At 27.4% G+C, this 144179-nt stretch overlaps 5 protein-coding genes and 1 long non-coding RNA gene across 8 annotated transcripts in view; 3 read left to right on the top strand and 3 right to left on the bottom strand.

Annotated features, from left to right (window-relative positions):
* Positions 1–3032: 3032 nt before the first annotated feature.
* Positions 3033–4668, bottom strand: LOC132925580 (uncharacterized). The gene is made up of 2 exons (XR_009661385.1): positions 4463–4668; positions 3033–3408 (listed from the first exon to the last, which is right to left on the bottom strand). It is a non-coding gene; the product is annotated as an uncharacterized LOC132925580 (long non-coding RNA).
* Positions 4669–15206: 10538 nt separating this feature from the next.
* LOC132927864 (uncharacterized) lies at positions 15207–24160 on the bottom strand. The gene is made up of 3 exons (XM_060992444.1): positions 23892–24160; positions 16184–17759; positions 15207–16123 (listed from the first exon to the last, which is right to left on the bottom strand). Exons 2-3 carry the CDS (start codon positions 17715–17717, stop codon positions 15948–15950), a joined length of 1710 nt encoding a protein of 569 aa, XP_060848427.1. The 5' UTR covers positions 17718–17759; positions 23892–24160; the 3' UTR covers positions 15207–15947.
* A 13276-nt stretch (positions 24161–37436) lies between these two features.
* On the bottom strand, positions 37437–40903 carry LOC132924643 (zinc finger protein 521-like). Of its 2 annotated transcripts, none has more exons than XM_060989065.1 (3): positions 40486–40903; positions 40285–40413; positions 37437–38203 (listed from the first exon to the last, which is right to left on the bottom strand). In XM_060989065.1, the coding sequence occupies exons 1-3, from the start codon at positions 40651–40653 to the stop codon at positions 37610–37612; spliced, it is 891 nt and encodes a 296-aa protein (XP_060845048.1). In that variant the 5' UTR covers positions 40654–40903; the 3' UTR covers positions 37437–37609. The 2 variants fall into 2 exon arrangements, with proteins under 2 accessions (XP_060845048.1, XP_060845049.1); XM_060989066.1 differs by having other exon boundaries at positions 37437–38176; positions 40486–40899.
* Positions 40904–68360: 27457 nt separating this feature from the next.
* On the top strand, positions 68361–71772 carry LOC132927223 (52 kDa repressor of the inhibitor of the protein kinase-like). Its single transcript, XM_060991713.1, has 3 exons — positions 68361–69826; positions 69893–70936; positions 71015–71772. Exons 1-3 carry the CDS (start codon positions 68608–68610, stop codon positions 71191–71193), a joined length of 2442 nt encoding a protein of 813 aa, XP_060847696.1. The 5' UTR covers positions 68361–68607; the 3' UTR covers positions 71194–71772.
* A 9343-nt stretch (positions 71773–81115) lies between these two features.
* Positions 81116–120891, top strand: LOC132924622 (proton-coupled amino acid transporter-like protein pathetic). 2 transcript variants are annotated; one of them, XM_060989034.1, is made up of 11 exons: positions 81116–81690; positions 101863–102071; positions 102178–102488; positions 105120–105335; positions 105839–105989; positions 107913–108034; positions 114952–115036; positions 115772–116098; positions 116607–116788; positions 117439–117776; positions 119368–120891. In XM_060989034.1, exons 3-11 carry the CDS (start codon positions 102214–102216, stop codon positions 119883–119885), a joined length of 2214 nt encoding a protein of 737 aa, XP_060845017.1. In that variant the 5' UTR covers positions 81116–81690; positions 101863–102071; positions 102178–102213; the 3' UTR covers positions 119886–120891. The 2 variants fall into 2 exon arrangements, with proteins under 2 accessions (XP_060845017.1, XP_060845016.1); XM_060989033.1 differs by having other exon boundaries at positions 81117–81690; positions 102172–102488.
* Positions 120892–134070: 13179 nt separating this feature from the next.
* Positions 134071–144179, top strand: part of LOC132924624 (proton-coupled amino acid transporter-like protein CG1139) — a 14061-nt gene continuing 3952 nt past the window's right edge. Inside the window, exons 1-6 of the mRNA XM_060989036.1 lie at positions 134071–134873; positions 135354–135504; positions 138106–138335; positions 139027–139111; positions 140093–140422; positions 143432–143613. Coding sequence (XP_060845019.1) covers positions 134671–134873; positions 135354–135504; positions 138106–138335; positions 139027–139111; positions 140093–140422; positions 143432–143613 — 1181 coding nt within the window. The 5' untranslated portion in view covers positions 134071–134670. The remainder of the gene's footprint in view (positions 134874–135353; positions 135505–138105; positions 138336–139026; positions 139112–140092; positions 140423–143431; positions 143614–144179) is intronic.

Consider the following 144179-nt stretch of genomic DNA (forward strand, 5'->3'; position numbering starts at 1 on the left):
ATTTTTTGCATTTGAAGCTTAATTTTTTTTAAATTACAAATTACAATTATTTTGTTACAAAAATTTATAAAATCTTTAAAACTTCAATTTTATAGATTAAGTTTTAAAATGTAATATAATGTAAATGACAGTAATGACACTAAATGTTCCTCGTAAGCAGTTAAAATTTGAATGATATTATGTATTCTAACGACGAATAATGATGCTAATAATTTTGTTATATAGCCTTATAGGTTGCCAAATCAAAAATATTATTCTCGGAAACTTTTACGTATTACTATATCAAATCAGTGGCGTTACTACGGGATGGCAAGGCACGGCAATGCCCCGATGCCCTGGACTTGGAGGAGCCCTTTGAAAATATAATTTGTATTATATAAAATGATATACAAACATTTTAATTTTATTTTAAAATATTATACGAGACCGGTACTGTTAGAAAAAAGTTCAAAACAGCCAAAATAATATACCTATCATATTATTAGAAAACAAACGAATGGACACTAAAGAACTGATAAAAACATTTTCTGTGATGAAAGCTAGAAAAAAAAACTTTGAATAGCTACTTTGTAGTTTTGTTTATAAAACATAAAAAAAACTAGATTTATAATAAGTAATAACTGTTTAATAACTTTTTTTAATTTTGGTAATATAAATACATGGAGCCATGGAGGCCAACACTTGATACTGCCTCGGGGACCTAAATTTATAGTTACGCCACTGTATCAAATATATACTTAGTGATATTGATATAGGTTGACGGACTGTCTTAGAATTATTTTTGTATACGATGATAGATCATTCAACAACAGTTGTTGAACAACTCATTGAATTCATTTTAACTACATCCATTACAGTGACCCACTTGACACCTACTCAGCGGCACCGAACTCAGACTTTTTTTGTGAAGCGAAATCTAAAATTGTTGTCCCGCCCACCCAATCAATTTATATAATAAACCTATTTAAGAAGACAGAAGTGAAGCGATCGCCTCACATGACATATGAGTTCGATACCACTGTACCTACTATATACAGTGAAGTTATCCCCGCTTGTCTACCTTTTTTCCATTACATATTGTCGAATAGGTATCGATCCATAATCATCAAAAATGCACGTGTTACCTATGCCTTGTGCGTACGACATAACTAGGTACATAAGATAGTAGATACACTCTGTAAATAGGAGTATCTACGCTCGAGTACTTACCTATACACTCGATCATAATTCGTGCTATGATGTAATCGTACGCCTTGTTTCGAGACTGCCGACGATGTTCTGCTGTGGTGTAGTATAAACATACATAAATATTACATAAGCTATTATAATACTTTAATGGACTTATTTGAGTCTAAATTAAAACTGTTGTCCGCTATCAAAGTATCGGGGAGAAATACTACTATCTGTGCCCGTTATGCATAGGTAAAATTTAAAATTTAAACTCAAAATACACTAGAATACTTAATACATACGTCATATCTATATTTTTGCTTTAATATTTTGTCTGTTAAAAAAGGTATGCGTGAAGTCGGGTTTCAATTTTTATTTTTGCAAATTAAAGTTGATTAATTTAGTTGTAGAACAATTATTATTGGAAAAATCAATTTGTATAGGTAATAACTTTAAGACAAATAACCATGAGATGAAATTTTCACAGAATATTCATAACTTCATAAGTATTTACTAAACATGAAATAATTATAATTTAAAAAATATGTTGGCTTTTACTGTACTAATTAAAGATATTATAATTTTCAACTTCTTTATTTTTTTTCTATTTATGTAGTTATTATAATAACATTTTTATTTCTGGGTTAAAACTTGAAAAGAAAAGTTTGGCATAATTTATTCTAATAGCTAAATAATAAAAAAAAAATACATAGGTACAACTTCAATTTTATAAGCATAGAAGTTAAAATATTAACATTTTTCAAATTATTTTGTAGTTAAAAACTTATCAAAATATATTTAGTTTATAATGCTTAAGTTTTAAAATTTAATCCATGTTTCCTCATAAGTAGACAAGTAGTTCTTAGCCTCACTAAAACATAACATTTTTTTATTTATTTATCTACTTGCTAATTATTTTAGATTTATACTTTATACTTTAAACGTTTTGATTCAGGTTAACTTCCAAATATCTCTCTATGTATAATGATATAAAGTATAAACTTCTGAAAAAAATTAATAAATAAATACAATTTAAATAACAAGATGCAATTTTTAGTAAAAAAATATTGATATTATTTGGTGACATTAATGTCAATGGAACAGTAAGAGTAATTATGAGCAAATTATTTTAGTTATATTAATATAATTATGATTGTCAGACAACTTGTGAAATTTTGACTATATTGGAAATGTATTCAAATGTACAATATTGATTTATTCTTCAACAATGTTAGTTATTTTATTGTAATTAAAAAAAATAGCATTTGTAGGAAGTTGAAACTTTTTGTCACTAATGCCACTACTTACATATAATATTATTTTCTATGGAATTCTGAAATGTTCAAAATATATTTAGATACATTTTTAGCTATTTAGTATTTACCATGAATATAATCACACTAGCAAGTAGTATACATTATTAAAAGAACAATAATATTTAAAACTACAGAATAATAATGTATTATGATTTAGGATATTATCAATTGCTTCATTGAATTAAAAATTACATTGTTAACTACTAACTATTGTCTTTATAAACTATATGAATAACATGATATAGAAAAAATAACAATCTATAAATGTAAATAATAATGTAATTAATTACAGATTAATAATTAAAAATATTTACAATTATTTTAAATACAATAATTACAATAATTGTAATTTGACTACTGTATACAACGTCAATTGATTCAGATTTCAAAATGATAATTATTTAAATTTTAATATTTGATGATCATACACTGATCTAATAATTTTTGGTATCATTTAATATAAAAGTATACATAATATTATTATATTTATTAGGTATAGGTATTTGGATAAAATCTAACGACTAACATTAAAACAATAATAGTATCTCATATTACAGTGGTTATAATTTTTTGTAAAAGTGTGAATATTACAGAAATGAATACATATAATTAATGATGTATGTTAATTTATCATAGAAGAAACACTAAATCAGCAATCTTTTTAACTTGTATTTATATTTCAAGTGTGTCGAATGGTTACTGCAGACCCATTTAATCAGTTCAAAATAATTGACAATCAAACTTGGTATTAATTTCTACAAACTTTTAAATTGAACAAATATCCAATATAGCCTTTGATACAAATGATCTAACTAAATATAAAAATGATATGTTAAATATAAAATTGTTTTTTTTCCAATGGTCTTCATTTGAAGTTGAACTAATTGCAAAAATATTTCATAGTCAAATCGTAATCATCCATCTATAAACAGCAACAATGCAACATAAAATAAACAAATTAAAAAAATTAAAATAGAAATCTGAAATACAGTAAGTTATGTATAAATTAATATAAATTAAGTAACTCTTATCCAAAGTTAAGATAATTAAAATAATTTTTTTTTTGATAATTCAGTTATATTTCTAAAAAATATCTAACTTTGGCCAACGTAACACACTAACACTTACAGTTTTCATTATAATGAATTGTAGGTACATAAATATATATTATATACAATATCTAATAGAAGAAAAGATAAAATATATATCAGTAGTAAATATAATATATATATATATAAAACATTTATTAAGTTAATATAATAACTTCAAAATAATACCATGTAAATGCTTTTCCAAACATCTATCAATTAAACCTTTTCTGCATAAATTATCCACTAATCTTTTGAATTATATTTTGCACATTAAATACATAATATTATTATTACTAATTTGCACTTAAATTAATATAATAATAAATATAATTCATTTTATTTAAACATGGATATGTTTTTTCAACAGGTCAACAGGTACATTTTTTTTCGTGATTGGATGTCGAGTAACAACTCTATCATCTAAAATCACCTAAAAACATTTTTTCTGCGCTACAGTAGCCAAGATAATTCAAAATTTGACTAAATTATCAATAGCAAAACCACATCAGACAATTTCATTCAAGCTTTGTGTGATAGCCTCGATGACGATATTGTACAAATGGAAGTGTTTGAAAAGATGTTGAGTGTTTGGAATGTTGGCCGAGGAGTATTGAATTATTTGAATTAAACTGAGGAAAAACATACTCGTGTTTCAATGTTTTTTCGTAAAGCAGAGAAAATAAACATAATTAATTAAATTCATATTTATTCATCAAGTGAAAATCTAATATACTTAATATTTAAAATGAAAATATTAATAGTATTATATAAATCTTCAATCACCATATTATTAATAATATTTAACAAAAAAACATTACCTATTCATTAATACATGAATAAAAAATTTAAAACTGTTATACATGTTTACTATTTTGTAATATTTACTTGTTTTGGATAAACTTTCTTGTCTGTTTAGTCAGTAGATAAGCGTGATTCTATCCATTCAACAAATCAGGAATAAGTTAATTAGTACGTGGCTAAACAACCAACTTATTATTTTTGTTGATGCACCTTTTGTTGTGATTTAATATTACATTATTATTTATTACATAAATATAAATTAAACTAATACCGCGGATAGAAATTTGAAATTGAAAGAATATCCGAGAAGATAAGCGTAGTAAGTGTTACCGCTGATAAGAAATTAGCTAATAACAGTTATATTAAGTTGCATATTCTTCGTTTTACGGGGCAATTTTGTAAAAATTGTTCATACACAATAATATTCGTATATTGTTTAAACCATATTATGAATAAGGTAAGAATGTAAGATGTAAATGGAGTAATTTTTTTAACTGCTATAAATAATAATTAATAACTAAATAAATTATTAATTTAAAAAGATAAACGCTATTAATATAGTATATTATTTGTTACATTTTTAATACAGAACATTTTAATTTATAGAAAATATTTTTCTCGTTATGACTGTTGTTTTTAAAATAACAGCCTTGTTAACTATTTTTCTATTTGTTTATTCTAATATTATTTTAAAATCATTAGTTGTACTTTAATTTTTGCCTAGTAATAACTACAATTTAAAAGTTAAATAATTTATTTATGAATTATTTTTAATTTAAATGATAATTTTGAAAATATTTTATGATAGGAAGTTTTAACAGATTATTGCTATCAACTTGCTTTACTTAATTTTGAAAATGTTACTGTGTAAAGTGAAATTCATAATAATATGTAAACGTTTGAAGTCTACATTAATGTTTTTAAATAATAATCCAAACAATAAACATATTATTCATTGATCATCATTTAAATATAATTTATATAAAATAATTATATTTCTATTATATTTTTAGGATTGTTGTTTTAGTATGAGCTAATGAAAAAAATTGTATTACATTTTTAAACCTTAGTCATATAAATTGAAGGTTAAATATATTTTTTCTACAAAATAACTTGTGGCTTGTACATTTTTACGATTTTGACAAATGTTATAAAAATTTGAATTTTAAATCCATATGAAAACAATTTATTTTGCTTATGCATATTTATAATATTAATTCAGTATTTAAGTTATATTAGCTAATTATAAATTAGTTAATTTTATTAACACTCAATACACATACGAAAATTTGAATTTGAAATGTCAAAAATATCATGAACCTCAAAGTAACCTAGCTGGTCTTTGTAATATATATTTAATCAAATTTGAATTCAATTTTTATAAAATTATAAACACTAGGTACTATAAAAAAATACCACGTTCGAAATTGCATTTATAGTATTCCCTTAATCCATAACTTAAAAATACCTACGTAACTCCTCGGCAATTCTTTAAGACTTTTTTATATTAATTTAGTATCTAATAATTAAATAATTAATTGAAAAAAAAATAAATAGTTTCACTACATGGTTTCTTTTTCCAATAATTAATTTATTGTCATTTTTAATTATCAAATATTTTATTGTTCCCTGTCATTTTTTTTTTTATATATAAATTGAATAAATCAATTTTAGATTCTGAAATAAGCGATATTCATTTTACAATAATTTTTAATTTTTATGTATAAGTATATCTAAATACAGATAAATTAGAGTAGCGGTTCCCCAACATTTTTAGCCTCGCAGCCTTGTTTTAAGTAGAAGTTTGTCGTGGAGCTCTCAAGAAATATTTAACGTTAATTTTATCTGTCTGTGTTCTGTGTTAATTTATTGTGGTATTAGGAAGGGAGCCCTTTATAAGCCATTGCGGAGCACAGTTTTGGAACCGCTGAATTAGAGTAAATAGTTTTATCATAAATTTAAACTTTCACTAGTAATTTATGTTTCCAAATTGGATCTAATTGAGTTCTGGGAGAGTTAATATTTAGTTAATGTTTCCATGCTTTTTTTAAGAATTGGAAATAAATTAAGGCAAAACATGAATATTATAAATAAATAAATAAATAAAACGATTTTTGTTATGTAATTCATTATTTTTATAAAAGTATATTAAAGCAGTTTTCAAAATATTTGGACTAATTTTAAGATATTTATAATTCAATAGTTCATACCTCTTAATGGGACATTTGGACACCATCCTATTCAAACCGTAGCTACTTCCTAAATTTATATTTATTTAATAGTGTTGAAAAATTTTTCATACGCGTATTGTAGAAACGTCGATAAACTCTCAAATATCGTTTCTAGAGCATAACCATTGTTTATTTATGACAAGTCAACATGCACTCCGTTGCGATTTTATCGATTATGTTACCATAACTACGGTGGCCGGGATGTTGCGTGGCATTGCATTAGTGTGACAGCTGCAGGATGCAGATAGAAATGTTTCAATACGTGCACTGCACCTGTTACATCGCGCACCGATCGTATTTATTCCGTTTCGTCGTCGAACCATTTTGCCGCCAATTTATTACTATTTTGCGGCCTGGTGTTTATTTCTTAAATTATTTTTGTTAAAATTTATATTCTTCTTCTTCTTCTTCTTCTTATTATTATTATTCAGTAAGCAATTATTTACTTTTGTACAACATAGTAGTATAGTACGCGGACATAATAATATAATATCGCGATGTACCTATAGTATTTACACACAGGCACAGGGCACGAAGGCATAATTTTTTACGTCAATAAGCCTCCTTATTACTTTTCAAAGCATTCCCGAATTCTTTTTCTTTAACTAATATTCTATTAATACAGTTCATTTTCTGCTCTTCTAGCGGAAACATCTGATCATGCTTAGGTCTGCTTTCATCAATACGTGCTCGTTTAATAGTGAGGCGTAGTAAACCATGTGCATGATCCAATACATATGTTTGCTTAAAGGGCCTCGCTATTTCGTCACTGCCGTCAATTTTAGCTTAAAAGAACTTAAGTTTTAACAAAATTAAAGTTAGTTTAGGATATTCGATTTTGATTCTGAAAAAAATTTGAATTCGACAAAAAATTGTCTATATAGAGCGTAGGTACGGAATACTTTGTAAAAATTAAATCTTATATTATAATGCATGAAGAGTTAATAAAAACTTGAAAATATATGCATTATTTTAAATCATAATATTAAAATTAAAATTAAAAACAGAAAGTTTCGTACGATCTACAGACATTTTTCTGCTGAATTTAAATATTTTATTCAGAATCAAGATCAAACAACGATAATTAACTTTAATTTTGGCAAATTAATTAATAAGTTGTCGTAAAATTCGTGTAGTGAATTTTTATTGTTATCGAATTATTGAGATGTGCATGCCTCGTACCTAGGCTGGTGGCTCAAGCCACGATACCCGCATTGTATTTCACTCACATTAATAATAATTTACAACTAACACATAGATCCCGGGCGGCTAAGACAAGATTATAAAATGCCTAAATGTTGCTCCTTAAATAATAACAGTAGGTTTGCTCCTTACAGGATAAAAAATGTCGTATCTATAAAATGATTGTGAATTATCATTAAATTCAATTGTAGGGGTTTGTTAAACTATTTTGTATTAATTTTGTTTCATAAAATACGTACCTATTTTAAGTACTTTCTTTAATTGTATTAAAAATTAAATTTAGTTTTCATAATTTTTTTTCCTTATTTAAATACAATGTGTGGAATTTTACCCAAATATATATTTTTTTACATAACTTAAGAAGTATTCGATTAACAACGAAGATTTCATCAAATTGACAATGACTTGTTAAATTAACAAAAAATATTTTGTTAGATAATATTATCCTGAACAGTTAATAAAATACAATTTATTAATTTAACAATTAAATGTTATATTTAATATTCAGTTTTGTTAAACAAAATAAACGAATTTATTAAATTGACAAATTATAATGTTAATTTAAAGTAACTGTATTTCTTTCTATATTTGGAATGACACTACTTTAAAAATAGATATACATTACTGGAAATCCCATTTTTTTTCAAATGTGAATAAGGATTAATTATTTAATAAACCACTGCAGACTTATTTGTGCTAAGCCAATATTTTATTTAAATGTATTACTTCCTGGATTATGTTCTATGATACAGGTATTAGATGATACATTCTAAGTATGTTGTTTTGAAGGTAAGTAAATATTATTTATTGATCGATATTCAGATTCAAAATTGAATAATTTTTTAATTTAAGTAATGGTAAATAATGGCAGTTATGCTTATGAGTTATGGGGTATACCGTATACCTAAAACTGAATACAATTATATATTCATATCGCATTAATGTTAACTATAATACCACTGCACTAAATACTATGACATTCATTATTGGTAAGTTTGCTACTTTATCATCCGATTTTACAATACACTTTATACGAAACGTTCGACGATCTTTCAGGTTATTCTGTCGACAAAGGTGGCAATTTATAGCGACTGGAAATCAGTGTATAGAAACATAGTTGTATTTTAAAACATATTGCAGAATTCTCCACATGAATATGTTTATTTTATTAGATTATTCATTTACATCCATATAATAACATATATTATGTAGATGTAGAATAAACTACACATTATTTTATGAAAAACCTGAAAGACAAACAGCTAAGATGATAAATGTAAATCAACAATTTTATGTAGAATGTATTAATAGGAATTGAGAAAAATAATATATAACATATTATAAAAAATATTAAAAAAATTGTTTTAAATAAAACATGACAAATTAATAAAATAAAATAAACGGATTCACAAATTTAAAATGTATTCTGACTTATTATTAGTATGTTTTCAAGATGTTACAAATAATTTCTGTAAATATTAAACAATTTTAAACTTAAGAACTTGAAACAATATTATATAATTTAATCTTTTTTTATTCACATTGAGAATTTAAAAATATTTAAATTAATTTTAAGCTACAAATATGAACATAAACTTATTGACACGGCTTATAATACGTCAGTTCTAAGTTAATAACTAAATAACAAATAACAGCTAGTAGTAATTGTTATAAATTATAATATAATCAATACAATAGTAATAATGATTACTACAAAGTATATAATATATATTATGCGAGTTAATTAAGGCAAAATTTAGTTTAATCTTGTTCAGTTACAAATAGAAAAATAAAATGCTTATATTATAGCAATATAAATATATAATAAAATAAACTTAGTAATATAGGTTGTCATACCGTTACTATTCAATATGATTTTTTGTATGGAACATTTTTTTTTTTTTTTGGAACATTATTGAATTCAAACCTAACACAGCGACCTACTTAATGAAAAGGTTTATTCGACACCTATACTATATTATAGCTAAGTGAGTCCTCTAATTCCTTTATTATTCTATTACCTACATCTAAAAGAAAAAAAAATATAATTAAAATATCAGCTAAGAGGGGTGTAGTCTTCACATGATTTTTTATTTAATTACTCACCCTCTAACATTTTTCGAAATAAAAATAAAAATAAAAATAAACTTATTATAATTTATTCAAACAAATGATTATTCTTTAAACTTAAATAAATGGAGGGCTTCAAACTAAATTCGATTAAATATTTTATTAAAAATAAAAATTATAATAAAACATTTTTAGGCGACGGACGTCAACAAAATTTAAAACTTACTCATACTAAATCACACGTGGACCTATCAATATTCTAATAAGATGGGCGTATGTAAATTCCACCCGAAATAAACTACAGCCTACAGAGTACAGGTAAAATAAGGTACATATAAATTCTGCCCAAAAAAATTTATAATTAATAAATACATCCTACCTATAAATAAGTAGTTTTTGTTACTTAATAAAGTTTAAAAGTTAAAAGGCTTTTTTAGTATTTTCAATCAAAACGGTGTATTTTTTAATAATTATTTATTTATTTATTTATATATATAAACAAGCGTACCCATAGGCATAGATGTGGTTGGCATGAGGGGCAGTCATAATATATTACATACTTACATAATGTAACAAATAAAACAAAATAGGTTTAAACTTTAAATAGAATACATTTCTTATTTCTTATTGTTAATATACAAATTTATGAATGGTCATATTATTTATATTAATAATAATATGAATTATAACATAGTCAGTATAAGTATTTAAATAAATATAATATATTTCACATATTAATTCAATAATTACCGATTTATATTAATTATATAATTAATAAAAATCGTAAAAATTGATTAAAAAAAATATTTATTTTTTCTGGGGGAATTTACAAATCCATTTTTGTACCTGTATATTTTTTCGAGTGGAATTTACAATCGCCCGCTAAGCAGCACCAATTCCGCCAAGTATCGACTTCACTAGTACAAGTAGTCTAAAAAAACCTATCGATTCCACCGCCTACCAATTTTAATTTATAGTCAGGGGCGGATCTAGGCAGTAGGCCACGATAACAGGGGGGGGGAGATTTTTAAAGGGCAAACATGATATCTATGATGTCTTACGAAATACGAATAATGAACTATGAAGTAATTACATTAAAAACTTAAGCCTGATACGGGAACGGTGGATATTAAAAAATATATTTAAATGTGATTTAATTATGTAACTTATATTTTTGGAAAATAAAAACTCAAGCCTCAGGTATTGGTAAGTATCTACATAAAAATATATATTATAAACAAAATGTATATATACCTACATAATATAATAGATTACATACATTAACAATATAACTAATCTGATTAGTACAGGACAAATATTAGTCGTCTTATGAGTTATGGCTCGTTAGTTACGTACAGTTGTAAACTTGTAAGTAAAATCGAAGTATAATTTTTTAAGACACATTTTTCCCCGGGCGGTTTGGTTAGGTGGTGGAATCGATTACGTTTCATCTAGTATAAAAGATTTGGCGGAATCCATCTTTAGCCTTCTATCAAATTATCTTTTGAGAAAATCATTTTTAATTGTATAATAAATAATAATGAGCAACATTATGTATTGATAATATTATTATTTTATTAAGTGTGACTAAAACCTATAATCAATTTAAAACTATATTCTTGTTTTCTTAAATAATATTTTTACAAAATGTATTTTTAATTAATTTTAAAAAGAGGTTTGTATACATTTTTTAAAACAAAAATAGATATACATTTAAATTTATTAATTTTGTCATCTTATTTGTTTAAAAAGTTTTCTAATGTAATTTATTGCGGGTGGATGTGCTGCATAATGACGCCTATACCTTCCATCTAGACAGCTTGAGCATTTAATAATAATAATTTATCAATAGAATTTGAAATAAAAATCTAGTAAGATTTCATTATAAAATTAAAAGGTAAACCGAAAGGGGTGTGGAAGGGAAAATTCACAACGGTTCTGTTTGATCTATATTTGTCCAACACCCCTTTCACCCTAATGAAAAGTTGAATTGCCCCTATGAAGAAGCTGTTATTGGCTAAGTGTGCCAAGCCAGTTTGTATGCACTATTTATCAAGGGGCAAAAGATTTGGCAATTTCTAGCTAGGTATCTATGTTGTGCAGTGCAGTGGCGTAGCCAGTGGGAGTGCTGAAGGGGCTGTAGCTCCCCTGAAATATCAAGAAAATTTAAAAATTATTTTAATTTTTAATGGTCTATGAAAATTGCTATAAAAATCTTAATCTAAATTGTGTTTTACAAAAATTGATCAGCTTTCCCCGAAAAAAAATCCTGACTACACCACTAATGCAGTGACTATAAAATATAGGCTGTAGAGAAAAATAAAATTCGACATTAAAGGAAAAACTATCATCCTTCGTAGAATAGTCGATTTGTGGTCTTATAATATTTGAAAGAGGAAAACTTCATTTCATCATATTATTAGACTTTGATTTTTGAATTAATAATTAACCTTAAATAATGCAAAAAAATATATTACAAAATATTCAAAAATTGTATATATATTGTAAATGTTACAGTTTCTGAAAATATTGTTTTTAAAATTGGAGTCTAGAGTGACCTGCACAGTTTTAATAGTTTTAATTCAAAAACAATTTATTGAAGTCTGACTAATTCATCACGTGCTAGCATGAGAACTTATCCTGTGAGCAAGTTATTATAATACAAGTGCATAGGCTTTCAACACTTTCTTTCCCATCCTTAAATAGGTAATCAAAATAAGTTTAAAATATTAAAAATTAATTGGTTACTTTATATTTTGAAACTAAATTTCAGTAAAAACTAAAATTAACAAGACTAAAAAAAATTACACGAGTGATGTACTGAGTTCCTACTAGAGCAGATTATATTTTTTAAGCACTGATATTAAAATTTTGCTTTTTATGCATTTAAGTTCATGTCTTTCTCAAAATTAACTTTTATATAACATAAAATAATACCAACAGCAATGTTTAATTCTTAATTTATCTGATAGTCTACTTAAAGCCATTCAAAAGAAATACTCAAACACTTAGGATAAAATTTATATAAAAAACCATGTTTTTATTTAAACATATTTCATGATAGCACAACAACTAATTTAGTATTTAGCCGATGGGTACTCTAAAATATTTTAAAAATATATTGAAAATTGAAACACATATTTATTATTATATTTTTATAAAGTTTTGTCAATATTTACCCCATATAAATCTACATGAATACTATCTTCCTACCATAGTATTCTAGTATCTTATGTTTTTTTTATGTATAGACATTTATAAATTATCAGTTTTGTTATTTTTAGATCTTCTCCAAAGTGGATTTTTCCTGTGATATGTTATTTATTTTTATGCCCATTGCTTTTATTAGAAATTCAAAACATGTATTTTTCAATTTGTAATAAATCAAATTATTTAATCCAAAAATATTCAGAAATAAAATCAAAATGAAATATTTTAAACATTTGAATGTCTTCAAATTAATAGGATAAAATAAAAATAAGTATTTTTAAAAATGAATTAAATGTTAATAGTGATACGAGCCTACATAGTAACAGATAACAGTGTCTTTACTAAATCTAAAAATGCCCGTATTTTTAAATTAGGTATACAATGATTTTAATAGTTATATAGTAATCAAATTAACTATATTGATTGCTTTAAAATATTTTTAACATATGTTTTGTTAAATTTATTCTATTAGTTATAAAGTCACAGTTGTAAATTATAACAAACTACTGTTAGTAACATTACAATTTAAAATCAATGAAAACATTAATAACCTATAGGAGTATAGGACATTTAATGGTATAAGTCAAATTATTTATTCTTAATTTATAAGAAGTATCCTCATAATTATAAGCTTTACATTTAAATTTAAAATAGGTAAGAATATCCAAAAAAATAGTATCTACAATAATAACCTGCATAAAATGAATGTCCAGGAGAAAAACATCTAAAGTATAATAGTGACAGCATAACATGTTTACTATGCAATATAATTATATTATAAAAATTAATTTTAAAATGGTTTATGTATAATTTAAAGTTAAAATATTAACTTGGTAATTTTTTTTTCTCAAATACTTGAGGTAAATGCTATTGGTTACATAACTAAATTTTTATATTATAAATTAACGGCTGGGCAAGTTAACTAATTATTTAAACTTATAAAAGTTAAAAGTTAAATTGAAAAAAGTAGCGGAACTTGTTAAAAATTAATTATACATTTTATTTTTGAAATTTAAATATTTATAATTAGGGAACGGATCTTATTGTAATAAAAAAAATCAATATTATATGTACATTTATATGTATCAATTTTTCTTAAAATATGGAATAAAAAATTTAAAATATATTAATATTGAAAAAAATGTATTAGTATTGAAAATAACAAAAAAATAAATATTTTATAATTATAAATATTAAATAAAAGTAATACAAATGATGTATATATATAAAATTATGAATATTATTTCGAAACAAAGCAATGAGAAACAACATATTGTTGTAGGTTTGCAAATAAAAAATTACGATGGTCTGGTCAGAGAATACTTTTATATTGGCTAAAAGGCCGTTTTACATCAACAGATGTGATAGGGGCATAATTCTTATTCACTATATCAGAAGGAGTGTACTCAATTTCTAGAGATCCTTGTTGAATTTTTCCTATTAAAAAATCTCTGTCAACAATTACATATATTGTTGTTTTAGACGAAGCAGATGATGTTAAACGTCGTCGAAAATCAATGTAAAAAATCAAAATTTACTAAAATATGTACAAAATATATACTTATTTAACAAATATGTAAAATTATGTATTTATACCTAAATATGTAAAAATATGTAAAATAAATTTGGGTTTATTTCAATTAGAATTATCTAAATCGTACACATTTTTTTATCAGATTTAAAATATCTCATTCCAATAAAAATATGTATTTACAATAAAATCCGTTCCCTACTTATATTTTGGTAAAAATTGTAATTTCAATGAAAATATGCATAGCAGTATACTTTTATACATAAACTAAAAGTGCTATACTCAATACTGTGGTCGCCGCTTAATGTAATCACTTTGGTAAGGGACATAATTGATAATATAATCCGATTTATAACACTAAACGAAAGTTGAAAAAAAAATATTTAGGCATTTTATAATCTTGTCTTAGCCGCCCGGGATCTATGTGTTAGTTGTAAATTATTATTAATGTGAGTGAAATACAATGCGGGTATCGTGGCTTGAGCCACCAGCGTAGGTACGAGGCATGCACATCTCAATAATCCTACCCGTACTTATAGTTTTAGATAAAAATAAAAGATTGATAACATTAACCGTGATTACAATAAGCGGTGACTACTGTATCTACTCTATTCAAAATAAAAACGTACCTACTTGCACAGAAACTAGTTTCGGTGAGCATTGCCCGACCGTTGTCCCTATTGACTCTACCATCCAAATACTTGCTGTGTAGTGAAGCCTGCAGAACTCAGTACATAAGTCGGCAACCGTGGTACGATTTCATTCTGAATAGAGTATATAGAAATGTATTTTAAAGATGCATATATATTATGATTGACAGTTTGAAAATGAGTTGAGAGAAGAGTAAGAGAGTTTACAAAGAGCAAAGATTAGGAGAACCTTGTGTTTTTAAGTATTATTTTCAGTTACCAATAATATGCGGCTTATAATATATTTACAGTGGAACATCGATTATCCGCACGTCAATTATCTGCAATAAAAATTTTTGTGTACAAATTTATTTTTAATTTATTTTAATTTAACTTTATCATTCGTTATGTTCCTTTTATCGTGTACATATTATGAAATGCGAGATTATTTTACTATCTACTATGGCTCACTCCAATGGAATGAAGTGCAAAAAAATTGTATTATTAATTCAAATAAATATATTATATATATTTGTTTTATATTTTTATGTTATGTATGAATATTATACTTAGTATTATATCAAGTAAATTAGTTTTTAACTTTATTTTAAAATTTTCAATGGTTGTTTGATTATTTGCACCCCCTTCGGTCCCAATTAGTTTGGATAATCGACGCTCTACTGTATATGTCATACTTAAACATAAACTATTATATTTGTTATATGACTTCTACATATTGGGCAAATCCATGATGTCAGTCTTTCCATACAAGCTCCACACATATTGTAATGTTTACATGGCTCTAACAAGACATTACCATTGTTTTCTTCCAAGCATATTGCACAGTTTGTTAATTCTTTAATGACACAACCTAAAAATTGTAAAATATTTTTGATATGTATTATATTTTTAAATAATAAATCATAAATACCATTTTGTATACGGTCAATTATAGTTATTGGTGGCATTTCAGATGTATCAAGTAGAGGATAAGAAGATTGATCAATAGTGAGCGACCGAGGAACTGATGCACTCATTAATGATGAAACACTTGAAGAATTGATATCTGTCGATAATATAGTGTTTCTTAAGACTCGCATATAGTTATTGACTTGTTGATACAAAATTGTATTGTTTGCAGGAGAATTTGTATTGTTTGAACTCAAAATAGATCTTTGTAAAATTTTATGCATTCGGATAATAGAAGGATTTGAGATAATAATGTTATAATCAGCATAGTCTCTCGAACGAATAACAACTTCAAGTGTTTCAGGTTCATTGATTACTGGTGAATCAGTTAGAGTTGGAATAAATCCAATTACATTGTTTCCTGGATTAGGGTTGACTGCATTAGAGGAATTTGGTAGAACAGGAAGGGGTTGATCTTCAGTATTAGTATCAAAATCATCGAGGTCAATTAATACTTGTGCATGGTTTGAATTATTAGTCACAGTTGAAGAAGGAGTTGTATCTTGAGTAATATAAGGTTCAGAATTTGTTGAAATTGATACAGCTGATGACTGGTCACTGTTTAAGTTTTGAATTGGACAATATAAGGCTGGAGGATTCATTGTATGAATACCATTGTTAGATTGGTATCCTACACTTTCGTTAGATCTTTTATTCAAGGGAATCGGTTCATTTTGTGAATCAGCTTGAAGAATATTATTCACTGAACTTGTTGGATGAGAATTGTTTGAATGAGCTTGAATAGACGACAGAGGCAGTGTAGGATGTTGACTTTCGCTCCTACGTTCCAACCTTTCGGATCGTGATGACGGTACTGTTTTCTGTGACTCAATAACATCACGATTCACTCTACGATACCATTCCACATCCGATTGAGTATTAGTTACACCCGCAGTACTACGTCGACCGTTTGCTGTACGTTGAACTTTTTGAGGTTGTGAGGAGTATGATTCATTTGAATCTGCTGAATTGACATCAATTGATACTACACGATACCAGTGAGGACGTACTTGAGTGTATTCTATTACGTTAGGGTGTACTTTCTGTAAATGATTAGGTGTGGGATATCTAGCCCTATATTGAGCCCACGATTCAGCCGTTAATCCAGTTAAAGTTCTACGTACATAGTGTGACATATAAGCTCTAGAACCAATGTCATTGCTCTGTGAACTAGGTCTAAAGTTAATGTTCTGCATACCAGGTATAGTTGCATTGCTCTGTGAACTAGATCCACCAAAGTCAAATCCATGTATATTAGGTGAAATTGAATTACTATGTATACTAGGTATTGTTGAATTTGTTTGTGCATTAGATATGGCATCGTTGCTTTGTGTACAGGAAGGAGTTGGATAGGCAATTTCGTCAGTAATACCAAGAGCATTGGTTGCTGAAAGTATATTTTGTCTATCTTGTGTGGACTGAATGGGTCTAGATGGATTTGATTCAACATTGTTGTTTACATGATGTCGACTGTCGGAATTTTCAGTATGAGACATATTGGAAAATGAATTTCTTCAATGCTGTAGCTAAATGTTCACCTAATAACAAATTATAGATTATAAGCTTAAATACATATATTTAATTTTTAATTTTTAAACCACTTATTCTTTTTTAATTCTTAGAAATAAATTGTATACAATATTCAAAGGTACTAAAAAGAATTTTTTGAATATTTTCCAATAAATTATATAAATTAAAATGCTTATACCAACTAGATATTCTGAAAATACAAAAAAAAATATTATTATTATTAAAATTCTTTTTATAATTGACCAAGGAAATAATAATATTTATCATACTATGATTTTTATAAAATTTTAAGTTCCATTATAATAAAAATTGTTTACCCTTTATGGTCATGTATACTCTTTATCTTTTCTGGCCTATATAATAACCCTATATTCATTTATAGTTTTTACGTTTTCCATGCCCAGTTGCTATGCACTCTGTAAATCTAGAGATTGATCATGTCATTTGTTGATTTATGTGTTTTGTTACCAGTTGTAGAGGAATGCTAAATTATTGTCGCAGAATGAGTAAAAGGAATATAAAATAGATATATTGGTATAACACATATTTGAATATTATAAACCATGTGAAATTTAGTTTAAGGATATTTTTTATGTATATTTATTAGAAATACAAGCTTCAGCTTTTCAAAATGAAGTGACAAACAGCAGACCAACATTTCTAAGGAAATATATTTTATATATTAATTCTTATTTAATTAATTATTGTTAAATTGTATGGACAGGTACCTATATTTATTGAGAATTATATTATTTTACTATTATATTTTAATGGAAAGTTATATAACTTGCAGACAAAATGTATTTAAATGTATTTTTAAATTTAATTTATCAAGCCAATTGTCAAAACTTATTAGACTGATTAAATTAAATTAAACAATACTCTTAATATTATTTATAATAGATTTGTTATGTAGGTTATATATTTTATAATATTATTGTAATATATGTATCGCTAAAAAAAGTACAATTAAATTAATTAGCCAATGCAGCATTCACAAAAAAAAAAAAGAAGAAATTATCCATTTAAAATAAATGTATAAAAATTATATAAATCTTAACTAATATTTAAAGTTAAGAGGACGCAACACCCGCATGTGTTTTCTCCGTCTTACAAGTGCACAACATAACAAATTTATGCTCAGCAGATTACATTTAGCTCCGTTAGTTTAAAAAATAGAGTAAATCTACCTAATATAAAACATGATGGTAAGAACAATATCTATGTTTATATGTTGGTTTTTTACAATTTTTCAGTTTTTAAGAAAGTTATGAGTATTTTTAATTTACGCTATATTATATACGCATAACTTGCTAAAAAATTGAATTATCGTAAAAATCAACATACTAATATAGATAATGTTCTTACCGCCAAGTTTCAGAATAGGACTATTCACTCAAATTTTTAACTAACGGAGCTAAACGTGATCTGCTGATAAATTGACCATGTTGCGCACTTGTAAGACGGAGAAAACATGCGGGTGTTACGTCCTCTTAACTTTTAATATTAGTTAAGATTTATATGATTTTTATACATTTATTTTAAATAGATAATTTCTTTTTTTTTAAAGCTGCATTAGCTAATTAATTTAATTGTACTTTTTTATAATATATTACATATATATATGTTACGTACTTGTAAGACAGAGATGATACATGTGAGTGTAACGCCCTCTTAAAACTTATAATAGTATAAATTGTATAATTGTTATTTGTAACTATAAAAAGTCAAGGGTTAAAGTCGGAAAATGTCACAAATAGTTACAAAAATACCACAACTAAAGGAAATTATGATTAACTATATCATAATTATAATAAACAATATAATATCAATATAAGGTTAGGAATAGAATATAAAATAGTAAAAACATTTCATTATGAACAGAGCAATCAATGTAGTGAATGTATTAATTTTAAAACGATATATATTCCTTATTTGTGTGCCACCATCTTTCGAAGCAGTAAAAATAGTTGAATCTTTAACTTCAATTTACTTCTGATATAAAAGTGAAAATAATTGGGATTTTAAGGGAATAAAAGTAAAAAATGTCAATAATTACTTGACAGCGGGAAAATGTACGTAAAACCAGTTAATTGATTTCGATCTTTCAATCTAAGCATAATGAGTAAATGGGTAACGTTTGATAGGTACCTGTTGTATATTTTTGCATGTTTATAAAATTGTCAATCATTATTTGTATTGTAATATTTTTTAAAAATATAATGTACTTTATTATGTTTTTAATATTTTCATGTAAATTGAATACTATAAATATTGAATGATTTGTCTTCTTTTCAGTCTTGTTAAGAATACTTTTCAAATGTATTCAGAACACGTTTTTAAATACTTGGTGTTATTTGTATTTAAAATAATTCGAATAATAATAAAATAAAAAAATTCTACCGATTTATAAGTAGTCAATTTTAGGGTTAAATTTAAAACATGTAAAACCTACCGATACGATTTTTTTATCTGTAAAAAAATGCAAATTCCACCAGTACGTATTTTTGACCTGAAAACGTGTTAACTCCACCGATGGTAAAATCCACCGATTAAAACTATTTTTATTATAGCTACACATTAATTGTTAACTATGTGTGTTTTATTTTAATTTTTTTTTCAACTACTAACTAGTGATCATTAATTATTATGTATTTTTTTAAAATTTATGTAAAAAACTAAAAAATGATAAAAGTATTTGATTATAATGTGTATACATTAGAAATCTGTACATAAATTATGTACTTATTACCTATTGCTACCTATTATTATTATTATTGATTACTAATTTTATTGTTATTGCGTGTGTTTAATAATTGTATATCATACCTATATTCTGTATTTATAATTAATTTATCTCAAATATAAAAGGGTAAATCCCGAAGGTTGCATCCAAAAACCACACAATTTTGATTTTGACCCTAAAAAGGTCGATAGACAAAAACCGCACAGCTTATCGGTCATTTTATAATGAATACCGCACACTATTTTTAGTGAAAATAGTGAAAAGATAAGACTTTAAGTTATGCACTATACAATAATCAAGTTTTTAGTAGCCACTAAAATTGCCTATTTATTTTTAGGAGCATTTGTTTCAATTTTGGGAAGAGTTTTTACGTGACGGAGATCGTATAAAGTTTTTAAATAACGTTGGCAGTCGGTTTCAGTCAATCAAATTTTGAGTTTTAATTTTTATTTAAATTTTTGAATGTATAATTTTATTTTGATGAAATATGAGAATAAATAATTACATATACATATGCGTTTTTGTTTATCAACTTTGGGGTCGAAATTATAACTGTGCGGTTTTTGGATACAACAATTTTTAAAATTGTTCGGTTTTAAACTATTTATTGTGTGTGATTTTGTCCTGTATTTTATCAAAAGTGTGCGGGTTTTGGAGTCAACAATACCAAATATCTATAAAATAATAAAAATTATGTGCCCATTGAATTTATATTTTTTTCAGGTAGTAAAAAGTTACCGGTGGAATTTACATGAAAAAAGATCTAAAAAGGTCGAATTTACATGCGCCCATTTATATAGGTGCAAGATATTAGATAATTACTTATATACAGTATTTGTCACAAGGTCACAAGAAAAATATTTCGTGGTGGTCCAAAATCTTTTAAATATTGGTAATTGGAATGTATAGTAAAACACTAGAATGAAAAAAATATTTAGTATTTTAAAATAAAAATACCAATAAAATTTTTTTTAAGTATTTCAAAAACATATTTGTCGAAAAGTATTTGAATACTTAACAAGACAAACCAACTTATCCACTCTACAGATATAATCCATAAAAATAACTAAGAATTGTAATACTAAATAAAAAATTGAACACTAATTAAACAAAAGAAACATAAAAAAATATTTAATGCAATTTCTATAATATGCTACTAGTTATTAACCTAATGTATTATATATTTATAATATAAAAATTAAAAAATCTAATATAATTATGAAAAAATGAAAAATATTTTAAACATAAGAAATAAATGAGTAACTCCTCTCCCCCGGAAAATATTATATCTAAGCCATAAGTTTCTTTTCAATCTTTTTTAAATGTAAATTTCCGTATCAATTGAAGTTTCTTTGCGAATGAGAACCATCTTTTCTCTCTGTTATGTTGCAGCATAAAAATATTAAAAATGTATTTTTAGTGAAGATAGGAATGTCATGTATGCTGTATGTTTAATATCAACAAGTAAACCACAATACAGACTAGTCTATAGAAAACCTTAACGCAAAATATGATTAAAGGTTCTGAAAAAATTGGTCTACAAAATTTAAAATTCAATAAACTCCAGACAAAAGGTATCTTGGAGATCCGGACCAGAATCGGTGCACAAAATTCGCAGTTAACGAGTTGTGAAATTTGGATTATAGAAATTATATTTTTAAATTAGATATTATTATTTATTCTATGATAAAAATAAATTTTTGTTAAGCAACAATGCAACATTATATTTTATTATTTTAAAATATTGATATAAACATGTGTTTATAATTTTTTAATGTATCATCCCCCCACGGCACCACAAATAAAAATGGCTGTGTACTTCACTGTTCGTAATTAACTATAATTTTAAATAGATGTCAACGCGACAACGTGTACTGTTAGTTTTTGCTAGCCCATATTGAACTAAAATAAGACGTATTCACGCAAAATTATTTTTGTAATGTAGTTTAGAAATCTTAGAATAAAATTACTCATAAGAAAAATTATTAAGAATAATATTTTTGAAGGTTTGATATACCTATCTATTTTTATTGTCTTGAAATAATGTAATATTCACTTATAATTAAATTTTTATTTTTCATTTTCAAAGTTGTTTAAAAAGTCAAGCATAAAACTGATATGTGAAATCTTTAAAAATATTATTTCCTATAGTTATTACATTATTAGGTTGTCTTACTTTAAGACTACTTAAAAATTGTAAAAAAAACGATTTTACGTGCATATGTTTTCTCTCTTTGGTTTTAGGAAAAAAAATATATTGTTTTGACATCCACCTAAAAATCTTGTTCCTTAACAAGTTAGATAATTTTTTAAAAAATTATGAGTATGAGTGTATGAGGTTTACATGTTTTACTAAAAATGTATAATCCCTCACCAATAGAAAAGAAACAAATTCTTAAATACTCCACTGACAAATACTGACCATGATCAATAGCGCATAGTTATGTGTATGTGCATATTGCTATCGTAAAAGAAAAATGTAACTACCAAGGCGACCGTTGTAAAAACGGCGATCGAAAATCTTACAGGTGGGTGGTGTTTTTGGCAAAATGTGCGTTTTAACAATGTGGTATTGTATAATGACGCGTTATACACGACGGTGGTGAACAGAATTTACGATTGGCGTCATAATTTAACGGTACAGTTAATGGAAATAGTAGTGACTAACATAATCTAATCGATAATAATCGGGTTCCAAATCCTATTTTAAACCCGTAGGCTATGGATATCATAAAATTATATTATAATATGTCTATGATTAGGCCCATCGAATATCGACCAATATAAATGGCAATATGTTGATGAGTAAATTTTTAAGTGATTAAATGGATCAATCAATGAAATCAATTTGATGTTATTAATATGAAGAAATATATAACAAAACATAATGATATTGTTTTTTAGCTGTAAAAATTTGACATCAAAGTTTATATTTCGGGCAGGTGGGTCCTTTATCATTTTCTGACATGTTTAGTAATTGTTCAGCTCACCACAGATTCTGTAGACAAAGAATGTTATACACATGCATGGAAGAATGCGTTTTATGCGCAGCGTCGATAGAGGTGGGAGGGGGATAACCATTAACTTGTGCGAGTAACGATCGGGTTGTTATAGGAAGGGGAGAGACAACATACAGGTACTAGACGAAATGGAGCGGGGGGGGGTCAACTGTCGAGCTATTATGTGGTTAGCTGAGAGGGGATTGGTCTAAACGGTTTCTGTTCTCTTCACCAAAAGATACTATTACATATTATATGGGACATGTGACAACTGAATCTATACATTGCCCACAAAAATTTTGAACTACAAAGCGGTGGTTAACAAATAACAATGTTCGTAAACGGAACGGCTGCATTAGTTTTTTGTTGTGAATTGCAGTAAGTGCAGTGCTTACCACGAAATTGAATTTGCCCGCTCGTCTGTTGTTCTGTTGGTTGTTTATCGTGATGCCGCGGAAAAATAGATTTTGTAGAGCTGGACACTAGAAACAGGTTATACACCCATATGCAGTTCAACCAAATATGTAAAGTATACGCGGTGATTCTCATGCAGTTGATCGGTTTTTATGTCGCATCCTGGTACAACACGAACAGACGTCACCGTCGTAGACCTCCGGTGAAGCAACTGATGACTCTGACGACCGAGGAGTGACGCGCCGCGCTAGTGCAGACGAACCGCATTAATGCACTATTCACATACGGATACGATACAGCTGATGGTACCGCGGTCGGTTATCAAGAACAACATCATCGTTGATCAAACCTAACCTAACTCAATAACTATCAGCGTTGAGCTTTTGTTGTTATTTGTTGTCTCACGCCTTATCATAATCTTTGCGATAACATGACGTAATGTTTTGCTAATTTGTATTTTTTCTCATGCATAGTGCATACAATATTATTATGAATGTTTATGAAAAACAAGTGTACTATTACTTAAATTCTACAAAATAATATCGATTTTGTTTTTTTTTTTATAGTTTTTCGATTCTGGTGATGCAGTGTTAGTATTTTTACCTTTAGTTTTAATGTGTGGCTCCGCCAGGTGTCTTAATAATTGCAGATGTAAATGTCCAAGCTCACCAATCATTGCTTTGTTTTAAATAGATTTACAAACTAAGTATATTTATTTAATCATTAAACTTAAGAAGACACTACACCCATATGTGTTGTCTACGTCTTATAAATATTCTACATAACAAAAACTGTTTTGTATGGGATAGAACCACTCAGGCTGTAGTGATAGTTAAGACTCCAAATTTATATAAAATATAGTACAAGTAGAGAAATAGAAAACATTATCGCTTATACGTCAAATATTGTTTTTATTTATTGATATAACTTATTCAAAAAAGTTCTCATTGTTTCAAAATCCATTATTTTTAAACTTGAATAATTTTTTGTGGTTCCAATATCAAAAAAAAAAAATCTATATTTCACATCTTAAGTTTTCTGTTTAATGTAGTAAAAATTGTGTTTGTTAGTTATGACTAACCTTCTCGGTTCTTTCCTACCAAAAATAGTTTTTGTATTTGTAAAACGAAGACAACACATGCGTGTATAGCGTCCTCTTAAAAACATTTTTCCATTATTTATGCAAAATATATAACAAAAATGTCACTTGCCACTTTATTGTCAATGACTTAGTCCTAACTACTAACAAGTTACTCATCAACTGTGCTATTATTCAAGTAAAGTTGTAATTTTTTTTTAATCTTATTATTTTGTTGTTAGCTAGGAAAGCTAAATTCAACCGATCACTGATTAAAAGTCAAGCAGCAAAAGTCAGTTGTTTTATTAATGTTTAAGATGTTAGAGTAGGTACTTAGTTAAAGTATATTTTAAAGCATAGTATAATTAAATTAGATCTTGTATTTTTATTGAATTTAAATCTATTTTATATTGATAAAACTATGATTATGTAGAATTATTAAAATTAACAGTATAACCGTGGGAAAAATGTAATTTTGATTAGGAGTTACTTTTATGTTAAATTCATAACTCATAATATGTTATTGTTTATAAACACATAATTTATAGATATTATTATTAAACATCATCATAATAATGATAAAATAAATATATTTTCATGACCTTTATTTTACAGATAACAAGTTTCTTTGTAAGAAAAAAGATTAGAATAATATATTTTAGTTGATTGTATACTTATATTGTAACACATATGTAAACAAATTAAAAAATACATTTCAAGTTTTTGTATTTTTGTTAATTTAGCAGAAAATGGCATTTGAATAATGTAGTTCTAATTAATATAATTATTCCTTAATATTTATTGAACAATTTCATATATTATTTTAATTAAAGCGTTACAATATTTTTTTAATAATTATTCCAAATTGAATATTTTGAAATTTATAAAATAAAGTTATTCTTTATAGTAAATAAATGCATTTATGGATGTACAATTTGATTACTTAATATGAACAATTTATATTAATTATTTTTATAAAAACATATTTGTGCAACTATAATCTAAATTATCATAGGTATTATAATTATTATAAATAGAAAAGAAAGCTATTTGATTACTATTATTGCTTTTATATTTTAATAAATTCAAAAGTTTATATAAAATCAATAAAATAATTTTCTCTAATACTAATGTTATCTTTTTTAATAGAAGATTTCTCTTTCATATTTTAGTAAGTAATAAGATTTATATAATGATGAATATATTTTTTTAATTGTTTGTATTAGTTATTATATATTCATATTCATATTAAACTCAATTATAACTTAAGTTTGACCTATTCGGGATACTGTAAATTGACTGTCAATGATCATACATTTTTTTTTTAAAACTACAATTATTTTATTTTTTGTAAATTATTTCCTCTACTTTTAGATTTAGTATTATTTAGAGTTACACAATAAATCTTATTCAATTTAATAAATATTATTTGAAGGCAATTTTTGATATAAGTAATTTTCAAAACAATAAAACAATTTAATTTTAATAATCGGTAATGTATTGTCTATAAATTAATTATAGTAGTCAGAGCTGAATTTACACAATTGCTGCTGTAAGGAAAATTTTATTTTGCTGCCCCATTAAACTTATCAATAAGAAAACATATTTTTAAGTACTTATTTAACATTACTATTAAAAAAAAAAATTATATAGACTGATGCTAAACAATAATTATCAATAAAATATTGGCCTAAAATTGCTGCCCTAGGCAACTGTCTACTTTGCCTGGCACTAAATCTACCACTGATAGTAATTGGTAGTTAATTAAAGAAACTATTAAATGTAAGGCTTTTGACACAATTAAATAGAAATATAAAACATAATTTATTGTAGATAAACATGAGGATCAATATTACAAAGAAATATTTTGTATGATTTTTTAGTTTACATTTATGTTTAATTTTTCATTAAAAAGGTATAGCTTTAATTATTATTCATAATTTTTAATAGCATAACATCATATAAGCTTATAGAGCCTAATCTAAATTTAGTCTAATACCTAACCTATAAGAGAAGAAATTAGTGTTTATTTAATATTAACTGCTTTTAGTGTCTAATAATAATCACTTAAAAATGATACCGTCCCTTCTTACAATTACACTGAATATTTAATAAGAAAAGAAATTGAATAATTTTATTTTTAAATAAATTTCTAAATTTAAAATACACGAAATTTGATTTTTTTTTTGAGAAAATTAATAATAACATTATTAACATAATATTTTGAATTTATAAGTGGTTAATGTCAATAAATTATTACCAGCTCTTTGTTCCTAGGTAAAACACCGAACATCCCAAATCCACCCGTTATGCGGAACTCACATACATAAACATGTAGAGGTCGATGCTACTAATGGAGGAATCGCAAAGGAAACCAGTTGACCAACTTCGCTGAAAAAGTGTCCCCTTAAACACTTTCTGCAAAAGGTATGATAGAAATAGAACACTAAACCGTTTGGAATCAAAGTAATTTCATTTCTTAAAAATTGTTTTTTATGATAATATTACGAACTAAAGCAAAATTAGTTCAAACATGTTTATCAGTATCATATAGTATATATGTTAAACTCAAAATATCAACTAGATATTTTAAATAGTTTACTATGTCAGTCGCACATAAAATTTGATTAAAAAAAAATATTTTATTCAATTTTTTAATTTTATTCATAACAAACAATACATACATGTACAATTAGTTTATTTGTAATAATTTATTACATTTTATTAAAATGATCTGACGATATCAATATTTATCTATATTCTGTAATATATAAAAATAAAAATATTTATAACACGATGTTTATTAAATACCTATACCTCTCTCCGACATAGTTGTGATACTAGATGAAAATTGTATAACGTTTTCTATTAGGTACATTCTTTAATATTGATAGTTGCGTGCCGCGTTTCGAGCATTCGGATGCAAATGGCGGTTTGTTTGAAGCACATATTTTGATACTATGTAGCATAGACAACTTGTTTAGAAGGAAACTATTCTACCAGTTTACATTAATCGTAGTATATGTTGTAAATAAATAATATGAGAAAATCACACACCAACAATTGGTGATGAAAATGCATTAATTACAGGGAGTGGTTTACTTGTACCGGGACTGGATACTGGACGTATAAACAATTAACCTAAGGCTTTGCCTTTTTTCCGTTACAGTTGTTTGTTGTAAATGGCGTAAAACGATTGGTCGTCAGTGGCCTATCTCCCTTCGGATTTTGTCTACATCACGACCCGAACAGTACACCGCTCACACTACCCGATTGCTCCGCACCGTCCGCATCACGTATCTACCTGTTGTACCGCTTGCTCTACCATCTATTTATCTGCGCATCCCAAACGGCTCCCGTTCATTGTTTGCTTATTCCTAAACGGATTCTGCTGAAAAATATATTACAAACAGGTTAATTCTCAAATTGTTAACGGTAATACCGGTATACCGACTTGAGGTCGATATACCGTATTTTTAAATTTAAAATTTATAAAACGGAATACTTAAAATACTGAAACATCAAATATAATTTCTATACCTAAATTAAATAAGTATTAATATATTATACGTATTAAAAATAAACAGGAGCTCATTGGAAACATCATTAACGATTTTCATCAAATAAAATAACTGCACGTATGGATTATATAACAACTGTGCAAATAACATTTAGGTACCCTATGTATGAATTTTTTTACATTTTTTTTCTATTTTTGAACGCTAAAATTTTATAAAATTTAGTTCTTAATAATATATATTTTTTATAATTTACTTAGTGTAAACCAACACATTTTTAACCAAACTTCTTTTGAGACAATCCTAAATCTGTATGAAGTGAGAAGAAATTTGTGTTATAAAAAACCGGAGTCGTTTGGGAATATGACCTTTTTATAAAAAGGCAGCCGTTTAGGAAAAATGGGAGTCTAATGGGCTACGTCCCTATTTATTTCTTCGAAATGTATATTATATTGTCAGTGACGGTCAAATGCTATTCCAATTCCCTCCCTCCCTCCTCCATGTAGCGTAAAAAATAAAACAAAATTGAATACATTAACATTATAGTATAATACACATACATTTAAATGTTATAAACTTATAAATATTAAAAAAAAAAGTCACGGTTGGATATCTATTCCCCTCGCACGCCCTCCCTGTTTGACCGCTACTGTATAATGTAATCATTATTCATGGTTAAACACGCGGTAATCTTAATAATACTGTAGTGTTCATAAATATGTAGAAGTTCACAAAGTATTATACAGTATTGATTTTATAATACTATAAAATAAATGGTATACAATACATACTATACTGTTTTCAGTGCTGCAAGTCCTCAATTTACAACAAGCGATAATTCTAAAGGTGCTATATAGTTATTCTTTTAAATCATACCAAGCATCGGGGATCCTGGCCAATAAGTTTGATTTTAAATAAAATGTACTATCGTGTTTAATCTACTCTTTGATCGAGTCGCATAATATATGTTAAAACCCTTCTTAAAATCGTAAATACCTAATACCCATAGTTGCAGCACTTTCTATACATTACATTTGTCTTAAACACGCTCTCTGCAGTACTTCCAATATTCTGAGACTTTTCATGAAAAAACATTTTTTCCTAAATAATTAGCCTACTATAGTAAGTTACAGTAGGTCATATTTATATATCAGGAGCTTTGTATTAAATTTCCAAGCTTTTTAACCCAACAAAAGAATTTGTATTGACGTTTATAAAATAAAAAAAAAATTTTAAAAAGTTGAAAATGTCCGTTAACAGCTCAAAACGAGTAAAAATATTTTGAAAATGTTATCGCCCCGCTCAGATTCTAAAATATTAAAACTATCTATTTTACTTACTAGTCGCCAGTATTAACAGTTAGATGTTTAATACCTACAATGATGTAAGTATATACGCCGAATTGGCAAAATGTGAACGACAATGACAGGTTTCTCTATCTATTTTTTTTAACGAAAATGCAGTTTTTAATTTTTCAAAAACTTCAATTTTTCGGAAATGTTTTATTTTAATAAACTCCAATTTTTTCTCATTTTCCGAGGCTATAGGAAAAAATTGTTTTTTCCGCTATTTTTCCGGAAATTTTGTTGAAAAATATGTATAGAATTGAAAATTTGTGTCATGTCCATTATTATTGTGTTTTCTTAATTTTATTTACAAAAACCTAGGTATTTGTTCATATTACCTCATTTTTTTTAATCAACAATTTATCGACTATCCCAAATTTGTTCACAACAATAAGCAAAGAAACTTAAATTAAGGCCCATTCACTAAAAGTGACATCTATAGTTGCGCCACTAAGAACATTATTTATTGATGAATCGTTATTTATTTTGATCGAATTATACTAATTATTTTTATTCTAAAGTAATAACAACAAACAAGTATAAGATAGCGAAACTCATATTAATTTTTTAATCTTTTTGACTGAGCAAAAAAATGTGTACTCAATATTTATAGAAAATAACTAAAAAAAATCACGAAAAAGAGTTACTTAAAATATTTTGAAAATTATAGCATGTATATTGTATATTATAAAAAATTCTAAAATATAAACTTTTGTTGAAAATTTTTAGTAATTATCTAAAATTAATAGTTTTTGAATTATATAAAAGAAGAAAATTTATAAAAATAATAGAAAAATGTTTTATGAAAAATTAATTTTGCGTAAAAAGTCTTGTTTTACCCGATCATTAAGAAATATACTGTGTATTTTTTGACTCGCCGATATAACAACTAAATAAAAAAATAAATCAAATTCTGATTTTTAATATATAATATGTCTTAAACCTATATCATATAATATGTACCATATTTTGGCATTGTAGTATTTATAAAGTTATAACTGTTTAAGGTATTATGATACCTACCATTTAAATAATTTTGTTATATTATTTTAGATAAATCAGGATTTTGATTTACTGTTTCCAAGGCTATCTTGACGTATGCGCTCTACCCTCTCTAAGGCACATACCCAAAGAATTGAAAGTTTGTGGCGTCCGTTAAGACTAAAAATTGTGAAAAATTTGTGTGGTTCAACTCCAGACTTACTTCCATGGTATAAATACATATTATTTTAATAATTTAATACAATTAATAATATAATAAAGTCAATATTTTTTTTTGTATACCTACATAAACAGAAAAAAAAGTTTGCTTTCTAGTTTCTTAGTTAGAATTTCTGAGATTTGTTGGGCTAATTTACGTATATAAATAAAAAAATATTAAAAACCTACCTATATTATAGTATTATTTATTTATTTTTGTTTTAATTTCATATAATTTGTTTTAACAACACATAACATCTATTCATAGAATAGATAATAATATTATCAGTTGAAAATGCAATATTGTTATCGTAGATGCATTAAAATTATTAAACTTTAAAATAAAGGATCAATCTAAAATTGAACTTCAGTCTTTACATAGGTACTTAGCATTTAGCATTGTAATTATATACTTACCTGCTTATTATAAACTTATAAAATAATTAATTTCGCATGACGTAGGTTCAAGGTTGAAAAAAATTTTAATTATTTTTATGACTAGTGCCTACGAACGTTTCATTTTTCATTTGTTTATCTTTATATCAATATGATCATTAGGAGTTGGGAGTAATTAACCGACCTCCCACTTTGCTAATTTGTGGCAAGAATTTTCTATTTCTATGCATAGTGCCATAGTCCCTCTGCCCTCACTTTATTCAGCCTTCGTCATGCTTGGTTGTTTGTTCTGTTCATATTTCAACAATATTAATTATTTGGTCAATCAATCATTATCTACGTCGATACTTAAAATAATTTTACTTTAAATTTGTAATTTTACTTTTGACGTGCACCTTATATGTGTGTGTGTACAAATTACAGAAGAGAAAAATTCATTTCAAATACTATCGTACGCACATATACGCATATGGACGCAAAACGATGTAAATAACGAATTGTTATCCCGGTAAGCCGTTCAATATTATTATACATACATATATATACATTTATTATACATTTAAAATTTTAAACAAGTTCATAGACATTTTTTCAAGCATACTGAATGGAAATGGCTGAAAAATAGGATGGTAGGTTTTATTCGTAATATAAACTATAGAAGTATAAACTATAAAGTGTAGTTTCTTGTTTCGCAACACTTTTAAATGCTACGTGGTAATATAGATGCATGATACAAAAACAAACTTGTATAATTGTATTCTAGTCAAACATTTGACGATTGATGCATTGGTATGCAATATGCATCAACATGAATTAGTGAAATACTCAAATATAGGATTAAACAATTAAAAATTATATTACTTTGTTAGTGTTATTAAAAAAAAAAATATATTAAAATAATATTACAATTATAGTAATAAATATTAATCTTGATATTTGGTCAAGATTATTTATTTATACTAAAATGAATAGATTTTAAGTGAAATAATTTCAAGATATTTTACGTGGAGTATCATCTTATTTTTGTATCAATAAATTAATGTCTTTTAAAACAGTTTGCTCAAATATATTAAATTCTAAAATTATGTGTTTAAATTAATTTTTAAGAAACATGGACATACTAATTACATTTTATTTTTAATTTACCTTCGATGAAATCAAAATAGTTACTGGAAATGTATTAAAGGTCAAAATGGGAGTATGGGATCCATTCGGCCGGCTACATTAGATACTGGTTGCGGATGGAAACAGGCCGGAGCTATTGATTTGGCTCCCAAACACAGTTAATTGATATTTTTACGTACTAAAGTGGCTCCTAAAATATATGCATTGAATTGGCTCCCTCGACATTTATTTTATAGGTCCATTGGTTATCAAAATTGTGTGAAAATAAATTCAATTATACATAAAAAAATTTAAAATACAAATATTACATTTTATAGCCAATCAAAATTGATCGAAAATAAATTCAAATATACATAACCTGAATTTGACTGTCTATAAATTAAATTGTATTTTTCTTGAATATTTTTTTGTGTGGTCTGTCTTACATTGGAGCTTCTATCATAATAATAGTAGTATCCGCTTGAATGCCATACAATACATCCATGAAATTATAAATATTTAGGTGCGTATACAATTGGGAAATCAATTTTGAATGAAAAGATTCACATGAATTAGTACCAACTAGTACGACAGACACTACTGCTTTGTTTCTGTCCAAATTAGAGGTGAAATAAAGAATTATTTTCAATATAATTTTTAAAGTTATTGCATTAACGATTAGATAATTGCAAGCAGTTATCTGGCACTGCGCCAGATAAAAATATTAAAGTTGTGTAGTTTTTCAATTTTTATATTTTGAGAACCACTTATTGAATATTGTATTGGGTGCCAATTCAATGTTCGATGAGGTACTTTACCTAATATTGGGAGCCAATTCAATAGTCGTCGTTTATGCCAATATTATAACGTGCCAATTGAGGATAAGCCTCGTCACATCCTTATTGACAGTTTTTTTTTTATTCGCTTTAAATTTAAAACAGTAGTACAATTCACAAATGTCCTAATTGTTTTAAATGCGACTGATAATGCTGTAATAATAATAAAAAAAAATATATTTTTTTATAATTGTGACACTCTTTCATTTCAAAAATGTTATAGGGATTTTGTATTTTATCTTCGAGCATAAATGATGCATTAAACTTAAATTTTTAAAAACTGAGATTCCTACTACCTTTAATAATTAATAATAGACGATTTCAATATGTCAACAAATTTTTGTTCCCAAAACTCTTAACCAGTTTTGCTATTTAACTCTAATATTAAAATATATAATAATAAGGATATGGTATTCCTACTTCAACATACGTATTTTAAAGAAAAAAACATAACAGAGAGAAATAATGAATTTCCCATCCCACTCGTACAGAAGTTTCTGAGAGATTTAAGAAACGTAACATTAAAAAAAAAATGTGATTTAATGCGCTGTTGGCGACTTCTTGTTAATGATGGTATTCAGTGCCGCAACTAAGGTTTTTAGGGCAGGGCCAGGCCATATATTGCCATATCGGTACCTACTCAGGGCCTGAATTACCAATTCGTGGGCCCTGTACAATTTACAATTTTGGGCCCCAAATTGTCCATCTTTATTTTCTTCAATGCTAAAATAAAAATGTACGCATAATATATTTTTAAACTAATGCTGTAAGTATCTAATTAGTATATGAGAGTTGGATCATAGAAGAGTATGACTTCATATTGTTATTAAAAATGTATTACCTGGCGATTGTGCGCTAGTAGATAAATTAGTTCTAAATGTAAATTTATCCAAACTACCGTGAATTTTTTTGTTTCTTGATCTCGTTTATATTTTAATTTTCTCTTCATTAAATCACTTAAATATTATTTTGATATTTTAAATTATTAAAAATAATTCACAAATGACTAATAAATATACAATAAATATGATTGACGTAAATCGCAGGACTGATGCACCACGCAACTACGCAAGACAACGTCAATAGTATTATATTACGATTATTAGTTATATAATATAATATTATTATTATATAATATTACGACGAAAATAATGACAATGAAATTTTGTTAAGTATCGTCAATACTGACTAAAACCGTCGTTTTCGAGAAATTCCCATTATACTTTTTACATACTGTATAACCCACCAAAATATCCAAGTAAAATTGTGTTTTCTCAAAATATTGTGATAAAACGGTATTTAATTAATTTTAAATGACTGAAGTCGGTGGGCCCCACTTACGAGTGGGCCCAGTGCAAATGTCCCATTTATCCTAGCATAAATATGGCCCTGTACCTACTACCTAGTACTGCCTACATATATAAGTAGTTGTATTACCTTATGGTTTTTTATACAATACTATGAATGCTAACCTATATCTACCTAAACCTAACTCCTAAGTTAGTTTAATATAAAGGAATTTAGAACAAAAATAAATTAAAGAATGAAATGCTGGTCGTTGATAAGCGCATAACTTGAAAACGAACAGACCGATTGGGCTCATTTTCGTTTTTTAAATGTTCGTAATAGTCCGAATAACGTTTTTACGGAATAAAATTTTTTTAGATAAACTGAAAAAAAAAGGTTGTTTGGACAAAACAATATGCTAAATCAGCAAGCACTATATATACATATATATAAGTAGATATATAGAATCAGTGTTTTTAAAGTTCCTTTTACATAGGAATCTGTTCAATTCCTCGTTCTTCTAGAGTCTAGGTAATATAATATATAAATAATACGAATTCGTTCAGTTCCTCGTTCATTTTAATATTAAAAAGAACTCGTTCTTTACCTCGTTCCTCTAAAAAAGTATCTGGTTCCTTGCCTTAGTTTACATTAATACTTTATACAATTATTTTATTACACATCCTAAATATTTTAATTTTAAATAGGTATAATTAATGAGTACAAAAGATTATTTCAAATATTTCTCAAATATTAAATAATAAATATATATTATACTTTATAGTTTATACTATACATTTACTTAAAACACTTCAGCATTCATTTTTGTTATTACAAATATAAAAATTAATACAAATTTCAATATACTTTATAGTTTATTATAATAAAAATGTACCTATAATAAATAAGTAATAACACAGTTCAATTTCAATATCAGGTTTATACCTTAATTTGTTTTAATATAAATCTATACTGTCATTAAATAATTCATGAATTATCAATTATTATTATTATAATCATTAATCATTAGATATTAATCAAAACACCAAGTCATATGTGAATAAACATTTGTAGTCTCATCTATTATATATATTAAAAACATGATAAGTAAATGAAATTTTTATTCCAAATGTTTTTTAAAATATTTTTGAGAAGAACAAAAGAATTATAATATTTACGTTTCTATTCCTAAAAATAAAGAATTAATTCACGTTTCTATTCCTTAAAAAAAATAATGGAATTAATTTATTCATCCGTTCCTCTAAAAAGGAATCAATTCCAGGAATCGTTCCTTTCAGAATGTATTCCTTAACAACACTTCATAGAATTAAATGGATTAATGTTACAAGAATATACTTTTTTAGTTTAAATGTTGCTTATTTGAAAACAATTGTTAACCAGTATTATTTAAAGAAATAATGTGATACTTAAATAGTTAAATAAAAATATTATTTTAATTTTTAATAATTACAAATATTCAAAACATATACTTATTATTATAACTTATTTTCAAATTATTAATTCAAATATTATACATAGGTTAGCAATATTTTTTAGCTACACAATAGTTGTAAACTGATAAAATTGACTTAGGTTAACTTAATAATTTAATAACATATTTTGGTTGTTTTACTCAGCGCTTCAATAAGAAATTAAGTTTTATTGCACTCGACATCCTTATTTTTTATTTCAAAATGTCAATACAGTGTTTTCTTGCATATATTTGTATCTAATTTGTAGTTTACAAATTTTAGTTGCTCTATAAGATCAACTTATCCAAGAAGATGGGAAATTATATCTTATTAACCCTTATGATGTATAGTAGGTATAATAGGTATATATTATATCTAAATTTATAATTGGTATATTTAGTCTACTTATAGTTATCCTGTATTATATTATTATATTAACTATTTTATAAAAATGATTTTAAATCATCAAATACCTTATCATTTTAGATCTTAACTTTGGTAAGAATATATAAAAGTTAAAAATGTATTTAAGCATTTTATACATATACCTACTATTTATTTTTTATTTCGTCAAAGTGTAATTTAAAATATCACCTTTTTTTAAGAATTACATTATCATTTTATATTTCCAGTAAAATACGCACCTGTGTATGATGGTGAACTCCAGTTATTCCTTTAATAATGAATATATCCAATTTCAGGCTTCTGAAATTATTAAGTATAATTAAATACTATATTTTCAATTTCTCATATTTTTTATACCGAGTTTCTTGTGGCAATACTGCAATTGAAACAACTTTAACTAACAAGAAATAACCATTTTCAAGCAAAATATTTTTTGAAAATGTTAATGTACCTAAAATTCAGTATTTAAACATTTTTTCTATCACCTCTCATTTTGTAGATTTTCAAAAACTTCAAACCCACCATGAATTTATCTATAAAAAAAAAATGGCAAACTTTTTTGATTGTGTTATTAGAAATATAACATAATATAGTTTATCATATTAAATAATTAGTAAAGATACCTAAATATAAAATATAAATTAAGGTCTTAGTTTAATTTCAGAACAAAAACTGTTTATTCGTCCATCATAGAAATTAAGTACCTATTCAACTTAATTTAATGATAGATTATTATTAAGCCAATTACTTAAAGTCTAAATAAATCTGAAGTTGATAAAAACTGATTTAAATCAAAATTCTAACAAGTTATTTTTGAGTTAGTATAAAGCATTAAGAATAATGCTCATTAAAACTGGTTTGACAAAATAATAAAATATATGTAGTATTAGATCTATGTATTATTTATTAAACTCTTGACAATTTTACAAATTATAAAATATTGATAAAATTAATAATAATAATTACAAAGAGAGAAATACATAAAAAATAAAAAATAAAGAAAATATTAAAAGTACTTATTAATTAAAAAATTATAATATCATTATCTATAATTTATTTAATTTTGAACAATATGCATGTTATATTTATGAATGCTTAAGCTTTGAAGGTCATCAAATGATTCAGGGCACGAAAGGCAGCCAAACATACCAGGAAACACTACACATTCACGTTTCATTTGATGTGAGTGCATAGTGCTCTTGTTAGGAAATGTATTGTTACATTTCCAGCACATAACAGCATCTGCAACATTACGATGACGACGGTAATGTGTTTTGAATCCTTGGAAAGTTTTAAAGGATTTTTTACACGATCGAATTATACATGAATAAAACCCATATGGTATAAGATTTATTTTTTTCTTTATTATATATATGTCAGCTGTAGAAGTGGATGGCATACAATATGAGTTTTCTTGATTATCTTCATTATTAGATAAATTATTTATAGGTGCTGGAAAAGTTGATGAATAATTATCTGAGTTGTCTTGGTTATCATCATCAGGTATACTAATGACAGATGGTGAAGGAGAATTTGAAGAAGTTGATGAGTTATTATTTGAGTTGTCTTGGTTATCATCATTAGGTATATTAATGACAGATGACGAAGGAGAAGTGATTGGCTGCTGTAAGTAATAATCTTTATTATTAATCTAAATAAGAAATATAATTAAAATTAAATTAATATAATATTATTAAGTAGATTTTTTAGATTTTACCATTATAAAATATATAGGTACTATATCGTTCTATGGTATCAACTTTGTTGATACAGGATTGGCCACAGGATTATTGTAAAATAATTGACTTATATCTAAAATTAGGTAAGGGCGAGTACCTACTGAGAAAGTGAGTATTTTGTATTAATATACTAGTAAAGATTAGGTTGGAATGTAGATAATAATTAATATTAATTTTAATAGGTATATACATAGTGTTGTATTATCAATACAAAAAATAATATTGACATCGATAATATTTCAGAAATTCAATAGGTCATTATTTTATTATCAACACTTTATTAGATCGTACAATAATATAAAACTTATGTGATATGGTTATGCACTGATATTATAAATCAATGAATATAATAAATATGTAAATATTTATATTTTATACAATGGATACTAAATATTTATACAAACTCAATATGTAATACATATTTTTTTTCAAATTGAATCGTAGCATTTTTATTTTTTAATAATATCTTCTTTTTCTATGTCCTCTCTCCCTTTATTTTTATTAGTTTTGATTTCTAAATTTTAATATAAATTTCATTTTGAATATTTTTCAGCACATAATATAAAAACTGAAAAATACTAGAATATGAACAGTAAAAATCCTATATAACTTTGAATGAAACTTGCGTTGGCAGTATAATAGATTAAAACTCAGCCTATATTTATGATTGAAATTCACTTTATTTTTATGCTTATTTTTTCAAAATAAGTTAAAAAGGTTTAGACCACTTTTCTGACTTGAGCACAACATAATAATAAATTCTCATTTACACAAGAATATTCTAAAAAGTTATTCATAAACTTAATTTCATATTTCATTATAATAATAAATTGCACTTATATATTTATTTCATGCAAATAAAAATCCTAAAAGTAACTAAAAACATTTTTTTTTTTTTTTAATAATAGTTAAATAATGTACATAGTATAAAATAACCAACATTTTGTTTGCACAGATTAGATTAACATTTACATTTTAAATTATAAAATTATTTTAAAATTTAGTTGAAACTTTATATTACTTTAATTCTAATGTTCCTATTAATTAGGACAATGCTACATCAACCCACAAGTGCTTTTTCTGTCTTACTTATTCACAAAATGTTCAACATAGAAAAAATTGTTTATTTTAATACTAGATATTATCTAAGTTAATAATATTATCTGTGCTATTTCATGGGCTATACTGATATTCAAATTTTAAATGAACTTTAAGTATTTTGAAAAAATGTTAATTAAAAGTAAACAAAGTACCTAAAAACCTTGAGAAAGAAAAATTACACCTTTTCTGAACTATTATACTATCTGTGACAAAACCAATAAGATATACAAACTGCAGCAATTTATTTTATATAAATAATATATTTAGGTACTATGTGTGCATTATGTACATATAACGTTTAATTATTTATGTTATTTTAGATAACAAATTGGTAAGTAAAATCCAAATTTATTTTTAGGTGAAACGCAATATACTAAATATCGGTTCCTTTACATGTAAAGGATTATCATAAGTGATAATACTACTTAGTATGTATTTACTAGTATTAGATCATTAGATTAGATGTCACTAGAAGAAATAGTTTAAGAAGTGCTGTGTCGTTAAATATTTAATTTGATATAGAACTTAAAACAATGTTTAGCCAGAATGGTAAATTATTCAGTGTTTTTTGTTTTGAAAAAGTGCCATTATAATATTTACATTTATATATTAGTATATTAGAATAGCTTATTATAATAGATTTGAAAAATATTTTTATGGTTTATTGATTTGTGGTACCAATAAGTATATATTCCTCCAGGCAACTCTGATACTTAATCGGTCTCTGGATTAAATATAAATAATTAATATTTTACAATTTATAATCATCTAATACCTAATGTTAATAATGACAGTAGTTTTAACCTAATAAATCTATATTATGTAAGTCTTATAGGGTTTTAAAATCAACATGTACAGGTAGTATAAACTATAAATAACATGAAATTCTTACAGCATCGTAAATCATTTCGTTGATACAAAACTGGCTATAGTGTGCTTTTAATACGAAATCAAGCCATTCTGACACTTTGTTATAACAATGTTGGCAAATGTATTTCGGCCGTAAGTCACCTGGTTCGACCTAAAAATAATATATAAACTCAATTACAGAAACACAAGTTATTTGCATATTTTCATGTTGTGTTCAACTTACGTTGATATCAAACAAATTTTTCAACACATCGTATATATTGAGACATTGCAATTTATCAGTAAAAACATCGAAAAATGGATTATCATTAGTGTTATATTTCAAACAAATTCGGCAGATATTCATTTGTGAGTGTAATCGACGCGGGGTATCATCGTTTAGAAAAGACATTTTACTTACTAACGGTTTTCTGCTATATTCACGAATTAGTAAAATAACAAAAAGTTTATTTCACAAGCAATGAACGTCGAACGATAAGCATCGGATAGATATACCGATAAGATTATAAGAAATTCAGTAACGTAGTGTATGTTAAAAACTTAAAAACAACTAATAATAATCCTCTTTGATAAAAATATATACCAACTTGTAAGAAGTTAAGAACAGTAATAAATTAGTAATCCAATCACAGAAACAGCGTCAGTGATAATACAGCAGGACGCTACACCGAAATTAAAACAATATAAAGCTAAATAAAACTTATTCAATAACCGAGAGAATGCGCTGTTCAGCTTTTTGACGACGGCTATAGAATATAGATGCTATGGTTACACAACGAGCAGTACCTATTAAAACGGCCCCAAATGTTCTTATCAAATCAAATAAAAACCTGACACTTGCTTATAAGTAAGCAGGTTTTTGTCGAATTTGGTATGAACACTATTGTTTGCTATTCTCTACAGCTCATTGTAGGCCGTCGTACCTACAACCGTATAAAATCTGTAGCTTTTTTTTACTGTGAGCAAGGTATGCAATAAGCCTCAGTAGCCTCACCCACTCATCGAAGACCGATGAAACTTATAACTACAGTCGACTAATAGTCCATTACAAGAATATAGTTATGAGTAAATTTTGCCTGATTAGAAAGAAAATTGTAGTTAATTTCAATGAATTAAGAACCGATGAAAATACTAAAATAGGTCTGTCAGTTGCAAATTGTAAACAAGTAAACTTATTAATTTTCCATTGTTTAAGAGCAGCACCGCGGTACACCGCTTTGATCTTACGTGTTGCAGTCGTTATTATAGTTGGCGTCTTTTTTTTTTAACTGTATGGTAAATATTATTTAGACGAATAAAAATCTCAGCACTTTTTGGCACCGCCTTTAATTTTTTTCATTTTAAAACTAATAGTTTAATGGTAATGTATACATTATATGATAATCGGTCAAAAAGTCCGTTTTAAAAAAAGTTGGTCAAAAAATCCGGGTTTAGTTTTTATAGTCGGACAAAAAGTTCGAGCACATTTTTAATGTCGGACAAAAAGTCCAAAAATACAAAATATTTTATATAATTAATATTTATTTTAAAAATTTAAAAATGTTTGTAGACATTATATTATTATACACATTATACTATTATATATTTTTCTATTTTCTTATTTTCATTTATAATTATATAATTTATTACAACATATTAGAACAACAATATCAACATTTATTTATAACTAAACGCATTTTAACAAACAATGATTTTTTTTTATTTATAAACACGTCAATCTAAACTAAAACAAAAAAAAAATAGTACCTACTTATATCATAATTAGTGGATTTCCGTTATATTTTTGTTAGTTATACAAAAATATAATAATATGTGTACATTTTTAAATTTTTAAAATAAATATTAATTAGGTATATAAAATATTATGTATTTTCGGACTTTTTGTACGACTCTAAAAATGTGCTCGGACTTTTTGTCCGCGATTCACATTATATACATATGTCTTTACTTTGATTAATATTATTTTAAATACTATGTAATAAGTAACAGTATAATGTTTTTATTATCGTTAAAATAAAATGAAAACTTTGTTACAGCTTCAAATGGAAACGATAAATTGAAATATTCAAATCTCTTTCAAATCCAATGGACATAATTTAAATTAAGGTAAAATTGTTTAATATTAGTTTTTGTATCATTAGACATTATTGCAGTAAAAATCATTGAAATCTATCTGCATCTTTTGTTACAGATTACGAGTACATTTTAAAAATTGTCAATGTTCATATGAATTTTGCTTGAATATATAGCTGGTTAAAACATATTTGCAAAAAGGTAGCTTTGGTAAATGGTCTCATCGTCAAATTTCTGGGTTGGCATTTGTCTACTCAAAATATTCAATATCATAATATATCCTATACTTTTGTTTTCAATAAATGTATTTATTATATCTAATTAATTTGTAAATATTATAAATATCACTAATAAAAATGTTTAAAAAAAATCTTTACAGTATAATCATTAATTTAAAAGATTAAGTCAGAAAATTATTTTAAGGTTTAAAAGTAAGTTTTATTTTATTTAATGTGAATCTATTGATCTAAATTTTATGTTTAGTTCACAAGTCAAAGTTGAAAATATAGATTCATTGAAACATCTGCAGTATTCTCTATATCATAGTAATTTTGTTGTTCTCATTGTGTTAAAAAAATAATTCCATTTACAATTCTTAAATGGTTATGTCTATATACCTACTGCTAATTTTTACTGATCCTTTTGGTGACATAACTGGTATAAAAGTTTCTCTATACTGTTCATGACTAAATTGTTTATTTATTTAGTCATGGTACTGTTTATAATTAAAATATTACAATAAGTATCAGTAATTTTTAATCAATGTTTATTATAAACTAGATTGCTATTGTTACTAATTTTGTATATGCTATATATATATATATATATTATCGTTTATTGCATTATATTATATTATTTATATTATAATCAATGACAATATATTATCATTTGAAAGTATATTTATATTTATTATTATATATTATATAATAAAAAAATGTATTTATTATTGTAAAATTATAAAGTGAAATATTATTATAATATTAATATTATAGTAATTAGTATATAATAAATAAACATTGTTAGTTGTATGTAAGAATATCTGCTGTTTAAATTCTATTAGCTACACACCTAATACAGTAGATTAATAATAAATTGAGTCAGTCATGTGTTTTATCATAAAATTCTAGAATAAAATAGTATAATAAAAATATCATATAATTTAAAATATTATTTATATTTATTTTTTATACATTTATAAATCATACAATAAATAAAATATAAAAATTTAATATAAAGCATTATAATACAACAAATGCTTTTGATGTTTTAAAAATAAACTTCCACAAACAAACCTAAAATAAATGTTTTGCTTTTGATTAATGGTGTTGATTAAAAGATTTAATTTAGCAAATGTGTGTTCATCAGAACCAATTTTGTGTTGTTGCTTTTAATACTAATAGTATCCATGATGAATTGATTTGTTAACAAACTTCAAGTTTAATAATTTGTGTTAGTATATTGATTTCTTAATTCTTTTATTATAAATGTGTTTAAATGATTTATAAGCATTTTTAAATTGTGTTATTTTACATAGTCTTAACTTGCTTAAAAATTAAAAGATTGTAAAAACCAACATACTTATGAAGACAAATTATCTTACATTTAAGTTTTATAATAAAAAAATTATCACTCACATTAAATCTAGTAAGATAAATATGGTAATTAATTCATCAATATAAAACAATTTAAATTTCAAAATTTACTATCATTTTTTTTTATTATTATTACAGCTTTACAATAATAAAACTAAACATTTGAATGAATATGTGATAATTTGAATATAAATATTGTATGAAATTAACTTTTATTTTGTATTGAAAAATTTGGGCACTTCTCATAAATTAATTTGTATTATTTGATTTTAATAGTTTCCAATAATATTTTTATTAAATATATTTATTTTTCTAGTGACATTTTTGTTCAATATTTATTATTATTAATAAACTATTGTTTAAAATTAAAATAGTAGCTAGCAAGTACTTATAGTAGTTTAATTATATAATGTATGCTACACTGCTTTCACTATATTATGTGTTTTAAATTCATAAAGTAGGTATAAATACTATTAAAATGTATTCTTAAACATTAGCTACCTAAATATTACATGTTATTTGTTTACTAAAATTTATTGTTAGTAGGAAAGTTATAACTTTGTATACCATTGCACACTGTATTTATTTCACTGCTGTTAATTATAATTTATAAATAGGTTTCCTTTGAATACATTAATTAATTAAGCTATTGACTACTGATTATATAGGTAGATATCATCGTAACAAAAAATAGAAGCAATTAAGTTGCAATATTAATCTACTGGCTTATAAAAATTATCCACTTCACTAAAAATTAATAACTAACATACACATAACTCAATTTATTTTGAATATTACTGTTTTTGATTATTTATCGATTCCCTTTTTTCAATTCCAACCATTTTTAAGGAGTTACTATAGGCAATTCTCTAGTTAATGTGTGTAAATGTGTGCGTAGTAACTAGTAACCAATGCGTGATCATTCGAACCTTTCTAATGTTTATAAATAGCTTTGAAAAAGTTAAAATACATAAAAAATCATGTAGGTATAGGAAATATAAACATAAACATTTGCTAACAATTTCTACGGTTTTTTTTTTTGTTTTTGAATTACAACCAAATAACAAAAGTCATTCGAGGAGAAATATAGTTGTAACTTATAATAATATTTATATAATACTATAATAGTATATTTTTATATATAGTTATACGGGTTGAGATATTAGAATATCCGATTTGGCAAAGAGTGCGATCAAATATATAGATATTGGTGTCAAATTTGTATGGTGCGTCGGTAAATATGGTTTTTTCTTTTCGTAAAGACAGCTAGTGGGACCTTATATTTTTCTGAATTTCTATAACAAAGTAATACATTTAAAAAAATATAATAGTTGGAATATTTATATTACCGATACATGGAAATGACATTGAAAGACTTACCGATCATCCACGCAGGCCACAGAAAATATTATAAGTATCTTGCGCATACGGTGAGGTGATAAATTATTATACAGTTATTGTTTCCTAGAACCGAAAACCACTCAACAATATTGTCGTCATTTGAGGCACTGTGGACGCTGAGTGATCATGGGTAATTCCTATGAACCTAGAAACGGTAAATTATGAATTATAATATAATACTCGTATTATACTCTATAACGGAACTGTAAATAAAGTTTAACTACGAAAATTGGATGTATGCTCTTGAGTCATGACTTATGATTATACGGAACATGCAATATATTGATATTTAATTGTTACTTATCTGGTTTTAGAATTTTTTACAAGCATTTGAAATTATAATTTTAAAAAAATTCGTTAAAATCACAAATATTTACTAATTATTATATAGTTAAAAATGTATATAGGTACCCATAGAGGCAATTTGGGGGGAGGGGGGCTTGGGTGTGCTTAGCATCCCCAAAATGTTTCATGTTAATTTGGATTTTAATAGCAAAAAGTATTCATAAACTTAAGATAACATCATAAAAAAAGATAGAGAAGCTTCAGCACTCCCAGTTTTTTCATTGAAATTGCGCCCCTACATATACCGTTCAATTCTCATAGTTAAATTTTGAATATTTAATAAAAGATTCTTTATAAATAGTTATAGTTCATACTGTAACTAGATGATAATTTAATATATAATATGCAAACTTGATTTTTGTGTACACATTTGAAATTCAAAATTAAAATTTGAACAAAATTAGATTATAAATGAAGAATAATGAACTTATTTATTTTATTGTAATTTAAAAACATTATTCGTGCGTGTATACTTAAAACATTTACCTAATATATTGTTTTACTAATAGTAAAATAAATTACTTTAGTAATATAAGCGGTCAGCTCCTGACGATCATAATCATATTTTTAAATTATATTTTATCATTAAATTTAAATTTAACAGAAACATTACAGTTGAACGATTACCTATTATGTTACCTTATTTATATTTTAATGCGTACGTGTATATGTTGTGGCAAAGGGGTTCGGGAGGATCGGGAAATACAATTATATTGTTTTAAATATTGATAGAAATAATTTATTTATAATTTTACAGGTGTTCATATTTGTATGAAACACATTTCACAAATGTTAGCGAATCGATTTATTTTTTTCGGATAATGTTTGATTTTATTTTAAATACATTTTTGACTAATACTTTCAATGTTTTAATTAGTTTCCAAATAAACTTAATTGATTTTTGAATATGTATCAATTTTTGATGCCTAAACTATAAAAATTAAAATATGTTGGGATGTGCATCCGAATTGCGTGCCAAGAAAATAAACATAAATTGGAATGTCCGAATTGCATGCCGTCTCTTAGAGAGGCCTGTACGAATTGCATGCCGTGTACCTACTTATTACCACCTACAAGTTTATCTTTATTTATCATACACTTACGTGCACAACTTAATCTTTATTTTTGATTTCTGATTTTTGATCTATTTTTTTTTTTAATTATTATAAAATTTGGTGAAGTATTTTTTGACAATATACAATATGGTGCAAATATATAATATATAACTAGCTGTCCCGTGCACTTCGTTGTCCGTACAAAATGCATCCGTGTTAAGTTTTGTTGCATTATTGAGCGTGAGGATAAATACTATTTTTGGTTTTCTGATTTGGTGTAAAGAGCCTGTACGGATACTTCGGGTGTAGCTCTAATACATTTTTTATCTTATAATATTATTTCATATTAATATAATAATGCTTACAAAATATTTCAATCTAGAAACTAATCAGTTATAACAACCATATCATAAAGCGTTACTATTCATGATTTTTTTTAAAAAAAATAGAAAAATCAAAAAAAAAGTTTAAGTTATGCACGTAAGTGTATGATAAATAAAGATAAATTTGTAGGTGGTAATAGGTAGGTACCCGGCATGCAATTCGGAATTTTTTTTTTTTTGGCATGCAATTCGGATGCAGCCATATAAATAAGCCCCCACTACTTACTTATCTGTTTTGATGGCTCACTTCAAACTATATAAAGTTCAATCCGGAATGAACTGCTTTTTAAATTTAGATTTTATTTTACTAATATTATAATTTATAACAAACGCGTTAGAAAACGTATTACATTACCATATACCTATCTATATTATTCTAATAGGTAGGTACTTTCGTGTATGTAGTACATCCATAATAGTAAGTATACATAAATCATTGTTTAAGTATATTATTAATTATTTTTATTAATTATTTGAGTATACATAATATGAATTTATACTTTATTATTTAGGAACAAAATTATTATGTAAATAACTAAAGACTTCATGAACACGTCATACGTGAAGTGTTAACTCTCGTACAAGTGATGCCTTCTATTTTTTTTATTGATAATTTATCATTTTATGTACATAGCTAAAATATAAATATAGGTACATATATTTTCGATTTATATGCTAATTTTAGCATATGTCTTGGTAGATATTATTTTTACTTTCTTACGACTAATAAATACTGTATTATAATAATTAATAATATAATACTATATAGGTACGTGACTTCGACAAGTTTATATAAATGTACATTTTATTATTAATCACAATTCGCAGCACAGTATAGCCAATGTAGGTATAGGTACATCACCTATTTACATATGCGTCTAAATGTATAGATACAAGTTTTCATTTCCATAAAATAACAAACACTTATTACTTATGCAGTTATGCATAATATCAATTATTCATGTGTACCCATTATTAATAACATTTAACTTATTGTAATAATAAATATTAAATAATTAATGATAGGTAATCTACGAACGACGGTCAACGATAATATAGCCTCGCTGCTGTCCAACTGTCATTGCATTTGCTGTTTTTTCGTTATTGTCGACCGACCTTTGATTGGTGGGAATAATATTTCAGTACAACCCCGCTGACAATCGACGTACTATAATATAATTTACCTAATAATATATTATATATGTGCAGGGGTAGTGATTTTAACGCGTTTATGATACCGGGTAGAAATGCAAGAGTGACGAAGTGCAAGACGCACGCCGTTTAAAATAAGAGGATTGCAAATTTGCTCATATAATATCTAGTGCATTATTTTATATTAAAGATTAAAGTAAAATGAAATTGTTATATCACTGCAGTTGTAGCTGTTTGTCGTTTTAAAATAAAATAATAACAAAAAAAAGTCATATAATTATATTCGTTTTATGATAGTGAGATCAACTGATCAGTAACGTTTCAACGATTCATAATATTTAGAGCATAGAAACAATTATAGCTATGTTATAATATAGGTATAAAACTTGCAAAGAACTCTCCGGTGTTCGGTGACTCGCGTAATCACGTAGCCAAGATACCCTGCGCATGCTTTCAACCCGGTTTTTGGAACGCATAATAAATTATACTAAAATTTAGTTATTCGTACGGGTCAAGAATAAATAATAATATAGAGTAAATACTAATAATACATTATATTACACACTTTTCGCAGATTTTGGAATAATTTTTTTTCATTGATATTATACGTTTTTCTATTCCAAAATGACTTGGTCAATATAAGACAATAACACACTGAGTTATAAAAAAATGGATAACAAAATAATAATCAAATAAAATGTGTGGCAATAAACAACGAAGCTTCCTGGGTCCAAATAAATCAAGTTGATATTAAAATTCGTAAATATATAATAATTCTATGCAATAAAGCATTATGACTTTTGTTGCATTTATATAGAATAAGTATCATACTGCGTCAATTTGCACTAAAATTTATCTTAAATATTTACAACATGTGTAATTTACACCAAAATCAAAATCGATTATTATAAGATAGGTATAGTATCGAGGTTTCGATATTTGAGCATGATATATTAAATAATTATAGAATCTGAGTAGTTATTTTCTCGCCTATTAAGTATTTACACCGTTCTACGTTGGCGAACGTCAGTGTTGACGTACAATCTATACCAAGATATTAAATTGTTTTACATATACATAAGAAAATAAATATTTGTTTGGCAAGAAAATATAATTATATTTTTATCAGAATTATGTTTTGATAAAATTAATGGTTAACCTTTATGTGTTTTAATATCTATAGCCAACAACAATGTATGAAATGAAGTTCAGTGATATTGGATATTTTGGCAATATTTTTCTCTTACTATTATATATATTACGTTTTATATCAGAATAATGTCTTTGATATTCATTTTGGTGCAAATTACAAAAACTATTTTCGGCTACCTGCTGTGGTGCAAATTACATATCTTTATTTTGTTGCAAATTACGAAATACGAACTCTCCCTGTACACTAAATCTACTATGAATACTGCCTCTGATACAGTGGTACATAACACACACACACACACACATGGTTATTTAGTCACAGAACTAAAACTAGAGCGGATGAGAATATAGTATAATAAAATAATATACATAATATACATCATACATATTATTATAATACAGTTTTATTTTATTTTTAAATAATTTAACTAAATTTCTAGATGTAAAAATAAATTTTCTAATTTGTACCATTGTATCATATAAAGTATGAAATTATAATATTATTTACATAATATCCTAATAGATTATATTGTTGTTAATACAGTAATTTTTTTTATTTTCAGCCACCGTTGATGCATTAAAAAAATAAATTTAAATGTTAAAATAATAAAATATCACTATATAACTGATCTATTTTGAGATTCTAAAATAATGCGTTTTTAGGGGTGGAAAAAGTGCGATATCATAATGTTTTCGCTTTTCCGTGAACAATAATCTATCAGTTAATAATAAATCTAAAATGTACAAAAAGTGTGATTATTTGGGTTTTTTTATATATATTTTTTAATAATAATAATAGATATACCTACCTGTTTGTTATTTTATAATACATAGATATATTTTCGAACATCACTCAACGCAGGAATGCAGGATCGTAGTAACGCGGCTGCAGATCACCAGCTTTACCTATATAATAGGTATATAAGATATAATATATTATAATAACGAATATCATTATAACTTATAACGGCGATAGTCGATACATCGATATTATAATTTATTGTATTATCAATATTATTATCCACGACAGTTTCGTGACGATATATGTATACGGCGATATAATATTATTATTTTTTATTTTTATAATAAATATACAATCTATACTACTTAGCATAATAAGTATAAGTGAACAGAGAAGAAAGAAAAAAAAAGAACATGGTATGCGTGATTAAGAAAATAAGAAGTCACCCACTAGTGAATCTTTACTTGAGGGGTGATTGTGGAAAGATTTAATAAGATATTACTATATTAGGAGAGAGAAGAAACAAGGAGAGAGACGAGTTTGAGTGAATTTAATTGATTATTATTATCTTTATTTGATCTCTGCACCATCTCCTTTTCAGTCGACGGCAAGGATTATTGGAGAGCGTTAAGGTATTTAAGTTATACTGATTAGTGGGTTATTATATAGTTTGCCAAACGAGAGAAGAATCGATTATAATATATTATAGATTCTTCTTCGATCGTTTTAACATGTAAATCATTGTGGAGTGTTAGATTAGAATGTATGGCGGAGCATTAGTAAGTTGACGTAGAGTGATATTTTGATAAGTTTGTATTCGATTTTTTTGCGCCGCACCCCATAATTGAATATACCGTAAGTCCAGATAGGTTTTAAGAACGTTTTGTAGATCAGTAGTTTATTTTTCAAACTTATGCATTTGTTTTTTACTAACATAGTTTTGAGCAAACGAGAGCCAGAGTTAAAATTTAGTCTTTTGGATCGGATGTGTGGGTTCCTTACAAATAAATCTTTAATCTTTTGTCTAGGGCGAGGCCTAAATATATCTCACTGTATCGGAAGAAGGTGTAGCAATGTTATCCACTGAAAGTGGTGGGCAGACCCCGTGTTTTAAAGTAAAGGTGGTATGAATTGACACAATATTATAATATCATTGCAGACATTGTATAATAATCGCTATAGTACATAACGTCGTAAACGGACAACGAGTGCGAATATTGCATCGGCGGACTGCGGATGAGCGAGTTGCAGTTTTCCGCGTGCACCGCTTGCGCGAGCGCAATAGACGCGTACTTACCTATAATAATAATTATACATCATAACAACGCGTAATACTAAAATATACACAGGTAATAGGTTTATACTTTGTACAATTATTATTATCGCGATGTGCAATATAATAATATACATATTGACGACGATGTTTATAACGTGTAGTTTATTATTATTTTATGCTCAATGACACTACGAGTACAATAATTATTATATTGTATTATTATTATAGGCGATGCACCGGGGCGGCGGCCGACGTGCAATGATGCGAAATAATGTTATACTCGCAAACAATAACTTACAGTATATTTATTATATACGTATAGGTACCTGCCCGACAATAATAACAACGGAGCCGTCCGCGTCGCGAGGCTGATGTTTTGCAACTATACGGCGCGTTGCGAGGCGTACATAATATGATAATATTATATACATATGTATACATATAGTAATATGTAAATGTGCACGTAAGATGTAACATAATACAATACCATTGGGTTTTTAGTGACGACGCGTCGACGCTGTAATTATAATAACTATCATCCGTGTTGGCGGCGCGCGGCGGCGGAGGTCGGTTGTTCCTGGCGCGCGCGCGCGTTCGCGCGACATAAACGCACCGCCCGCCAAAGACGCCCACGACGTGTCATACGATATATTATTATGAGCCGTGTAATATCGCGATGTCGTTAATCGTTTGCACTGGGGCGTATGTGTTCTGATACACTACGCGGACGCCTCGTAGTTGTTGCTGTGTGTGTGTGTGTGTGTGTGTGTGTGTGACATAATATTAATTGATTATAATTTGCAACTAATCGGTGACGACGGCTGGTAGAGGAAGTGGTATACCTATAAAATAATAATTAAATATTTATATGTGATTGCCAGTGTCGAGTAATGTTAACGTAACGAAAGTAACGCGTTACTGTAACGTATACGTTACTTTTTTTTATTATTTGTAACGCAACACTAGATATCGCCACTTTCGTTGGGGTTGTTTTTCCAATATGCACCTACATAGTATAATATACGAAAATGCAATATACATTTTTATTTTGATTAATAATATAATAATTAAATAATACAATAAATTTCATCGATACCGACTATAGGTACCTTATGGATAATTAATGTAAATTTATATTTAATTTTAACTCGTCGCTATTCAGTTTCAACGTTTTGAATCACGCTAATTACAATAAAATTATTTAAATAAATTATATTTTAAATTTACTTTTTTTCAAATACATACAACGTTTTCTATAAACATGTCGTGTTGACTAATGTTATTATGTTAAATTATGTTTAACACAAACATACAAAAATAGCTAAAAATTAATAATTGTTAAATATATTTTTTTTTTTTAAAGTGGAAATATTATTTAGTTATTGTAGGTGTTTCTAATTACGTTACATAACGATTATTAAAAGAAAATTGAAGAAATACATGTATACTGTTTTATTTCGTAACGTGGAAGTAACGTAATTACTTTTTAGATTAAATTGAAACTTGAAAGTAAAGTAACTTCATTACAATATTTTAGTTAAGTAACTTCATTACTTTAACTTCAATGTAACTAGTAATAATGTATTATGTATTATAATTTAGTATTTATTATCGTAACTTACCCAGCACTGAATTGAATGATGATTGCATGGTCGTGCGATGATCGTCTTATGGTGAGTGGTGACCGTGCATATGTTATAGCAGAATTAACAAAACTGTTGTAAACGGGTGGGGGAGTTATGAGGGGTGATTTATCCTCACGTGATCTATTTTCAACATTTGTAATAATATTATATATTGTTGATAAGTTTATAAAAACAATAAACAAATAATGTGAATAGTAATAAAAAATGGTTTTTATTCTATAATCTGATAAAATGTAAATATCTTCTTGCAATTGTTGATATCAAAATTGTTTTTCCCATGCAACAATGAAAACATTAAATATTAGTAGAACCAATGTTAAGCCTTTGTTAAGGTAAATACTATACTTAATAAATGTGCTTTAGGCTTAAAATAAATATTTATATAAATCCAATAAATATTATTAGAATAGCAGTTCAAACATATAACATTTATATTATTAAGTATAAATTACAATATTTTTAGGTTTTTCTCATTTATTTTAGTTAGATTAAAATTATATTTAAAATGTTAACCCTTTGATATTTTATAAGCTGTGTAATTATCATGTTATTCTAGACTTGGCTAAAATAGCTGTTATCGTAGAATTGTAAATGTTAACACTGCAAGTGAAATATTAGATAAACAGGTAAAATTTGATTAAGTAATTAAGATACAATATTTTTAACTATTGATTAATATTTTAATTATAAATTGATCAACATTAAGTTTTTAATTATCAAAGGTTATGTTAAAATATCAGTTACCTCATCCTTCCATATGACCCTCCATCACTGGGTATACCTAGACTATTACACCTTCATAGCCATTGATAATATTATATTACAATTTGTATTACGGCCACTACCTATGCGTTACAGGAACTACTACGTTGTTTTATTAAATTCAATTGTCTATAACATATAAATTAATAACAATATTATACATATCTGCATGGGTTTCTAAATTATATAACAATACTATCATTAAATAATAACAATATCATAATAATTAATAGGTTTAAAGCATAGAGTACTCTATGGTTTAAAGCGTTTATGCCTATAGTTATTGTATAAGTTATTAATATTACCTATACAGTATACTTGTTTTTAAATAGTTATAGCTCATTATTCGCGGATTTATATGCGCTAAAAGTCTTAAATATGCATAAAATAATATATGCAATAAAATGTTTAAAATATTAAATTATGCATAAAAATATTAGCAAAAATAACATTTATTTTTTGAACATTTAATAATTAATACAATGTATTTTAAAAAAGGGTAGGCAAGTGAGTATCGCTCTGCTGTATAGTAGAGATGGATAGTAGGTTACTATTTATAATGGATGTGTTAAATTTGAATACAATGACAGGTAATCATTGTATACGAAAAACCATTCTAAACGGAGATGAATTGTCAGTCTAGGATAATTAGTAGGATATATTATATTATTATCTAATACCTATATTTAAATTGTAATATATCGTTATTTGTACGCAATTTCGTAAAAAATTATTTTATACGCTCATAATTTTTTTCTGTATCGATGCTAAAATTTTTTTATACAGTTATTTGAAGAAAATGTTATGGAGAACTTTGTATTGGGTTTTTTAACCTTAGGTATAAATCACAAACATTTTATGAATTATTCTTTACAAATTTTAGGGATTTTCGTAAACATTTGAACTTTAGTGCTTATAAACAAAAATTGTGATTAACGATATTTGATTTTTTTTCTACGATAAGTACAACTTATAATAAAACTTGTAGTACATTTTAAAGATCTTTTGGAGCTCCAAATTTTTTTTTTAGGCATTTCAAAAAAAAAAAACTTAAAAACAAATCAAAAATTTCTATTGTCTATAAAAGTTTAAAATAAAGTCAAAATATTTAAAAAAATTTAATCGTAAATAGATAACACTAATATAAACATTTGGTGAAAATTTTAATTATTTACATTATCAATGATTCATTTTTTAGTTACAGAAAAATAAAAAAATCGATTTTTTCAAAAACTGGTTATGCGTAAAAATTCCCGTTACTTTTTTAGGGATTCCCTAACGCGTTTAAAAACTACTGACATTTTTTTACTTTTGACCTAAAGTACCAACTAGATGTCAAAAATCAAGGCACTATTACTCTTCCAAAACGCGATGAAAGACACAATAAAAAAAACACATTATTGTAAAATCAATACATTCATCACTCCGTTCAGAATCTAAAACTACGGAACCCTATACTATAGATACTTATCTACTTTTCTTCATTTTCACGTCACTTTCATCATCTAGTATACATATTTTATTTCCCCGATTATTTGGGAAAACCGTTTATACCTACAAGTATACCTATTAATTTATTTTGATATTAATCGAAACTATAAAAATATAATATCTTTTTCTTATATTATAATAGACCATATTATATATTTCAAAAATGTTTAAAAAACAAAAAAAAACATCGAAATATACACTAAAAGATATATGCAATTAAAATTGTAAAATAAGCCCTTAAAATAAAATATGTCGAAATATGTAATAAAAAAATTTCATTTTTTAAATCGTTATATTATGAAACAAATTTTGTGTTCACTAAGCATATCATACGATCAGCTAGAATAAATATGCAAGTGCATACGATATACGAATCCGCGCTCTATTCATTAAGTAATAACACATAAGGAACTTATGCAACATAATTAAATTTTTATAATATGTAATAAAATTCGAAATTTTTCTATTGTGAACATATATTTTTATTAACTTGTTGCACGTTGATGGCTATTACAATAATATTTGTCATAGACACGTGCATACATAATATATATTACATTATTACACTTAAATTTTTCTTATGATTAATGATATATTATACATTGTTGTAAAAATAATCTATACATATAAATATTACATGTATCTTACACCAGAATGTAAAAATATGGCTTAAAACAATGTTCAAAAAATCTATAGGTAATTATATGTTGTTGTACGTTAGATATATTTAATGAAAATATTTTGATAATAAATATCTACAAAAACAGATTTTGATTAAAAAGTTTTAAATGTATTGTAGTTCTCTTTGAAATGTAAATAAATACTTATAATTGTTATTGAACAAATTATGACTTATAAAGGCCATACAAAGATGTTAGTTAGATTGGTAAAACTGATAAAAGTTATAATAAATTACAATTTTGTATAGTATATACTTTATTTTTTTTTTCGTATATCGTATGGCAATATTTTAAACTATATAATCTGTATTTTATACTTGTAAGTAACTTCAGCTGACTTCAGTTTAGAGTATAGTTCATAGTTGTATGTATATAAATATATAAATATATAATTATATAAACAAATAAAAACTATTCAACGTTTACATTTGAATAATTAGTCAATATAAAGTTAAAGTAAATACTTATAAAATATAGAAAGTAACTAAATATTTTAGTAATTGATTATTTTTATTTTTTTTTTTTATTAACATAGACATTTTAGATTCTTAACTTCAACCATTACCTCTCCATACTTCTTCGTTTGTTGTTATCTCTTTGACTTTTTATTACTAATTTTGTACGTTCAACATAAGGTCTTTTGGACTCTATCCAATCATGCCTGTCTTAAGCGACTTATCGATTTTTTGTCTGCCAGTATTTATTTGGTCTTGGTGACCTTATTGATTACTTGTTCCCGGCCCCGAAATACATCTCTTGCTTAGTTTATCCTTCTGCTTTTCATTGTTTACATTATATCTGAGTCGTTTAACATGTTTATTACTTCTTCAGTTCTTCATTATTTCTTTGTTCGTTATCTCTCGTGTTCTGATTTCTTTTGTAGTAAAAAATTAGTCGCAACACTTTTTTTTCAAACTTTGCTAGACTTTGATCATCACTTTTTGTCGTAGCCTATGTTTCACATACATAATAGGGTTATTGAGCTTATCATTACTTTATATAAGGTTTATTTGGACATTAACATTAGTATGGATTTTAAAAAATTTTCAAAGTATATAAACACATTTAATCAATTTGTTTGCATAGAATTAAAAATTAATATTCATATTTTAGTAGTTAAATTAATTATTTATTAGAGTTTAAATAGTGTTAGTAATATAAATTATTTTACATAATATAGGTACCTAAATTTAAATTCGACCGTGTATTTAAAAGTCAGTTAGGTATAAATGTTTAATATTCAAATTTATGGGCGATTGAAATTCAGATTTATACAACATTGCATATTCATCAGTAAAATAAATATTACTCATAAGATTTTTTTTATATTTTGTGATTCAAAAACAAATAACCAAAAATACTTGATATTTTCACAAAATGTGTATAATATAATACATTTATATACATGATAACATTTTCAAAATTTTTCGATTATTTTTAGTAATTTATAACTATGAAAATGTTTTGCATTTTTTCTATGTAATACGTTGATAAGACATTTTTCGATCAGCTAAAAAGCATGAAAGTTTAATACAAGATAACACATAAGTTGTTATTATAACTATATAAAAAGCTTTTAAATACGTACAATTCAATTTTAGCATTTTAAATTCATATATTAATAAAATTTCTTGAAATTATGAAAATTGATTTTGCAGTTGAAAGTTTATAAAATGTGCAGTATTTTAGCTAAGGCTTGAAAGTTTAATACAAAGTTTCTCATAAGTATTTCACACTGAAACCCAAAAATCTAAATATATATATATAAGTATTTGTATTTGTTGTATTAAATAATAAATAACCGTATAGAGACTTGAAATTTTCACCAAATAGTCATTGCTATTTACTATACTTGGTATAGTTGTCATAAGTTTATATTTCAACTTACATTGTTACAAATAAGGTTAAAAAAATTGATAGAAGATTCTCGTTTGTTACGATAATTGTTCATGAAGGATTAAAGTTGAAATGTTGAAGACCTTCAATATTTAAAAGGATAATTAATTTTATATTTTTATGAATATTTAGTGAAGTTATTTGTTTATGTAATTTGAGGAAATTTTAAATACCATTTTTTGATTATTATATTACTTCTATAATGTAGTTGTATTATAGTTTAATATATACAGTAAAATAAACAATCTCAGAACAATAAGACTAGCTAGTCCAAATCCAGACAACGAAATAAACACCATAACATTTTTCAAAGCAACACAAATGCTGCAATTATTATAAGATAACACCAACAACTATATGTATTTAATTAACAAATTATTTATTTATATTTTATATATATTTGTTTTCTATAATGCTAATGGCCTTAGTTGTCGAAGCAGAAATTGATGATAATTTTAAGACCAATAGAAAATAAACAATTTAATATTTCAATAAGTACACAAATAACAAATGGAATAAAATATATTATTAAATTATTATTATACTATCTAACCAAAAAGTAAAAATGTGTAATCGTATTATGGTAATTGAGTAAATCACTGCATCTAATGTATGAGTCAAGCTTGTATTTAATAAAAATCATTGCATAATACGAAATACAATTCTGAGCCAGTTTGTTAATTAGCCCATATTACTAGGTATAATATTATAAAATTAATATTTAATTATTTTAATATTGTATAATATTTATTATATATATTTCATATCATTATTATTGTAATTAACTTTTAGTAAATATATCAACTTACCATAAAACAGTATAAATTATGAATATGCATGGTATAAATAGCATATAATTAATCTAAATGTTTTTAAAAATGTCATTTATCAATGTATATATAAAATATAAAAATATCAGTAAAAGTGTGAAAACCTTACGAAAAATATGTTTGATATTAAATTACAATTATTGTTCTTCTCCGTTTAAATATCTAATTTCGTTCGTCCAAATTTTAACTTAAACTTAAAATGTTTATAAAAAAAGCTGTCTTTATTATTTTAGAGTTTTGACTACACGATGAACTACTTATGAGGAACCTTGTATTAAATTTTAAAAGCTTAGCCAAAAAAATTGAACATTTTATACAATTTTACTACAAAATTCTTTTAAATTATTCGTGAATTTCAAGGATTTTGTCAACATATAATTTTCAAATATGCGTAAAAAAATTGTAAAAAATTGTGCGTATGATTTCTAATATTTGTATATAAATATAATTCATACAACTATATTATAAGATCAATTTATGTGGGATTTTGTATTACATTTTCAAGAATTGTTAGCCATGAATAATATTTTATATAAAAAAAAGTGGACAGGTACTGTCTAGCTGTACATTAGAAGTCAAATGAGTCACCGTGGTGGATGTGAATCACGAATTCAATGATTTACATTGGATCTAAAGAACAATTTTGAGTGGACACGGTCTATTAGCCCTTAATATTGATAAGTTGATTTTATGCTATATTTTAGATTCTGAATGGAGCGATATATATATATATATTGAATTTACAATGATGTGTGTTTTTTTTTATGAATACACAATGCGTTGTCTTTAAATTGTTACGATTTTCAAAAACGTTGGTGGTTCTGGATATGAAAGTGGATCTAGTTCCTAGATTCTAGTATGTAGAAGTCAAATTTAAAACTTCCTAGTACTTATTTTCATAGTCGGAAAAAATAAACAAAAAATTAAGGAAAAACCAGAATTTTTATACAAAACCAATTTTTGACAAATTCGATTTTGTTTTTTTGATGTAACTCAAAAACAAATGAGCGTACTTGACATTTTTACAAGTATTTATGTTATAATTTTATAATTACAAAACAATATAATTTTCAAAATATTTTTTTATTTATAATCTGTTGATAGGCATAAGAAATTTTCAATTTTCTTTTAGTTTTTTTTTCGTAAGTGTTAATTAATAATTTTCTATGAAATGCTTGAAAATTTAATAAAAATCTATGATTTATTATATTTTCAGTTCTATAATATCAAAATGATCTGTAATTATGATATTTTATATGAGCTTAAAAGTAAGAATTTTGCTTAAAAATCGTAAAAATTAGTAAATCATTTTGTTTTAGTTATAAATTCATAAACATTTCAGTTTGTTTGCTTAAGATTTAAAGAAGGTTCTTTTTTAGTTGTTCAACCTGTTTATTAAAAAAAAAATCCACTGAAGTTAAAGTTATTTTTTATCATAATTTTAACTTTAAATATTTACGACATTCGATATTCACCCATAAAATAATTATTTCACTTCAAACAATTATTGATATTTTATTATATTTAAAAAAATATATTATAATTTATAATAGATATTTAAAATTGTCACTAAATGTTAATATTATCTTTTCATTAATAATTTGTATGATAAAATTTCCAAAATTATGTAACTCATTTTAAGTTATTTATAGGAATGAGAAGTTTTCAATTATTTTTTGTCTTTTTCTATAAAAAACGATAAAAAATCATTCTTTTGATCAAATTTCTTAAAAATTTAGTACAAGATTCTATAAAATTTATCTATTTAAAAATGTTAAAAATAGTTAGTACAAAGCACAATTTTTTTTTATACGTATTTAAAGTTAGAATTTTTACAAAATTCGTTAAAACCACAAAAAATTTCAAACTATTTTGTAGTTAAAAATTATAAAAAGTTTTTTTTTTGTAACTAATAGTTTTGAAAATTGAATACAAAATTCTTCATAAGTAATTCATACTGAAATCGAAAAATCTAAAAAAGGTTTAAAGACAATATTTTATAGACATTGTAAAGTTCCAATTAGGACGAAATCACTTATTAAAACGATAAATAACGATATGTTAATTATTTTGTTATAATTTGAAAAAATGTAGGTATTCATGAGAACTTAAGAGTACGTTATACCCGCATGTATTGTCTCTCTCTTACTAATGTAGATCATAGCTAATTTGCATTCAGCAGAACAGATTTTGTGATGTTAGATTTAATATAAGAGTTAATTTACCTATTATCAAACTTAAATGTAATAATATTATCTTCTAGGGCCTTTCATAGGCTTTTATTGATATTTTAATTTTTAACCGAATTACGAGTATTTTAAAGTTTTAATATTTTACATAGCTATAACTCACTTAAAAATTAAGATATCAATAAAAGCCTATGAGAGGCCCTAGAAGATAATATTATTACCTTTAAGTTTGATAATAGGTAAATTTACTCTAATATTAAATCTAACATCACAAAATCTATTCTGCTGAACGCAAATTAGCTATGATCTACATTAGTAAGAGAGAGACAACACATGCGGGTATAACGACTATAACGTCCTCTTAAGCTGTTATATATCTTGACGACCGTCTAAAATATGTAACATATCATGTAAAAGTTGTATGACGTCGTCCGAGTAATGTTTTTAAAGTATAACAAAATAATGAATATTGTTATTTAGAGTTTAAAATGTTTAAACATGAATTTCGTCCAAAGTTGAACATAAAATGTTTATGAAAAAAATAACAGACCTGAATTGTAGGACAACTTGAAAATGATTGACTTCTTAAAAGCTACAAACCTGTATAATTAAATTTAAATTGTAAAACATAGGTTGCTCTTAAATATTTAGAATTATTAAAAAATTAATAATAATATTTCTAACTTTAATGTATTAGTAATATTGATTAAGTATAAGTATACTTTTATAATTATGGTAATTATAAACTATAATGAAATTTGTTTGTTGATTTAAATATATATATATATATATATACATACTTATTTATAAGTATATACCTTCGAATTATGAAATTACCGTTGAAAATATAATTATATGAATGTCTTCGATATCATCATGGCGCTATTTTTACGTGTGTTTAATCAATTTATTATTTTATTAGTAGAAAAAAACGCTTGCCAAGTCAGAGATCGGCATGTAAACTTTCTTGATTTTCAATTTTTAGAAATTTATTAATCGTATGCATTATGTATGTATAATGTATTTTATTTTCATTTTCATTTAGTGAGATAAATCTCTGAAACCGGAGAGCAGATTTTGTTGTTTGAGGTCTTGTTAGATTCACATTGGCTAGGAGAAGTGCAGTGAGGATTTTCAAAACTTTTCTTTTATAAGTAGTTAATTCACTACAGCTTCAAAAAAATTAAAACACATGTTATTGGGCATTTTATGTTTTTCAGCGTTATAGTGAGTTTATGATAGCGAACCAGTAGTATTAAAATATATTGAGCTGGTTAGTGCGACAAATGACTATGACAGTGGGTGTATTTTAGAGATTAAGATCTCAATTATTGTGTAATCAGTCATAGGAATTTACGCAGTCTCGCATACCCCCCCTGGACACGCCATGGACCTTGTATACACCAGGTATATTGGAAAAATAAAGCTTAGTATGTGAGTTCTCACATCGGTGGCGGTCAAGGTAGTCTTAAGGCCGTGGTGGCAAGGACTTAAGACCCATAAAATTTCGGACACGTGTACTAGATATTATATATACATATTAAATAGATTTAAACAACAATAATTTACAATCTGTGACTAGTTTTTTAAAATTTTGAAAACAGAAATTTCGTCTTATATTCAGATGAACTAAATTGGTATAAATTAAGTTTTTATACTTTGTCAATAAGAAGTAAAAAAAAGGGGAAGTCACTATACTGTATATAAGGTTACCAATAGGTGTCGTGTGTTTATCTCGTCATTGTGTAGGTCACATGACTCACATGAGACATGATAAATCATTACATGCAAAAACAATCGTAGTGGAGCGGTCTGTGAACCTATATTACTAATAGAATATTTTATCATGTATATAAATATTGCATAAGTATGCATACGTATTATATTTTACTAATAGTAATATAGTAGGTGTTAAATTAATTTTCGCAAAAATCTACGAATTTATTATATTATTAAATACTTAAACATCATATCATATAATATTATTTAAATTAATTTATGATAACTATATAAATCAATATCTACGTACTGTAGAATATGTGAATAAGTTCGTGGTATAAATACCTTAAAATTAATCCTAATGTTTTAAATACCTATTTCGCAGTGTACAATGTATGTTAAATAATAATATATATACTGACGAAATGTTTAAAGTTTCAACTGTTAATATTTTTTTTACTACATTGAAACACGAAAAATTGTTTTTAGAAAAAATTAATTTAAATTCAGTTAAATTTCATTTAATTTGAACTTTAAAAAGCATTGACCATAGAATTTTTTAAATTTAATTAAGACAATGTATGAAGAGCGCGCAGGAAACTTGGATACATATATTGAATAAAACATTAAACTTTTTACCGAGTATATATCTAAATTTTTTATTAATATTAAAAATAAATAAACAAAAAAGTAGATAATTTAAAACGTTTATAAATAGTTCAAAAAGAGTAAAATATTTTAAAAACTATACCATGTCTAGAAACTTCTAATATAAAATAATATGTTATGAATATTTCAAGTACCAATACTTACGGTTATTTATGTTTTAAGTTTGAACTAAAAAAAATAACTTAAAAATAATTGTTTGAGGTCGTAATTTTTTTTTTTGTATTACTAATTTAGTTTATTATTAATTTTCCTGATAATTAAGAAAAGTATAGAAAACTCCACTATGGTAATCCTCTGAGTATTACTAGATACATTCGATTTTCTGTTAGAAACCTCCTTCAAATTGAGAAATCGGAGCAATTTTCCATTATAAAAATGGGCAAGTATAGGTATTTAGACATATAAAATATTTTAAAATGTAAGTACATTGTATGTGTATATAAATTAAATTAAATCATACTAAAATAACAAAATAATTTATTTTAATTTTATTTAACACGTCTGCACGCTTTACTATTATAGTGAAGCATATTATTTATCGGTGTTTATTGCACAAAAAACGAAGATATTATTTGGTAATATAAGAATGATACTATAATTGCACCTAATAAATATTCAAATATCCAGGAATCAAAAGATATTGAAAAAAATGTATTTAACACAAACTTAAAGTTAATAAAATATAACATCATATAAGCACTCTAGCGTTGTAACTTTTCATTTCACTGTAAACAATGGATATTATTTAAAATCTATTAATGTAAATATTTTATTTTCCATAAACTATTTTGATTTACAAAATAACTATTTATAAGAAATATATTATAGTTACAATAAATGAATATTGTGCTATCTAATAATTTACAATTTTATCGACACTGAAATATTAAATACATATTACATAGGTACTTTCAGTTTTAAACGAATAAGGCAATAAATATGTTAATATGTTACGTATTTATAATATTATATTATTTCAATACATTCATTCACAAGAAATTTTATAAATTAAATTAAAAATGTATTTCATGAATAATATTATGAAATGTGGATACTTTATTAGTTTATTATAATGTGATATGTATATAAAATAAATAATAATAATTACAGTATATGTACATGTATACATATTACATACTCATTTTTCCTTTTATACTCGTATTGTAGATTACAATGCTGAAGAAATTAATCATTGACACACAAATGCAGACGAACGTCGTATTAAATAATCTGAATGTATTGTTGGATGAAGAATATCGGGAAAAAAAATCGAAAATAAAATACAATACAAAATAATTAAATAAATATTATGTAATTTTTACCTAATAGATACATTTATATAGTATGAATTATTAGAATAAAAAATATGCAATTGAATAGGTATCTAAGTTGGTTTTTAGTTAAAACTTTTACAAATAGGTACCAATGAAATAATAACGAATAAATTGGTTCACACTGAATACAAATTAAAAGGTTATTTGAGTTCTACAATAAATAAGTTCTGACCTCTGCGCAGTTACAATAATCAGTAGGTAATATCACAAAAACAATATAAACCAAAAATAAAAACATAATGCGGTTATATACTACGATTATATAACTAATAGGTATAATAGATAGATATATGAACAACATAAATTTATTCACATTTTTACCGGAACTATAAACTCAATTTAAGGTAGAATATTAAAATAGCTTTTTTATAGGTAAATACAATTTTAAATTTTAAGCTATACAAAGAATGTATTGATTTAATGCTTGTTATTTGTGTGTGTGTCTATGTCTATAGGCATTACATGATAAATAGAAAAAAATTCCGATCTTTTACTTATTAATGATGGTTTTTGATAGAAAATTAGATCTAGACATCGAGTTAGTACCTAATTTCGAGAGGTCAAAATTTCACCATAGGTTTGTTAGAATTTTAAGCATGATGCAATTTTCATAATATTTTGATACTTTTTGAGTTATTACGGATATAAAGTTTGACATCTCAATTTTGTAAATATTTATTTCTGTATATTTTCATGAAATTTGAATTTAAGCTTCTTTATAAGTGTTTATTATAACTACTTAAAAATATTATACACCGGTAACCGATTTAGTTTCATAAGTACCTATTTGATATTCAAATGTTGTCAAAATATAAATGACTTACTCAATACCTTGTGTAGTTGTGTCTAAATAAAGGATTTGTTTATCAAACTATCATAAATAGACGAATACATTACACTTATATAAAAGGCTAATTCTCCAAAATCTAAAGCAATACCATACAATCCAAGATCAACAGTCTTAGAAATGTAGTCCATCTAGCTATAATTAGTAAATATATGAAGATGTTATATGTCTATAAAACAAAATTAGGTGGTGGGTGTCTATACAAAAATGTATAATTTCGCAACATGATTAAAAATGAACTTCGGCGCCACTGATAGTTGAGACTTAAAAATGTAATGCAAGATTCCTCATAACTCACATAATATCTACTTATGTGTCATAAAGTATTAAAGTAATGTAACCAAATAAAATAAAAAATTAATAAACTTGATTTTCTTTTAAAACTTTTGAATTTGTTTATAGATAATTCGAAATTTAAACAATCAATAATGATTTTATTTATTTTATTGTAATTTAAAAATAATTTTGGTGGGGATTTAAAACCTTTATTTATTGTTTATTTACAGTTTATCCAATATTACTAAAAAATAGTAAAATAGTTTTTAATAGTAAAATAAATTATTCTGATAATTTATAGCAATATGTCAATATATTTTTATGATAATAATAAATTAAACTCTAAATATAACTTACTGTACAACAAAATGGTTATCTACTTTTTCTTTTTTTAATTTTTATACTCGTGCCTTATAAACAATTTAATAATTATTCCTAAAATACAATTTACTTGAAACTTTTTTTGTATTATAATTAGGTATTTAGAACTGTTTGATGCATGAATTATTCATGATACTTAAAAACATTATGTATGATCCGTTTTATTTTCCGTTATACTTGTAGAGTTATAACACTCCCAACTACTTCTATGTATATATTTGGATAAGTATTGATATTTTGATCAATTGCAACGACTTGCATGATGACTTGCATGGTTTGTCGGTAAATTTTTTAAAAATTGTTTAAAAATAATAGACTGTGTGGGCGTAGTATTTATCCGTTAGTTTGTGATTTATGGGTAATTGATTATTAATAACTCACATATTGATGTTTTAAGAAATACAATATACTAAATTAATAGCTTATAAGCTTGCATTCACTTGTGCGAACTTAATTTCAAACGTAGGGCGAAAGGCTAAACGAATCCGGAATCATGTATGACAGGGATGAGTAACTCAATGCTAATAGAGGGTTAAATTTTTTGAAAGTTAAAATCTAGCGGGCTAATGAACAAATAAAGTAAAAATAAAGGTCAATACATTTTACAATTAATATTTATGCATATTTATTTATAAATAATAGTTTATAAATGATGTATTATTCAAATGTATTTATTATTGTTCTATTGGGATCCAAGCCCGTTAATATATAAATGAAATAAAAATAAAATAAAATACTGAAAAATCCTAACATTTTATATTTTTATAAAGTAATTTAAAATGTAGCAGTGTAGTACGGACTAGTTAAAAATGATACGCGGGACGCCAATTGCCCATCCCTGGTATATGGGATTCTTATGCTTTAGAATTAAATCAAGCGCATTACTGTTTAACTAAAAAAAAAAATGGAAAAGAACTATTAAGTCTATTGTATTATCTATATTACCTGTTCAGACGCTGTTCTCCACACTGAATCTATATTCGTCCTTCATCTTAAAAAATTGGAATAAAATAGTTAAGTAAATGTTTATTCTTTTGGTTCGTGTGCAATAACACAATATCTATTATCTTATGTAACCCGACTAGGATTTTGGTACATACATAGTAAATACCAGAATATATAGATAAATTATGCATATAGTTGAAAAAGTTTAGAATGTTTGAGCTAACTAAAATTATAAAATATTATGTAGAATTTTGTAATAATATACAAAAAGAATACGGTAGGAGATGCCAAACTGCTAACCGCTCATATTTTTGATTTTACTAAAAAAAATTATCAAATGAATAGACTTATAATATTTATAATTTATTTTGTCTTGCCAATATAAGAATAATTATTTTCTCACACGCACATTTAGGGTACGGTTGTATGGAGGTCGGAGGCAACATTCGACAAAAAGTAGTAGGTACACTCGTCAATAATACGAGTGTCAGCCAATATCAAATATTTCACAACTAAATTCAATTTTTAAAAATGTACCTACATAAATATACAAGGACAATGACGTCAGTGCGTCACATCATAACTATATTTTTGTCCCTGGACAACGAAATTTTCTGGCGACGACGAACAATGCTGACGTAACGGGAATGCTAGTCGTAATAATTTATATACCGTTTTCTATGAAAAGCCTTATCGTCATAAACTCATAACAGATCGACTTTTCAAAAACAAAAACTATATCATATTAAAACCAACGATTCGACTACAACCTTATGAACCGTTCATTAGCTATCATAATTCACATAAAAAATCGTATGACAGTCAACATCAGTTAAACTATTAATAAGACAAGTTACGACTTGCGAGTAACGGAGTATATTATATTGCATAACTTATACCTACTTGGGATTATATCTTTGCTTTGGGTATTTATAATTAGATATATTTTGTTAAATATTGAGAACGCATTGTAGTTGAGATTTCTGCAGTTATTAATTATTAAACGTTTTTTAAGTAAATAATCGCTACTTACTGAATAGGTACCAGGGGCGTATACAAGGGGGGGGGCGATAGGGGCGATCGCCCCCCCCTGGACATTGTTGAATGTGTTTCATGTATAGGTGCTTACATATTTTATTATAATATTATATTACAAAAATTAAAAATACAGTGCATATTTTTTTTTTTCATATTTTTTTTTTTTTTTTTGGAAATGGATAATAGTTATCAAAAACCTGTTATCAATTAATAAAACATCTATAACCAATTATGGCTGTAGATAAGACTGATAAGAGTCAAAAGATTATAGATATATTGGCTGTAATCACAGATATATACAATAATTATTATTGTTGTTGTATCTGTGGCAGTGTGGAGCTATTATAATTGTGATCGTCTACAACTTACAAGATTATGTTATTTTTTTTTTTTTTAATACTATAATCAAATTTATTTTAGTTCACGTACGACAGACGACAGTACCACACTGTAGCAGGTTAGTTTATTACTATGGATTCTATGAAGCGTAAACAGCCTTCTCTCTTAAATTATTTTCCAAACAAAAAAATATCGTCAACAGAGGTAAGTGATTCAAATGAGCCAGTAAATGTTTCCCAAACAGCAATACCACGAGCAATACCACAACTCAATGTAATTTGTGATGATAATAAACAAAATAATATAACATCAGATTTAGTTTTCGATAATGATATTGGTAATTTTATTGGTAAAAAACTTGACGACCACACAAAATGTAGACTGTTGGAAAACCCTTGGAAACCACTGAAAAACTTTGAGTATCCATTCTCCATTCACAAAAAAAAAGGAAAAGAGGAAAAACGTTTTTTAAGAAATAATCATTTTGACCAATATCCGTGGCTAATATATTCTGTATCAAAATCTGGCTGTTTCTGCAAATATTGTACACTTTTTTTAACTCACAATAAAGGTGGAAAACAAAATACTGAAGAATTGAAAAAACTTGTAACATTACCACTCAACCAATATTCAAAATTACTTGGTAAGGATGGATATTTAGAAAAACATAATCAAAATCATTACCATCAGGATGCAATTTTAAAATCAAGTGACTTTTTAAAAACTTACAACTCACCTAATAAGCAGGTTAATAATATTCTAAACAGTGAACGTTTAAGACAAGTTCAAGAAAACAGAAACCGGTTAAAACCTATAATAGAAACTATAATTTTTTTGGGACGCCAAAATATACCTTTCAGAGGGCACCGTGACTCAGGACAAATAATATTTCATGATAATGAAGACTCTAAAAATTTAACTGATCCAACTTATTCTATTGTGAAGAATGAAGGTAATTTTCGCGAACTTTTGAAATACCGTGTTATGTCTGGTGATACAAAATTGAAAAATGACTTGCTTAATTTTAATTCAAAAGCTAGTTATATTTCTCCAATCATCCAAGAAGATCTGATTAAATGTTGTAAGGAAGAAATACTGTCGTTTATATTAGATGAAGTAAATACAAATCAATTTTACAGTATTATCTTTGATGAAACGACCGATGTGTCTCATATATCACAAATGAGTTTAACTTTAAGGTACATTGATAAGAAAAATAACATTTATGAACGTTTCGTTGGTTTTATCAATTGCCATGATACATTTAATAGAAACCAGACTGCCATTCCAAATAATGATTTGTCAGATACATTGATTGATGACCATTTATCTAAAGAACCGAAGCTAACAGGTGAATACATTATTTATTTAATTGTATTATTTTAATTAAAAATTTAATTTACCTTGATTTTTTCAGGAAATGTACTTGGAAATATAGTAGTATCAGAGTTAAAAGAAATGTCACTTAACCTTAAAAACTGTATAGGAATTGGCACGGATGGTTGTTCTGTAATGACATCAGTGTTAAGAGGAGCTGTGCAAGAAGTCCAGAAAAGCTGTCCAAATGCTATATACAGCCCTTGCACTAATCATGCTCTAAACTTATCAATTTCTAAATCTTCGAAAGTCCAAATCGTTAGAAATACTATGGGAATTCTCCAAGAAACCATTTCATTTTTTCATTTATCTTCCAAAAGGAATTTCATCTTGAAAAATTACCTTAAAAGTTCCAAAAGTTCTAAGACATCATTAACCAGTTTGTGTGTTACACGTTGGGTAGAACGTCACACTAGTATAATAGACTTTGAAACCAACATGTCAGAAATTATAGAAAGTCTAACACATATATCTCAATTCACAGATCAAGTATCATCATCTAAAGCTAACTCATTACTCCTGAGTTTGTGCAATTGTGAATTTATTATAACATTGTATATATTATCAAATATCCTCAGTATTACACTACCAGCCAGTAAAATGTTACAAGGAGTTAATTTAGATGTAAGTGCTGCTTCCAGCTGTATTACCAGTATAGTACAAAATTTAGAAGATAAAAGATTAAATGCTGAAGAATATTTTAGTGAAATATTTCTTGAAGCTAAAACTAAAATGATTGACTTAGACATTGAAGTCAAGTTACCAAGATTAACAAAAATTCAAAATAAAAGGGCCAATACTCCTGCAAATACACCAGAGGAATATTACCGGAGAGTTGTGTACATTCCCCTAATTGACAATATTTTAGAAGACTTGAGATCAAGATTCCTAAATAAAAAAACAACAGCTATTTTTCAGTTGATTGAATTTATTCCAGCTAACATAATCAACAAGTCTTCACTCGATGTCAAAAAAATGATTGATACAGTAATTGGACATTTTATATTTTTGGATATAAACATTAACATTTTAAAAGGAGAAGTTGATTTATGGAAATCAAATTGGATTTCCAGGAAAAATGAAGGTAAATACTAATTTATTAAATACAATTTGCATATTGATTGGTAAAAATCACATATTTTTTATTTAAAATTATTTTAAGGTCTTAAAATACCAGAAGATGTATTAGAATCTATTGATGAATGTCATCCAGTCATGTTTCCTACAATTAGACAGGTTTTAGTAGTATTAGCAACATTACCAGTAAGTATCGCATCAGCAGAACGCAGCTTCTCTACTTTAAGGAGGTATGCATGTATATTTTGCTTTTCTTTAAGTTAGAAGAAAATAATTTTGGTAAAAAGTAGGGCTTAGAACTTATGTGGTTTAAAATATACTAAATATACATGCATTTATGCACTCTAAAGAGTACAAAATATATACATATAGTATGAGCAAAATCAGTTTAGATTTTTTTTACTACTAGTTATTATTTATGACATAACTTAACTATAGTTAAAAATGCTATCATATTTATTTAATTTCCGCTATTTAGTATTACTTTACTTAAATAGTCTGATTTAGATATTTAATTGATTTATTTATTTAATTCTGTGATTATTTTTATAAATTTGTCCTTTTTTGCTTTGCATTAATCATAACTCCTTTGGCTTTTGGCTGTTTGCTTATTGCTTAATGCTTTCTGAAATATGTTGCACCAGGTTAAAAACATGGCTGAGAAGCCAAATGTCCCAGAAAAGGTTGACAGGTTTGGCTTTAATGAACATACATAGAAATATTGATATTGACATATCAAAAGTTATTGAACGATTTTCAAAGACAAAAAGGAAATTGGATTTTGTTATTTAATATTATTTTATTATTAATTATTATATATTTAATAAAACTATTATTATATTATGTGGTTATTATAATATGCTTTTATATTTATATGTACCTATGTCCTATGTCAAGTTATTTTATTTGGTATTTTGGTATACTGTTGATGTTGTTTACAATAATTAATGTTATGGGTTATGAAAGTGGGTAGAAATCAATTATTGAAGTTTAAGCAAGCGAAACGATCGAACAATTTTGATCCGCCAATTTATTAATAATCTGTACACTGTCGTTTATGTACAAATTTTTTTATAAGAATCTATGATTTGAATTCAAATTTCGCCCCCCCCCTGGAAGAAGAGCTGAATACGCCCCTGATAGGTACAAGGGTACAACAAAAAGCAGGAAACTAAATTTTCAAATAAATGAACTTTTGACGCTTTTTTGACAATACTTTATCGTGACATGAAATATGCTTAAAAAGAAAATACTGAAATAAAATAACCACAGTAAGTTCATTTTAAACAGGTATTAATATAATATTATGAGTTATAGTATTAAACTTACTGTAAATGTAGAGTCCTACAATAGTCATATGTGCCATATAAAATTGAATTTTCTGACAGTGTTGACATTTAGTTTACCGTTCTGAAAATTGTAAAGTTGGTATTTAATATCTTTACACCACTGTATATTACCAGATACTAAATATCATCAGTTTGTATCGATTTATTTGATACTTGTAAATAGTTGTAAAGATTTAAATCCAAAACCAAGACTTCCAAAAAATACTAAATTCGCGTGTTTATCATCGATAGATTAAATATTATTATTTAATATCCACCCTCGGTAAAAAGTTCTCCCTCATCAGCGCTCTTTCAGCTAATAATGTAAGTTTAATTATACATACGATTAATTTTATACTCCAATCTGACCTCCAAATTTAGTAGTGTGAACTTTACCTTACTATATATGTATATATATATATGTTTGTTTTAAAATGATATGTACCCAGTAATTGTCGAGATATAATAATATTCTTGTTAAAATCTCAATAAATAATAAAAAAAATAAATTATCTATTATAATATAATACAAAAGAAATTTAGCAAATTATATAATTCTAAGTTCCTTGAAAAGTTTTAATTTATACGACCTATTTTTTTTTATCTACATAAGTACCTACCTATTAATTAACAGTCATTAATTTTGTATGATTAATTTTTAATTATAATATGTTTGCTTTTATTTCTTTTTTTTTTTTGTTGAAATTATATTAAGCTCGTATCGGGTACCTATATTCAATAAAAAAATATAAATTACCTTTAAAAAAAATTAAAAATTATTACATTATTTTTCATTATTACATTTATTTTATTTAACTATTATAATTCATTCTAATAGTAATGGGAGAACGATTTATTAATTTTATACAAATTAATATAAACTTATATTAGTTTATAATTTATAAAATTACTGTAAAACTGTGAAAGTATAGTACCTATTGGCTATTTTATAGATTTTGAATGGAGCCATGCTTTACAATGATTTATGCTACTTTTATTAATTGTTCAACACGTTTTTGAGCAGTAAAAATTTAAAATACTTTAATAGTTCTGTAAGTTAATAGCTTGAATAATTTTTTTTTTTTGTACAATCTGTATAAAATTTTTTTACAATAAGCACAATAGATGGTTGAATATTTAGTATAACGTTTATTCATAATTTGTACTTAAAGCAATTTAATAATATCAATAATATACTTATTATGATCATAATTTTTTCAATGAGTACCATTTATCATAACTTTTAATATTATAAATTATTGTTACTACTTGTATTATATTTGTTCTATCTTAGCTACAACTTATTACAGAGCTTGCGCTAAAGAAATATTAGAGCTACACAACCTGTTTGTTTTTCAAAAGTGAAACAATTTGATGCTCGCTTCACTCGCGTATAATACATAACACATACTGACATATGACATATTATCATAAAATATTATGTAATATATTAAACATCATAATGTATAAATATTGTCAGTTTAAATAACAAAATTCCTTAAATTATATATTTTGATTAACAACAATTAATATTAATCTAATTTTAAAATGTTTTTTTCTTTTTTATGACAACCTATTCATCAATAACACTATTTTCTATATGGTGATGGTTATTAATTTGAGCATAATCACAATATTTGGCGGTATAACGCAATGTTCATAACCACGATTTATCTTAAAGATCGTCGATTTAATCTCTTGATATTCATAGATAAATTATCAATGTTTCAATCATAATTTCTAATAAATTCGGAAAACAAAATAATGTCAAATTATATAATCTATGTTATAAGCTCATAGATATATAGAATTAATTATTAAAAATTAAAAACATATTATTTTTTATGAACTGCACAACATTTAAATTAGAACTACACATTTCAATTTAGAACTACGCACATTTTATGCACAACTGCACGTTAGCGCAAGCTCTGACTTATTATTATTGAATTACTATCATGTTTAAACTTATACATTATGTTATTTAAATTTTAAATTGTTTTATAGACCTTCGCCCATTTGCCCATTAATATAAATATATTAGTGTTTGAAGTTAGAATTAGACATAATTTATAAGCATTTTATTTTAATATAATTTATATTCATTTATATTACCTACTTACTACAATTTCTATACCACAATAACACATTTAAAATATAAATTTTCTATATTATATTATCTATACGTTATTATCAAAGGAGCCGCGTCCGTAGTATAAGCTAAAAATAAAATTGTAAACATTTTTTTTTATTATTATCATTGTTCGTATGGGATCCGTTTATTTGATTCCAAAATCAAAAGGAGCCGTGGACCTAAAAAGGTTGAAAACCGCTGATCTATAGTTTAAACTATTTAAATCACAATCCTATTCCGTTAAAACTATCTAAACCGTTCAATACGAATTAATATACATTTATGACAATAACATATAAACTGTATAATATTATGACAATAATTGATAATCTAACTTATTTAATACTATGTTTTGGTAAAAAATATTCTTCACTCAGAATAATTGTTTCCCGGTAATTTATAAGTCATAATACGTAAATGTTCAAATGGCATTCGTTTAGTATTTATGGAATACACCTAATATTTATTGAGTAAAAATATTTTTTCCTGTACAGTAAAACTCCCGTGAATTATTCATGATCATGAACGATAATTAATTCATACGATGATACGTCGGTATTTTGTGTGACAATCATATTATATATAATATAGTGACTGTTTTATGTAGGTAGGAGAACCTATAAAGTATTTCAAAACATTATATTATATCATTGTGTATATCGTACATAAAAATCGCAAAATCATACAATGTCGTGAAATCCAGGATAAAACAGTAGTCGTATCTAACTACGTTTTGCGCCGAACTGAAATATCCGTACGATTGTATACAAGGCGTATAGTACTGCGTATACAATAATATAATAATTAATAATTAATAACTAACAACTAAGTAATAACTACGGACAGATTATTATTATTAATATTTACTTTTTTTTCCATTATCCATATACTTAACTGTCTCAATATAATCACATCGCAATTATTGTTAATTGCCCTAGTCGATTTGTACGCTCATTATAAGTATGTAGGTCACGTGACCGTCGCTTACCCCCTTGATCACCATCCACACTACACCGTTTACGCGGCGATGTCTGCGGCGGGGGCGACAGAGGCAATATTAAAAATAATAATATTATATTATATTATATAATAAATAATAATTATCGGTGACGACCGATTATTATTATATTATACAGCTATATTATTTACTCAGCGTCGGCGGCGATGTAATTGAGTGCATTACACATATTATATAACAATATTATAATAATTATTAAAAAATAATCCGTATAGTGCTGCAATAATAATAATATATGTACCTAATGCATTATTATTGTAACGACGACGATATGAACGGCACAGATTACGCGAGACGATAATTCAAACACTATATTAAACTATCTGCAAAAAACGTGGAATTTAATAAATCATCATAAAATATATATTATTTTTGCGTGACGTTCACGAGTACTGCAGTCGTGCAGCAGCAGCGTCCTTGTCAAGGTGACTGGCGGCACATGCTAAACCCCTCGTGCGAGCGAATAAACGAGAATATAATTATTGTTTATTTTACTGTACAATGTAAGCCCGATTAATAAAATAATAAGAATATTTTAATAACAGCCGATGAGCATTGTTTCTGGTAAATATATTATTTATATAAAAATAATATTGCGTATTCCTGGTACGGCCATTGGTTGTTAATTGTTATATATAGGGCAGTATTTAGGAGAGGGTTGAATGAGTAGCCGCCGAAGGCTCCAAAGTTTTGTATATATTTAATAATAGATAAGCATGAAAAAGTAATCAATTTAAATTAACAAATAGTAAAAAAAAAAAATTATATAATATGGAAATCAAATTACTGAAATTAAGTTTTCGTAGAAAAAAAACAAGATTTATTTTTATATTTTACATATTAATTATTACTGTATTAATGTATTTAATATACTTATACGCATTCAAATGGTTCTAGAACAGTTTGTACAATCGTGTAAAAATGAACATTTCAGAATGTGGACACTGTACACTATATTATATACACATATAAATGTGTCTTATACAGTGTACTTATTACATACCTATAAAGTAATACAAGCCATGATAAATTGTATTAAAAATGTTATTAAGTACTATGAGATTTAAACATTGTTTGATATCTAATAATACACGCAATTATGACAAATAATATTAAAAATATACAATTAAAAATGTTGTTAAGTACAATATTCAAATAAAAATGTTCAAAACATAAACATGATAAATAGTACAATGTGATCGATATATAATATAGTCAAAACTATTGTAGACAATAGACATGTTTTAGTTTCGATTTAGTTGAAATCATAGAAAAATTTTAGTATAGTTAAAAGTTTATCATGACTTCAGATGTGTTTATATAATATAATATAATATTCTTTTTACTATATTTTTTAATAGCACAAAGTGTCCGCATTCTGATATGTACACTTTTATCTAATCGTAAAGAGGATCAGGATGGGCCGTATATAAAGTGATTACTAATTATACCATTCAAATAAATGAGCGGCGATGTCTAGTATCCAAACGAGAAAGATTTTTGTGTTGTCTTAATTGAGTTGTGAAAATTGAATCAAGAAAACTTCCAGGCATTTAATTTTGATCATCACCCAACTACTTAAAACTTATATTTCTATTATTTATTTAAGTCCACAATACATTGTTTAGGAAATTTCTATTTTTATAACGCAACTTTGTAACATTATGATATTACTTACCCGATTCGACGGTTCTTATGATGAATTATCGTGAAAATTCAATAATAAGTTTACCATTGTACAACGTTGAAAAAGTAGAGGAAAATATTAATCATTATTTAATAGGTAATCAAAAAATGCATTGTCCTGTAGATATTTTATTTGGGGGCCCCAACAATATAGTATTCCGCTCAAAGGCCATCTCACATATACCGAAATCCGGCCCTGGTCGTATTGAACCACACGCGTCTCCGCGATACAATAAATAATATAATCATATTATTATGCGAACGGCAAAAATTGCAAAAATTACGACGGAGGCAGCGGCGGTGGCGACCGTGAAGTCGACGTGTTTCCGGCGCACAGGGTACGACGACCACGGCGCGACGGGGTCAATGCTAAACGTCGCCGCCGCGTCGTTTACCGCGAAAAAAAACGACCGGTGTGTGTGTGTGTGTGTAATTACAGCCACCGCCGCGGTAATTGGCGAATGTTGCGCGCGCGATTTTTTTTCTCTATTTATTATTATTACTATACACCGGTGCTCGTTAAACTTGCACTGGGCGGGCGGACGAGCGAACGGACGGGCGGAAATAAATAACGAATTATTTTTATTACTATTATTATTATTATTATTATTATATGATGGAGATAAAAACGTCCCGCGACCGGCCGAAATGCGATCGGATCGCGGACAGCGTGCAAAAATACGACTCGCGGGGCCGCCCGCCGCACCCACATGCAGTCACCGCGATATTTTAACGATATCGCACGTACACGTTGTATGTATAGTTATTATTATACATTATACTATATATATACGTTCATAATTTACTCTCCGCGGAGTGACCGCGCGTAGATCAGGGACGCTTCGCCGGCGTGCGGTGGCGAAAGTGCCCGCGGCCGGCGAACGACCGTTGCACTGTTTTGACGGTCATCGCGAGCGGCCACTGTGATGGCCGGGCACTGCGTGTCCGGTAGACTTTCGGCCGCCCGCCGGCCTGCGGTCACCACACCCGCGATGTCTACAACCTGCAGCCGGCGCGCGAACGGATTTTACACGCCACCGGTGTTGCAGTGCGACTGTAATGCTATGCGGATTTGCTGCAAGAGACGTATTTATATTAATATGTGACTCACAATAATTCTATATTATCGTATTAGATAAGGTGATGTGCCAAACACACATGATCACTCCTTTTATGTTATTTCTTCTTATTCGATTTAATGCAGTTGTTTAAAATCGGTTTTTGGAATTTTTAAATAATATTATTTTAAAGACCATATTTTAAAACTCTTGAGATTTTTTTTTACTTCATAAAGGGTGATTATTAGTAATAACAGTAAAAGAGTCAAAAAAATTAGCAACATAATATTATATACATTATTTGGCTTTGTCATCGTTATACGAAACAAATTTGATTGTAAAGCAGGTCTTTTTTTACGATTGCCCAAAACAAGTATACAACTACTTGAACTACTATAGAAGTCCTCTGTCTTAGGGTTATCGGAATATAGTCTAATGGATTCAGAATCACTGTATTAGTCATAATGATAAAATGATTTCTGCTATAAATTATAGTTACCTTACATAATACATAATAATCTATACGAGGTTTTATACAATTTGATGTTAAAAGTTTCCCCGGAGCTTAATATATCGATATAACGCATTACTGCATAAGGCATGATATTAATATGTAATAATACACGCAAGGTGATTCACCAAGCATGATCATCCCAATTTTTCCAACATATTAAAGTATTCAGATCTTTTGTACTATTTAAGAAATGTCCTATTTTTCAAATAAGAGTCCTCTTTCCTTTTATACTATAAACTATTTAGTGGATAATTTTTCTGAAAATTTGTATGTATCAAAATCAAAATTCGAATGATTAGTTTTTGAGTTATTTAACTTTGTGTACTTAGGATAATAGATCCGTGATAATAATGGTTTGAAATATACTTAGATCAAAAATGGTTTTAAAATTTTAGTAAACATTTATAATTTTTTTAAATTGTTCAAGTATAACAAATACTAAATCCGACATTACACCTATTTTATATTTTAAAACCAACCATTTGCAAGTAATATTATATTCTTATACTTTATAGTAAGAATATTTTAATAGCTAAAAAATTACTCGATTAAATTTTGAATTAGGTTTCATTAAGCTAATCAATTAGGCAACATAGATATTTTCAAAAAAATATGGTTTTAAATAGTTATATTTAAAAGCTCCAGAAATCAGAATTTGAATAAATTCCTTATAAAATTAAAAATTTTAATTTAATTTTTAAAAAAAAAAAAGGATGAAACTAGTATAGTGTTGCTATATCTGACAATGGGTAGAGAACGTCTTAACATTTACATATTTGGTTTGTAGCGCAATCGCTTTGTAAAAAAAGGCCAGCTATACATAGACAATTTATTTCATGTTTCGACAAAAGAAAATAATATTATGTTTACTATTTTTGTTTTGTATATTTAGGCATTTTTTAATTTTTAGTTTTTAGTCCATTTATTGTTTTTTCTTTGGACTATTTTGTGTATTTTTTATAGTATTTATTAAAACGATACTATTTGTTTACTTGAAAGCTTTCACGCACTGCCGAAGTGGCTGCGGGTTGATTGAGTAGGTATTTGAGTGTACACTCATACATCGACTTAAGTATTGTCTATGTGATATATTTAACGTAATCGTTCTTATTTTAGATGCTATTTATTTATCAAAATAATTTTTAATGTATATTTAAATAATATATTTTAGGATTTTTATAAGTGTCTATATTTTGCGACTATCTTGACTATATAATATGTCATCTGCCCTATATATACACGAGACTCATTTTAGTTACTATATATAATTTACGATGTTATCATTTTAATATTATTGTGACTAGCTGACCTTTTTAAAGACTATACCGTTACCGATAAATTTCACTGTTAGCCGCGAGACACAGTAATAAAATTGTCATTATGTAATTATAATGTCTTTTTACATTTTAGAAGTCGTCGTCGTATATGTACTTTGTTTTTTATTTTACCTGCATCGGATTATTCTGAGATTTACATAATAATGTTGTTATATAATACCTTAAACTGCTTAAAGTATACATATCGAACTATTCAAACGACTGCACGACGATATAAACCGTATAATGTAGATTTAAACTGGCGGCAAATCAAAGCGGCTCCGTTGTTATCACTTTCTGGTTTCTCTATTATACATGCGTGTACGGCAATTCGCCCGGTACAGTACCGTGCGATAATTGAATACAATAAAACACTGGGTCAATTGGTACAGGTTTATCGCACGTGCTAATTCATTTTAATGTAATAATGTGCCATTTCTTATCGTCGTCGATGGTAGGCGTACAATAATATGCAGTGTTTAGTACCACGCGCGCGCTCACACAATGATCACGTACGTATGTACACACTATACATTACACTATAGCCTATATGCGTGTGTACATGGACACGAGTAATGATAGTATGCGAGTACTCACGTATGTGCGCAACGTACCTATATATAGGTGGCCCTCACTCGATCAATTAATATTGATCGATATCACCGCCACCGTCGTGCCTAAATATAATTGGGCAATATACTTAGTCAAAGTTGTTATGATAATAATAATAATAATAATAATAATATTATACAAAGATCGTTATAGGTCGAGTGTGCTGCCGATTATAATACGTTGGTAACTTTAATAATGATTTGCGCGGGCGTTAGCTCTACAACACTATATCGTATATTTTAGTTCTCGTAATAATCGCGTAGGTATAATAACACAGTGATACCTGCAGTGTGTGCCTATATGCAATATACCTAGCTATTGTGTATATATGGTGACTTAATATATATATATATATATATCATATATACATGTTGTTATATATATGTGATATTAAATTATTATATAGTGACCGGCCGCCACCACGGTCATCGGCGACCGCCACCTCCACCGCCGCCACCAGCACCACCTCCATCATCGCATCCACAACAGTAGTCGCCGCTGACGAAAGTCCTTCCGACTCGCCGATTCGCCGCCGTCACCGCTCGTACACGTATAGATCATATCTAGCTCTATATTATATTCTGTTTTCGTCGATCATTCATTTATCCGGTCCCGCACACTATATAGTAGCAATCGCATTGCAGTCGCAGCAGTCATTGCGCCAACACCATCAATACTCCCAGCACCACATATGCAGCTGTCCAGCGCGAAATTCTCGATCTCCGCCGCTGCATCTCGTCGCTATTGTATCAGCACGCATCTCGTCTTGCACGCATTTCATATACCCGACCGTTGTAGCATTAGATGCACTCCGATCTACCATCACAATATTATATTATTGCACTGACTGCAAAGAATGATCAATAGCGCTGCGCACGACTAGTTTGAGCGTAACGGAAGACGACGACGGCGGTGCGTTTACGCATTGCGGAAGCAGCAGCAGCAGCCGCTGTACAGATATACCATACGAGCGGTACACGGCGTGCTCGTAGCGAAAGCATCAGGCGCCCGAGACGAGAGCACCGACTGCACAGTGACGATTGAGGCGAATAGTCGTGGAACCTGGCGCAAAATCGCCTGCACCGTCAGCTCAAGGTACCTATTACGCATTGTGTGTTTTAATTTTATCTTATTATTATTATACAGCTTCTGCGCGAATTGTCATCATTATCGGTATATAATATTATATAATGTGTCATGTGTACAAGCCATCGTTTATTATTTTAACGGTTTCGTTTCGGTTCGGTTGAAAAAAAAAATGTTGGTTTGGGTTTTACGGGTTCTCAAAAACATGAAATTTAATTTTTTATGCTTTCAATTACTTTATTTTATATTATTTTTTAAATCGAGTAGGTATTTAATTTGTTAAACAAAATTGACTTTTTAATTAATTTGAATTAATGACTGCTATTTTTAGTCTACTGTCTTTCAGATGTTAGGTTAGGTATCAATGGTATAATATTAATAATATTATTATCTCTTTAATTAAAAATAATATTGTTCTATCTATTACATTATACAGATGTGAACATTTATTTTATAGTAGTCTCGTTATGCTATTCGATTCGAAATTTAAGAATTTTAAATACAATCACCACTTGGATAACCCTCATTTAATGTTGAAATATTAAGATTTTGGTAACAATATATTATATGTTATAAGTTATAACTATATACATTACTCATTATTGTTACTGAATACTAGCACAAAACAGATGACGACTCTAATACTATATAACCTACAAATTGTTTTTACTTTTGGAAATAATAAATTATTATAGGTATATTATAATTTTTTCCATCTCCGATTAGTATCTGCAATCTATATCTATTTTAATCCAATAATATAATATCGGATTTATTATCGATTCATTTTAGTTTATATTTATCATTACAAATCTGTAGGACACATAATAATACGATACAATTAATATTCAATAATAATATTTTCATTATTGAAATTTTAGACTTTTATACTATATTTTAGTTATTACTATTATTCAGTGTAAATAAATCGAAGAATATCTATTGGAATTTGGAACCTAAAAGAACTACACATATATATTTCAATTTCAGTTCATAAAAGAAATTATGATGGACTCTGATCTGCTTTCAGTCTAAAACCGATTCTTTCAGTTCTTTTCGTGTTAGGTCTAGAGAGGAAAATACATTGAAAATACCATCTTTTAATAGTTGTGCTGATCAAATACTGATGATTTTGAACCAATGATAAGATAAAATATTATTTTTTAATTGAATATGTGAACAACTACGGAATAGAACTTTTAATAAAGGAGAACGCACATTGGGTTGAAATTATTTTTATGTAGTTACACGATAATTATAACAAGAGGTATCTAATTATTGTATTTATACAGAGTTATAACAATTATGACATAATTTTCGTTTTATTTAAAAACTTTTCTTTACCATAATATTATTATTTTTTAAATAAAGTACCTAGTTTTTTTATAGATTATTTAGCGAACATTAAAAAAAGTTTGCAGGCCCGTTATACAGTCGCGCATTTTCTTCCGCACGTGTGTTTCGATCGTCAAGTGTCACGTATGAACTTAAACAATGTTTTGCGTACGTATACAAAGATACACGTATGCTACGCGTGACTATTAAATGAACCTAAATAAATAACAATACATAACATCAATAAATAAAATTACTTTTAAAACATTAATAATTAAACTAAGATGTTTTATTAAAATATACTTAAATAAATAAATACTGGAGCTTATAATCTGTTATAATTCTTGAAGTTGAATTAAAGTAACTTAAAGAACTTTCTAATAAAAATTCCTGTACAAAGTTATTAATCTGATAACTTATTTAAAACAAATTTTTATACGTGGCCTAAATAAATTTTTGTTTGAATTAAAATTTTATTAAATACAGTATATTCGAGTTAATAAAGTTATTGATTTAGGTATTTTATTATAATTATTTTAATATGATCAAGACACTTATTAAAATAGTGAAATTATTAATTAAGGTTAGGTTTGATTAGATAAAACAATATATAATACAAATTATATGATTTAATACATCTTATTTTTATCTAATTAGTAAAACTATTATATTTGTGCGGTGTGTATATTGGTTTTTGAATCATTTTAGAATCATAAAATAAGATATTACATGGAATTATAGTGAAAATAATTATATATTTCAAGCACCGTGAGGACAATTTTATTCAGTTGGAATTTATTGAATTTGAGTCATCGCAGTTTCACTGACCAATAACCACGATCTCACGTCCCCTCGGAAATTTAATGTAATATTTATTTCTGGCCCTGATTCCAGTTGTTTTTTGAATATCAATGATTTCGCGAGAGGATTTACGGAAAAAACCGTGGTCTTGTTATTTACAAGAAGTTGTATAAAATCGTGAAATGTTTTGATTAGCACGTGCGAGCATATTATTGTGTGCTTCTATGCGTGCGTTTTGAAAGATAATAACGTGGGCATTATATTAGATGAAAGTAAATTATGCGACGAAATACAATAAGCGGGCCGGTAATAATATACTTACATTATTCGTGACATTTCGTATTTAAATAATATCTTGTCGACATAATTTGCATAGGTATATAATATAATATTATACATACTGGTACCTACTATATACATAATTGATATTATACATGAGTTGTACGATTTGAGAAGACTTAAAAATATTACGAATGTTAGGTATAATGGTGCGGTATAGGCCAAATAGCCAATAGTGGATGATTTCACGCCCGTAGTCATCATCGTAATCATCGTCATCGTCAATCATCATTATGTTTAATGGTGATGTTTGTGCGACATGTTGTATTGTTCATTATAATCGTTATTATTATTCGTGTATAGATTTCGTATCGAATAGTCTTAATACTCGCATGCGTATGATGTAAATTAATTGTCCATTTTCGTTGGAAATTGTGTGTTGTTGTCCGGTCACCACCATAATCGTACATAGTGCATTATCATTATTATGTGCGTGTGATGTAAATTGATAGGCAGTTTTCGTCAAAGTTGTTGTTTCATACGTGTTTGTCGTATATTCATCACGCGGCCGTGTGTGATGTAAATATAGTAAATACTAGGCCATTTTCGACGTTCTTCGACCTGTATTTTTTTTTTAATTTTTTTATTATCGTTATTTTTTAATACCAACAATAAATTATAGGCGCGTACACGTTATTAAAATATTATAATAGTACGCACTACGCCTATATAAAGTCGTGCATTGTGCAACTTTTGTAAACATTTCGTACCTACTATCGTTGTAACGGGTAGGCGCGTGTTGGTGTGACGCTCATATTTTTTTTTTTGAATTTCATAATAGCTTTACCGCTACGAAATCAAGAAATACCACTATTCGAAATCCGGAATCGTTATATGAGTGTCCGATTGATACATTATAGCGGCGTCTGTATAATCTCATAAATGCATTTGAATATTTAAATTCGACAATAAACTATATATGCCTACTGCAGCGTTTTTGCTGTTTCATAGTCGCCACTTGCCACTTGGACAAGCCGTAGCTCGTTTTAATGTCTACCCATGTAATAATGATGGCGACAAAGATATAGCAGTCATAATACGGAGAAAACTACTATTAAGTTGAGGCTGTACTGGCTGTAGTGATTGTGTCTTATATGCACACGCTGAATATTGATGACCTGTCCATATGCAACATAATATATTATAGTATTTTCGACGGTCAAAATTTCGAAAATTTCGAAATACATTATAATTTTACATATTAATATTCCTTGAAAAAAAAAAACTATAATATATCTATATTATTTGTATATTATTATTATCTTGGTTCAAATATACTGCGCATAACAATAACTTAACAAAAAATACGTATAGAGTATAGAATATAGATAATTTTTTTTTTATATACAAGTATAGATAATATAATATTATCAAATAATTTTAATATTTTATAATTTTTTCAACGTATAATGACAGTTTTTAAATCGTAAGCCATCAAACTCATGTTTTTACAACATCGAAATCAGTGTATTCCTGATGTATATATTATACTTTTACTACAGGCTGCAGCATAACTGTTGCACACAAACGCAACCCAATACCCACATGTGCTATGGGTTATGGGTACTTATAACATGTTATTACAACTTTATCATATTAAACTCTTGTATATTATTAATTATCGTTATTGTGAGTGTATTTGTAATGTCGTAGATATTATATACACCTATCATTAAATGGAAAAATAGATCACCGACCAAATTTGTTGTCAATCGCGCGCCTCTATGTGAAATATATTATACAAAATAGTAATGCGTTCGCGAACCAGTTTCTTACCGTCAATTATTTTCGACACACGACTATATTTGAGTTAGGTATACGCGAGATTATTACTATACACATAATATAACATATAGATATAACTTATGGGCTTATGCGCTTATGGCCTATAAGATATTAAATTTCCCTACGAGCTACTATTTACTCTCTCACATACACACACGTCACACACACACACACACACACACACACACACACACACACACACACACACACACACACACACACACACACACACACACGTCATGTACCTTCACCCTACACTCCTTATTATGTACGAGAATATATAATGTAGACAGTAATGATAATAATTATATTAAGGTATGGAAAGGTAAGGAAAGAAAACCGCGGCCGATAAGTGTGCATACGCGCGAAAGTACGAAAAATACTATTCACACGACTATATTATATAGGCGCGCCCAATATCGACGTTACATGATATTATTATTATTGTTATTATATCCACACCACCGACTACCGAGTTCCAATCATTATGAATTATTACGACTATCGTCGTAATTATTGTTCAGATTTCGCGGTTTTTCATCAGCCGCGATCGAAGGGCGACTATCGTCGTTGTCGCCGCCGCCGCCGCCGATAACGAGAATATAATAATAATAGTAATAATAATCGTCGCCGTAATGGTTTTAATCGTAATAATAGTAACAAGTATAATAATAATATAATGGTCGCGTAATAGGTAGGTACACGCACAACTATAATGTAATAAAATTGTAACTATAATATAATGTATCTACACACACACACACACACACACACACACACACACACACACACACACACACATTACGACCTATACGTGCGGCATATAATATTAAATAATAATAATATAATGATGTATATATTAAATTATTATTATATTTTTTATTATTTTTATTATTATTATTATTATTATTATTATACGGCGGCGTACGATTTCTTGGCCGTGGCTGCTGTTGGCGGTGGCGATGGCGGTGTCGGCGGGGACCGGCTACGGTGTCCTCGCCGACGGGCCAAGGTGAAACCGAATCGAGTATATAGGTAACACTCCGGCGTTGGCAAGACGTGGTCGCGATCGCATGTACGCCGATATTATAACGAAGCACCGCCGTTGCGGTCGAGCGATCGCGATCGCGAGCTGCAGCGCTCGTGCCCTCGCTCGCGCCCAAACAAGTGATTGTTGCCGCCGCCGCCGATTTTATTATAATAATAATAAAAAAAAAACGAATTTTAAAAGTAAAACGTAAATAATAATGGTAAATACAAAAAAATAAAAACGTCATCGTGTATTGAGTGGTATTCTGCGTGTAAACAAAAACAACGACCATATAACCTACCTAATAATAATAATATGATAATATAAACAACGAATAAACGTACCGTAGCGAGGGCGAACCACGATCGCACACAATGTGCGGACGTTTATTATTATGAAAAATATAACAATATAATATAAGCGGCAATTGCTTATTATTTAACAATTTGTCTTATGTACATAATATATATATATATAATAGGTACAATAATGAATTATGTAAAACATACATTATTATTTTTTGAAATATTATAATAATGATGTGACGCGATTGTATTATTATAATAATATCGGTAAACACAATAATAGGATACGTATACGCGTAATATGAGGAGAGGAGAAGAATATTGTTTATAGCATGAGATCGGTTTTTTTTAACCATAAAATATTATGTCTAAATTATGATGGTTTTCCATCTCGATAGCGATGTTTTTGTTCTCAGTAGGAAAATCAATTTCATTCAATTCCGATTTCTATGGATATTCAAGATTCATTCAATATCGTTTCAATACTCTCAATATTAATTTTTTTACCTGTTGCTATAATATATCTCATCATATGATACATTGTTACTATAGTGATTTATACACTTACACGTTTCACAGTAAGTAACTAACTCTAACTTACGTAGATATTAGACCGGATTGGGTTACACCGTGTCGTGAATATACACAAAAGGTAACGAAATGAACATACTTCTGTTTCCTAACTCTTTGATGTAGACGTGGAACCCTAAAGTCGTCGCCAGGTAACAATAATGAAGTTTGGAAGCACCGGCGGCGGCACGTCTGCGGGAAGCCGATTTGACAAATTTCTCTGTGTACGCGCGCACATGAAATATACACGCACCACAAACTTGCACCTATCACGGCTTAAACACATTTATAATAATAATAATATGATATTATATCCGATTGTAACAATAATTATTTTGATTGTTGGTATCCGAATGCCGTTTGATGATCAGCGCCGCTGCATTGTGTATTTGTGTATTTTATACGTGATTATCGTTTTGGTGAAACGCTACAGGCGTATTATATTTTTATATACCTACTACAATGTTCATAAAATATAGGTGGATAGTTTCGTTTTCTCTTCTATTTGTTCGTGTCGTTTTCACTTAACCTAACCTAACCTATAGACTAAAATTACACTGTTATATTATAGACTCGTGCACCCAGTCAGCATGCAATATACAAATACGAACAAACGTTGTTATTTTTAATCCTCAAAGAACCTAATTAGAAATTAAATATTAACTTTTTATATTGTATTAAATTAAACAAGAGTTTATTTTTAAATATTTTCTTCTATTTATTATCAAATGTTTTTTTATTATTTTAATTTCAAAGGTGTAGAACATTTCCTATGTATAGAAGGTGCAAGTGGGGTACCTACTATAGATGACTACAGTTGAAAAAGTAATTATAGGTACCTCTTATAGTCTTATATGGATATTCCTATATAATAATTAAAATTATTTCGAAGATTGTAGGTTTATACATCAAAGTTTAGTTCAGTAATCATTATATAAATAATGCTTATAAGAGTTATATTTAACACATATTAACTTATCAGTGTAAAACTATGTAAACTGTGTATAAAGAATATAATATATAATAAAAACTAACTAAAAAATAATAATTTTAATTATATTACATAAATAAATATACATGTCCAATGTCTTCAGATTTAATAATAAAAAAAAAAATGTTAGAATTTAATATTTTAAAAATCAGTTTTTTGTAAATGTTTATTTGACTTAACAAACTTTTATTTTACCCACTATTTTTATATATAAAATTAAAATCACTATAGCAAGCCACAAGTGTTTGGTGCAGGTTAGGTTAGGTTAGTGCTACGATGTCGACGAATATGTTAGAGCACTTATATATAATTAATGTTTAGTTGTGTTATTACATTTATTAGTTTGAAACTATAATTAGGTTAATTAAAAAAATATTGTATTAAAATTGTAAAAAAACGAAAATCTTCAATATTTACAGTGCAAAAAATTACCATGAGGTAAATGCGGAAAAATAGTTCTGTTCAGTCTTAAATTAAATTAATTTAAATTAATTAAAAAAATTGTTTACTAAGAAATTAAAAAAATAAAATCAATTTTAATTTTGTTTAATGTAATTAGTTTAATATTTACTCTATAGGATTAAGATATCATTATATCTTTATTTTTCTGAAAAATACAGTATACTTTCATAAATATTATGCACCGAAATTAAATTAAGTACCTATATATATATAGTTGAAAAATTAGCTTAAATTGTAAATAAGTAATATTATTGGTATTTAATTTTGCAGTTAAATAATAAAAATATTGAAAAATGCATAAATTTCCGTTTTTAAAAAACATATTATTAGAAAACAATGAGCAGGTTCTCAGAAATAAATGCAATTTGCATTGAAATACAAGTCCTATACACATAATTGGTATGAACAATATTGTGGTTTAATAAACTGAATAAAAAGCAATTGTTATTGGCGGCCGTGGAGTATAACAATATGCAAATTTCATCAGGCGACAACATTATATGAGTTGCACGGATTTTATTTAGCCGTCAATGTATTACCTAGAGCATCTGCATCCGCATTCATTACACCTTATAAAGACCATGAATACACGGGCCCCACGTCATGTAATTATAAATTATATTTTAAAATTCGATAAAAATAATTTAACATTATAAATTTAAAAAAATATATCAATGAATGTCAATGAAACACCTGTTTATGTTACTTTATGTTTATTTACTTAACTATTATTGCTATTTCTTTTTATAGAGGCACTTTTGATAAAAGTATTTATTAATAAATTTCTCATAATTTCTAAAGTGATACATTTTATTTATATTTATATTATTATTATGTTGTATACCTATATTGTTAAAAAGAAAATGGTACATTAATTTCTGTTAAATTGTTAAACGCACTAAAGAAAAAAAATAAAGTTAATAATTCCAAAAACAAATTATAAATTACTAATTTTTAGCTTTTTCCTTCTAAAAAATATTGAAAGCAAACCAACTGTTTAAACAAAAAATACAACTTACGTTTTGATTCTGCATGGTTGTATAAATCTAAATGTGACGTGATAAATAATTTATACTTAAAAAATTGTTATCGTAGTTTTTATGCACAATATTAAATAAACTACGAAGCTGTCATAATTATTTAGATTAGATTTTTTTTTCTATTATTTCTATGATTTGTAATGACCTAGCTAATACCTGCTAAATTTTAAATTGAGAATACAATAAAATTACACATTTTTAATATTAAACTAGTAATTATGGGCGTGCACAGTCTGTAGAGGTTCAAGGTGTAGCATGATGTAATATAGTTCATTTTCTATTTTTTTTTTTTATAAAAGCCAGTCTAAAATAAAACCACTCTTTTACTTGATTTCAGGTTTCACAATGAAATCTTATTCTTACACAATATAAATAATTATCTCTTAAAAAATAAACAACTTTAAAATGGTTTAATGTATGCAGTTAATCTTTTATTAACTAAAAATAATAAATAAATGAAAATACAAAATATTTATAAAAATGAATATATATATATATCATACATTGCATTATATATTGTAATATTATTCAATTACAATTTACAGTACAATAATAATAAATTATTTTTCTGTTGATAAATTAATTAAATATTCTTATTTTTCTATTTTTCTAATACAATGCCATTAACTCGTGCAATAAGTAAATCCATTATTTATGAAAATGTACTAAGGAGTTGACAGTAGTTATAACTTTACTTATAAGTTATAAGGGTCTTTAATGTTACCTACTATCACGGACCATCAAAAAAAATGTTTTAGTGCAGCAATTCCTGCCTATGCTGCCCCTGTGCGCACATATTTATGCTTACTATTGAATTAATAAAATGTAATTAAATATCTACTATTTATTATACGTAATAATGTAATACAATATACGATATTAGGTATAATTATTTATATTACATATAATATATTAAATCAATAATATATAATAAATATTTATCACCAATATGATGAATAGTTAACATTAAACTATAAATATATATTAATAGCTGTACCTAGTATAAGTATCGTCAACATTGAGGACGATTTCTGGTAACAAATTGTCAATTGGATCTGTAGTTGGTATACCAAAAAAAAAATAGTTTAGTTTTTTGTTTAAAATTTATAAGTGATTAAAAGTGGAAAATTCCCAATAAGATTGTATTATTTTTAAAAATATTTAAGACAAATAAAAAATATTTACATAGAAAAACGAGAATTTTTATGCAATTCCAGTTTTGGATAATATCGGTTTTGTTTAATTTGTTAAATTGAAAAAATTTAAAATAATTGTATTTATTCCTACTATAAAATGTTTAAACCAATTTTAAACCATTTATACCATGAACCTAATTGCACTGTTCCAAGGTATATCGGTAATGATTTATTAATATAAACAATAATATTATAATATATATAATATCAATATAATTATTATATAATTGGTACATCCGATGTGTTTAGAAATAATTAGTTTAACATACCATATTACTAATAGAAAAATAAATTACCATAGTAATATAAATAAATTATAAAATACATTTAGAATAGAGGCTGACACACCGTCTCCGCTCAGAATTAATTTTCATATGCAATGATTTATTATTGAATTCAAATTCAACACATCCATTACAGTGACCTACTCATCAATGTCGATAGGTATAGGTAGGTACACTCGAAACCTATACTATATTGCGAAGACTGACTTCTTCGGTTTTTCTTATATTCGTATGTACATATGTCATTTGAATAATAGAAATAATTATTTCGTTGAGATTATTAATTGATTTTAAATCTGTTTAAATCTATGATTAACCTATTTCAATACATATAATTTAGGTATATCATTAAATTAATGTTTGTAATTTTACTTTCCGTGCATAATTTTTTGTGGGGTTATGAGATGTGTTTATGTAGGTATGAAGGGCAACTAACAAACGGGGATTAAAGCTCCCACGCATCTGTTATTCGCTGTAGATATTATATCATCATAGCCAATAGAATTTATTCATGACTAGATGATAAAGCCACATTTTCGTTGGCGGAGTCATCTTTGTCGTCGTCGTTGATTGTTTTTATACGACGAAGACAATAGTTGAGGACAATAAGCCGATTTATTTTGAACAATATTATTATTGTTGTAATAACTATAATAACAGAATAATGACGATAATGGTCGTAAAAGCCGTGTCATTTCACGCCCGCGTATATATATAATTTTCCAATTACCGCAGTTGTCGTCGTTACATCGTCTATTATTTCTTCAGTTATTAGTTATTACCTACATAATATTATATAATACATAATGCCTATATTTACAATTATTGTTATAGGCAAAGCACCTTATAAATGGACACGGAAACGTACCTATCTAAACGGTGACCGTAAGTTTATAAAAAATATACAGTATACACACACACACACACCACATAATTATATGCAATATGAATATCAAGTTTAAAATGAACAATTTATGTGAGACAGTAAATTCTGTTCGACAGTATTACTTACCTACCTATAAGTAAATTAATTAATTTAACGATTTATCAATAATATATATTAACTACTAATATCAGAATATATAATGCAGATAATATTTTCTATGTGCACGAAATAGCCGATAATGGTCATCATAGTTGAAATGCGAGTATTATAATAATATTACCTATAATATAAACAATAAATTGCCGCGACGGCATATAGTCACTGTATAGGTTTAAGCGCAGTATACGTTTACCCGTCATAATATTATATACAATAGCATCTACGATACGTCTTATATAATTCGTTGTGCGTTGTAACGTATAAGTAGTTCCGGTGTGCAGGTCTAGTTATAATAATATGTATATAATATAATAATAGCGAGTATATACTGTATGTACCTGTACCCGTTTAGGTATATTGAGTATTATTATTATTAATTATTAATGAGACGCCGCCGCAGTTAAGTAGCCGCGGTATATAATAGGTGTATATTAATAACGTGTGTGTAATGCGCGCGTCGTTAAACAACGTCTATAACTTCATAAATACCTCTATATCGTGCCCGTCGTCGTGCGGTCGTCGAACAACCGGCGCGAAATCGTATGTATGTGTGTTAAGGTCACGTCAATGCCGCCGTTAATATTCAATAAGCACCGCCGCCGTTAAATCAATAAGCCGCAAGTACGATACGTATAATGACGATACGATATTTACGTACAATAATGTGGAGTAGGAATATCCTAGGTATAATGAGTTATAGTAATAATAATAGTAATAATAATCATAATATAATATTATATAATATTTTATTATACTTAATACGAGATACTATGCGGCGGCGAAACAATACGATAATACTACTGTTGTAAGCTTTTTTATAAGGGTCTGGTCACTCGCGCACAAGCCATACAATGAGTACTTCCGATTTCGTTGGATTTCCCACAATATCACTGTTGGTCAAAATGTATATCAGATTTGCGAAATCGTTCTAAACACGCGTTCACATGATTATTATTATTATTTATTACATAGTATAACCATTAATAATATATATAAACAATACATTCGAGTAACACCTATGTGTATTTTTCAGTTTTTTTTTTATCGTCGGGCGGATAGGCGAGGCGTGATAACATCATCGTTATGCATAATATTATTACAATCATCATCACGGGTGTATATTGTATCGACGCGACGCTATGTATTTAATTACTAATAAATAATAATATAATATGATTACGACGATGATGAATACCCCCACAGCTACGTATCCGATACATAACGCATTTATACGTCGACGGATGTGCGTGCGTTGTGCAATAAAAAATTAATGATAATTTATCAGCGCGTGGGTTGTACGTATTAAGAACCGATACGCCACAGCGCGTCTTGACGAGTGGTCAGGCGGACGTCGACAAACTTGCGCGACCAGTCGTTTGTGTCAAAGGGTAGTTATTATTGTACAGTATATATATTTATTGGCGCGTATTACACATAGGTATCTGTATAATATACTATATCTGTGTGTGTGTATATAGCTTCCGAGTTATATATCTACGTCTGGTCGCCTGCACTGTCCTATTTGAGGTGAACAATTAAATATAGATTACTGACATATACACTTAAGCGTGCACACACCTCTTATGATAATTATATACTCAGATTGTACCAATAGTTTATGTATATTATACCGACACAGGCTTGTGCACATATCAGTTGATGTTTCTCCCCGTCATCCTGCAGCTGACCAGCTATATATACAATCGACAGGCATCTGGACACGCTAAGGTGTGATTATACGATTATTTTCCACGAGTGAGGTATCAACATTTTTTTCAAGTCAATATTACCTACTTGAAAAGTATTGTAATATCCAGTAGGCATTTTAATTTTATCTTGGAGAAACCAACATTTGATTCGGGACTATAATATGTATATTTATATAGAAAGTAACAGTCTTTGGAAACTCGTATAAAAAAAAAAACGAACTCTATTATCAATAAACTAGGCACATCCGCACATCCATCTTGACCGCGTGCTCGACCATAATAATATGGTGATTATGATGATGATAATAATAATTTGTTAAGTAAATAATGATGACTTACGTATTAACAGTAACATGAATATATGCAATTTAAAGTTGGATCGTTAAACCTCAAGTTTGGTTCCGTGTAATAATACATATTTACCTACCTATATAGTATATATATTATGTAGCGGTCATCTCGTACACTCAAGTGTAATTCCTGGTTAAATTTCAGTTTTCAACTGACCGCAGACCGCGTTTTATGATATGCAAATATTACATAGCATTATAAGTATTATGTATTCAATCCTTCCGACTTTAATATTATAGCTTATAGCTATAATACTTCCCTGATCCACACCACTAAATTGCAGTTGAAGGTTTTTGATGGTTTTTTTTTTTTGCTATTCGAGAAAATATGATTAACCAGTATATAAATTCATAACTGATACATACTTGCTATTAATACGTTTTTGACGAATTATAATTAATTAATTAACATGTTATAACTGAAAACCCGATTTATATGCACATTTTTTATTTTGAAAGTCATTGAAAATTCTAGGTTAAACTAAAATGTATTTTTCATGGTCTCGATAATTTATATTATATACCGTCATACCGACTGCAATTTAAATAGCGTCATATATTATTTATGCATATTGTGACCTGTTCCACCACTCTTATTAATTTGTTATACTTTTATTCGTTTATATACGCCAACGTTCAATTAAAATTTGTCAACAAAACGTATACTTACCGGAAAAAGAACGTATAGATTTTAATAGTGTGAGTGATTATTTAAATACTTAAAAATATACTATTAACTATACTTTAATAATAATACCATAGAGTATATGACGATTGTAATCATAAAAGTGTATACATGATAGTGCAGTAAATTGAATAATTTTAAATTAAAACCACCTATAAGTTTGAATATTCATGGATAATAATATATAATTAAAATAATTATTTGGTAACCATAGTTGCCAAAAAATGGATATTTCCCGCTTCGATTTGCTTTTTGAGTACGATGATAGGAATTAAGTTTTTAAGTTAATGGCATGATTACAAACATAATCAGGGTATAATTAAAATTATAATATATATAGGTTGTTAGAATAGATTTATCTTTAATAAAACGTAATATTAAAATTAATTTTGATTAAAAACTGAAAATTGTTAAGTATAATACAATATTAGTTATGTAGACATCTATTATCTTATATTTATTTTCATATTCATTAAATGTGATTATTATTTAAAATTTTAAACATTACAATGATTACATCAGTGTAGTATACAATAATCTAATGTTTCACTTATCAATATTATCTATCATATTATAGAATGTTAAAAAACACTGATACAATAGGCATATATAGTATATAAAATAAAGACGCCCGATTTCAATATTAAATTATGGCTGTAGAATATATTATAAAACCTAGAAAATTATCAAATCGTTATAAAATATTTTTGTATTAATCGTAGTTTAATCAAGCAATAAACTATATATCAAATGACTTCACATATTTATTCAATTATTATTGACAAATGGATCTCAATTCGACATATTAATAATATTCCATTAGAAAAAAAAATGAATAGATATATAGTTAAAAATGTACTTTATTATTTTTAGTATAAAAATATTTATATGTATACTTTGTATTTATAATTTAATTGATAGGTAAGTCATAGGCTGTCATTTAGAAGAATGATAATGGATAGTAGGTTTGGGTTATAAAAATAATTGCATTTTGGTTTTAAATTTGAATAGGTAAATTTTACTAGTAATCCTGTACTACTTATTATAAGTTATACATTTATAATTTAAGTATGTAATATATCTATGATTTTTTTAACACATGATCTGTTGTAATGAATTTTATAACACGTAGTAAAATCCATTGAAATATCATAAATACCTTATATATATATATACATTTACAAGTAGCCATATACTATCTAGGTTTATTTGTTCTGTAATAAATAATAAGAATAAAATAATAATAAAATGTGATTTAATCGTCATAAATAATATAAATGGTGAATGAGTCTAATGTTATGTGTACTGTGTAAATATTACATTCAATATTATGTTCTATAGATACAAATACAGTATATATAAACAGTTATCGATTTGTTTATAACTATTATGATTCTTTTTCATTTCAGTTCCAGTCCAGTATTTATACAATATTATAGTAGTAAACCATGACATTTTCGCTAATACGCCCCAAGCTGTATCTATACTATACATCTATATAATATATCACCTATACAAATTTGAACTGTGTATGAACTGAGGTCTGAGGTTAGAGATTTTATTATATTATAGGCATACTATGGTTAGATATCTACTAACCAGTACACAGTCATTTTTGCCTATAATATGTTTCACGTATGTATTTTATTGTATAGAATGGAATATATTTATAATAATATAGTAGGCATTTATAATAATATACGCCGTAAGTACACAAATACTCACCATAATAAAATGACATTATGTACGGTTCACAAGGGTCGTATATCTATCGGAAATCGGAATCGTGTTAATAGTTTGTAGGTCGGCCATCACGGTGGGGTTGGTCAATGAAACGGTGACCCTCTATATTGTTAAGCGAAACACACGTTGTTATAACTGAATAGAAATTTTAACATCGCACATCTAAGGAAGGAAATCGAGTTTCTTAAATTTATAATATATAGCGACGGTACATGCTGTGCTCTTTTTCAAAAACTATAAGAGGTACATAGATATCTACAGAATGGGAATATAAACTAATAATATGTGATATATAATAATTTAATGGATTGTGGGAAGTGAAATCATATTTCAAGCTATATCGAAATTAAAATTTTAAAATCTTATGTATAATATAATATAGGAATGATTGATTGTAAGGACTAATAATTAAGAAACACCATCACCTATGTCCTATATGTTAAGAATCGTATTGTTAAAACGGGGAATTTAATGCACTTTGTACACAATTTTAATATTTGATGTGAAATGTTCATTTTTTAGATTCAAATAACAATAAAATATTCCAATAGAAATTAATTTTGGAAGAGAAGGTCACTAAAAAATACTATTATATAAAAATAGATTTTTGATTTAAAAGAAGACTTTCAAAAATTATAATGAGACAAGTTTCTCTTATTATGAATAAAAAAATTAATTTATAATATACTACTCTTAACATGCATGATATACTCGTATTTTAAGTATTGATGTAGGTATGCGTTTAGGTAGTATTAATAAGTAATAAGTAATAAACGAAATATAACATACGAATAGACTATAATAAATTAAGTAATTAATAATTATAATCATAATTACAATTAGATTTATTTTAAAACTCCAGTTATTAGTTATCTAGTCTTTTCTTTAAAACTTATTTCATCTTAAAATTAAATATTGAATTTAGTAGATTTAGTAGACTCGACATGGATTTACTGGGATTGTAAATACACGACTGACAATTTTTATATGTCATGCATGCGTTAGCTACTTTAACAGTTTTATTCAGGAATCTGTTATGCATTGTACCATTTTACGATTATAATTTATAAAGGTCCATGGCCTTGGACCTTTTTGGTTAATATGTATATTTCTTTTATTGTAATTTGTTAGCAACCACTTATATTTATTATGCTCATATTTATTCAGATTTATTTTATTTATAAACTTTTAATATAGTCTATATTTAAAATACTATCAACAATATTTGTGATACTCAACAGAAATATTCAATAGAATTATGTGTATTCCTGATATTTTAACGATTATTTATTAAAACCCTATTGTGTCTATTATTTTTGTGATGCATAAATACAACAACAATATTGTTTCTAAAATCCATCTTATTTTAGAATTTTTTTTTTGAAAATTTTGATTGTAATTAGAATATAAATCAATTAAATTTTTAATACTTTATTACTTTATACCTACACTATATGTCCTAAATCCCTTATCACTGTAATATGTATACACATGTCCTGTATGTAGGCGCCAACTTTTAGATTTTAGCACGAGGGAAAATAGAATAATTGAAAATACTATACATGAATATTATTCCAATTCTCTTTTTGCTTCAGTTAAAACTAAAAAAACACAATCTTTTTTATAAGTGTTATAATAATAATCAAATAATTTTTGTACAAAAAAGCAAAGTACTATTTTTACGTTTTACCTTAATTACCTTAACCTATAATTATTGAAGTACATAGAGGTGATGCCCCCTTTAAAACCAAAAGAAGAGGCAATTACCACCGTTGTCTCTGTGAAGTCGATGCCTATGGTCTTATATATATATATATATATATATATATATATATTATACACTATATACTAATAAACTGCACAGATAGTACATAACTTAACATTTTTTTTTCATTTTTTAAAAATATTTAAGATTTATGCATTTCTAGCACTTGGTATAATTAATATCACATGTTGCTCTTATTTTAACAAATATTTCACTATTTTATTACTATACCACATAGTTGATGAAGTAATTTAAATGATTTATTTTCTGCTTATTTGTTATTGAAAAATTATGATGTAGTTGTAGATTATTGATAATAATGTGGTACCTAAATAGTAAATATAGGTCTATAATAACTATTCGTTACGTAATAGTTTACGTTTTGGTGTAAACCACAAATAAGTCCCTTGAATCTAAAATCTGATATTATAATATATAAAAATATTAAATTCAAGTGTATCAAATTAATAGATTATTTATTTGGACGAACTAAATTATAGTATTTAGTACCTAAGGATTTTTATATTTTGTTCGATAAGGAGTAGAGCTGTTTAATTTGTGCTTGAAACTTGTGGCCAATACTAATTTTTTAGATAGATATAACATCTAAATAGCTTGAACTTATAATATTTCAAATTTATTTTATTCTTAATAAGTATTGTTGTCTTATCATAGTACCTACTTTTATTTATATAATATATAAATATAATATCGAAAAAAAATTATACATGTACCAATTATTATTCTTTCTACAAAAATATTATTTATTAAATACATCCAATGTTTTGATGTATCTAATATAAATAGAGATTCTAGTAGTCAGTACATATTGAAATTACTTATTTTGATCATTAATCATTTTTAAATTACGTTTTATTTTTAATTAGGTTTATCAGTTTATGTAACGGTTTTTATATAAGGCTATGGCTGATATAAATTAAATTTGTCTTGAAATTAACATCAATAATATTAAAGTTTTTGATTTTGATTTTTTTTTTTAATGATTTTAGTTTACTGATAAAATAATATTTAATAGGAATAATATGATCCACTATAAAAATGTTATTTAATGTTTCCGGTACATACTGATACGTTTTTTATTTCTAATTAAAATCGTACCTTACACGATAATATTGATGAAGTCTTATCTTATCTCATAAGAAACCAATTATTTTCATTTAAATTGTATGTTACTATGTTAGTGTTACGGTTACGTAAAAAAAAACTCGATAAAAATATTAGATTGAAACGTGTATAAATGTTCGGCATAATTAAATTAAAAAGCATTACAATGTGAGTAAATTGTTATTGTGGGTCATGGTAGCTGTTATCTTTTAGGCAATTATTTTTCATCCATATGGCAATTGTTTAAATTATAAAAAACGGCAGTCTATAAATATATTGTAACGAACCCTCTTATTGGTTTATAGTTCTCATTTCGTTCAGTTGACATCGCTAATAATTACGCAGATTACGTACGATTACAATGTACGTATATAATTAATATTTAAAAATTAACGTGACCGAATGAAAAATTGTTATGGTTTTTTCTTGACTGCACAAGTCCGTTTACTCGTATTCTATGCAATATATAAAATATAATATATTACAGTAAATCTTGTTCGATTCAAGTATTCAACTATTCATACAAAATAACTATATTTCTATATAGCTGTATAGTGAGGACAGAGAAGTTGTAGGCTTAGACTATATTTTAGTATACCTACTGTTATAAGTTTAGCAGTGGAAAGTATAAATAAACATTTATTAATTGTATATAATATAATCGCTCTAGTCTATAGCTGCTATAACAACGTTAAAAGTAATATATTTTTTTCGGATTTAAACATGAAATATAGAGACGTAGGTATTTAAGAAACTGTAAGTAAGTTTTATTAGATATTATAGGTAAATGGCGAGTTATAATTGTTTTTTATAGTATTTTTTTGTCGTAAATTCCTACGCTCTTTTAAGTTAGTGTGTTTAAAAGTGTTTTTCACTGTCAAAGACGTCCGGAAATATTTGTATTGTATTGTATTGTATAGTATAGTATAATATACTACGTTAACGGTCGAATTCCATTCCTAACTATTTGGTCACTCAATTTCCTCTCAAAACGATTAGCTGAGTAACTGCGTGGTGGTCGAGGACTTACAAATACAATTGTATTTACAATATAGGTATTCTCTGGAATGCGTGTAGATATAGCATACTAAAATGCACGTATAAGTGTATTATTCTCTTACAATTTGGCGTGCTCGAAGGAGGATTATATGTACTTGGATTTGTAAAACGTCGATAGAACCCAGCAATATAAATTCAATGTCTCCGGTCCGATCCACTCCGCACCCACCGACGGTCAATGAGCCTACCCACTGACGCGTCAAATCGTTGCTTTAGTCCCTACATTCATCACGTGTTTCACCATTGAATAAGTATCGGGGGGCGCCATTATCGTGCATTTCGAAAATGCGCAGTACCAAACGACAACATCGCCTTTTGTACTGTTTAAAATAGCGTACCTATTGTAGTGTTGAAATCACGCATTGTACCATTGATTCCGTATACAAATGTATATCTGTTAAAAATTGATCACTTCTAGTGAATTTCCGTTTTGGATCCCAAACCAGATGTAAATTCTGTGCCGCTTGTGATTTTACAAATCTATCTTAACCTAGTTGAAATAATTTACTGCGTAAAGAGCGGTAATATTGAATAAGATAAATTAAGAAATCAATTGTTTCAGCGTATTTAGAGAACTATACCAAACGACAAAGGCGACAACAATATTACGTGCTGACTGCAGCTACCTGTAGTTTATTACGGTGTCATCGAATTCATCCCATCATTTATCATCAACCATAAACCACACTAACACCAAACAGCGGGCCTAGTCACGTTCACCACAAGAAGATATTATCCCCGCAATTTCAACAGTGATCATTGAGTCAACAGGTATTATTGTTGAAAATAATCAACAAACAAAAAAACATATCTATCTTTTCGACTAAAAGCATTTGTAGAGCTGTCACTATAACGAATTTTGATATTGAAGGTACAGTTCGTCACCAGAACATCTAGCCACGGTATCATCAAAATGGATAACCCGGCAGCAGTGTTAACGGATGACGTAGAAGATTGGAGTCCACGGGCGCCATCGATGGGCAGCGATCAGCCCCAGACAAATGCTAGGTTAAGCGGTGGTTCTGGCGGCAGTTTACCTAATAATTCATCACAGACACAATCAAAAACACCCCAACAACACTACAAGCGCAATGCGTCCACTTATTCAATAGACATTCCAGCAACCCTAGGACTGATGGTGACGAGCGGCAACCCCGCTGCCAACGAAGGATCAACTACATCGTCTACGTGAGTACCTATACTTTTCATATTTGTCAATTATAACAATATTATAGCTGTATTCTAGTAAATGGAATAATTTTAGCATATAATTTATAAAGTAGTCCGGTATAAAATAATAATAATAATTTTTGATTAATAATCATTTGATGCGGAATAAACGTATACATTAAATATGTTTATTAATTACATAATATACACTATATCGTTTAATATAGCCGGTTTTCGATAACGTTTTCCACCAATCGATATCATCGTTCGGAAATTTCTTTCAACGGCAACTGAAGCCGCGTAAACTGTCTAATGTTACAACGTCGGTTATTGTGTGCGTACTACGCAGTACGTTTTTACTTTATTACATCAGCAATCATAATATTATACAACTATATTATTTCATCCCAACAATGTGTATTTCACGTGTATACAATATACATTGTAGTGTATATTATGTATGTTTTCTGTTGATCGCATGAAGTCAACTCGATTCATTTTTCAATTTGTATCGTAGCTTCATCCCCATGTGGTGAAGGCCACCTGTGGCTGTCGTTTTTATTGTAAAAACGATTTCCTGGTGCGGTCTGTCGTGTTGGGTGGTATGAGGGATACATTCTTCCAACTACCCACCACACACGGCCACGATCCGTTCCACCCGTCCACCTTTTTCGGATACTGCGTCGTACTTTTTTCGATGCGTTCAATTTATTATTTCGAAACTGATATTGTTAAACATGGTACACCTAGATACCTGTTGTTAATAACATATCACTGAATAATAGTCGTAAAACTCGTCCCGCAAGTCGCAATACGGTATTATGTTCGAATTCGAACGCGATTAAATGAAATTATCAAAATTCCGATGAACACGTCCGAAATAAAATGTAATTAAAAACCTGCGTAGGTTTGATCTCACGATTCGTCAATCAGCCGGTCACTGCGTTGGACTGCATACCGACGGCGCCATCGGTGTCGGTGCATTTTGCCCGTATTCCGAATTATTCAAAAAATGCACATACGCATACACACCAGAGTTTTATACCTAATCATCGAAATTTCTTTGGTAAATCATCACGCGAATCACTTGGCAATGCGACGAGATTAATTGCTAATGAATTCTCACGCGTAGTACTTTCTATTACATTTAATTTTAATCTCTTCTCATATCGTATATAATATTATATTATACACATATACGCGTACTATCATCATTTTACTGATAATGATATACGAACAACGGAGTTAATTTGTTAATGTAACGTGCGTGCGCCAGTGTGAGAGTGGTTTGTATGTGCGTTATAATCTCGTAAACACATTATAATTATAACATGTATAAATTGTGCATAATAACAATATTATTACGATATACACATTAGAATCGTACAATTTACGGACAGGCACCGGTTATACGTGTGTAGGTATGTGCTATATACCATTAAACGCGTGTAAACATTATAGCGATTTCAATAATGTTAATTATTACCCGTTTTAAGTTCGGCGAGAATTAAATAGTGCATCGGTGCGCGGAAAACGTCGCATGTTTCTCCGAGACACGTGACATTCTTTTGCTCCCGCGTCCGCGCGTTTTTCACACAACTCGCTAATGCATTCGCATATTATGTCGATGTGTATGCACCATAATGTACTTAACTATCGTTACAAAACTATGCGCGTGCCTATGTCTATAACTATTTATCCCCTACCTACTCGTATACTATATATTGTGCGTATGGTAAGCTTGTCGAAAATAGTTTGCTGGTAATGGTCTGGTTATATGGTTTTCGTTCTGCGCTGAGTCCAACCCTTCTTGCTCGACGCGGTTGCACCGTACATCCGTGTTTATTACAACACGTATGTACCATTCCCATACAAAACTGTCCATGCACAAAACGTAGGTTAGGTACCTACCTGTAAATATTGCATTACCTACCTACACGATTTCCGTAAGAACTGCGGAGCTTTCCGATATATTGCCTCGGTTGTCGTGCGGGCGAAACATATTCTGACGGCCAGCCGTCCGTCCAGGCATCAAACGGAAACGTTTGCAGATTTTTTTATACGTCGTATAAACACCAGTAATCGTATACGACACGACACGTAGGTAAACATCACATGGGAGGTTATAGGTACCCGTAGCCTGTAGGTAGGTACTCGCGATAATAATTACCATCGACGTACAGTACCTGTCATTATATTATACATTTTAATATATACAATTATATACATTCGGTTAATATATATTATTAGCACATAAGACTACGACAACGAATTTGCGGATGATGTGATGTATGCATATGCCGCGTGAGGGCGTACGTGATGAAATAATAATAATAATAATAATATTACCTACATTATTGTAATCGAATTGGGTTTTTTTTTTCACGTTCTCCGGGGCCACATCCATCTCTCTCTGTGCGACGCTAATCATCGTCAAAACTGCCATCGTCTTTGTGCGGCGTACGGTCATTCATTGTTCGCCGGTCGTTCATTGTGCTTACACGTACCGAATAAAAACTACGTGTCCCGTCTTCGTGTGTGCCAATGCGTATCGTCGCGTTGTATCGCCGTCACCGCTGCAAACAACAACAAAAACAACAACAACACCATCGACAACGACCACAAAATGACTGCTGATTACGATTACAGTATGAAGCTGACCGAATATTCGAGCAGCGGCAGCAACAGCAGCAACAGCGGAAGCGTCGGCGACGGGACCGCGACTGCTACGTCGTACATCATATCGGGCGGAAACGGCACAAAAGCCGATGGCAACGGAACGGTTGGCGGACGCCGTCGCAAAGGCGGCAAGAAGCTGCCGCGTTACGACCCGTTCCAGATGCGGGACAAGGCCAAGGCGACCACGTACGTATACATATGATATAATATTATAAGAAAACGTTTGCGTACATTAAATGGTTGTGCGTTTTCATGTTTTACCGCGGTACTTACGATACCTACAGAAATTATTTGAAATTATACTATATTATTATTATAAACCGCGAAAGGCCGCGCGCAGGGTCTATTGTTTGCGGGCAAAAGCGTTTATATAGTGCACTTATAAGTGCATTTGTATACGCTGTTATTCAACGTATAGTATAATACATATATATGCCGCATAGCACAAATAGGCGTGGCGGTGGTCTCTCGCAAAGGCCTCGCAGATCTATCGGTTTTCACATCTAAACGGTTTATAATAGTACCTGTATAATTAAATATATATTATATAAAAGATCTCCCCGTGCACCACACCATATTTTCATTTTCCTGTAATTAATATTTTATAATATATTTTTTTGTTTTTGAATGTTTCACCCTTTCCTGACCACCATCGAACATTATATTATATCTACATAATCAACATTTAGTGACAGCGGTGCCTTATTACATCTTATTAAGAGCAGTCTTGGCAGTGGAATCCTCGCCATGCCAAACGCATTCAAAAATGGTGGACTCATTTTCGGACTTGTCGGTACGGCAGCCATCGGAGCACTTTGCACGCATTGCATCTACCTTCTGGTGAGTCGTATGAAAAAATTATATTGTTTTATTATCATATTGTTATTATGTATTTTTTCAAAACCATCATGTTGCCCTTACTTTAATTAAACCGTATTTTTATAAAAACGCCACCGTTCGTGTCATCGGAAATATGGAGTCACCCGAGTCACCATTTTCCGTATAGTCTTATTATATAGTATCAATATAAATTAATCGAGTCACTATATTATACAATGTGTTTTCTTAAAATCATGGTTCTAATATATTTTTTCTAAACCTAGTTAATAATTGTATACAATATATTATACTATAATATTTGAGAAAATGGCAATTATAAATTTTTGAATATACAAACAATTATTCTGAACGAAGGCGTGTGTTAGTATATAGGTACTCATAGTTTTAATGATGCTATTTAATAATTTATTTATATTTAATACCTATCTTATATCTATATTACTATTAGAAATGTATTCTATTGTATAAGTTATCAAGGTAGGTTGTCAAGTTGAAGTAATTTTTACCAAAAATACAACATTTATTTATATAATATTATATATTATTGTTGGCTAATACCGAAGTGCCTTGTGAAGAGCGATGCAATTGGGTTTATAACAAAATTGCAGTATTGCAGATAGAAAATTATAATTTTTTTAAAGTAATAGTGGAATGTTTCAATGTTCTATTGTTAATTTTTATTGAATTATAACAACGAACTACTAACTAATTAGGTAATAAATTATCGTGATGATTTTAACGAATTTTGTCAAAATTTGAACTTATAAAACACTTATAACAAATTACATGATCTGACTAAATATTTTCAATTTTTTTTTAATTTTTTTACAACTTATCAAGAAATTTGTAATTAAATTTTAAGATTTTTGATTAATTATTTTTTTTTGACTGAAATGTTTCTATCTTATTAATATATTTAAAAAAAAAAGTGGAACGTTTCAAACATCAATAAATAGCTCGAAATTTTATAATATTATGCCTAAAAAATTCTAATTTAAATATTTTGTGAAAATGTCAAGTATTTCTACGGTTTATTTTTAAATTATCATAAAAAATAATTATTTCTTCATATTATAATACCATATTCATCACTCAACTTATAATTTAAGATATTTTAATAAATTGAAATTAAAATTAATTTAGTATGAAATAATATAATATACCTAAGGTCAGATATTAAATCACGATTCTAACATTTCATTGTGGAGATTAAGGACGCATTCGTGGTTTCTATCGTACCTAATACAAAATACGTATGATTTGCAATATTTACATTCCGTCAATACAGCAATTTTTTTATTTTTGATATTGGAATAAATTTGACTTGTATCACATTATTTAAATTTGATTTAAAATCACGAAAAAAGTAATTTTTAAATTATTATATTTTATCTACTTGAAATTCGTTTAAAAAACTGACATATACGGATGATAATGTTATCATCTTTAAGTTTGGTAATATGTAAATTTGCTCTACTATGAAAGTTAATAACTGTATTATGTCTGTATTAGAAATGCGGAACGTAAATATAATATATTATAACGTATGTGCGTGTGAGACATAAATTTGTGAGTATATTATTATGAATATTATGTTCTCTTAAAATACATAGAATATAAATGGAAATAGTAATAGATTAAAAAAAAAATAATCCGGAAATATTTTGTAAAAAGTTTTGTAAAAAAAATCGTAAACTCGAGGCCGTTCGTCCGATATTATATTCATAATGATATATCTGGTAATTGTTTCCACTGTATTATAATTATAATTATATGACAATATTATTTTATGTTTATTATACTAGCCAAATATATATTATATATATATATATGTATGGTTCTTTTGCGGTTTAGTCTTAGTTATGATTATTACTTTTACGTCTCGCAATCACATACTTAACTAAACTAACAACTGTTTTTCAGGTGTTGTGTTCGCAAGCGCTAGCCCGCCGCACCCGTCGCCCGGCCCTCGGGTTTGCCGAAACCGCCGCAGCCGCGTTCAGCACTGGCCCGCGCCGATTCCGTGCCTGGGCCCCATTCGCCAGGTACGCTATATGTTTATTTAATTCAGTGGTTTCCGACTTAATTATTTTATTATTATTATCATTATTAAATATATATAATTTTTTATTTTGTGACCCTCGATTACGGATTTTTACTATTATAGATAAACATATTATTATTATAATACTATAATATAATAATTTATAGTTCTCCGTTTGATTATTATTATGGTCACGGTCCACGAGGTTAGAAACCAGTGATTTTATAAACCTCTTCACAAGCTCTTATTGGCGGGTGTTAGACAAAATTTAATATCTTTATAAATCTATAATACCTATATATAGTGACTGATCACTGCAGTCGCCGCGCCACAACGATATTATAATATTATTAGTCGCGATGTCAGTTGTATTTTACACTGTGGTAGTGAACTATATTTTGTATTACAGTTTAACTTATATAATTTACTTATACAGCGGTAACAAAATAGTTTCTTTTATTTATTTTTTTGGAAATATAACTTTTATTTATAATAAAATAAAATTTATGGGTAATGATTATTTTTTTTATGAAAACATTCATAAAATATATAAATAAGAGCTCACAATGTAGATGATCACAATAAGTATACCATATATACTAACTAACCGACCAAGACCAATTAATATATATATATTAATATTACGTAATTAAAATATATAAGAAATAAAATATGGGACAGCAAAATATTAGAATTAATATAAATCATGCGTGCTGGTGTATTATATTGTTTATAGTTTTATACTTTCCTAAAAAAATCGTACTTTGTTTGCATATCGTCAATAAACATCATAATTAATAACAATATTAAAGCACTTTAACGTTATATATTTTTATATCTTTATTCATGTTATATTATATACTATAACTATATTGTTGCGTATCGTTTTATTTTTTCGTTATACGTCCAATCTGCTTACCAACATCTAAAATTCTTATATATTATAGCTGTAACTATATTATATTGGTTTTAATAATATAATCATTTATCAGTTTCTTAAATATTAATTATCCATTTATAATAATATATCATATTATAATTAAAAACAAATAAATTAAAACTGATTGAATATCCAGAATATCTTAGTCATATTTTATTTGTTTTTAATGTTTTTATTGAGACATAATATTTTAATACTTAGGCACATCCAAATTATATCATTAATGTTTAGGTTTTAAAATCCAATTTAAAAATACAATTACCGTATGGTTTCTCGTGTTTAGATTCAACTAATTGTAATCTATTCATCTTATAATGTGAATGAAAAATAAAACGATAAGCAAAATTGTAGAATAAAAAAAGTTAAAATGAACAATAGCGATACGTTAACGACTTCCGGACCATAGCGTGTTATCATGGTATGGTTTCGGATTATTTTCCAGGCATATTCTGGATGTTTTGTGTGTGAAATGTGAAGGTTGTTTTTGGTTTGGTTGACAGAGGCTGATGATTGTACTTTCAACGGTTATAATATGACTAGAGAAAAATTTAATAACATAGATTTCGGTAATTAAAAATGTTATTAAATTTTTCTCAGCGTGTGTATTGTAGTTGTTATTTTGGGTAAACGTGATTGTCTGATTTGGTAGATCAGAATTATTGATCTCAATGACACAGTACTTTAATTTATATGATCACAGATAACTGACAACAAGCACGTACAATATGAGCTGGTAAGTTTTGTTACATGCTACACTCTTGTTTTAACAGTATTACGTAAATTATATAAGTTTGATCAAATTTATCGTTGTCCTTCAGTCTTTACAAAATACCAAAAACATATTATTATGTATAGATGTATAATTATGTCTTATACTCTTATCCAAACATTATATAATAGTGAGTAATGAATCATGATCACTAATGTCTAATGATAAATGTGTATACTTGTTTGCAACTAACTTACTAAATCGATAGATATACAAATTTTTTGTGTTAAATTTTATAGGTAATGAGTTATTTCTAATAAAAAAATGTATAAATTTCTTATCTTTATAATAGATTATATTGCCATGGAAATATAGAGCTATTCTTGAAGATTGCGAGATCCAGGACAAAAATAATTATGAAATCTAATATAAATTTCAATTTACTAAATACGTCAATAAAAAGTTTAAAATATTAACTTTCTTTTTGTTCATATTGATTGATTTAAAACTAATGAACCACAGAAAAATGTTTAATTTTTAGCCAGATTTTAGACTTTGAAATACTCCGAAAGAATCATAGCAGCTGATATGAACAATACTTATGGTATATGATATATTATCTTAAAAAAAAAAACAAATAAATTTGGCTTTAAGTAAATTACAAGGACCAATAGAAACTGAACGTTATGCTGAAAGTATTATTGTATCTCTTTGTTTTGTAAAACTATTTGACCCATTGCTATATATTATGCATTTATGCTTGATCACGAAAGTTATTTATTAATTACATATTAAGTTTATCGCCACTTTATTTCTAAGAAATTGCTTCGCTATTTGTACACGAAGAATACAATTTTAAATGTTATAAAATAATATAAATACATTTTCCTATTTTTTTTTCGAATGAGAGGCCCCAAATCTAAATAAATAACGTGAGGCCTTGCACCCCTCTCCTAGGACAGCCCCTACATAGAAATATAACAGTATTAGTATGCCTACTGTAATATATAATACTATAAATAAATACATAATTTATATTAAACACCTATATGTTACTGTACGTTTAACATTTTACGAATATTAGCGATTAATGTACCTAATTATAGTGACCTACATTTAATTTAAATTTGAGTAAATTAAAATAATACCTACATTTTAAACAATTATTTTTGAAGAATATAAAGATGAAAAATAACGGAGAAAGTCATTATAGTAGATATTTTTTCATTTGTATTTTAATATCTGTATAATTTATGTTGGTTCTAAAATATTTTACTCTAGATTTATAATAGATTTTATTGAAGATCATTAAATTTTACGAGTCCTGAAAGCTATTATTTGTGTTCAATTATTTTATAATTTAGTTTCTTTTTAAATTTAACAGTAAAATATATAAAAATTATATGCTTGCATTCAAGATATTCATTCTTATTTGGCTGTTGAATGTTATGGTATTAGATTTGTTTATACTTATTTTTAAATTAGGTACATTAGTTTTAATTTTTAATTTGTAAAACGCTCAAAGTACGTTACTTACGCTAAACGCTTGATTATAGTTTAATAATATATAATGTAAGAATATTAAACCTCCGGAAATTAAGGGCTAAAGATATTCTAACTTTAGTAAATCTATAAATAAATATAAAAAAAAATAGAATATTTACATTGCTGCATATATTTATCCGCGTTAAAAAAAATTGAAGTAATAAAAATTATATTAAACTATACAGTATCATAATTATAAGAACAATTTTTAAAAATAAGTTAAAATGAAGTTAAATTTTAAATTTTATAACACAATATAGGTTATATTATAATATATACTATTACGGGTGCATTATAATTATTATTATGAAATTTATAAATTATTTATATATTGAAATAAATTATTAGAATAGTCAACAACTTTAGTATTTGTTTATTCTATTATACATAGGTAAAGAATTATAATAAATTATCATCAGATAATTAGTAATTCTATTAATTTCCATTATTAATTGTCATTACATAATAAAATATTTGTACACTCGATACACCTACTTACATAAATAAATATACGATATCATATATACACAAAACCAAATATAGATAATTACATTATATATAGGTACTTATGTAATAACATACATAGTTTATTCAAATTATAACTTAATCTTATGATAAAAATTAATTTATTACTGGTATTTTACACTTTATTCTGTAATTAAAAGCTAACATGTTAGTGTATGTAAAATAACACATCATATTAATTTATTAAAATCGTAAGACATCGCTGAAATTATTACAATACATTTTGATTTGTTTATTAATACTAGTTATCGACAAGCTTAATGGGCATACCGCATACGGCATTGTGTTTGGCTATCTATTATTGAAATTATAGTAAGGATCAGATTTATAAGCAAACATGTTATAAATATCAATAATATTCAGTATCAAACAATGAAATAATTATTTATTAAATCAGTATCATGAGTTGTTCAATGTCTCGCTCAGAATCTATATAAGTTACATACCTATCTTAAATTATTAGGTGTGTGTTTTTTGTATAGTTCTAGTTATAATTTTATAAATGTACATATTTAAAAATGTACAAATTAGTAAAAACTTCAAAAACTTCTCATGAAAGTAGTATTATCAATAAATTTTAAATTGATTACAATACATGATTCTTTAGATATAATTTTTGAAATTTTAAATACGTATATTCATAATTTTATAAAAATTTACATAAAAATTACGAACAACTTTGCAAAACTCATATCACGTTTGTTATTCAAACAATAATAATCTTAGTGGTTTAGTCCATTTATAGAATAATATTTCATTATTAAAATAATAATATAGAAACGACATTTTAACAATTTTTAAGTTTAATACAAACCTTTTAAAAATGATTCTTTTTCTAAGTAATTATGTTATCAAATTTTCCATTTTAATATTAATATTGAATATTATACTATAGTACTTATAAATTTTTAACTAAGTAATAAAACTACGGTTATTAGGTAGTTTTAAATTTTTCTTATTACAATTAAATCACCTTAAATATTGGTAGGTATAAAAATGTTAATCCAATCTGAATATTTCCGAAAAATGTGAGAACTATAAGTTTTAAATTTGGTTTATAAGCATTAAAAGTTTGGGTTTTGACTAAATTAAAAATATATTTTTTTATTATATTCTTTCATATAGGAAATAATAATTTATATAGAGGTCAAATACAAACAATGATAGGCAAACGGATAACCAATTCCTACTAAAGAGTTCAATTTATATTGAGTATGCTAATATGATAATATTATATTTTCTTATAAGTGTTTTATTCTCTCAAAATATGCGTCTGTACGGACAACATAATAATAGTTAAATATAATATTCAGTAATAATTGTAACGACATAATATTATTATAGATTGTTGATTGTTTGCACATACTATTTGGTGATCATAACAATATAAATCAATAACAAAATGTCATAACACTCATATAACCTTTTATGAAGAAATACTATATCCAAAATATTTTAAGGCATGACCTTTTACAAACGATCAAATATAAAATAATCTCCCATAATATGTACTACAATGGTATCGATGTCGTTAGACAATGTATATAAATTTAACGCAGATTGTGTATTTGTGTATATTCTTTAATAGGACAAAAGGTATAGTAATAGTATAATATAGTATATTTCCTCTTGCCGGATATAATAATAATATCGTCATTAGTAAATCTGGTTTTGGTAGAGGTGCAAACCTTGATAAACCACAGAGGAATAAATTAGTATTAAAAGAAAGTTGAGCTCGACAAAATGTCTATACCATAATATAATATAAAAAAGTCCTATTATAGGTAAATATTCAAATATATAAAATACATTCTTATATTAAACGACAGTTTATATTTTATAAAAAGTCTATTAGCTGTAATATAGACTGAAATTGGAATAAATGTATATAAGCAACCATCAATCGTAGTAAATTTAAACATTTTTTATATTAGGTAATATTTATGTAGTCACAAATTCTATAAATGCTGTTTTATTTTAATATATATATATATATATATACACCACACACTAATAGTTCATACTCACGAAATGTAGTTGTAAGAATGTAACATGCAGATGTATTAACTATTTATGAATTCATATATTCTTTACTTATTACTTTCAGGATTGATAAAATATCGATTCAATGTTTAAACAATTTTTCTCGAATTTTGAGTATCTTATATTAGTTATAATATGGAGTATTTCACTGTATTTTATAACATTTTAAAATATTCGTGGATATAGTACAATATGTTTGCATTTATTATAATTAAAACAAAACACTCTTAATTTATTTTGTAGAGAGAAAGCGATTATTTACAGACAATTAAAAGTGTTAGATTCTAATAATGTTGTTGAACGCGTTTTTGTCGTTCTAAGTAAAAATACTTGTTAGAAATTTGTTGAAATTGGTCAATAATAATAATTTATAAAGATAGTTTTTGTTTTTACCAAAATGCAGGCGTCGTTCAAAACTGCAAACTTACCAGTCATAACCACACATTTTAGATCGTTCAATACCGCACAATTTTTTTCTATTGTTAAAAGAGGAAATTTGGAAGGTCAATAATTCAAAACCGCATAGAATTAATTGATGATTAAAAATTAAACATTTATCGTTATTAAACAAATTTTTGTAAAAATAATTCAATACCTACATGAGATTTCATAATTTCAATATTAATTAAAAATAATTTAATACATAATACGATAAAATAAAGTATGAATTTATAACTGATTAAATATGATAACTATTGTGTACGGTTCTAAACAACAATATAATTTTAGATGAATTTGTGCGTTATTGGTACATAATAGTGTGCGTGATATCGAATGGTTTGAGTTTGGGAAAACTATGCGAAATCGATATACAAAATTGTACGGATTTGAACGACAAAATTGTTTTGCCAATAAATGCGATTACAGCACAATACGTATCGTATATATCAACTATGTAACAAATATAGTAACATTTCTAATGGAAGTTTGTCAAATAGTCTTGTTACACCTTATATTATAGGGTAACGCGGAGAAATATTTAAATATAATACGAGTTTTCAATATTGTGGTGGTATCATGAAATGCCATTCTGTAGGTAGGCACCTAATAAAACTAATTTACTAATATGTTTTTTAATTTTTTGTTTATATTTTCACGCGCCCCTTTCAATAACGAATTGGGATCGTCTTCGAACTGCATTTACCACCATACGCAGAGAATTTGTCAACGCTGCCCTGTTCTGCACGTATTATTTTGGTAACACCGTATACGTAGTGCTCGTTGCTGCATCATTCAAGCAGGTAATATACATGGCGACAATCACGAGTAACACACACACACACACAATAGGCCATAGGTGGATCTTAAGAACAATTATTTTTGGGAGTGTTCAATAACTTGCCGAATCACTCGGGCCAAAGCCATCGCCTAAATCCCCAACGCGATTATTTCCAATAACCGTCACCTGTCATATTTTGTCAGAATATAATATAGGATATCGGATATTTTTCAAAAAGCAAATAAATAATATCACGGTACACGTCATATATCAATATGTATTTTACCCTATTTTCCCGTACTCTGTAGTTGACTTATTAACTGTACAATATCAATATGTCGGCCATAATCATTTATAATTGTTTCATTAGATATTTTATTAATTCTGTAATATTTACCAAAAATCGCATAGTGAAATGACAATTTATTAATAAATTGTACTTAGCCGGTATATCCTATTACGGACCATTTTGAAACTTTTAAAAGAATCATTTATACTTTAATAATTTGAGGACCTCTCTCCCAGAATCCTGCTTCACACGGTATCTTATACCTACTACACTATATATCTACATATATTTTACACATTCGCGCGCGAGCATAATAACACAGTCTCGACACACGGTACACGTCATATACGTGTTTGCAGATCTAACTGAGTTCGATACCGTTCGCTCAGTATACACACGTGCACAACTGCACAGTGTTATGTTATAATGTAATGTTTATTTCGTGGTTTTTTTTTCGACCGCACACAGGTTGCCGACACGCACACTGCGCCGGAATGGCACATGCCCGTCCGCGCCTGGATCCTCAGCCTGGCCATTCCGCTGGTGCCGCTTGGCATCGTCCGTTCGCTCCGACTGTTGGTCCCGTTCTCGGCCATAGCCACTGCGTTCATACTGGTCGGTTTGGGATGTACCATGTCGTGGGTGGTGACCGGCGTCAGCCTGTTCGCCGACGAGAGTGCCCTGACGGCTGCCGTACCGCTGCCCGACATCGGATCCCGTCCGTGGATCGCCCCCGTAGGCCACATGCCCCTGTTCTTCGCCACAGTCCTGTTCGCCATGGAGGGCATCGGCACCGTGAGTACATCTATCCCGGTTCGAGTGCATGACCTAACTATTTATGCGATAACCGTTAAACTGTCAAACTACCCACTTATAATATGCCTAGTCGAAAATATTACTATTTATTATTATGACTACCTACATATTATATAGTGTCATCATCATTTGTATGTAAATCACTTTCATCACGAAATTCTGATGCATTTCATCAGCAGAAGTCCTTATATATCTACTATACGAGCCAAATTCAAATTTTATACTTCTTAACTCCGAATTTGTATACAACATATAGGCACATATATATTATATATACTTTACGATATAGCCGTGATGAGAAATCAAATTTTAATTTCGATCTGAAACTTTAACTATATATATAGTTTATATGTGTACATCTAAAAAACATAAATATAAACGTATTATATACGGTGAATTGCATTCTTATATCGAATAAAACCATAACCGCGGTTAAACTTATAAAATAATATAGTATAAACACGAGTACACAACACGAATTTTGCAGGTACTCCCGATCGAGAACTCGATGCGCCATCCACAGCGGTTCCTCACGGCTCGTCCTTGTGGAGTTCTGAACGCCGCCATGACGCTGGTCGTGTGTCTGTATTCGGTCGCCGGATTCCTTGGCTATTTGCGTTTCGGTGACGCCACTGACGGATCGATCACTCTCAATCTGCCCAACGATCTGTACGTATAACTGCAATCGCAGCGCTACACAATGCACTAAAATACCACGAGATATGCGTGCACTTATGCGCGCAAATAAATAAGGAAATATGTACTAAAACGTTCAAAATATGCGAATGCATAATGACGTTAAACTAAATAGGTACATTTAAATCTGTACCTATATAGCTTTAATGGTTATGCTAATATAAAGTAGGTATGCGTAAAATATCAAAACTGTAAATGAACACGTACCTATATTATGAAAAACTTGTATTTCTGTAGAAATTATGCTGCAGAATAAACTTTTATATTAAAACATTATCATACTATTTCATGTCAAACCCATCATTTTCTTTTTAAATATGTAATGAAAATACAAAAAAATTATAAAGTATTATACAAATATATTATTTATATACTATAGCGTTTAAAATATGCAAAATACATTTGCGTAGTATATGTATATTTATTTAAAAATGTATTTTAAACATTTAAAATGTATTCATTGTCACCCACCTACCACGCACAAAAAACTCAAAGGCAATCGTCTCTCGATTATCCCTTCACCACGCCACTATAAGCACAGTGGTGTAGCGCGAACAACCTAAACCATATGCTCAACCAGGACATTCTCTATGTACCTATTTATTAAATTAATTATGCTACAGGTTCGCCGAGTCGGTGAAAATCATGGTGGCACTGTCCATACTGTTCTCGTACGGTCTGCAATTCTGTGTGCCCAGCGAGATAGTGTGGACTCGACTGGAGCCATGGCTGCGCAAGCGACGACAAAACAACATGTATTCCGCGGACAACAAAATTACAACTTGCGGCGCGGCTGTGACCACCATCGCCGGCAGCACCATGTCTACGGCTACCGCAGTCACCACGACCAGTGCCACGTCTATGGACGAGAAAAAGAAACTCGAAATCGAATCCAACCTGCAGGACAAACCCATGGATGGAGCGTACTATGTGATGAGGGCCACCATGATCCTGGGAACCGGTAAAATACTACCTATATTATTAATGTATAATTTCGGACGCACACGTCGTGATGATGTGTGTCTGGACGATTAGACTAATTTTAAGACGATTATTCGAACGACTGATTGTTAAACGCTCCACAAGCACAATCTGATGTACTGCAATAAATAAAATTGCTGTATTGTATAATCGTATTGTAATATTATTATACAATCATGTCGTTCGATACATCGATTAGTATATTATGTTTATTGTATATGCGGGTATTATGTTATCGTCGCAAACCGCATAAAGTAGTATAAATTATAATTGTCAATAATTAATATGACGAGATATAATTATTAATTCAATGTCACTTATATAGTTTATGTATTATGTTTTAATAATCACAATTTATAAAAAAAAAATAATAATGTATGAAGGCAGGCATACTTATACATTTTTAAATTCGTATACTCGTAATAATAAATTCTAATTGACATTTCTTGTTCTTTAAAATAATTCATGAAATGGCTATGGGTTATATAGACTAATGGCACTTCATATATTTTAGTATTTTTACACCATAATGGTTAAAATATAAAATGTTGTACTTATAAAGGTTTATTATTTTATAATAATACGGAAAAAAATGTATTTTTACCAATTTTTTCATCAGAAATTTTAGAAAAACCTTATATTTTTAAAATGGGCCCCTTGCTAACACAAACTTAACATTTAGGAATATAATTAAAAAATATCAAAATGTGCCTCCCCCTCTACCAGTGTATGACATATATAAGATATGTAAATACAAATGAAATATGTATGTATTTATTGTTCAACATTAAAAATAAAAACATATAAATTATGTATATAATATTACACCTATATAAGTGATAAGAAACATGGTTTCATAAGAAAATATCATAGATTGTCTTTCATAATTATTGTATTTAAAAATATTTTAATTCACTGTGTATATTTATAAAATAAAAATGTAAATGAATTAAATATATATATATATATATTGTATATATATACGTGTAATAGTTGCCAACTTTTTATTTAGTATGATGGTCGACGGGTGTGATAAAATCCAATTTCAACAACAAAACACAGCTATATCTAAAATCGTCAAAAACTATTTCTATTTGATAACTTATAAATCATATTATATTTTACGAACTCTACGATAATTAAATAATAATTATAAGTCGATAAAATTAAGAAATTAAACATTCATTTACATTTTTATTTTGTATCTGCCAAAAAATCGTATTTCTGATTCATGCTTGCGCAAAGGGCGAAGAAAGGCATGTTCGTGATATATTAAATAAACTAGTATAATTTGATGCTATTTGGATGTTTACCGATGAATAGGTATGTTTATTATGAACGCAAATTTATAATACGAAATTAAGTATATCACGAACGTACCTGTCTTATTTACTCTACTTATTATTATATACATTGACGAATTATAATGACATGTATAATGTGCACATGCAGCAGTAGGTACACTGTAACTGCAGTTATACTTGTGATTAACAAAATATTTTTCTAACATGTACCTAACAATATTATCGTTGTTAATAAATAATAATATCACAACAACAATGCGTTCGCAGTGCTCATCGCCGCCCTGGTGCCCGACCTGGCGCCGTTCATATCGCTCATCGGCGCGGTGTTCTTCTCCATACTGGGACTGATGTGCCCGGCCGTCATCCATCTGGCCACGTTCTGGAACCACGGCAACGAGGACGGCGAGGACACGGACGACGCGACCGACTCGGAGGACGACTTGGACTTTGACGGCGACTATTACGCGGTGGACGACGACACGGACCTGGAGGCGGTGCAGCGGCAGCCGCAGCGGAGGAGGAGCAGCGGCCGGTCGACGCGTCGCCGCAAGGGCATGAGCCGCTGGACCGTGGCCAAGGACGTGGCCATCGTTTTGATCGCACTCATCGCCCTGGTGTCCGGCACGTACGCGTCGCTCGTGGACATCGTGGCGTTCTACGGGTCCGGCGGCGAGGGCGGCCATCGCGCGGCCAACGGCAACGGCACCGCCGCGGCTCACGGCACCACCACCATCGGACCTGGCCCGGAATCGGCGTTCCTGGTAGCGGTGAACGGCGGAAATTAGAGCGGACACACCGGACGCGAAGACAACAACAATATATATACGTTAAATAATATACACCGCCGCGTCAACACGACTGCTCATCCGGCCGTCGTCGTCATTACATCGACAGCCGCCCCCGACCGTCCGCCGCAGCCTGCCCGGCATGGCTAGAGCAGAGTTACCTGTACCATAACCGTTACTAATAACTAATCACTGTTGGCCCAAACGCATTTTTGTCCTAATCGCAATAAAATAAAATTTATTTTCGAAAAAATTCCCCCCCTACGATGTATACCTCTATCTATACTTTTTATTTTCGACGTCCCGTGACGTTTTTGATATTTATTATTTATATCGAACCGTCGTCTGCCCTGCAATGTATATTATTTGATTATTATTGCTATATTGATTTTTGTTTTTTCAGTATTTTTTTTTTCTATTTATTAACTACTATCGTTTGTATGATAATATATATATATATATATATAATTTTAATATATTATATATATATATATATTTATAATTTTAATATATTATTATAGGTAATAAGGTATTATAGTGTGTAGTTTTGCGAACGCAAACATTTTTTTCCCTATTATTTTTCGCCTTTATGTTTCTCGCTGTATCATATTATATTATAAATATTATAATATAATATTAATTTTATTATGATTTATTTTTAGTTTTAATTTTTTCTTAACGTTGTTGGGCTTAATATTACATACGAGTGCGAGTTCGCGACAAAATATTTTGTAATTATATACATTAGTATACATTAATATTATTATTATTATTATTATTATTTGTAATATTAAAATTCAAAACATTACTATACTTTTGCTTTTCACCCATTATAATAATTTATTATTTATTCCACTGTTGATTCAGCAGAAAATCATAAACGACATTTTGTAAATGTTACTCATACTCTACGAATTATAATACTATTATAACTATTAATTAAAAAAAAAAAAAAATTTGATTGTATTATTATATAATTTATTATTACAATGATCGTTGCGTATTATTTTTCTTGTTCTAATTATTATCATTATTGACTTCACTACCGCAATCTTACCATTATTATACAATTATACGAATACTATTATGATGTGCTGTCAACGGCGTTGCGCGGTTATTATACATAATTGTGCGATTAGATGTACATTCACACAATATAATAATAATATATAAAATATAATATAAATATAATATAACAATAATAATATATAGTACATCGGCTCGTCAGTCGTCCTCGCGCCGTTACGGTCATCGCGTCCAGACATCGCACACGACGCAGTAAATCATAATAAATATGCCCATTTGTAGCCATTTTATTATAAGGTATATCAAATAAATATTATAAATTATTGTTGTAAAAATAATAGTTCTGAAACAGTAATAATAATGCGCCGTCACATTATCTCGCGTACTATAGACGCGTTTTATGTTCTCCAGCGTGACGACGACTGGTAGTGATCCTATTCCTATATTAGGTATATAGGTATGCGTGAAATACGTACGCATATTGCACAATTACATTTTTTTTTTTTTTTTTTTTACAAATAACACACATTCGAAAAAGTCGCAGGTCATCGCGTCTGCTGCAGCAGTAATACGGTTTAACGCATTTTTCTTATTTATATTTTAATATATAATTATTAGGTAGGTATGCATACGATAAAGTTATAATTACAAGGAATAATAATATTATAATAGCAACAGACGTTTCTGCAATAAATATTATTATAGTTATGACATATATTTGTTGCAACTCGTAATACGTGTTGCGTGTTGCATATACACACGGCATAGTGACATAGTGTAATGGCAGTATAATAAATAATAATTATAATATATTATGTATAGATACATTGTCGCTGCTCTCGTGAATACGCGGAAACGTCGCCGCCCAAGCTTATCCTTATCGCGTCAATAGAATATATCATATAATTATAAAACATCGTGCATAATTAATAGCCCTCGGATTCTGTAGCAAATAATTATATCCTCTTTTGGCAGGCACGTGGTGTAGAAAGATAATTATTATATGCAAAGGCGTTTCATGTCATTCCGATCACAACAAAGTAAACTTAATTTTGTTTTTTTTCACTTTATTTTTTTCCTTTATCGTAATAATATTTACGACAGTCACTTATTAAATTATAGACGGGGAGAAAACAAACAAACAAACAAACAAAGTCATAATGGCACTACTATAAATAATATAGAGCGGTATAATTTAGAGGATTTATTCACTTATATTACAAAACGGGTCACGATCCAAGTACATAATATAATTTACAAACAAAATTTATAAAATTAACGAAAATGTGGGCAAATGGGTACCGATCTGCTGACTGTTATGAGTGTTAAATTTGAGTTCATTTATGATGTATAATTGTACATACAGTCGAAGTTGAAGGGACCGGGAAAAAAGTCTGAGTTATCCAAATTAAATTTATTTTCTATTGCTATGTATTTATTATAAATAAAGCAATGTAATTAAAAATATTTACTATATATTTACTTAAGAATTATGTATATGTATTTATGTATGTATAAACAAAAATGAAGTTAGAAAATTATTTAAAAAAGGTTTTAAAAACCTTATTTTATAGATAAATGAGGGAAATATCACAATTTTATAATATTAATAAAACTCAAAACTTCGAGTTATCCACGAAAATATTCGAGTTAAACAAGATTATTGTACATTGTTTAAATCAGGAAATTCTAGGGACCGGAGTAAAAGTTCGAGGTATCGACGATTTCGAGTTAAAGAAGTTCGAGAAAACCAAGTTCGACTGTACCAAAAAAGATTCTTAGTGGTGACAGTCTATCAACCTATTTGACCAAGACATTATACTTCATGTTATTATGTTTTTCGATATTGTAATAAAAGTAGTTTATTTTATTATTCGTTATACAGTATAGGTTGAGTTAATTTTTGCCGAAAACGTCGAATCTTGAAATAATATTGTATATTATTATATAAAATATAATAGCCTAATATATACGCGTAAAAGTTGTAAGCCCCCGACAATAATATATTTTTTGAATTACAACATTTATAATAAAATAACTCTTTTTACCGTAAATAGAAAATCCAAAATGCTAATATAAACGTCTTGTGAAATTATAAATATCTACGGTTTTTATTTTCGAGTTATCGTACAGAAAAAAAAAATTAAATCAATTTCGCATACAAATTATTTCCGTTTTCCTTTTGCTCGTTTGTTTTTCCCGATTATTTTGAAAAATATTGGGAATTTATTTTGACCCTTCTCCTGCAAAGTACAAACTAAAACTAATTTGCGATCATTGCGTGCCCTCGAAATCCTCGATAACGCAAAAACAGCCATCGGATAACAAATAATAATATTATACTACTACGACGCAAGGAGCTGGCCGTGTTCTATTACTGTATGTTTGTCGAACTTGGCCTTAAGTCCGTCAACAACAAAAGCGAATGTCGATTTAATCTCGCGTCGAAACGGTGCGCCGTCGCGGTACACGCACCGCAAAACCTAAGACACAAGCTTTATAATATAAACGTAGATAATCAATGTGCATGTACTACACGTCATTATATAATATATATACCGCTGTCGGAATGATCTACAGCGCCGTGTCCACCGTTTTTCGGCAATTTCCGCTAAGAAACGCAAACGCGCACAATAATCGCATATATATATATACATACAATATACATGTCTATATTATTATGTGTACCCAATGCGACTTTATTCGACAGAACGGTGTAATCGAAAAGTCATAGGTGGGCGTGTGTACGACATGTACGACGTGACGTATTTCCGATTTCGGCACACGGTCGTTTTAAAATGTTTACCTACCTCACTGTGTTATTAAACTTACCCGTACGGCTTATTTTCGTACATATACATGTACATATAGACAGTGAGTGACCCATATACCAGCCGTCCGATTGGTCGTATTATAGTACATATATATATATATAATATATTGTCTGTTATAGTTGACAGTTGTTCGATTGTCGATGTACGCATTATTGCATGTCGGCGGGCATCAGCTATACGCCTTTATACGCATTAGTCTTGAAAGTTTTTAAAAAGTATTTTATTTCTTTTTTATAACTCACAAGTTAACAACAAGCTAACTAAAATTGTTATTTTTTGTTAGAATATCCATTTTTTTTTTTCAAAATCTTAACTTCAAACATCTATATTCTCGCGAGACTGCGAATGTTTCGAAACATGAGAATATTTTGTCACTGTTGACATTTCTATTTCTAAAATATTCTTATTTTGTCTATTAATAATTTACGTTTCTATTTTGTCAGTGAAATATAAGCAAGGTTGTTTTTTAATGTGTTACATATACATATTGTTTTGAAAATTTCAATGAAATATTCTTCCAGATGACAATCGCTGTTCTGTAATCGAAAAAAAAAAATGCATGATTACTTTCAGTGTTTTTTTTTTTTTTTTTTACAATGGAATATGGATACGTGCGGTTATACTTATTGTTGTAGGTACAGTTAATATATACACCTATATATAATAATATATATACAATACAAATACTTAAAAACATACATGCATATTATAAGTATACGAAAGACTTAAAGAAGATTACGTGGACTCAAGACAGGTCATTTATACTATAGTATTGTGATTTGTGTTATGTAAATTTTAATCTTAAGAACATGTTAGCGCACAATTTGTTTACTCGCTGTGACCCACGCGTGGGTGCGTCGCACACCAATTTGCGTTAACACCGTTAACCTATTGTGTTGTTAGCTTATTTAGTATCAAGTGGATTGAACCAACTTCAAGTTAAGAACATTGTTTGTAGGTACGTTAGTTTTTTTTTATGACATTTAAATTTGTATGCAAGTTAATGCTATATACTCGTAAAATATTACAAATAAAAATGCGCATATTATATCTCATTTTAAAATTTAAATATTGTAAAAAATCCAACGTGCAATGCACAAACACAGTATATTTCTTAATTTTGAGTTTGATAATTGTCCAATTCACCCTAACACTAAAATGAATAAGTAAATTTTGTTCTGCTAAATCAAAATTTGCTACATCGGATGTGGATAGTAAACACAAATTTTGAAGACATCCTCTAAAGGTTACGCGAGAGAAAAAAACAAATATAAATTATCAACGGAGAAGAAAATTGTAAATTGCGCCCAATATATTACATAATTTTTACATTTCTATGTAATGAATTCTGCCCAATATATTTTGAGGTATCCATTTCTATATAGTAAATTGTACCTAGATATTATATGTAATTTTATTTTTATGATAACTATAGTTACTGAAATTTAGCATTACTTGGAAGATACACCACTTTCTACCAATCAAAAAATTATTGTTTTTTGTTTTAGTTTAAATTAAAAATGGAATAAAAAAAATAATTTAATAGTATTTTAAGTAAAATATAATAATTAAAAAAAAAAATATATTATAATTATATTTATTAACTGAAAATAAATTAAAAAAGGTATACTGAATTTAAATAGAGATGAGCCTATGAGCCTATCTATATTTTGCATCCTGTATAACTGTTATCATCGAGAATTACAATTTTTCATGAATCATAATTCATAATATATTATATAATATAATTTATATTCTTCGTACACCGCAATTAATTAGTCATGTTAAATATCGATTCACAAAATTGTAACTCATTAGTTGTAAATTATGTCGAACCTATTAATTTGTACAGTACAGCTAAAGTTCGGTCGACTTTGATTATTACTACATTGATTATATGATAAATAATTATACCGTAGGATGTATGCTCAAACGGTATATAATATGTACGGACAAAGTATTTCAAATTGTAAACGACTAACGAGTACCTACGAATTAGGCAGGCTAGCCTATTAATAACGGATTGTTCTTATTTCGTAATTTTTTCTTATAATCTTACTGTATTAAGATCAGAAAATATTAGAAAATCCTTAGTTAAAGCCATATTACACAATAAACTGTGAATATAAAACGGTGGGGCCATTAAGTGGGCTGATAATAGTAGTATGCTATGTGGGCCAATAAACTGATGACTATAAAAAATAATTTTCCCATCAATAAATGGCATCAGCACTGCATCTAGACATATGACATAATATTTTTTTATAATCGTTGTTTAAATGTTTTAAACTAAATAGTAATATCGCAAAGGCTTAATTTTTTTTATTTGAGCCATTTACCGACATTGTAGTTTATGACAATTAAATATTTGAAGTAATCACATACATTTACTCATATTTATATACAACAATATTGTATATCAAATGTATATCAAATAACAATGTAACAATAATAATAGTCAATGAAAGAGAAGTTAAGTATTAGTAAATTGACAAAATATATTTAATATTTTTGTGCATTTAGACAAAGTTATTTTGGTTTTGATAATTTTAATTGAATAGGTTATATAGACTAAATAAATACAGTTCGTAAAATGGTATCTGCATAGATTGTTTAGGTATGTTAATGAATAATGTGTCAATTATATTATTAGTTTAAATAATTACAGTTATTACCACTATTTTTAATTTTATAATCAATTATTTAATTAATTAGTTCAATAAAAACATTATAATATTTTAAATTCGATAAAGTTTTATTTATACTATGTATAACTATATAAGATACCTACGTCTGTTTAGTTATTGTATATGTTATTTATTAAAATGAATAAGATATTGGAATTATTAAGAATAAAAACATTATATAGTTTCCAATTATTAATTGGTAAATGTTATGATATATGTAAGTATATCGATATTTTTTAAGAAAAAAGTTATATAATATTATGTTTTTTCGTTATACAAATATAGATAGTAAGATAATGTTAAAATAATATAATAAAAGCCGACAAGATATTTCCTTTCAAAAATTATTTATTATAGACACGCGAAAAAAAATAGTATTTTTAAAGAAGAAAAAAAACATAAACTATGACGTAAGTACCTACATAGTCAAAATCCGTTCGTGTAATAAACACAGTTTAAGCTTTCCGCGTTACGATAATTTTTACGCCAATCACCCACGGCGGTATATTTTAAGCTAACTCTATATATTGTCTACACCTTCCCGCAGAATGCATTTTACGAATATACTAATATATACCAAGTTTGAGGTGTTTAGAATTCAATGAAATAACAAATAAAATTAAATAATACACACTGAAAAATATGTGACAAGATAATAAATAATTGACAAAATTAATGTGAGTAATAACTATAATATTATATTTAGATATAATTATAATGTATATGTAATTATTAATAAACATTACGTATTACATGTTTTAAATGCGCTTATATAAAATTGTAAGAGTACAATTATACCTCTCTCTGGTATTTGGTGTTATAATTGATAGGTATTAATAGTAATAATAATACACATTGGTAACTTATTAAAATAAGAAAATTAAACATACTTAATTCTATTGAGTTACATAAAAATCTAACTTGGAAACGTTTCTTTAATAATTGATGTTCTTCAGTTAAGTTTTTTTTTTTATGAAATGTAGCACTTTTAAATATTCATATACTATAATCACTCATCAGTCACAATTTGTTATTAACCATATTAAATATTAATTTCAAATATAATATAATATATTATAATATATTTTTTATTATATAAATAAATAAATAAAATTTGTGACTTAAATTTTCAGATACGAAATTAATGACAAGTCAACAAATAAACCATGTACGATGTTAAATAAATAAATAGCAAATAATTTATTAATTATATTTCTAGTAAAAATAATTATCTCTGCCATCCTTGAATTATATTATAATCGTGTATTATGTCGCATTATTATTATTTGACCCAAATGAAAAAAATAGTATGTCAATTCCCAAATTCAAAGATAACATAATATTAGTCAATGATTTTATGGTATGGGAACCTACTTGAAAATTGGCTTTATTTGCCCACCTTCACTAGTAAATAAACTTGATTTATTTTTAACCATCACTTATAACAAATATTATATAATATAGTTAATGTAAATATTATAATGTTTTAATTATTAAATTAAAAACTTAAAATTTTATATTATGTTTTTACAAATTAATTTTTACTGATGTAATCTAATTATTTAATTTATTTAGCACAAACTACTTTTAAACAACAAATTTTCGTCAATAAATTACAAAACAATAAAATGAACTAAAAATAATTATAATATATAATAATATTAGAATATTATTGAAAGGTAAATTAAAATTATTTTTATTTTTTTGTTATTTCTGAAAATAACCCAAGAATCACTGTAATTTTGATTACATTTCATTAATACAATGATTATCGTAATGTATACTTTTACTTAACACAATTTACCATGCTAAAACATTTTGAGTAGTGTAAATGTACTCATTTAAATTATGAATTTAGTACTGATGACCTTAGAAAAAAAAAATAAAGGTCATAATAATATGGGTATATTTTTTAATATTAATATAATAATATAGCATTAAAATGAGATTATTTTCTAATTAAATTTTATTCCTTATATTATTTAAGATTATATTATTAAATTAGTTGATGGATATAAATTTATAATAGTATACAGGTTGATTTACCTAGCACGTTTGCTTCCATTTTTAAACTTAATAATGATTTATTAAAATTTCGATTATTAATATTTTTAAGTATACACGAGTATTATATTTTTAGATAGGTATTAACATTGTTTTATATCATTTTAAGTACATTTAAGGAGTACCCTGGACAAACCAATTTCTTAGTTTAATGGATAATTATTTACACTAAAAAAAGATTGATTTTCATTTGAATAAAAGAAATTGGTACTACTATCATAAGAAACTTTATAAATTATATAAAAATCTAGTATTTAAAAATAAATCCTTATTATATATACTTAAAAATTTCAAAAATCAGAATTTGAAAAAATTCATTTTTAAAAAAAAGGAATTATCATTCATTGGTAAATCACCTTGTATACTATTACATGTACCTCGGTTTACTAATTAGGTAGGTACTATGTTGCTCTGTTCTTAATATTTCCAATACCTATCATATTAATGAATATCATAATATAAAATCATAAAATTGACATATTTACTGTAAATAAAAGTTTATTTAATATTTTTATTAATTCTAATTTCCCGTAATACGTTAAAAATAATTTTTCTTTAAATAAATATTGCATTTCTAACATTGTATTTATTTTAAACTATATAAATAAAACACAATTTTGTATGTATGTATGTATGTATGTATGTATGTGTGTGTGTGTGTGTGTGTGTTGCGCTCGTCTATGTAAGTAGTCTATAGCCAAATCTACTACACTCATGGTTCTGAAATTTGGTACATAGATCTATGGGTTTATATCTGACAATGTGGACTTTTTTTTAGTACCTAATTAAAATATTATAGCATATTATGTACGTCAGCAATATTATTGTTTTATATATTATTTTATATTTGTATTTAACACTTAGATGATGTCTATGTGAAATAACTATAACGATATAATAAATTATATTATATATTATTATAATTATGCAGGACGGTGCATCACATTTATAATTCTACTTTAAAAGATATCATAATATGAAACCTTTTTAGTAGGTTTTACTAAGTAATATTAAAAGGGTTTTAGCCTAGAATAAGTTTAAAATTAAAAATAAATATAAGTGTAAATACGACATAATACACATTTGTCCTATCACGGCAGTACCACTATTGGTTTTATATAATTTAAAATTATGAATGATAAGTTTTGCATAAACCTGTAACTGCACTATCATTCGGTTGTACAAACGGATATACTATATTCACAATGATCTAAAGTTTTATAGGAGATAAATAATTGATTGTGATGAAGTGTTTTCATTCTTTTGATAACTTAATTCAATAATTAACTGTATAGAATTAAACTAATTACTATAGGTACTTAAAAACCTACAAATATTTACAGTTTAATTCTAAAATCTATACATGTTATCATGGCTGCAGCCTGCAGGTATATCATTTGGTCATTTCATTATAAAATTTACCGTGTATGGTTCGAGCACGTTGGGGTTTACAGAATATCTATTATACGACTAAATACGATATATATAATCTAATATATTGTATATAAATGGCATTTTTTCTTATTCATCAGCTATAGCGGCGAGTCGTATCGATATAATACGGACTAACATAATACTTAATCGCATAGGTATTACCTATAATTATCGATTGGTATGTATAACGACAAAAAATATTATTACAATTATTTTCATTTAAATGTCTACCATTAAATAATAATTCACGTTTTATTGAATATATGTTTTTAATCCATCTGAGTCGAGAATTACCTTTATCGGTAGTTTCAACGACCGTGACAATTTACCCCCTCCCCCTCTTCCTTACCGCAAAACAATACACGTGAAAAACGTCGACGATTAAACGATATAACATAATATAGTTACAAATCATTATAATATTTCAATAGATCATAACAACAACACGAAAATAATAATGATAAATTATAATTGTACGTGAACGCAGCGTCTGCCCACGTTGTTGGCCATGGTCGCCGTCGAACTAGAATCTCGAGGTAAAGGTCGGCGGTGGTCATCACCGTGCCCGTCGACAATAATGCTTCCACGGGCTTTATTATTACGCTTTAATCGTCACCATCGCGTGAACTTTTAAGCGTTTATATTTAGTACTCGCGGTGTGGCCGTTCGCCCGGGATACTATTTATTATAAAAAAACTACAGCCTCTATAATTGTCCTGTACAATCAGCACAACCGCTTTTGCTTAACTTAGGATTCGACTTATCGGAGCAGTGCGATAGTCAGTGAAATCTCGTGTGAGGTTATAACCGCCGTACCCGATGGTTTTGAGACATTATAACTGATTGCTTTGCTGTTTCAAAATATATTTTAATCAATATGGTCAGTATTCGAAAAAATTGCCGTGTGGTTTTCATCGGCATTGTGATGTGTTAGTAGCTTACATTTTTTATACGATTTTAACGTAGAGTGTAGATATTAACAGTTTGTCCTTATTTTTCCATACGATTGTTCGAAAATAAGATTATTAAGATGGCGTAATATATTAACAGTTTTTTTTTTTTTTAACAATCGAGCCTCGAGATTGTGTTTGCAAAATGTTTACGAAATACTAAGATAAATAAAAAAAATAAGAAGTTAAATACATTTGTATTAAAATTAACAAGTGGCTCAATTTTATTAAATATTAGTATGTTATATACTATACACATTAACTACCTACTTATGATTGTCACATTATCACGAAATATGTTTAAAAACATGTTTTCCAATGTATATCAAAACATTTTTACTTAATACTTTATCTGTGTTTTTAGGAAATAAAAGCTATTCATTTTTCAATTGAAAATAAAATCAAATGCACATACAAGTAATCCTTTGGGCTTTGACAAAACAGAGATTAAGTTTACTTATTTTAGATGTACGAAAAAAAAACAATATTGTGTATTGTTCTACAAACAATCTTTGATCGACAGCTATTGAAATACGGTAAATAATTTCATCAGACTTACGTAGCAACTATTGATAAGTATTTTGCGAAATTCGTTTTTATATTACATACTCGTATAATATATTTAAATGTTAAAAAAATTAATCTATCGGCATGGAAGAACCAACCTGATTCCTAACCAATACATACAATTAATATACAATAGTACTAAGACTATTATATAGGTTAGATATTCGAATATTTTGAGATAAATCAATAAGTGCATTCATAAAATATTTAATATACTATACTTAAAGCTGAAAAAACCTTGGGAACTGTCGATTAATATTTTTTCTTTGCATAGAACTTTAAATAATTAGACAAGAGGATAATGCCATTGCGTCCGAATGTGTTGTCTTCGTTTTTCAAACGTACAGCATAGCAAATTTGCTTTCAAAAAAACCAATTTTCTGCTGTTACCTAGATTAACATTAGAGTGACTTTATCAAACTTAAAATACAAGAACGTTGTTTATGTTCTCAAATCTTGTTTTTACGATATTTCAATTTTTAAGCGAGTTAAGAGTATGTAAAATATTATAATATTAAAATAATCGTGACTCGTTCAGGAATTGAAATATTGTGAAAAACTAACTAAATAAATGCATTATAATATTAAAGTTAATTACACAAAATTAATTCTGCTGAACGGATATAATATTGTATGTTTGTAGAAAGCGATGATAATATTATGTTTCATCAAAATAATTTAATATCAATTTAAATGTATATATTTAAAAAAAAACTAAATATAATATAGTCAATTAATAATAAAATATAAAACCGATTTACTCAACTTACCCTTATTATTTTTTGTAATAAATGATTTTACTCTAAGATTACTCAAAAATCATAAAATCGTTTTTACGTGAATATGTTACATAAAGATCTAAGAGAGAAAACAAATATTGCGTTTAAATTGCCATAATAATAGTATTTATTATACATAAAATAATATATAATTGTTATATTATAAAATGTTTATATAAGCTTTATTACTTATTATAGTAACTCACACGCCGGTAAGTCCCAGTGTGAGTGAATCCGTTTTTTTCAATAATTTTAGTTTAAATTACACCTAGATACCACAGGTATATTATTACGAGACATTCAATTTTTAAAAATTTTATCAAAGCATTAACAAAAGTATATTTTTTTTCAAGAAATAAAATACTTTATAAAAATTATTTTTAAGTATAACCGATACAATTGTCGAACACTTCAACACTTGAACCGGTTGTTTTTCGTTAAAATCCAAAAACCGACGTTCTATGCATATTATAGTTAAGTATACGGATTTTGATATCGTTATTATTATTACAGCAAGGAAAACGATTTACAAATATTTTGAAGGCACATGCACTCGACGGTTACTGCAGCTGTCATCGCGCGCCGCCGCCGTCTGTAGAGGTACTTAAGCATTGTAAAAAACACGGTTTGCGTGTTAAGTATCTAATATATTATTATCTTTATTATTATTACTATGATGAATAACGTAATTCCAATCATCTGTGGATTACGTGGTAGAATTCCGGGAGAGAATTTTCGGGGTTTAAATTCAAAAAAGGTGCAGCCGTTATTATCGATTATCCGGTATTGGTGGGTGACGTCTGTGACTTGCAGCTATAATAGTATAATAAATACGAAGAGATTGTCATTAGAGCGATACTCGCGTCGGTTTACCGCCGAACATCATTATAGAATACGTAAAAAATAATATCATCGAATAAGACGTATAATAAGCTATAGGTATGATAAGGCCGGGGTGATCAAAAGGTCAGTCTTGGATGATTTCCAAATTGATCCCACTTTATTTGAAATTATTATTTAAATCAAGTAAAAGCAGTTACATAAATATTTTGGAAATAATAAATTTGTTTAAAATGGCATAAAAGTTGTAAAATCCGATACAGCTAGAGCTCTAACTTTCTGAGGTTAATTTAGAGCAGCGTCTTCGTTTAGTAGTGATTGACTTACTATTTCCCAAATTAAATTATAATAAGCTGGCCAACGGATAAACAATGACACTCTCCACTGTTAACACTGTTAATAACAGTATAATTTAAATTTATTTTGAAATTAATTAGAATATTTAAAACATTAATTTTTATATAATTTTACTTATTAATTTTATTATTAATTATATAAGTACATTTATTATTTTAATATTAGTTGCAAGACTTAAAAAAATAAAAAAAATAATTTTTTTTACGTCCGTCTATCACCAAAGGAAAAATATATTCTCAGTAGATCAACTATGTATAAAAAAAACTTTAGCTACCCCTGATATAGAGCGTATACCTGTATCGTGATGCGTGTTTTATGAACATCATTGCAGCATTGCAATAAATCACGTTTGCTGTCACTTTAGGATTATTATTTATCGTATACTCAGTGGTTAACAGTGGCGACGTTTGATATTATATTATTGTTATTGTTAATCTCTGAGATAAAACGATTAACCAGTAAGTCTCTATGATATTACGATCGATTCGTAGGTTTTTTTTCTAATCTCCCCGCTCTCAACTCCACCGACAACGCCGCTGTAAATCCTTTCACCGCGATAAACAAACAAACAAACGAACAAACAAATAAAAAAATAAAAAAAAGCTCCTTATACCACTCGTGTATCTATTTTGTAATAAAACCTCCGATGTAATAAACCTGTCGATCGGGATTTTTGGCGATAACTGTCGGATCAGCGATTATACGTACACTGTCCTGATCGAGACGACTCTTCTCACATCGCATTCAATCCGCCGCGGTCTCTTCCCGACCAAATTATCGTTATAATTATTATTGATTTTTATCGAAATAACATTTATCGATGGTGTCGTTTTCTCGTGGCGTCCATACGGTGTGTACATTTAAAATCATGTATAGAACACATTGTTAGTACCTGCCGGTAACCGTAATTGTACCAACGGAATAATAACGATATAATAATATTATATAGGTATAGTTAGGTATTAATGCAATAACGTTGTCGCGACATTTTCGAGATATTTCCGTCGTCGATCGCGAGTATTATTACGCAGCTCTCTGTCGACCGGGCGGGCAGGTGTTTCATCTCGTCATCATCATCGCCGCACTGCCTGCAAAAGTATATATTATTATTATATACGGTGACGACATCAGTTCCTGACAGCGCACCAAAAGATTCGTGACCCGAGGCTCGTCGACTTGGCGGGAGCGACCGGTGTACAAATAAGGTACGTGCGCTGCAAATCGCGACGACGTTAAACCATTGCGCCATGGTGGAAGTACAGTCACAGACGACGAGCCCCAAGCCCGTGGTCATCAAACGATGCACGGAAGTGCCAATGGCTGTTGGGTCGCCGACGGCATCGGAGATGAGGCGTCGCCGGCGCCGACACTCGCGTCTCATGTCCAACGCCTCATCGGTAGTGTCGGCCGCAGCCGCCGGCATCCCGGCTTCCGAAAAACACAAGATATCGTGAGTATATCATATTATTATAATTATTATTATTATTATGCGATATTCAGTGCGTATTTGCGTGTATGTGTGTTAAGGAGAGCATTAGTAAATTTATGATTTTAAAATACTCATGACTTGTTTCAAAATTAAAAGATAAAAAAAAAAAACCCAAGCGACTGTGAATTGTCTCCTTCGAATTTGATAATAGGTCAATTCTCTATAAATATCAAAAATTTTAGAATAAAACGGATTCTGAACTCAGAATTTGCTGTGTTGCGTGTTGGTAAAATGCTTTTTTTAAACCATTTGCGTATCCGTGGGCGATTGGGCACAGATTTCCACGCACATCGAAAGGAAAATGGTGCCAAGCAGAGATTTCATTCCAAAGAAATGAAAATAAAAAAAAATATGACAATACCAAATATTTGTGATACATAAATCTAATCTCGTCACTTTTTTTTCTTGGTTTCCGGCGGATGCACTAAAATCGCTATACAGGAACAGCGAAGCACTGATGCACATGGTAAAGGCTACTATCGGAGGAGGGTTCCTGGCCATGCCCGAGGCTTTTCACAACATTGGCATAGTGATGGGCGTCGTGGGCACGGCAATACTGGGCTTTTCCGTGTTGAACATGATGGCATGCATAGTGAGTATACGTGTGAAGCGTTTCGATAAACGTAAACCAGAATGAATATAAAAGCTCGATTTTTCATTTAAGGAGCCTTTGTCCCTCGCAGGTTAGAAAAATATGTCTATCGATTTCCAACAGTATATTCAATTGCGTGTGTTAAATTTGTTACATTTTATACATAAATATTATACATGATAATATATTGATACACCTGCAACTTGATTACCACAAAAATATACATACCTCGACACTTTTTGTCTCTATCAATATTAATATTAATAATTGTTTTAGATATATAAATTAGACGTGCCTTTTTATATTGATATAATAATCTTTTGCATTAGTTGTCAAACCCCAGCAACGGAAAATGTATCCATAAGGAATAGAAATCCTTCCATGGATAACTATAATATCGTAATAAGGTACTCCCGACAATGTTACATATTTCGTGGAGGTATCGGATAAAACTAAAATAAACGAAATTTATTATGAAACAGATTTGAAATATAAAAAAATGTGTATCTTAAATCGCTTATTTTCAAATTTATTTTTATTAATTTATAAACTACTTTATAGAATTGTAAAATTAAATAGTGAAATATTAAATATTATTGTGACTCAAATTTAATTTTCAAAAATCTTTAAAGAAGGTAACATAGAATTTAAATAATGCCATTAAATTTTTAAATTGTACCTTTTAAAAAATTTATAATAAATCATTTTTTTAATCGTATTGATGGAACTCTCTAAAGTCTCTGATGTACATACAATTTAATTTAAAGGGTTTATATAGGCAATTTCGTTGTGAATTATGGAAGTGATTAGTTGCGTGACAAGCATTACCTAAATGATTTCCCCAATAACCGTTGGGACATTGGCCGCTTAAAAAGTCAGTATGCAAAACATATAATTATTTGTTTAATATACACAGTGTATGTTAAAATAATCAATGGCTACAGAGAAGACAGGGTTCTTATAACAAGTTGTTAACTCTCGAGTGGACCAGATTCCGGAAATAATATTATGAATACAATATTTGGTAAAAGTAGTAAGCACCAAAAAGGAACGGTAGAGGAGGACAACTTAAATTAATATTCAATAAAACTAGGAAATTTTCTTCCTTAATTTAGTGATTTTGTTTATATGTATATATAATATTATATATTATTGAGTAGGACATTAAAACCGTGGATGTATTAATTTTGAAGTGAATGACAAATCAATTGATCATTATGTGCAAAAACATTTCAGTGCGAACATTTTCTATTCTTAAGCATATTTAAGAGTACATTTATAATAATTTGCGAAGAACGTTGTATTAAATTCTCATACTTTTTAATTCAAATTTTGACGAAACTGTTATATATATATTAATATTTCATCGAAGAAAAACGATTTTCTATATTTTGTTTTCATTTAAAAATAGTATACTGAACTTTTACACACATTTTTATATTTGTATATTATTCTATAACTAATGACATTTTCAAAATCTTTTGATTAATTAATAATTTTAAGATATTTCTTATTTATAACATATATTAATATAAATATAATTAAATATATTCTCACCGTTTTACAGTAGGTCGGTAGTTAAGAGGCTCACGTGACTAACAGAATGACATCCTCATTTTTTTTTAATAACTTTTATAACATTTTAAGAGCATTATATTTTCAAATTTTATGAGGTACCTATAACTTGGTATTTTGACTGATAATCATTTATTAATGCTTATATTTAATGGTCAAATCGTAGAATTTAAAATAAACCTTTAAACAATTCAAATTAAGTTAAGTATTTCTACATTAGTCTGGAATGTGTAGACAAAATTGCCACACCCAAATAAATACCTTGTCATTGAGTCACATTGGTACATTGGTTAATTTTGAATTCAAATAATAAAGCATTGCATACGAAAAAATGAGCTAAGACAGACCGTCAGCCTATACTTCTAAGGATATTTTGAAATTAATGTATATATTACTATTAGTAATTAATATTTCTATTTATAACACGGCAGGTTAAAATTATTTTTGCCAAATAAAAAAAAAAATATAATTGCATATGCGTATATTACATTATTACTAAGATATTATTAATTTACAAACTAATACTGTAATACCGACATAAAGTAAAATAGTGTTAATATAGGTTTCTGTCATGTATATTTAGAAAATGTCATTGTCTTCAATTAATAATATATGCAGTGGTGAAATATTTTAGTCATCCGTACGAAAATTATTTTTAGAGTTACAACTAAATAATTAAAATTGTTATTTTTTGTTTGAATATTCAACTTGTATTTACTTTGAACATCTATTATATGTATTTATATAGCATATAACGAGTTATCCGGATTTATTTTTAATAAGTCATACTGACAGTCACACATAATAATATTATTAAACTATTTGTTTATCATCTATACCTACAAATTAACTTATAATTCTATGCAATTATTTTGTCGTTTTGACATTTTAAAAACGATAACATTTTGTGAAAAAAAATCACAATTTAAATTTTTAGTTTTCAGAAATAGTATTAATTAAGTATTTAGACAAATATTTGACACCAATATAAGTGTATTTTAGACTTAACGTGTGTTTATGGTTTAGGTCAGGTGCTCGCAGACATTGCGGTCCGGTAAATACGTCGACATCATCTTGGCTGAACAGAACGGCAATAACACTGTAGCCAAAAGAGAAGATGATGAAAATGTCGACAGAAAACACCAGCAAGAAAACAACGAATTGCTACTACCTCCAATGGACTATCCAGATACCGTAGCCGCCGTATTTAAGTACCGCGCTCGTGGCCGGTTCGCTTGGCTCGCGCCATTTGCCAGGTACGTGTATTGTTCGATAACGAATAAATCACCAACTCCACCACAGTGAAAATGTTTAGTGATCCTTTAACATACAACTTTAAAAATTAATTATAAAACAGCCAGTACCTATCTAAACTAATATAAAGTATGTTTATTTTAAATAAAAAATAAATATTCAACTGCCCTATCAGTGATGTATAGGCTGTAATAAGATATAATATAAAACCCTATGTAATGGTATGAATAAAGACACATACAGATAAATAATAAAAAATAAATTACATACAATGTTATAATTAATTCAGTGATAAATATATTTTATTTTATATAATACTGGGTGTGTTTAATTATTAGGTAAATTAATAAAAAGTTATAAATAAATATAAAAAGTAATAAAAGTATGTATAAAATAAATAAAAATGAAAATACTTTTTTTTTATTATAAATAGTGGTAAGATAGATTGGAGTTTTGGCAAGGTTTATTAGTTTGATATCATAAAATTAAAATTTCTTTCGTCTATCTATTCATTGTGACAGCGTAGTAAAATAAACCTATATGATGGTACAACTAGTGAATAGTGTTTTTTTTAATTAATATTATATTTTGATAAATACACTTGTACCTATATTAATTGTCTCATATTTTTTTTTTTTGTATTTTTTCGATTTCAATCTCGATGCTACCGAAAAATGACATCTTTAAAAACAGAAACTTTACTAGTACCGCGCTGGTGGCCACCTATTATGGGGTGAACATTATCTACGTGTGCATTGTGGCCAGTACGTGTAAGCAGGTAGGTATTATATGACCTTATTACAGTTATCGGATATAAACAGCATGTTAATTAATAGAAAATGTTGAACCTTAATTCAAGGAAAAAAGAGAATATTCTAATGTCGTATTATTTGATGTAATATAACGCTACAATAATAGCTACTATTTTATCATGATTTATAAACAATTTTAAAATTATAATAAGTTAAAAATATTAATGACACTTATCAGCAATCTGGCCAGAGTATAATTAATATTTATATTTGTTTTATTATTTAGGTTAACTATAATCCAAATATTAAATTTTTAAACGTTTTCTCATATACCTAAGACTTAGTTTGATTAGACCAAAATGCAGTTTAAATGTAATAAATTAATGCAAGTTATAACTTTTGGGTAAAATAGAAATACTTAATGGCTGTTTAAAAAAAATCCTAAATGAAAATATAAAACATCAATAGCGGCGGCGTAAAGGGGGTGAGCATAGCCCCTATGCTTCCTATAAACACTTTTGATCGTACACGTAAGCTAAATTCAATTATAGTGGTTAATATAAGTACGCACCTTCAAAGTAAGTATATAAATTAACTGTGTTTTTTATTGAAATTTCGTTAGCATTTTAATAAATAAAATGTGAATGACTATATTTTTGAAGTCGTGATTTGATTTTGTTCATTCTAAATACGCCAAAATTTTATAATTCTACCAATAAGTAACTATATAAAATGAATGTTTTCAAATTTAAAATTTAAAAAAAAAAGAATTTAATCGGTTTTTGAATAAGTTATTATTTGCAAATCGTATTAAAATGAGTCTTTGATTACACGAAAAACCCGTTTTGTAAAATATTCTCTAAAATATTGAATTAGGGTTACAGCCGTTAATAACTTTTCAACTAATTAACATACTGTATTTACATGTGTACAACAACAACGTGAAATATGGCATTATTGTTATAACACAATTTATGACGTTACATTTTACGCTCGTTTCGTTTCAGCTCATCGATCAGCACACCGCCAATGCGGCTGAGGACTCGTGGAGCTATTTGGTGCATGGACTGTCAATCCGCTGGTACCCGATCTTAGCCGCGGTGCTTATCGTCCCCGTGGGTATGGTCCGTTTGATCAAATATCTGGTCCCGTTCTCGGTGGCCGCCAACGCCTGCATGCTAGCCGGGACTGTGGCCGTGTTCTACTTCATTTTCTTTGGTGACGATGGACAAGACCCACTAGCTCCCGAGGAACAAGCCAAGCTAATCGTTTGGCCGGCTACCCGGTGGTCGTTGTTCACGGGCAGTGCCCTGTGCTCGTTGGAAGGCGTTGGAATGGTAACAGTCATAGTTAATATATTACGTTACACGAACATGATCAAACAATTTATAAAGCTAATAATTATTAATAAATTTAGTTCCAATGTTTTTATAACTAATTGATAAAAATATATTGGTAGTACGTACACTCACTAATCATTGGCAGGGCGTATTTAGAAATAATGCGAGAGGGGTACAACAAAAACTAAATATCATTGTTAAAAAATGTACGTTTTGTTAAATAACATATATGTTTTTAAAAGTAACATAATACCTGTGTTTAAAAAATGTAGACTAAATAATTCAATAGCATTTGATCAAATATTAAAATCAATATAATACATTCATAGGTATGACTTATGACCAATTAATGGGGGATATAACATCACCATTTTTAAACTATAGTTATTAGAAATAGTGGAGATACATGGAATTGATTTCTTTGTTTGTGCCTATAAAGTTTTATTAATGTTATATAATAATTTTAGTTTGTCCAGTACCTATAAAAAATTAAAAAGTAATAATATTATATTATAGATTGAATTATTCAATTATAGATCCCCATTAAATTGTTGGGATATTTTCAAAAATCGAATAGACATCAACATGTTATACATTATTCAATATCAAAAGTTCTTAAAAATACTAAATTCGATTTTAAATTTTAAATATATTGACGTCATCGTCATATCATTAATTTGTTCAATGTCGACCTAAAAATATGTTTTACGATCCTATAGTAGACATCTTGAGGATTAATTAACACGTAGTAGCATTATTAATAAGTATAGAATATCACGAAGCCGTTAAAATATTAAATGCTAACATTCAAGAGGTAAATAGAGTTTTTTGTTTGTGAAATATACAAATTGAATAATTCTTTATGTCTACATAAAAGTCTTAACAATAAGTCTAACTCCTAGTAGTAGGTTAAATATACTATAGTATTTAATCTCTATTTAAATACTTTTTGAACTGGGCCATAAATGTGATTGAATGATACTATAAACATGATATATACAACCATAAAATATATTTAGTACCTACTTATATTACAGATGTATCGACTTTTTCACAAATAATAATGTTAGTTTGAGTATGTGTAATAAAAACATAATTTAAATCGTAACAGTGGATCACCGAATTATAAATTGGTCCTTATTGAAGGGGCGGAGCCTTTTGGTGTAGGTTAAATATTGAATTTAATAAATTTAAAAAGGTTATCTGTAATTATAAAATTGATGATATTTTCTATTGTAACGATTTGCTTATTTTTCTGATTCTGGACTATGATTGGTTTATTGCTCATAGTATAATGATGTATAAAATATATTTTTTATATTACGACAGTTATTTATTGATTTTTAGTTTTTAGATCTGAAGCCGCATTGAATATGTTGGAATAGTAATACGGCTTAAATAAATTACAATAATTTATACATATGTAACGTATGTAATTGCTAACGTATAAATACTTATGAATAAATAATAAAAAAATAAATATGAAAATAATATAATTCACCGGAAATTATCGTAAATAAATAATATATATTATGTAGATTTTCGATTTTTTCGGTTAATTTTGAATTTTACCAAATAAACTGTTAAATGTTGAGTACTTAAGTACTTTGCAAATTGTTTGTTTATACATACAAAATAAGGGACTTTATTTGTTTTTGACTATTAGGTGAAAACATATAAAGAAAATAAATACTTACTTATATAATTATTATAGTCACTTACGTTTTTATCTTTTACGCAATAAATAGCGTGGCTTGTTATTACCCTATTTAAATACAAAATTGAGATGTACAATAATTTGATTTACCAATTTTTTTCTGTAAAGTGAGGATTGCTAATGTTGAACAATCTCTTTCTCTCTCTCTTATAATACTATTATGTAGGTAAATATTATCCTATTTGTGTTTGCTATTTTTTCAAAACTATGTCTATTATTCTATATTATGTAAATTGTATCATCGATATGCAACCATTGGACTACTATTCCATACTTTTAATAAATATAATAAATATTATTTTACATTATAATAATTGTGCTTCGCTGACATTAACAAATTAAATAGTTGAAGTCAAGTTTAAAAACTTATATTATTTTAATTTTCTAACTTAACTAGGTAGCTACTTTTGGGTTTTCTTAAATTTAACTATCTACTTAATCAAAAATTATTCGAATGATTATTTCACAATATGGTTAGTATATATTGGTAATTAAAACATTTACGTATTCAAATAGTTAGCATTGTATTTTAAGTTCACGATTTAAAATCTTCTTATATTTGAAATACATAAAAAAATACTAAAATGAAACAAATATAGAATTACTTAAAGAAGAGACTAGAGAGTAAAGAATTCGAATATATTTGTATTTTGTATTAGCATTATATTTGAAAACTATTCAATTAAATTTTTATTCGAATAATTATAAAAATATCATTCGTATAATAATAATAATAATTTTTTATTTTACATATTTGAAATATATTAGAATAATTTTTTATTCGAACTAGTATTTATTCGAATAATTATGTAGATAATATTTTTTCCAACTCTGACGTGAAATCCAATTAATTACATTTTTTATCCAAGTTAATTTATTTTGTTTTATTACTTTTTAATTGATTTTATTTTCATGTAAAATAATATTTTAGGTTTTGTTCGATAAACATTTTTGACAAATGCTGTATAACCATATTACCTATATATAGTTTTGTGTTGATAAAAAAATAAAGTACACTAGTGTTACAACTTGATAAGAAGTTGAAAAAAATGTCTACTAACTTTAAACTTTTTCCTACAGGTACATATATTAACTAATATTATTAATAATTGAGTTAAAAATAATAACTTGACCTTGTAATAGTATGGAACATCATATTGAATCGTGTATTATTTTATTATACATTACGCGTTTACTAAGCCTATAATAATATTGCGTAACCTGTTGTGTCTCGTTGCATGTGCCGGTCCGCCCGTGTCATCGTCCGGTCCTAATAAACACTGTAAAAGCTGCTGCATATCGAGAATGCGATGAGCAGACCGCTGGAACTTGCCGGACCGCCCGCGTATACGCTGCACCGGGCCATGGTGGTCATAGTCACGATGAACAGCGCGCTGGGGCTATTCGGCTACATGCGGTACGGCGACCGGTGCGCGGGCAGCGTATCGCTTAACCTGCCACAGGATAACCGGTTAGTACCTATATTCGTACATGCATTTTACTGTTTTAGGCATATTATAAATTATGACGACATGTCGTATGCCATTCAAGTAATATAAAAAAAAAAAACTGTAGATCCAAGACATAAATACAAAATAATAATAATAATAATAATATTATGGTCCGGTAAAAAATGCGTTTCTCTACGAAATTTATTAAAAAAAAAAAATAATAATAATAATAATAACTTTCCAAATCTATACACGAAACCGTTTCCCGTGCAGTTGCCCACGTGTTACAAGAATGTTAAAATAATGTCGTATAATATTTCTCGTATAAAACTACCAGTTGCTCAAGAACCTATAGGTATCTACGCAGTTAGAGTAGGTTAGATAGATTATACAGAATGATATATTTATATGGACACACTTTTTTCCCCAATCAATATTTGTAAATTAATTTTTTTTTTTAATTAAAAAACGTTAGACTAATGAACATCAAAAAGTAGAAATATATTTATTAAATGTTCAATTGCGATTATCCATACTTTACATTGAGATTTCTAGAAAAATATTTTGTTTAAAAAAAACTGAAACG

Source organism: Rhopalosiphum padi, chromosome 3 (assembly GCF_020882245.1).
Source record: "Rhopalosiphum padi isolate XX-2018 chromosome 3, ASM2088224v1, whole genome shotgun sequence".
NCBI lineage: Eukaryota > Metazoa > Arthropoda > Insecta > Hemiptera > Aphididae > Rhopalosiphum > Rhopalosiphum padi.

What these genes read in the sequence shown, in the direction of transcription:
- LOC132927864 (XM_060992444.1), bottom strand. Translation starts at nt 17,717, where the DNA reads ATGTCTCATACTGAAAATTCCGACAGTCGACATCATGTAAACAACAAT. An exon ending in AATTGACCGTATACAAAATG is followed by an intron (nt 16,124 to 16,183) that starts GTATTTATGATT and finishes TACAATTTTTAG; the next exon opens with GTTGTGTCATTAAAGAATTA.
- LOC132924643 (XM_060989065.1), bottom strand. Translation starts at nt 40,653, where the DNA reads ATGTCTTTTCTAAACGATGATACCCCGCGTCGATTACACTCACAAATG. An exon ending in AAAATTTGTTTGATATCAAC is followed by an intron (nt 40,414 to 40,485) that starts GTAAGTTGAACA and finishes TATTATTTTTAG; the next exon opens with GTCGAACCAGGTGACTTACG. An exon ending in ACGAAATGATTTACGATGCT is followed by an intron (nt 38,204 to 40,284) that starts GTAAGAATTTCA and finishes TTTCTTATTTAG; the next exon opens with ATTAATAATAAAGATTATTA.
- LOC132927223 (XM_060991713.1), top strand. Translation starts at nt 68,608, where the DNA reads ATGGATTCTATGAAGCGTAAACAGCCTTCTCTCTTAAATTATTTTCCA. An exon ending in TAAAGAACCGAAGCTAACAG is followed by an intron (nt 69,827 to 69,892) that starts GTGAATACATTA and finishes TGATTTTTTCAG; the next exon opens with GAAATGTACTTGGAAATATA. An exon ending in GATTTCCAGGAAAAATGAAG is followed by an intron (nt 70,937 to 71,014) that starts GTAAATACTAAT and finishes AATTATTTTAAG; the next exon opens with GTCTTAAAATACCAGAAGAT.
- LOC132924622 (XM_060989034.1), top strand. Translation starts at nt 102,214, where the DNA reads ATGGATAACCCGGCAGCAGTGTTAACGGATGACGTAGAAGATTGGAGT. An exon ending in GGATCAACTACATCGTCTAC is followed by an intron (nt 102,489 to 105,119) that starts GTGAGTACCTAT and finishes TTACGATTACAG; the next exon opens with TATGAAGCTGACCGAATATT. An exon ending in CGCATTGCATCTACCTTCTG is followed by an intron (nt 105,990 to 107,912) that starts GTGAGTCGTATG and finishes ACTGTTTTTCAG; the next exon opens with GTGTTGTGTTCGCAAGCGCT.